Genomic DNA, 144179 nt, shown 5'->3' on the forward strand with positions numbered 1-144179 from the left:
TGAATGATGTTCCATGCCTATTCATCATTACCCAGTTACATGGATACCACGATCACCTGATCTGTCCCCAGTCGATTTTTTTCTTGTGGAGGTATCTGAATGGCCTTGTGCACAAAACACCTGTTACATAGCCAGAGGATCCAGTGGGCAGGACTGTACCATCAGGAGGATGTCTTTGAGATAACCATGTACCTCTGAGAGGTTGTAGTGTCAATGTCAGACATGTCTCGATGCAGCTGGACAAAACTTTGAGCATCTTCTGTTGTGAGTGTCCATTTGTAACATGTGACTAAAGAACTGCAATACCATTTAGTAGCCCCAGATGACCTTTAGGACCCACAGTTCCTATGTTGTTGCTGATTCTTGTCTTATGCCTGATGTGCCATGTCAGTTTGTAAATGTTTTTTTGAATCACTCTGTATCTAAATTATGTTAAAATTCTACTGTTTCTTGTCTGTAACCTCCCCACTTGCCAAGCACATTCATACAGGAAGTTTTGGCAGAAACACCTGGAGTAAGACAAGAAGTCTGACTCTGCCACTGTCACATTAACGAAATAATTTCTCTGGAGATAAAAAAACTGCTTATCTAAACGGAGGAAAGGAAGTGATAGAAAAAGACTAACACCCAAGATTTACAGTACAATCACATTTTTAATAATAAGCATATGTGTGGAACCAAATCATATGCTTTCCAATGCTGGATGGCATGGATGAAGTCCATTATTTAAGCTTAGAATTGTTCTAATTCTACAACAAATGGACGTCAAAGATATTGGAAAGTGCTTTTGGGATCACTTCTTGTACGTGGGTATGACCTGTGCTCATTGGGAAATTTTTGCATGGGGGACTTACAATGCATTAAGGTTACAGTACGTTAAGGTTACAGTAAATTAAGGTTAAAGGATGGGTAAATTTGGTACAGATTCTAGCAGGACTCTGGAACTCTGTTCGATTTTAGTAATTTTACCTGTTTCTGAGGGCCATTAAAACCAATACCCATTTCATCTATCTCTGCAAAATAGTGTGACAATTAAAGGGGCAGTACTCCTTGATTTACCTTTGTGGAGGGTTATTTGAACACTGGGTTCAGGATTTCTGCTTTTGCTTTGCTATCCCCGATTTCAGTTCCTGATTCACTTATGCGTGTCTGGACATTACCTCTGATATCACTGACAGCCTTTTCACATGACCCAAATTTCTTTGTGGTTTGTGAGAATATTCTGCTATGGTGGTTAGTGAAGGCTTCATGCATTGATGAATTCTTCTTGGGTTATCATGCAGTGCATCATTGACAGCAAATTCTGTTTAATTCAGCATCTATAAATGCCCTATGCTTTGTTTTGCTCCTTTTATGCAGCTGTCTGTGTTTCTATGAAAGTAGTGTGTTTCTTGACTTCCAAAATGAGTCCAGAAACATATTACTCCATTAGTGCAACAATGCACATCTCTCTTGAATTATCTGCCACTGTGGTTTGTTGATCACTTCTGTGACATGCACATGATGATTAAACAAACCTGTGATGAATTGTGCAGCTCCTCTTTGAATGTGATCAATTTATTTCATTAATCCAATTTCTTGAGGGTCCCTGCCTGATATATAGCATTCAAGAAGGGCTCGAACAGGAGTCTTGCAGGTGACTTCTCCTCTTCCTTCAGGGTTCACTATGTAACTAGTGCAAATGGATTGTTTGGACGGCAGCTGGTGTCTCTCTAGCCACAGATGTAAAGGAAATTTTAAATAATTGCATCTAAATATTAATTTTTAAAATGAGTGTTTAGAGACATATGTTTTTAATTTTATTTTGAATTGGTTGGGAATGAAATAAGCCTCTAATTATGGCTGATTTGCATATTACCGGTTTTATAAACAGATATTACAACAGCATTTTTACAACTGAATCACTGACTGCAGAACAAACATAGCTTAAGCAAAGTCAATAGGTTTTAATGCTCTGCCACATATACCATCACAGAGACATACATTGCTGCTTTTTTTTATCGACCCAGAGAATTCTGTAAGCAGGCTAGGGGTCATATTTTTAAAACTGTTGTCTGTTGGTGGCGCATCAGTGTATGCTGAAGTAAATGTAATGCATCTGTATTTGTTTGTTTATTGCTGGGTGCAACATTTGCTATCACTCTGAATTCTGAGGCCAAAAAATTTGTCATTTTTTTGTCATAATTATTTTCTGGAAACTCAGTATCACCCACACTGCTGCTTTTGTCTGTTTCCTCTTCAACAGAGCTATAAATTGCTATTGTTTCAGAGGAAGACAGAACTCAAAACGCTGCATGGGTATGTTTAAGAAACAATTAAATTGTCGATCAACAAGTCTTCTTTATAAATTTCATCCAGCATCATCCAATAAATTCACTCTATACATCATGATCAAGCAGTGTTTATGAATTCGTGACTGAATACTTTTTTTTTTCCTACAATCAAAACCTATCCGGTCAACACATTTTATCATTAATTTTTGACCATCATGATCAAATGACTGACCAGTCCCCTCATACCTAAATAACTGAATGTAACGGGGTCATGAAACAAATAATCAATGGCTGTTGCACTATGTCCTTCAATACTAATTGTGAAGTTCACTGTGGTAAATAATACGAAGGTAGACATCAACAACTCAGTATGTTCTTCTCTTTTCCTAGCAACATAAATAATGTTATTAATTTCTGTCATTTGTATAATATTGATAAATTTGGACTTATTGGCTGACAGCTACACGATAAACTTAGGTTTGAGTTTGTGCCTAACTTCCACTGTGACATTATCATAGCAGAGGCAACATCGAGGCTGACAGTAAGTATTTGTGATTGTGGTGTTACACGAGGCAGCACAATATATACAGAATACTCTTTGTAAGTGCATATACTATACATACAGTGTGAAATTGTAACAGTATTTTAGCTCATAGGGCTTCCTGCATCTTGGAAACTGACAATGGATGACAGCTGCAAAAAGAATTTGAACAAGACCAACGTATTATCAATGATGGGTAATATTATGTCAAATGCTATGCGTGTTTGTTATGCCAACCAGGACAATGGAGGACTGGAAGCTGTCAGCACAGAAAGAGGTACAGATAAAGACAATGATCTAAAAACAAAATATTTGTGTGCAGTACCGAAGAAACGATTAGGCCTGATAGTGGATACAAAAACAGTTTGTACACATACTGTGCTAAGAAAGGCATTAAAAATTGTCAAGAAAGGGAATCACATCAATATCAACAATAAGTCCACACTTAATGTATGCAAAAAAAAAGAGTACTGAGATTGCTGCAGCTCATTAAGGGGAACCCAACACTTTAGTTAATCTAAAAACAACTGTCAACACTGACGGTTGAGGGGATTGAAAAAATTTAGGTAATAAGGACTAGATGGAAACCAATCCAAAGAGTTCTAATGAGATGGAAGTGCAACACACTGCAACAATAGACAAAATAAACAAGGCTGGGGATCGACAAGCCTCCCACCAAAAAGGATAAGGACTGTGGCCTATTTCTGATATATGTTAAAGGTATCTCTCAGTTTCCGAGCAACTCTGAGCATAATGTTAGTTGACTACATCCCATGGCAGTAGCCAAACTAATCTGTGAAGTTACGCCCATAGCAAAGGAAGCAATTGTCGATGTATGAGGGTTGGAACTTACATAGTGGCCACTATTTATTCAAAACCGATACAAATGAGCTACATGTTTGCACCTGTTACTGTCCTTCAAAGTAGTCACCAGCATTGTGTAGAACCCATTGCCAGCAATGTGGAAGGCATAGTATACCATTAGCAGAGTCTGTTCTGTTGATGGTGTCAATGGAGCTGTCTACTATCTGTCGAATCTCTGGAACAGTTCTGGAGCGAATGCCATGAAGTGGTTCCTTCATCTACGGAATCAAATCAAAGTCACAAGAACTTAAGTCCGGGGAGTATGGTGGATGGGACAGTACTTTCCAGACCCATCGACTGAACAGAGCCGCCACAGCTTGTGCTGTATGTGCCTGCGGATTTTTGTGCAAAATGATGGGTGGGTTGTACAGAAAGTGTCACTGCTTCTTTCACAAAGCTGGTCGCAGGTGATGCTCCAAAAATGAACAGTAATACTGTGCATTGACAGTCTGCCGTGGAGGAATGTAATGCATTAGCATAACACCATCACAGTTGTACATGACACTCACCATAACTTTCACCATACTGGGGCTCCAATGCCCTTTTGATTTTCGCGGCGACCCATAATGATGCCATTTGCTGGATTGGTGTTTCAGTTTTGGCTCATATGATGTGGCCCATGTCTCATCCAGTGTTACGATATGGCATAAGAAAACCTCTCCTTCGCGCTCGTAACGCTTCAAGTGCGTCTGAGCAGCGTTGTAACGCATCCATTTCTCCATTTCCATCAAGTCATTCAGAAACCATCGTGATGCAATTTTTCACATTCCCAGGTGTTCCTCCATGATGTAAAACACAGTTGTATGTGCTAATCCGGTTTTGTGGGCGAGCTCACGAATCGTAAGGCGTCGATCACTGTCCACTGATGTGGCAACAGCCTGCACTTCTTCTTAAAAGACAATAGGACAACCTGCCCAGTGCATGTCTGCCACAGTTTGCTGATCTTTGTTGATGGCTTTTATCCAACGTGCCACTGTTCTGTATGGCAATGCTAATTCCCCATGTGCATCTTGAAGACCTTGATGACACTGTCGTGCTGTATGACCTCTAGCACATTCAATCTTGATCCAACTCCATTGTTCCTGTTTCGAAAACATAGTGACACTGTTACGTTAGAGCATTCGCTCACATGTGACTATGTTTCCCTCGATTGTGCGCATACCGGTGACGTGGGACGGCCAAGGCCATTTGCTCGGAGGTAAGGTAGGTATGTCAACAATGTGTGCTATCAGCGACAGTAGTAGATTCCATAGCATAGTGTGTCCACAGCAGTGTTGCCACTATTTAAGTTCCAGCCTACATATCTATGAAAGACAGAAACGATGTGCACACAGATTTCAAATCTGTGCAGTGGGTGAACAGCATTGCAACTATTGCAAGCCACAAGGTAGTAAAATTTTATATACTTCATTTCTTGGTCATCAAGCAGGATCTGATGCAAGAAGTGGACATCATCAATAAAGAACTTGCAGAGGAGTTATATGTCTTGTCTCAGTCAGTTAAAATTATTTTCACTGATCAGAGACTTCCAGCAGTGGTTTCGTTATATATATGAGATGCACTGTGAATCTTTATGTTCAGATTGTCATGCAGTGCTATACTTGCCTTAGATATGGCCACACCCAGAACCAGTTTCACAGTGGTGTGCAATGTGCAAAATGTGCTGGACAACACAATATGACTGAGTGCAATTTCAAGGGAGGTACTCAATATACCTACTGCCAGGACCTCCATCTGGCTATGAATATAAATTGCACAGAATTTCTCATGCAGAAGTGTATTAAACATAATATGGCATACTACAATATGACCATGGAACATGTACTTGGCAGATAATGATAGTTCATACGCATGATATGCTGCTCCTCTTCCAACAGTCTTTTGTAGACATGACTTCAATGGTCTATCGGATCCAGTTACAAGCATGTGATGGACTCGCTGCCACTGCCAAGGTGTACTTCCAATCCAGTTCCAGTGGCACTACTTCAGCTGACCATGGCACTGCCATCCCTCATACCTGCCCCAGCATCTGCTCCTGGCCCCACGGTTCATTCTTCTCAACAGCAGCTAGTGCTAGACACAGGAAGTACCATAAAACTTACAAGTAATCAGAATTAGCAGGCACAATCAGTGGCCCAAGTGCTCTGGAAATGTACTATAATGTACCTATCCCTACATCCCCAACAGTATAGAAGGCTTGTAAGTGCAAACTTGATCAAAAATTTAAGTGATGTATGTATGGTCATCATCATTAGTGTGGCTCACTGAGGTGCAGTCCACATGGATATGAAACACTGAATGCGCAAGTGATTGAGCACATTCTGTTTACCTTATACAAAGTAATGGTTGGCGTCAAATGGATAGATTTATGTTTTGGAACATCACATAGGTCCAATCTACCAGGGAAAGTTTGTGCTATTTATTGATAGAAAATAAAATTCATGTCACAGCATTTGCAGAAACTTGGCTGCAAACATAAGAGACCGTCTAAATGCACAAATATAATACAATGTGTAAAGACAGTGAAATCAGGCCTGGAGGAACTGCTGTAACAATATAATGGGATAGACTTTAACCAACTACACATAGAAATTGTGAATGATTCCTTTGAGGTATGTGCTATTAGAAGTCGAATTAAAAAAAAAGAATGAAACACCTGTTGCGGTAGTACACCCAGCCACTTCAACTAGTGGTAGCAGAAATGCCTTCTGTAGTTTGTCTGCTAAGATTGGCTACTCAGCAGTTATCATGAGAGATTAAAATGGCAATAGTAGAGACATAGGAAGTACAAAAATGATTAACGAAATTTAGGAATACAGAAATACAAGTCATTTAAGAATGAAATAAATAGTTAATAGGAAGTGGAGGGAAGCTAAGGTGAAATGACTGCATGAAAAATGTGAAGAAATCGAAAAATATACGATCGTCAGGACTACTGACTCAGCGTACAGTGTGTCAAAACAACCTTCACTGAGAGTGCAATGGGAATACCACTGTTAAATGCAAAGGAGAGAATGGATAGGTGGAAAGAGTACATTGAAGGACTGTACTGAGGGGCAAGAATTGTCTGAGAAAGATATAGAAGAACAAACAGGAGTTGATACAGAAGAGAAAGGGGCTGCAGTATTACAATCAGGATTTAAAAGAGCTCTGGATGACTTAAGATTGAATAATATGGAAGGAATTAATAACATTACATCAGAATTTCTACAATCAATGGGGAAAGCGAGAACAAAATGACCATTCACATTGGTGTGTAGAACGTATGAGTCTGGCGATATACCCCTCTGACTTTCAGAAAAAAGTCATCCACATAATTCCAAAGACTGCAAGAGCTGACAAGTGCGAGAATTATCACACAACTAGCTTAACAGTTTATGCATCCAAGTTGCTGACAAGAATAATATACATAAGACTGCAAAAGAAAATTGAGGATGTTTTAAAGAATGATCAGTTTCACCTTGGGGAAGGTAAAGGCACCAGAGAAGTAATTCTGACAGTGAGGTTGACAACAGAAACAAGATTAAAAAAAAAAAAAAAAAAATCAAGACATGGTCATAGGAATTGTCGACCTGAAAAAAGCGTTCAGTAGTGTCAATGTCAAATGGTGCAAGGTGTTCAAAATTCTGAGGAAAATGTGAGTAAGCAACAGGGAAAGATGGGTAACATACAACATGCACAAGAGCCAAGACGGAACAGTAAGAGTGGAAGACCAAGAACAAAGAACTCGGATTTAAAAGGGTGTATGGCAGGACGTACTCTTCACTCTTACAGCTGAATCTATAATTCAAAGAAGCAATGGTAGAAATAAAAGAAAGATTCAAGATTGAAATAATATTCAAAGTGACAGGATATCAATGGTACAGTTCACTGGTGACACTGTTATCCTCAGTGAACGTGAAGAATAATTACAGGATCTACTGAATGGAATGAACAATCTAATGAGCAGAGAATATGGAATGAGAGTAAGCTGAATAAAGATGAAAGTAATGAGAAGTAGCAGGAATGAGAAACAGAGTGAAACTTAACATCAGGACTGGTGATCACTAAGTAGATGAAGTTAAGGAATTCTGGCACCCAGGCAGCAAAACAACCATGGCGGGCAGAGCAAGGAGGACATCAAAAACAGAGTAGCACTGACAAAAAGGACATTCCTGGCCAGAAGAAGTCTACTGGTATCAAACATAGGCCTTAATTTGAGGAAGAAATTTCTGAGAATGTATGGAGCTCAGCATTGTATGGTAGTGAAACATGGACTGTGGGAAAACCAGAACAGAAGATAATTGAAGCCTTTGAGATGTGGCAATACAGACAAATGTTCAAAATTAGGTGGACTGATAAGATAAGGAATGATGAGGTTCTGCACAGAATCAGAGAGGAAAGGAATATGTGGAAAACACTAACAAGGACAAGGGACAGGATGATAGGTCGTTTGTTAATACATCAAGGAATGACTTCCATGGTACTAGAGGGAGCTATAGAGAGTAAAAACTGTAGAGGAAAACAGAGTTTGGAATACATCCAGCAAAGAACTACTGGCTTAGGTTGCAATTGTTACTCTGAGATGAAGAGGTTGGGTACAGGAGAGGAATTCGTGGCAGGCCTCATCCAACCAATCAGAAGACTGATGACTCAAAAAGCACAGCATGGGAAAGTGGCAGAACGGACCAGAAGGGCATACTTGTGTACCAGTATATGACAATAACTTCGTAATCCTGAATGATGGTTATGCCACTAGAACAGTAAGACTAGGTGAAGCCCAGGCAGCAGTAGATGTTGTTTCTAGTGCCACCTCAGCTGACACAATCTGACATATGGGAGGTTCTGCGTGACACTTGGGGTTCACACCACTTTCTGATATACATACAGAATGTCAGTGGTAAGAATTACTGTTGAAGACATAGTTCATATATTTGGAATATAAAAAAAAGGCAACTCAAAAAAAATTCTATGAGGCAGGAGAGGAACAATTCTTGTCACACACTGAATCCAGAGACATAAAGAAAGACTACAACCGATTGGTATGGAAAATTAACACAACAGCAGCAACCCCCAAGTGACAATCTGGTAACATATTTCATGGTCCTGTAATGCTATAGATGTGTGTGCATTCACACTGACAGACTGCCTAGTGACAGAAGAAATATTGTCCTGGTTAACCACAAAAATGGCTGAGAACATGACTGCAAATGACCAAGTTGACAATGATGACCATTAACCTTTCAAATGGAACTAGAAATGGCTATCAAATCATCCAAAAGTAGAGCCCCTGGACTACATCTGCTTCCCAATGATAAAATTCTTTCCCTCACAGAGCAAACAGATATTATTATCCACCTTAAACACTTTGTGGAAGGATTACATTAAGATGACAGAAATGAAAACGATATACATTATATCCACTTTAAAGAAATGCGAGCCAATTTATATAGACCAATATCGTTGTTAAACTTTGTGCATAAGATTTTGGACTATACGGTAAAAACTGCTTAAATGGTATGCAGAACATTTTCAACTAGTACCCAATTTTCAAGTAAGTTTGCAGCGTTGAAATGGCAAAACACATATGCTAGTGAAATAATAATGAACATTCATCTGTATTACTCCATGAATAAATATTTAATGGCATTTTAAACAGATTTAAATCATGTAAATGACAAAGTCCTTTTATATATTATGGTTCAGAAAGTGAGAAACTTGCAACTTTCATTGGCAGCTTGGATCTTTGTTTCAGGAACCAGCACAGTAATGTTTCTGGATTACAGCACTATCGGACTGAGGACAAGAACGGGGCTGGCAGAAGGATCAGTTCTTTTGCCCCTGTTTTTTAACATTTATACCAGTGACCTCCGATACAACTTGTCACACAGAATTAGAATATTCAAACATGGTCATGATCTGTATATTTATGCTCCTTAAGCTTCCTTAGAGGCCATTAAAAGTAACTTGACCAAAACAATACACCACTTCAGACATTGGTTACAGGAGAATGGATTTACCATTACATCTAATAACTCAGCATCAGTATAGACACAGATGCAGACTTCCAGGTTCCCTTTAAATGTGTTAAAGATCTAGGCCTTCATATAGAAACTATATTTTGATGGTCCCACCATTTGGCTCATATCAATGACAGATCTGAAAGCACTAGGAATATACTGCATGCCACGACAGGAAATGTATGGGGTATGGATCCTGTAATAGCTTAGCTTTACGTATGCATCACATGCTGCTATGACCTCAACTAGATAACATCTGCATGTTGTATGGTACAGCTTCTGCACAGCTGCTGTAGACACCTAACAGGTACCAATAACCAACTCTGTGATTATGCATAGGAACTCTTGGATCTAGCCTGACAAACACGAAGCCCGTGTGTGTGTGTGTGTGTGTGTGTGTGTGTGTGTACATATGTAAAGACGATCTTTAACACTGTTTGAAATCTGATTGTTAACTCAGGAGGCTGACATATTTCTTTCAGTATTACTCTAAGATGTATGTTTGGTTTTTAGTATTATTCTCCATGTAAATCTACCTGAACAGTAAATATTTCAGTCCTGATGCATTCGATACACTTTTATATCATAATTTTTTATGGAAAGCAGAATGTGCCTAAAGCAGAAGCAGAATGCAAATTTTAAGACTTAAATAGTAATTCACCATATAAAGCGGAAAAGTTCTTATACAGTACTATGGTATTATAGTATACATTAGTTATTCGCAACTCTACAAGAACGCTGCTTTCTATCACAAAGATTTTACAGCTGTGACAATGCTGTTAAGTGGCACAAAACCACGAAAAGGGTTCAGCAGAGCATGGTGCTAAGGGTGTGGATATTAAGCTGTGGCACTCTGTGCAATGTCGAACAAGTCACGCATTGTGTCAGTATATCAAGAGAAATAAGTTGTTCATCAGCACTCTATTTGTCAGTGTTTCTTATTTTCAATTACTATTCAAACGCACAGGCTCACACTGGAATATTGTTGCATACCTACGAAAACTCTGCTGCAATCTCTGCAGTGAAAGAGGTGGGCGATGTTCCATTAAATAATGGTTTTACCTGGCAACATCAAGCATTTCAAAGAAATGCACTATCTACATTATTTTCTGATTGTCGACTAGTAACACCTCATGCATGTGTCGCAAACTCTTAATGAAAAGATTAAGGTAACTGAGGCGAGTGAGAAAGACAACACTCTGTGCATGAAATAAGTTATGTTTCAAATGTGCTAAAACACACATTTATGACACTGTAGGAAACAAGGATAAGATATGGTATGAATGGATGAAAGGAAATGGGGTAGTGAAAAGAAAGGCGAAGAAGATGGCAAATGAAGAAATTAAAAAGATTATGTGGGAATGGTTCATCAGTGCTTGGGCAAAAAAAAGTTACTTTTGTCTGGTCTCATGTTGCACAGTGAAGCTCTTAAAGTCACAGAATAGCTTGTAAATACGGAATTTAAGACATCCACAGGATGGCTGGACAGTTTGTAGTGTTCTGCCTACTTATTTCTACATTTGTTGTCCTCGGTGTCGACGTACTGCATTGCTACACTGGTTGAAAAATGGGGTGTGGAAGTACAACACTGACCACTTTAAATAATGTAGCCAACAAGTGCACATTTGCATTTCACAATACTTTACTTTCACTGCTCACAACCTCCCCAATAATACACAGTAATATGCCAGTACACTATTGTTTAACTTTCGATAAGACTCGTTAATAGATTGCACGTGAACATCTACATACTGCTTGAATAGTTTACTGTTGTACACCTACGAGCAGTAAAAACCTAACCACACAGTTCACAAGTCTTGCAGAGTATTGCGGTATGTATTTAACAGACACTGTCATTATTTTAGCAAAAGACCTAATTGTGTTACACTTATTTCACAGATAATTTGATGCATTGTTGTTCTAATCAACACAGGTTCTTGTCTGAAACTCGGCCATGGACTGACTGTCTCGGTACCAGAAATTGGGCCCTTATCTATCCTCACAATAATAGGTGCTGAAACTACACATTGTTCAATGTTTAATTTGCAGAAATTATAATTAAAACTTAACTCATTAAATTAACTGAATACATTGAAAAATTGGTTCTTTTTAACAGTTTCTTCTACAAGAGTTTGGCCAAATAATTGGTTTAAATCATGCAATTAACAAATACTGTTATGCAAACAATACTTTTGACAAAATTGTTACTTACTTTGGACCTCCAAATGTTAAAATTACTACAGAATTTAAATTGGTTTATAAGTCAACAAAGTTACGAAACAATTCGGGAGGACGACGGTTCAATCCCGCGTCCGGCCATCCTGATTTAGGTTTTCCGTGATTTCCCTAAATCGCTCCAGGCAAATGCCAGGATGGTTCCTTTGAAAGGGCACGGCCGACTTCCTTCCCCGTCCTTCCCTAATCCAATGAGACCGATGACCTCGCTGTCTGGTCTCCTTCCCCAAAACAACCAACCAACAAAACAATTACCAATTTCATTCCATAACAAAAGATACTAAGTGGGCATAGTCAAAATAAATTAGAAACTCAATTACACACATAAAACTAGGCACAAAATTAGATCTTGTGTTATATTCTTTAAAACTGAGGGTCAACCTTTCCCTTTCATGAGATGTAGATTATACTCACTTATGTTAATGCTAATTAGTAAAGGGGGGGGGGGGGGGGGAGAAAGAAAGAAAAATGAAGTGTATAGGGATGTTAAGAATGTGCAGCAAAGTGTAGCAACAGAACTGAAGACAATACTATACAACCTTATTGTGAATTATGAGTGGAAAAGTGTGTTCAATGCCAATGAAATGGGACTGTTTTATTGCACACTGCTTTCACACTCTCTAGCAATTCGAGATAAAAAGAGCATCAGTAGAAAAATGCCCTAGGAAAGACTCACTTGTACTGCTGTGTGGAAACATGTTGGACAAAATGGAGAAGCAACTGGTGCCTGGATAGGTGGCAAAACACTTTTTTTTTTTTCAAATAAAAAAGGTGTGAGTTCTTTCAATGCCACAATGAAAACAAGGAAACCTCGTTTTCCTTGACAATGCAACCTGCCACCCAAATGTCAAGTTAAATGAGAAATTGGCTTTGTTTCCACACCATTCAACCAGCCACGCACAACCTACAGGCCAGGGGATTATCAACACATTCAAGTCCTATTACAGGTGACTACTGATGCAATCTCTAATTCTTAATGTTGAAGAAGCTAAAAGTGCACTTGTTCTTTAAAAATCAGTTTCTGTCTTGGATGCAGTAAATTGGATTGGCTTGGCAGTAAGGGAAATAAAGCCCAAAACTTTCACCAAGTGCTTCAACAGAGCAGAGTTTAGAGATCAAGAACTATATGCTTCTGTTGCCATTAAAGCTCAACAAAATCCAGCAGTAATTGATGAATTAATTAAAATACAAAACATTCCATGTAATGTAGATGACTGCATTCAAAGTGATTACATTCTGTCAGCTCACTCCACTCTTATTTTAGCAACAGATTTAATAGAAATACACAACACAGAAGATAGTAAGGAAGAAACAAAGGGAGAAGACGAGGAGGAAGAAGAAGAAGAGCAAAATGGTGTCCCTAGAAAAATTAATTCACCTGAAGAAGCTATTGCACAAATAAACAATCTACAACACACACAAATTCTTCCTAGGTGTTGCAACTATTGTACAGTGTGAAAAAATGTGCAGGAAAAAGTTTCAAACAGGAAATTCAAACAGGTTTCCCTCTTTGATATGTGGTGAAAAAATATAAGGCAAATAAAAATAGAATAATATGTACACACATACAACAAGATCCAAATTTAAAGTTAGAGTAAAAATACATAAATGCTGTATTATTTATCAATTAGTGTAATGATCTGTGTTCTATTGTACAATATACAACAGATGAACATACACTGTGCAGGAGTGAAGGTACATAAGTGTGCATAATTACAAATTTATACTTTTGTGCATGATATCTGACACATTTTACTTAACCTAATGCATTTTGTTTAATCCAGAAACTTCTCCAATTTGGAAAATTACTTCAGGCCCATGCAGTTCCATTTCGAGCTAGTTTTACTGTGCTACAATCCCGTAACTGAAGCTAATAAATGATTTTGTGCGCAAAGAATAATTAAAAAGGACAGCCACTGTACACACAAAGATGCATTCAGTGCATTCTTGGGATTGAATATGTAGCTGCACAATGATCTTGTGTGAGAACGAACTTGTCATGGAAATTTTCTACCAATGAATACCGCTCCTTCTATTCTAGCACTAGAAGACTTTGAGGCTGATATTCTGTAAGTAAATGTTCAATAGCTTTTATTCTTGGAGGTTAAAGTTGACATCCAGCACTGAAACTGAAGTGTAACAAGGTTTTATGCATTTGATCAGAGTTGAAGTAGCAGCCATGTGTCAGGATATTTCCCGAGAGTCAAACAAGGTAAAATAGCAAGGAAAACAGTAGTGTAAATTTTCTTCACTGTAGGATGGTATCTCCACATTGGTGTGAGGGTGTATATTCTCCACTTTTTGAAAGAATTCAGAAAATCAGTCAATGTTGTGTTTGTGTGGGATCTAGTCTCAACAAGCACCTCTCTCAAAACAAGATTGCAGAACTGGAACCATATGGTTTATTTCTCTCAACTCCAGTGAAAGAAACCAAACATACACTTTGACTTGGATTACTGAAAGTGGTTATGTCTGGCTATGACTTGTTTTTGAGAAACCTAAACAAGACTGTTCTTCTTGGAGCATTCGCTAAATAATTTAAGGCCATACACTTAGCATGTACATCTTTAAGTTTATGAAAAAGAGGAATTTGTCATAATTGTCTCAAACCGTACAGAGTGATTCTAATGGACTGGAATGTTTAATATTGTAGAAAGCATTTTTCCACTCAGAACCTGTTCTGGAAAGATGTAACTGTGCCACTGTACTATTAATCTCTCTCCTGTTTTTATATCTAAATTATCCTCTGGAAGCCACAATATGTTGCGTGGTAGAAGGTACACAGTGTACCTGTAGTAGTCCATTAACTTATAACATATGGGAGAGTGACAGTATAAGTGCCCCTCTATGAAATTTGAATAATTAAAGAGAAAAAGAGAACTCACCAAATACTACATGGGTTGAGGTGTCAAAAAAATAATGAAAAGTTCGTAGCTTTCAGACAAAAACTTTTAGGGAGGCAACTGAAATTTAATTCCTATAAGTTTACAATTCTTAATTCATATTTCTGATGCTATTGATAACAACAGCCATTCAGGGTACAAAATTAGAGTTTATTTCCAGTCATTTACATACACAATATTTGAAGAGAAAAATAACAATTTAAGAGCTCATGGAAATAAAATTCTGACATCCATAAGTTCATTCCAATTCAGCTGATGAAGTTTTGAGTCACTCTCATTCTTCTCTGAATCTTCATTCTCAACATAGAACCTTCCTTTAGGGGCCTCAAGATCAGATTCGCCAGCTGCACAACAGGAAATCAGTTATTAAATATATATAATTTAACCAACATAATCATAATTTTCTTTTATGTGTGTAAAAACACATTAACAAGATCTCTAATTTGTAGGAAACATTTTGAACAGAAACCATCAGCAGTAAGAAAAAGATTTCAGCTGCAAAGTAAAAATTGGTAATTTTTTGAAGTCAAGCATAGTGCTAAATATGCAAAGAATAGCAAAGCAAAGTGATCTCTGCCACTATTTTCACAGAACATTGTGAATATCATGTAACATTCATCAGCTTGGAAACCTTCATACAATGTATCTTTGTACAGCTTCAACTGAACTCTAGTATTTACATTCCAGGCCCATCTGGATGATTCCAAATCACACTAAAGCAATGGTATTTACTTTAACACAAATCTACTGAGTTTGATTTTTAAATTTAAAAAAAATGTTTTTATGCAAGAAACTGGGAAACTTCATTAGCAGCAAGAATGTTAGAAGGGTTGCTCTCTCATTTCTAGTAAAAATGGAATGTTCTCACTTTCAGAGTAACTGCAATTTCTGGGTTCATGAAAATATTTTCTCTTCCTGATTGTACTGTTCTCCAAAACTATTTTCTATAGAACAGCAGCCAACTTTGTCCATAATAAAGTACGTAGTAAATAACATTCTCAATTCTGAAGAGAACATCACCTGCTAATATCAGTCACTCATTTACTTTTTCAAGTTTAGAAGTGTTAAAAATGACAGACAAGGAAACCTTTTACAAAATTATCCAACTCATTTATCTATTTAAATCATCCATAATAAGATTTTCACTCTGCAGCAGAGTGTGTGCTGATATGAAACTTCCTGGCAGATTAAAACTCTGCGCCGGACCGAGACTCGAACTCAGGACCTTTGCCTTCCACAGGCAAGTGCTTTACCATCTGAGCTACCCAAGCACAACTCATGCCCCGTCCTCACATCTTTACTTCTGCCAGTATCTCGTCACCTACCTTCCAAACTTTACAGAAGCTCTTTCATATCAGCGCACACTCTGCTGCAGAGTGAAAATCTCATTCTGGAAACATTCCCTAGGCTGTGGCTAAGCCATGTCTCCGCTATATCCTTTCTTTCAGGAGTGCTAGTTCTGCAAGGTTCGCAGAAGAGCTTCTGTAAAGTTTGGAAGGTAGGAGGCGAGAAACTGGCAGAAGTAAAGCTGTGAGGACAGGGCGTGAGTCGTGCTTGGGTAGCTCAGTTGGTAGAGCACTTCCCCGCGAAAGGCAAAGGTCCCGAGTTCGAGTCTCAGTCCGGCACACCGTTTTAATCTGCCAGGAAGTTTCAATCATCCAGAATGTTCCCCTGCATCTACTGAAAAGGCTGCTGCCCCTCTTCAAAAACCACACATTTGTCTGGCCTCTCAACAGATACCTCTCTGTTGTGGTTGCACATATGTATGGCTATCTGTACCGCTGAGGCGCGCAAGCCTCCCCACCAATGGCAAGGTCCATGGTTCATACTTTTGTGAAAAAACTTATGTTATTGCTCGTAGTTTCCTTATTGCAGATATGAAATGCCTTGGTAATTTGAAAACTGACACCTAATAACAAGCTCACAGATGCTGTCCAACTCACTATCAGCAGTGGTGTGCTGTCTACAGACGAGGAGATCCTGAAATGTCTGAAGTGGGACCCACGCCCCCTCCTCACAGCTTTACTTCTGCCAGTACCTCGTCTCCTACCTTCGAAACTTTACAGAAGCTCTCCTGCAAACCTTGCAGAACTAGCACTCCTGAAAGAAAGGATATCAATAGTACTACCTTCTGTTGCATGTTGGATGCAGCGTTGCCCTGTATTACAGACTAGGTGAAGCTTCGAGGAAATTATACTGACTGTGACATGTCATCGCACTGTATTTAGAAAGTGGATGCCCTCAAAGAAATAGCAAGAAATGTTCCGATGCAGAGCAGAAAGGTTAAAGACAGGCATATCAGAATAACTGTTCCTAATTGTTTGCAAATGTTTTGTTATGTGCACAAAAGCCACTGATCATCACTCACACTTTAGATGCTTTTGTTTCAGTTGTTATTCTTACCATGGAAAAATGAACTACTGAAATTATTAGGTTGGTACATAATTTTATAGCATTTTTGTTTTGCTTATTGGTATTCTGCTAGCTATGAGTTTATTAATCAAGTGTCATTTTTTTCTTTATTGTTCACTGTTGTTACGTGAGTTTAGATATTATCATTTTGTTATTTGGAGGCAGTGACTGGAGCTGTGGTCTCTAGAGTTCCAAGGAGAGTAATTGTAAAATTTCTGATACATTCTTCAGCTTAAATTCAATATATGGGTGACAGGAGCACAGGCAGCCATAACCATTTGCGTCTTGTATAGGGATAATGCCGTTCGACAAAGCTTGGGAAGAAAATGGTTTTCTCATTTTAAGGAGAATCGTTTTGACATTAGTGACTCTCCACGTTTAGAAGACCTTCAAGGTTTGATGAAGATCGATTAAATGCATTAATTCACAATGATCCAACAGGAATCGGCAAATTTAATGAACCGTAATCATTCCACCATCGTTTGACATTTGCATGCAATGGGGAATATTCAAAAACCAGGTACATGAGTACAATCAGGTGTATGGGTACTGCATGCTCTAGGCCAAAATAACAAAAATCAGCAGGTGACCATATGTGCGTCTCTGCTTGCTCACAATCAACTGTCTCATGAACAGCGCCAACAAATCCTACCCTCTATTGTTACTGGTGATGACAAATGGCGTCTTTATGCTAGCACATGGAAAAGAATGGAATGGTTGTTGAGCCCAAAGAAGCACCTTCCTGTTCAAAAACCTGCATGCATCAACAAAAGACAAAGCTATGAATCTGGTGGAACAGCAACAGCATGTTGTACTACAAACTGCTTTCCTGAGAAGTAACCATCATTGGTGACATTTACTGTCAACATCTCATAGAAGCATTGCAAGAACAATGACCAGGAACACTGCGTGAAGTGATCATACTCCATGATAATGCCCATCTGCATTCCGCTAGAATGACAAAAAACGTTGTACAGGATTTATTCACCTGATCTTGTGCCCTCAGATCTTCCCTTCTTCCACACTCTAGTGAAATTTCAAGGAAATTCATTTCTGGACAAAAATGCGGAACCTCAAAGCTTTCTAGAGTCACAGAATCAAGAAGTTACCCCCAGCACTAGAAGACTGTCACAAATAGTGAAGGGGAATATATTACTGATGACTAAAGTCTCTGTTACGTGTATCTGTTGTGTTTATTAAATTTACAGAGAAAACGCAACGAACTTATGCACCAAGCTAATAGTTTGTTACTATTGGTCACGGAATGTATTCTTCGAAATTTGTTGACTTACTTTTGGGTACAAAAATGTGTAACATTGTTTTTCTATGAAAATGGGGAAAAACAGGTTTCCTAATTGCGGAACTGACACTAAAAATTAAATTTGCTGCCTCCAGTATGTAATTTTTTCCGAACACACTCTCTGCATACTCATTTCTGATTTCCATTCACATTTTCAATCAGAATTAGAATATATTGCAGTAGCTACATATTTAAATAACATTTATAGGTATATATGCAATATTCATTGTATTTAATTATAATAGTTTCATGGAAAGAAAGCAATTGATAGCAAACCTGCCTAAAGTGCCTCTGCTAAGATAATGCTTCAAATTTCACATTTGTTTTGCACACTGCAGTTCTGCTAGCACTTTTATTATAACATACAACTTTCTTCATCCCAGTTCAAGTTCAAAATGATGCATTACTGGCCAGTGCTTTATTAACAAAAATGTTTAATTTCATGCTCTCTGTTATTTCAGAAAACTACTAACAGCTATTATGATACACCTCCTACAATGTTATATTCAACCAACATTATTTTGAACATAGTAAAATAAAAAAAATCTTATGAATCATGAATGAATATGCGAAGGTTAAACATGCCGAGAAAGAATACCAACAGTATAATGCTTTCATGGAGTAGGAAACTGAAAGACAGTTATCAGGAGCCCATGACTACCACAGCTAGAGAACTGGATGATAACACAACCATGACTACACAGCAAGGGAGAAAACTGATACAATTGACAAACTTACAAATTCTTCTTCAGATGTTACTCAGGGATGAATTATTGTAAAATGTAAGTATGCTTCATTTAATTTTATTTTTAAATTGGTCTAATTTATCTTCACTTCACTTTAAAACAAAAGACTAAGTATTATAAGGATCTGTATGTTGACGAAATGTCTGATGCTAGTAATTCTTTGATATGGAGTGTTCTGTGCCTGCTCATTGCCTGGCATGCCTACACATTTCAATAAGCAGACATTAGCACACTCATATTTAAACTGCAGTGAGTTGTGCACTCCCTACATCACCGTCAATGGTGCTTTGTGAGCAATTTTTTCAGAAAATGTTTGAATCATAGCATCAAAGTCTGGGTGTGTTGCCAAATTACATTCAGTTGTCAAGATCTCTGAATCTGAGAGATGTTCTTGATGCATAGTTTATACAAGACATTTTTAACATGAGTCAGAGTGCTGAATAACCCCTCTACTTTGGCTAAAATTGTAGGAATTGTGTAAAAGTTGCACAAAGCTTTATATTTGGCAATAAGCTTGAAATTTTAAGCTCAAGCATCTTACTCTTAAGGTCTAATGGTTCCAAAGAAATGTATTCAAAGTTTTAAGTGTAAATTGTTTTCAAATATTTAATTTCTTCTTCTTTATCTGTTGTGACATTATTAAGGTATTCATTGATAATTCACTCGCATGCTTTAGTGACCTGACCATCAGTCATCTTTGATTATTTCCACAAAACCCAAATGCTTCATTTAAAACCATCACAGTTTTCATATTGGATTTTCAAGTTAGACACTAAATTGTGAATAATAACATACAGTAAATTTAACTTGTGAATTCAAATCTGTCACTTCACTCCTGGTTTCACCATGAAATAATTTCCTCTCATTAGGGCACACCTCTGTAAATACAAGACTGATATTAATTGCACAGGCAGCAACTTTAGATTAGAGAGAATGATGTCTCAGTTTTCATGACAGTATTTTAAGCCATTTAATAAGCTCTCAAAGTATCTTATCTCAACATCAATTGTAGTGCTTTGAGCTTTTAACTTACTGAAAGTTTCAACAGCAATGGCAATGTTATTCAAGTAAGCTGAATTTGGTATTGCAGTGTCAACCTGAGCACTCCAACAGGTATCAGACATGGAATATAATGAACTTTCAACACACTGTTTCAGTGTTTCTCACAGTTGTGGACTATTACTGAATAGTTTGAAAAGGAGTTGGATCACGCTGGGAAAAAAAAGTATCTGCTTTATGACAAGTCTCATCTGTGTGCGCTCCACATAAGGCTGTAATAAGCACACAGAGAAAATTTTGCAAGAGGATTGTATCTGACCTCCTTCACAAAAATTCTAATATTGTTTCCATTATCTTAACTTTGTCTGTGGCATTCAATGATAAGGACTAAATATTTCAGAAGTGTTGATCGAATTAAATGTGCAATAGCAACTCTTGTTTTCTGATTACAATTTATGGATTCCAAAATCATTCATTTATTAATTTCCTTCTTGAAGTAAATATAACACAGGAAAAATGTCCTTAGTTCAATATGACTTGAATCAGGATTTGCATCAAAAGTAACTGAATAATACTCATTTTCACTCGGACCCAATATGGTACTCCTGACATGATGGGCACAACTAAAAAAAAATTCCTTATGCGACTAACTTACACATAATGCACTTTTAAACCCTTTCTAGCTTCTTTTGATCTTTGACCTTTCTAAAGTGTTTTGCAAGGAAAAACTCGTAGTGACTCAGAATCTGTAATATTCTGTGGACATTTCTACTACTTGGCTCTCCAATTTTCTGAGTTGAACCTCTGAAGACCATGACTCTGGTCAAGAAAAAATGAAACATCTAGTAACAAGAGAGTTCACGTGTAAGTTGGCTATTCTACGAGCAACCAAATAAGAACACACTTTATTTTTGAGCATCGACATGGCCAATGCACCTCTTGCATGTCATTTCATTTCTTCACTTTTACTTTTATCCTAGGACAACTACATAAAAATAGAAATAATTTGTGTTTACTCCTGAATGCAAAATATTTTTTGTATACTTGTTTTTTGGAATCAGAAGAGCCATATCTTTGAATCCTGTTGACAAACCTACCAGATTATAACAATATTTCACAGCTGTCGCTGAGTACGTTTTTTGGGGAAATGTTTTGGCAGGATTTCCAACATCATTTAAAGACTCCATCAGAAGGTGGTTTTAGAGCATGATGACTGAAGAAAATATTGAGCAGTCAAAGTTAAATATGAAACAGAATTGGGTGCAATTTATTGTCCCATATGACTCGTATAGAACTGAAGAACAGAAGTGGAAAGGAAGAGCCAGTTCGGTTATGCTGGTGCTGGGGTAATGTTCTTTTATTTATTGTGTGATACAAAATTTGTTTTAGAATAGCAGTGTGATATTTGCCCTGTGGGCCCAACCCCCCCCCCCCCCCCCCCCATGAGGCTTGGGCCCTGGGGATTTTGCCCCCCCCCCTGTTCTCCCTGTCCCCCTTCCCAACCTCATGTCATTGGAGCTGCCCACTGCATGGTGCTGGCTCGACACACCATGCTGGGATTTGCAGTCTGGCACATGGAGTGGAGATTGTGTCAGGTGTGGTGGGTAAAGGGAGAGAAAGGTAGTAGGCAGGAAGGGGGGTTAGGGTTGAGTAGCTAGCAGCTCAGCAGATGTCATCCTGTTTGCTTGCTAGGGATGTGGGAGGAGGGGGTAGAATGTGTACGGGCCCTAAGCATGTACCGCGTGGACACCAGAGCAGGTGAGGAGCAATCCACAATGAAGGTTATGTGGACTGGGAGGGGGTGGCAAGACAGAGGAAAGGAAAACTGTCGGGTGGAGGGCATGGGGACAGAGGGTTAACGGAAATTGGGGCCAGGACAGGTATGGGAGTGAAAGATGTGTTGAAAGGATAACACTCATCTGAATAATGCTGAAAAGCTGGCCACAGTTTAGCAGTGGCCATTCATTCTAGTGGACACTGGTTAGTTTTATATTGACTTGAAAAACTGTGTCAGTGACTGCAGCACAGTTGGTATACACCATGGCTGCTTTAACAGGAGGCATTGCCTCTGATGGGGTAGTATAAACTTTCCTGATCTCAATTTCTGTTAATCCAGTATTCTCAAAACCTCCATCCAACAGTTTCCATTTCCTCTGCCTTGTCGCACCTTCCTACTACATGTCTCCACATCACCTTCATCATGCTATGTGTTCCTCCCCGCCGGCTCTGGTACCTGAGCATCACACACCTAGCCCATGCATCTGTTGTACCTCCCTCCCACATTCTTACCCAGTAAACTTATTGTCTTCCTCCAAGCTGCTAACTAACTACACCCAATCGCATTTACTTTCTCCCACCTCTCTCACCCTCTACTAACCCCACCCAACACAATCCCCACCCCATCCTAGTCCACGTTCCGAACTGCAATCTTGGCACTGTGTGCCCAGCTGGCACCATGTAGGGCCCCTCTAGTTCGAGAAAGGATTCATTTTGAAAGCAAGGAAGTTTTCCTTCTTTTTCATGTGTGACTGTCAACAACTTAATGCTTCTGCTATTCAGTGCATTGTCTCCTCTAATCCCAAATTACTTACATTCTTCCAAAACTTTCTTACTGTAATACCATTTATTGTTGTACAGGGTGGTATCTATTGTATCCATCAATTGCAGTTGGCAACCCTGCTCAAATGTGCACTAAATGTTGTGTGTGTGCGCGCGCGCACACACACACACACACACACACACACACATATATATATATATATATATATATATATATATATATATATATATATATATATGCTTTTGTGAAACATTTGTTTTCTACTGACTGAATGTCCACAGCTCTTAAAGTATGCATTTTAGAGCCCATGTTTACATGACTCTTTTTCCTTGTTTTGGTTCACATTACCCTATAATCTTAGTAACAACAGTTCTGGTATATGTATTCCACTATCAGAAATATCAGAACAATTTTCATTTACAACTTTTGACTTGGTCATTTCCAGATCAGGGGCCCTTATCTCAAATTGACATATTTACCCTTCGCCAACATCCATGAAAGTTTGTATCCTCATTACAGAATCACCACATATCTGTCTGCAGCCTTCTGTGACTTGTAGTTATCGCGAATGATGAGTTTCAGGCATGAAAATGTTATTATGCTATTACTTAATGCTTCCTCCATCGCATGGCATTTCTCGTCAATCAACATAATGTATTCTCAGCCAGTTATACTGTTATTCATTGTTTATGATAGTAAGAGCACAAATTATGGCAGTTATTATCCTGAACAGAAAATAATTTATCTAATTGTTTTGGAGCTTGCTCATGGTTAGATCAGAAAGGGTTATTATCTTTACAGCAACAATTGGTACATTAGTGCTGATTTGGTTGAGGCGCACAAATGATGCCAGTACGATGTCCCAAAACATAATGGAGTTCTAAAATTTTAGTTAAGTGAGTTGCTACAGCTGTCACAAACATTAAGAAATGCATTTTAGCCATTAGATATACAAATTATACTGCAGTCCGTACTGATTTTGGTCCTATACTGCATTTTAAATTAGTTGCAGCTTGATATTTGACTCACTGGAGGAGACATGATTTCACTGCCCAGGTAACACCTATTTGCGAGCCGGCTTTCTCTACCATGCTGCCAGCAGTTCGGTTGGTAAGGTGCCCCTCTTACCATGCCGTGGATACACAGAACTGTGTGGTGTCACCCATCAAATGCATATCTTGTGTTTGTCAAGGGTAATGTGAACCAAAACAAGGAAAAAGAGTCATGTAAACATGGGCTCTAAAATGCATACTTTAAGAGCTGTGGACATTCAGTCAGTTGAAAACAAATGTTTCACAAAAGCATATATATAAAATAGAAAGACACTTCCACATGGGAAAAATATATTAAAAATAAAGATTCCAAGACTTACCAAGCGGGAAAGCGCCGCCAGACAGGCACAATGAACAAAACACACAAACACACACACAGAATTACTAGCTTTCGCAACCGATGGTTGCTTCTTCAGGAAGGAGAGGGAAAGATGAAAGGATGTGGGTTTTAAGGGAGAGGGTAAGGAGTCATTCCAATCCCGGGAGCGGAAAGACTTCCCTTAGGGGGAAAAAAAGGACAGGTGTACACTCGCGCACACACACACACACACACACACACACACACACACACACACACACACACACATATCTATCCGCACATAATGTCTGCTTGTGTCTGTGTATGTGCGGATGGATATGTGTGTGTGTGTGTGTATGTGCGCGAGTGTACACCTGTCCTTTTTTCCCCCTAAGGGAAGTCTTTCCGCCCGGGATTGGAATGACTCCTTACCCTCTCCCTTAAAACCCACATCCTTTCGTCTTTCCCTCTCCTTCCTGAAGAAACAACCATCGGTTGCGAAAGGTAGTAATTCTGTGTGTGTGTTTGTGTGTTTTGTTCATTGTTCCTGTCTGCCGGCGCTTTCCCGCTTGGTAAGTCTTGGAATCTTTGTTTACACACACACACACACACACATTATATATATATATATATATATATGCCAAGGTAATTAATCCCATTCCTGATGTCCAGGCGGAGCTTCAAGGAATCCTCAGAACCTTAGGCCCCCTACAAAACCTTTCACCTGACTCCATCAAACTCCTGACCCCACCAACACCTCGCACTCCTACCTTCTACCTACTTCCTAAAATTCACAAACCCAAACATCCTGGCCGTCGCATTGTAGCTGGTTACCAAGCCCCCACAAAACGTATCTCTGGCTACGTAGATCAACACCTTCAACCCATTACATGCAGTCTCCCATCCTTCATCAAAGACACCAACCACTTTCTCGAACGCCTGGAATCTGTACCCAGTCTGTTACCCCCGGAAACCATCCTTGTAACCATTGATGCCACTTCCCTATACACGAATATCCCGCACGTCCAGGGCCTCGCTGCAATGGAGCACTTCCTTTCACGCCGATCACCTGCCACCCTACCCAAAACCTCTTTCCTCGTCACCTTAGCCAGCTTCATCCTGACCCACAACTTCTTCACTTTTGAAGGCCAGACATACCAACAATTAAAGGGAACAGCCATGGGTACCAGGATGGCCCCCTCGTATGGCAACCTATTTATGGGTCGCTTAGAGGAAGCCTTCTTGGTTACCCAAGCCTGCAACCCAAAGTTTGGTACAGATTTATTGATGACATCTTCATGATCTGGACTCACAGTGAAGAAGAACTCCAGAATTTCCTCTCCAACCTCATCTCCTTTGGTTCCATCAGATTCACCTGGTCCTACTCCAAAACCCATGCCACTTTCCTAGACGTTGACCTCCATCTGTCCAATGGCCAGCTTCACACATCCGTCCACATCAAACCCACCAACAAGCAACAGTACCTCCATTATGACAGCTGCCACCCATTCCATATCAAACGGTCCCTTCCCTACAGCCTAGGCCTTTGTGGCAAACGAATCTGCTCCAGTCCTGAATCCCTCCACCATTACACCAACAACCTGAAAACAGCTTTCGCATCCCGCAACTACCCTCCCGACCTGGTACAGAAGCAGATAACCAGAGCCACTTCCTCATCCCCTCAAACCCAGAACCTCTCACAGAAGAACCCCAAAAGTGCCCCACTTGTGACAGAATATTTACCGGGACTGGATCAGACCTTGAATGTGGCTCTCCAGCAGGGATACGACTTCCTAAAATCCTGCCCCGAAATGAGATCCATCCTTCATGAAATCCTCCCCACTCCACCAAGAGTGTCTTTCCGCCGTCCACCTAACCTTCGTAACCTCTTGGTTCATCCCTATGAAATCCCCAAACCACCTTCCCTACCCTTTGGCTCCTACCCTTGCAACCGCCCCCGGTGTAAAACCTGTCCTATGCACCCTCCCACCACCACCTACTCCAGTCCTGTAACCCGGAAGGTGTACACGATCAAAGGGAGAGCCACGTGTGAGAGCACACACGTGATTTATTGATGACATCTTCATGATCTGGACTCACAGTGAAGAAGAACTCCAGAATTTCCTCTCCAACCTCATCTCCTTTGGTTCCATCAGATTCACCTGGTCCTACTCCAAACCCCATGCCACTTTCCTTGACGTCGACCTCCTTCCGTCCAATCGCCAGATTCACATATCCGTCTACATCAAACCCACCAACAAGCAACAGTACCTCCATTATGACAGCTGCCACCCATTCCACATCAAACGGTCCCTTCCCTACAGCCTAGGTCTTCGTGGCAAACGAATCTGTTCCAGTCCGGAATCCTTGAACCATTACACCAACAACCTGAAAACAGCTTTCGCATCCCGCAACTACCCTCCCGACCTGGTACAGAAGCAAATAACCAGAGCCACTTCCTCATCCCCTCAAACCCAGAACCTCTCACAGAAGAACTCCAAAAGTGCCCCACTTGTGACAGAATACTTCCCGGGACTGGATCAGACCTTGAATGTGGCTCTCCAGCAGGGATACGACTTCCTCAGATCCTGCCCTGAAATGAAATCCTCCCCACTCCACCAAGAGTGTCTTTCCGCCGTCCACCTAACCTTCGTAACCTCTTGGTTCATCCCTATGAAATCCCCAAACCACCTTCCCTACCCTTTGGCTCCTACCCTTGCAACCGCCCCCAGTGTAAAACCTGTCCTATGCACCCTCCCACCACCACCTACTCCAGTCCTGTAACCCGGAAGGTGTACACGATCAAAGGGAGAGCCACGTGTGAGAGCACCCACGTGATTTACCAACTGACCTGCCTGCACTGTGACGCTTTCTATGTGGGAATGACCAGCAACAAACTGTCCATTCATATGAATGGACACAGGCAGACAGTGTTTGTTGGTAATGAGGTTCACCCTGTGGCTAAACATGCCTTGGTGCACGGCCAGTACATCTTGGCACAGTGTTACACCGTCCGAGTTATCTGGATACTTCCCACCAACACCAACCTATCCGAACTCCGGAGATGGGAACTCGCCCTTCAGTATATCCTCTCTTCTCGATATCCGCCAGGCCTCAACCTCCGCTAATTTCAAGTTGCCGCCGCTCATATCTCACCTGTCTTTCAACAACTTCTTTGCCTCTGTACTTCCGCCTCGACTGACATCTCTGCCCTTACTCTTTGCCTAAATATGTCTACTTGTGTCTGTGTATGTGCGGATGGATATGTGTGCGTGTGTGCGAGTGTACACCTGTCCTTTTTTTCCCCCTAAGGGAAGTCTTTCCGCTCCCGGGATTGGAATGACTCCTTACCCTCTCCCTTAAAACCCACATCCTTTTGTCTTTCCCTCTCCTTCCTGAAGAACCAACCATCGGTTGCGAAAGCTAGTAATTCTGTGTGTGTGTTTGTGTGTTTTGTTCTTGTGCCTGTCTGCCGGTGTTTTCCCGCTCATTTAGTGCACATTTGAGCAGGGTTGCCAACTGCAATTGATGGATACAATAGATACCACTCTGTACAACAATAAATGGTATTACAGTAAGAAAGTTTTGGAAGAATGTAAGTAATTTGGGAATAGAGGAGACAATTCACTGAATAGCAGAAGCATTGAGTTGTTGACAGTCACACATGAAAAAGAAGGAAAACTTCCTTGCTTTCAAAATGAATCCTTTCTCGAACTAGAGGGAGCCTACATGGTGCCAGCTGGGCACACAATGCCAAGATTGCAGTTTGGAACGTGGACTAGGATGGGGTGGAGATTGTGTTGGGTGGGGTTAGTAGAGGGAGAGAGAGGTGGGAGAAAGTAAATGGGATTGGGTGGTGTTTTCAGGAATTGCAGTGTTCTTCATGCATCACATATTGTCGATAAGTGTTTTGTGTTGGCATTACATTAACAACAACAGTGCAGTCCGTCTGAACACACATTAAAAGTTGTCATCCAAGAACACATTCACTAGCTGTGAAGATAAAATTATAATGCAAAATATTCCTCTGAATTCGATGATAGTAATGGACTATGTATGCCACTCTGTTATGATACATAAAGATCCAACAAATCGGTGGAGGAAAATAGATATTTTGCACTGGGTGGTAGGAAATGCTCCATTGGATGAAGGCAGTGTTAATGGAATTTTTAGTGCTGTACGAGCCAAACACTCTACACTACCAGATGATTCATGAAGGACCGTGACGAGTTTTGAACACGTAACTTATTTTGTGACCATGCTAAAATCTGCTGCTTTTGCCAAAACACAGCAGAGTCTCACTAAAATTCTAATGGATGTAAAACAGCAATTGTGACAGAACCTTGAAACAGTACCATATTAAACTAGCAACTGAGGGCAAGACACGTCAATAGTTAATGAAAACGCCCATTCTCATTATAAAAATCAACATGCAACTTCACTTACATTGTTGTTGAAAAGCCCACAGAAATTCTCATTCCATTAGCTAAGGTCCTTAAAATTGCATTATGTCATTGAAAAATACTCTCCTCTCTGGGCACATCATTTGCCAAAATCTTTTTTCAATAGCTCAGACCATTTATGAGATATGATGGATTTGTGAATATTTCATTCTGGCTTTTTCACTGGTGCATGCGTTCATCACAGAGCGCTCTTTACATACATTCCATTTTTTCGAGACTGAATTTAAAGAATAATTCAATATGTTATATATATTTCATACACAGAACATAGGACTTCACATTCACCAAACACAATATCATATCAATAGTTATTTTTCACTATAAACTGTAAACTTTAAGAATTTCATGGAGTAGTTCACTTGATATTAAAATATCACAATAACTATGACCATTAGCAATATGATAGCCAGTTCATCATTAAGCTATAAGATGTGCAAGGCTCAGAGTTTAGTATTGAATAGTTTGTTTAAAATTGTTTGAGAAAGACTGCAGATCACTCGGCTTGTCAACTTGTTGTTACGCAGACAAGCGAGATTGACAAGTTTCGCGACGAGCAGGCTGGGCATTATCGTCATGCGCTGATGTACTCAGCACACACTGGCAACTATGCACCACAATTCATCTTTTCTTAGGTGAACTGAAAGTCCTCAAAGTTACAAGATGTTTACTTAACCATATGTAACACTAGTACAACAGACTCTGAACAGCATACAACAGGCCGCACAATAACACGTCAATGAAAATGAAAGAAATAAAGTGAGGACTTATCTGAAATCATCTCATACTATTTCTTTAAAACTCAGTTGTGACAATATTTCATCCATCCTGGATTTTCCATTGTTTGTTAAACTCAGTTGTGAGTTACAGAGAGCTCAGACATCTCTTTGCTCACAGAGAACAATGAGCTATGCACCAAACAAAAGCATTTGGTAACAGCTTTCATGCAATTGCTTGGTGAGGCTGGCAGCTTTGTAAACAATGTAGTTTAGGTCCAGCCTCTACTGGTATCTTACACAACCACAGTTCAAACTCTCTCACACTGAAATTGCTACGTTCAAGTGTCCACATAATCTCAGTTACAGCTAGCAGACAAACATAAAACTTTTCTTTTGGTATTATATAGGCCAAACAGGTCAGGATTTTATGATAAGAGTCAAGGAACATATCAGGCCAAACAAAAAGACTGCTTTTGGCTATCATTTGCAAAGCACAAAATTTACAACAGGTAGTACTGATGATACTATGTATTACCTAAAGGAATGAAGTTGGACAAACTTGAAGAATGGGAAATATACAAATAGAAGATGAAGGAGCCAGACAAACTGATGAACAAATGGTCTGAATTTAAACATAATACTTTTTTTATTTTTAAAAATGATTCACAATTCAGTAAAGCAGTTAGCTGATGACATACCAGTAATTTATAAAATAATAATGTGATGTTGTATTTAGTTATAACATGATGATTGAGGGGAGCAAGAGGGGGGAAGGAGAGGGTGAGGGATAGGGATAGGGATAGGGATAGGGATAGGGATAGGGATAGGGATAGGGAGAGCACTTACAAACATATAATAAACAACTGATGGCACCTGTCAAATTTTTATGTATAAACAGCTAAAGTTATCTATCAAATTTTGAATGTACCAAAACAATTGTAAGCAGTCAGATAACAATTGTTACCTTGATCTGATTTAATAACAAATGCAGACAATCCATGCATATAAAGTGCCCAAAAATTCTGTATTTCATGTTTTGTTAATAACATTGCACCTTCTAATGTAGGCAATGGTTTGAGAATGAACAAAAATATTACCTACAACTTTGACAGAAGCCTTCATAAGTAAAATTAATCACAAATACAGTGAGATGCTGATCCTGATACCAACACAATGCTGGAATTACACTCAAGCATATTTTATTGATTAACATTACCACAAAACTATATGACTGTACATATTTATTTCTGCCAGATGTGTGTTACTGTACATGAAGTAGAAATTTGCTGTGATTTATTTTAATCATTCTTTTTAAAGACCATGTTTGGGACTATTTCCATCATCTGTGAAAGCAATGTACTTATTAAATTTTTTACATTTCTTTCTATTTAGTTAAGGAGAAAGAAGAGCAAGCAGAAGAAAATTTATAGTTGTATTTGTGAGTGGTGATAGATAAAATAAAGGGAAATATAGATTAACCTACATGTTACAACACAGAAAATTATACTAACCTTCTATCCGTAGCGACATTTCCAAAGTGTCTTCCGAAATATTCAGTACTGTAGCAATTATGAAACCTGACACCTCAGGTGTGTAATTGCTTGTCATTTTTAACTTCTAGAATAAAAATAAACATATAAATATCAAACATATGGATTTGGACCAACATAATATATGGATTTGGACAAACATATGACACACAAAAAGCATGTTGAAAGTACCTAAAACCACAGACCAAGATAAATTAAAAGAAGTAAGCACCTATCCTATTAAGAACGGGCTTTCTGATCACGATGCACAGCTACTTTCAATTCATGACTTTGCTCCATACAGTAATGTGAAAAAAAAAAAAAAAAAAAAAAAAAAAAAAAAAAAAAAAAAAAAAAAACCAAAATAAGCCCAATTAACCATATAACACTTCAACAATTTAAGGAAAGCTTGAAAAGGGTAGACTGGGAGGATGTTTATCGGGAACCTGATGCAAATGTTAAATTTAACTTATTCCATGATAAACTTGTGGGTATATTTGAAAACAGTTTTCCTAAGAAATTAGTGAATCATAATTGAAATAAACTTGATAAAAAACCATCGCTGACTAAAGGGATTAAAATTTCTTGTAGCCGGAAATGGGAACTATACCAAGACACTAGAATAAGTCGAGATGAAGAAAAGCTCAACCATTAAAAGAAATATTGTAATATATTAAGGAAAGTTATAAAAAAATCCAGAAGTATGTGTATCAAGTCTGAGATTAGCACCTCTGATGACAAAGTTAAAACAATATGGAATATAGTTAAAAGGGAAACAGGGCAACCGAGGTCACAGGACAACAGTATTACTGTTAAGCACAATGAAAAGCTTATAAATGAAAAATCACAGGTTGAAAATATTTTTAATAATCATTTTATAAATGTAGTGGAAAATATAGGCACCAGCTGCTCACCAGATAGGGCAGAACTCTATATGAAAGAGGCAGCCTAATGAAATTTGTTGTTAGTAACCCAGATCACTTCAGAATTAATAGCACAGTCCACAGCTACAATACTAGGAGATAGGGTGACCTTCACTACTTGACATTGGCACAAAAGGGGGTGGATTATACTGCCACAAAGATTTTTGGTCAATTGCCAAACAATATCAAAAGTCTGACAGACAACCAAGCATTCAAAAGTAAGTTAAGGGAATTCCTGAATGACAACTCCTTCTACTCCATAGATGAATTTTTAGACACAGGCCAAAGAAATACAGTAAGCATTAACAATTGTACCGTATATAAGACTAACAATGATTATTTGGGATAAATGAATCTTGTGTACTTTGACACGTTCCACATCATTATGAAAGAATCGTGTTCATGATCCATGGAACAAGTAATATAACTAACTAACTAACAACATCCTTCTACAGCACCATATCTCAAATGCTTTGATTCTATTCCATTTCAGTTTTTCTGCCGTCTATCATTTGCTTCCATTCAATGCTGCACTTCTAGCATACATTCCTATACATTAATTCTTCAAATTATAGGCAGCATTTGATACTAGAACACTTCTTTTGGCAAGGCGTGCCTCTTTACCTGAGCTAGTCTGCTTTTTATGTCCTCCATGCTCTTTTATTTATCATCTAAGGTAGAAGAGCTCTTTAACTACATTTTGTTTGTGTTTATCAATTTTGATGTTAAGTTTATTGCTTACCTAATTTCTGCTACTTCTGATTACTTTTGTCTTTCTTCAGTTTATTCTCAATCCATATTCTGATGTCATCAGACCATTCATTTTAACAAACATGTCCTGTCATTCTTCATTTTTGCTTAGGGTAACAATGTCATCAGAAAATTTTATTATTTATGTCCTTTTACTCTGAATTTCTATCTCTCTCTTGAACCTTTGTTTCATTTCTGCAATTGCTTTTCCCATGTTCGGATTGAATATTAAGAGCAAAAGACTCTATCCCCGTTTATACCCTTCCTTATCTAAGCACTTCATTCTTGGTCTTTCAGTCTTATTTTTCCCCTCCTGGTTCATGTATATATTGCATATTACCCATCTTTTATAATAGCTAACATATATTCCTGAGAATTTTGAACAGTTTGCACTATTTTTTCATTGTTGAATAATTTTTATATGTCAGCAAATTCTATGAGTTATCTTGATTTTTCTTCAGTCTCACTTACATTATCACGCACATCAGGACTGCCTCTATGATACTTTTACCTTTCCTAAAGCCAAAGTGATCATCACTTAAGAGATCCTCAATTGCCTTTTCCATACTTCTGTATATTATTTTGTCAGCAACTTAAATGCATGAGTTGTTACGCTGACTGTGCGATAGTTCTTGCCTTTATCTGATGCTATCTTCAGAATTATGTGGATGATATTTTTCTGAAAGTCTGATGGTATGCTTCCAGTCTCTTAGATTCTCTTTGCCAACTTGCTGAGTTTTTTTGTTGCAATTTGCCCCAATGGTTTTAGAAATTTCAAAGGAACAAATTCGGAGTTAATACAGAAATAGCCATAAAATTTAAATACAGTGCAACCGCATTTACACATCCCTCACCTCTAAGTTTATTTGCACTTGTATGTTGTATATTGTGCACTTTTGTGGTTTTGAATGCAAAGTTACCCCAGTTTCATACTTTTCCATTTATACTTTTTTGCATTTTTATGCTGTTATTTGTACTTACCACAATCATTCTGTTGCCCTTATACAGGGTGAACACTAATAAAACCAACAAACTGGGGGAACAGTTTCCAGACTGGAAATGCAGGAAAAAAGTCCTAGGAACACTAGGAACATGTATCCAAAAATTAATGGTGTGCAAGCAATGACAACAAATCATGCCAGAAGACAGCACAGAGCTGCTTCGCGTCTACATCACACAGATGTTCAAGATGGCCTTCATGTGAAGCAATGTCATGTAGGATACACATAATCATACTTCGGCATGCACCAGGTTGGCAGGTTTGTACAAAGGTTCATCTCAATATCCTGTAGTACTCGGTCCTCAAAATCTGGTGTATACACAGTCTGCCGCCTCCCTCCATATTAATCTCTCTGAAAGGACCCATGATCACACATATGCATAAAAAGAGCTTGAAGTGGTGTGTGATGAGGTTAGTGTCTGTGAGGGTACTTGTTTTGGTATAGCTGTGCTGGCTCTTGACCGTTTCCATCTGCTTGGCCATACACAAACACTATCTTAGCTTCTTCCTGACATGAATACCAGACCATTCTCATTGCTTACAGTACGCTGTGTCTATCACACAGCTTTCAACACACATGGGACACGCAGCACATGGTATCAGTGGAACTGTCATTCACCAGTGCCATCTACTGTGGCAACGATGCATTTCCACACACATGTTCATAGGACCTTTCCTCCTCCATTTCCAGTCAGGAATCCATCCCTGCAGTTCATGGGGTTTGTTAATGTTCACCCTATATATTATAAAGACGAAGAAATCACCATGTAACTTTCTGTATATGGTGTGGCCAGTGATTATTGATTTGCTGTGTGCATGCAAACTGTCATTATTATGGGCTATAGCTGCAGTGTAAATGGCTAAACTTTGTTCATGACCACGCGGCAGTTGGTTTCAGAGGTAAAGAAGTGGAATGTGGACCACGGCCCAACAGTCAAAATTCATAGCACATTGAGTGAAACTAGGGGTGTTTCTGCTAAGGATAATTTTTAGTGTAGATTCCCATTTTTGTGCATGGGAAAATTGATGCTTTCTTCACAAAACAAAAGAAGATGTCTTTCCATTCAAGAGAAAATGAACATAACTGGAGAAGTGCAAAGAAGTCCTAGTGAACCTAAAGTGAGCATCAGAAAGCATCTCAAAATCTCATATTCTATCTGAACAACCGCACTGACCAATGAAACGCAGATAAAATCTAGTGCTCCAAAAGCCAGGCCAAGCAGTGAGAAATGCATGTGTATCCAATGCAGAAAGTTCAAGGACTTGTAAAAAGCCTACAAACTTGTTTTCAGCAGCAGTGTGCAGCTACAGTGCCTATTTCAGGCCAAGTACTGGAATAAAAGGCATCAGAAATCATAAACAAGTTAAATGTTGGAAACTCTCATGCTTCTTTTAGGCAGTTACACCATTTCAGAGTAAGACATGGCATTACTGGCCAAAGTTGTAGGAGTCTGCTTAATACATGCATGCATCTTAAGAAGAGAAAATACTTTTTCTTCTGATTAGTTGTTCTGCTCGCGCCGCCAGTACCACAGTTCAGCAACAAAAAACTGGCACTTTTTCAAAAAAACTGCACGAGCAAACTTTAACCTCTGATCTTGGGTGTAACTGCTGCCCAAACACAAAGTACAGGATGATGCTGATCCAACATGTCTTCGCTAATTTCAATAGTGGAAAGTAATGTCCTGAACTGGATATGTTGCTTGAAAGCCAAAGAATGCATTGTGAATTAGGATACTCTGTACATATACACTACATATGTATAGCATTCTCTGCCATTTCCATCTGAACCATAGTAACAATTTTACAATTGACATATAAATTAAATTAAATTTTAAATTTATTTTTACATATCTAGGCAATATAATACAAAAGGGCTGCTTGGGATCAATTTAAGTCAAACGAATATGCAAATGCTTTTGAAAACCTGGCACCACAAAAGATGAAACTCAAGCTGAACCCAAAAAAGGTCGAAGATTTTGGTGTAGATTTCGATGTACAAGAAGACACTGACTGAGATTGCATGTCAAATGAACTGATTTTGATGATTTTGTTTCTTGTGGTGCTCGATACTGCTGTGTGTTGTGTGTAAAATTATAATGGAATCGTTAAAGAAGTTGTGCCACTATTAGCTGAAAAAAATCTGTTTCGAGGAATCCAGAGAATTGGATGATGAATTTTTGTACCCTCCCAGTCAGTCAGAAGTACTTTCTGCATTGAAAGTAACACAGCATTATGAAGATCAAGAAACATCAGTGATGATAAAACACAAGTTTAATTGCATTTGAACACTTGATCTATGAGTGCACTGTTACTTACAAAAGAAAAACCACAACTGATTTATTCTTTACGCCTAAATTACTTTAACTTAAACAATGGCAAATACGGGATGGAATGTAACAATATTATGAAAAAGAAAGTTTCTTCTCACATTTTTGAAACCGCAGTCGTGCATGTGTATAGTCTATTTTTGATGAAAGGCCTTACTGGCCGAAAGCTGATCTGTGACAATCGTTTTGTTGTACCTACCTGCAACTCAGCATCTACTTTAACTTAATTTAGACATCAGCCTATTTGAACTAATATACCAACAACTGTATGTTATATTTATCTTCTGTTCACATGCATCTAAAATTAATACAATTATATTAAGAAGTTTCATTTTAATGTTAATCTCCATTTATGTTATCATCCTCCTTCAAAAATGTATAAAAGGAGCTCTACTGTATTTCAAATACTACTGGATGATACATTTACCTTGCTGCCCCAAATAAGGAATAAATAGATGCTTTTGCCAAACAGCTCAACATAATACAACAAAATATAAATTCTGGAACGGATAGTGGTATAAATTTCACTGACTTAATAATTTGTCCTAATAATGTGGCATGGACAACTGCTTCTGATGTACAGCTGTGCAATATTTGAATTCTTTTCAGCCACGAGTTTTTCCATCTTCCAGTCGAGCTACAAATATATACCTTTCCTTCAATAATAACCTATAATTATTGATATCTTTTGCCCCTCATATGTAGTAAGTATTGTGTCTTTCTTTGTTTTCTACAGTGTAGAAGTTATTTTTGCTTTTTCATCAAATGACAGACCTTGACTTTTGACATTTTCAGTACCCAAGGTATACGCACAGCATTATGATGTAACACATTTCAAACGTCTTACTTCATTGTTCAATACTTGGGTCCAAGTGTAACATTCACACTCATAAAGGAGAACAGAAAACTTGTACATATCATCAGTTGCAAACTGATGTCTCATCTCATTAAGAATTTTCAGCTCTCACTAACACATTGCAAAAACAAATTTCAAATGTAAAGGAAATCTACTACAACTGAGGAGACAATCAGTAGCACATCATAATACCCAAATGAACATAAAATGGCATATTATAGGGCAATTCCATTGCATACTGAAGACAAGTTATAAGAATATAGTTATTTAAGCTTATGGTAATAGTTATAGCTTTATAGTAATAAACAAACTCCCAAAGAACACTAAAAACTATTACAATAAAATAAGTAACTCCATATTTACTAGCACATTAGCACAGTCCACCCACTACCCTCCCCAGTATTGTGAAAAACATTGGTAAGCTGTTATTGTAAACAGGCATGCTAAAAATATCTAATTATTTTTCCCAAAACTAATAAAATGTCCCTATTCTATGAAACAGACATGAATAATGAAGCACATCACAAACACTTGTTTTATAAATTAAACTACACTTCATAAACAAAATTTTATATTGGCCAAATAGATAGGAGTTCCAGCATATGGTACCACGAACAAACGGAAGCATGCATGCTAACCAATTTGATTATATTAGCTTTTGGTACCCACATTCTGTAGCAGGCTAATGTAAGGCCACCCAACGGGTAAATTAGTTTATCCATCACTAGCTGTTATTGTCCAGCTCTGTCTCCACAATGTGAACTATGACTGCCACTCTGGTTACTTGGACTACATCGGGTTGTGGTTGGATACTGACAGCTGCGCTTCTGATTTACTGTATTACTACAGTCATGGGTCCGTTATCTCCACTCCACAGCTGGTACAACATTTCTGTGTAATACTTCCATTTGATGAGCATGTGGTTTCCCCCCACAACACTAATTTGGAAGTGTGCTTAATATCATAATTGCAATATATGTGAAGGGGTATGTTTGGATCTATATTAATTTCGATCAGGGGCTGTTACTGTTTGGTTTAATTGATTAATGGACAATTTAATCTGTTGGTGCAGAATGCTAATTTCGGATTCAATCAACGTTCAGTGTTTGCAAAGTGAGAGTAACTATAGACATACCATTTTGTTGAGAATGGAGTATAGATCAAATTGTTTGAAGAATTAGAAACATATATACTCAGCCACAAACTGTAACTGCATCTTGAATGATAAAACTAAGAAGAAGCCAAATGTTTCTACAACATTCCACCTAACTCCTATCATTTTGTATTGAAAGAGAAAATATGGATTAAAACATCAGAATCAGATTGTATTGCTCATATTTCACATGTAATTGCTAGAATCATAGGAGCTGGCCAAATGTGGAAACATTGTGAGAAATACACGCTTCTAGATAAATGCCGATGCTAGCTGAGCATGCAGGCAGTGCTATTGTATTTGATCACGAACACCACGTGTGCAATGTCCTCAATACACTGGGAGTGTTAGTCATGGTCAGAACAGAGTCCTTTGTAGTTATGAGTGCATTATGTCATAACTAAGTGAATTGGAATATGGGCAAATTTTTTGTGCTCATATGTTGAGTGTCACCTGAAAGCGAGAGAGCCAGTGTTTGGTGTCACACGAAGTACCATACCAAAGATTTATACCGCATATGGTGAAAGTGGAAAAACATTATCTACTAAGTAACAAATCAGACATAAGTGTGTGTCAAGTGATCATGATGAACGATCATTGAAGAGGATTGTGATGAGAAATGAGAGGAAGACAGCTGCGGAAGTCACTGCAGCATTGAATGTTGTACTCATAAACCCTGTAAGCACTAATACAACACAAAGGGAGTTCCATAAGCTGGGAATTGTAGGGTGAGCTGGATTTCCGAAACCACCCCTCAATCAGGCAAACACCCTTAGTAGGAAAATGTGTTGTCAAAGCCACAAAACCTGGACTACAGAGCAAAGGAAGACAAGTCGTTTAGTCAGATGTGTCTTGTTTCACACTGTTTCCAGTCTTTGGCTGAGTCTAAATCCCAAAAGTGAAACATGGCAGGGCTATGGTGCTGATTTGGATGTGTATATCATGGTATTCTGTGGACTCCGCAGTTACTCTGCAAGGTCGCATTACTGCTGAGGATTATGTGACTGTTTTGACTAATAAGGTCCATGGTACAATGTTTGTTCCCCATTTGTGGTCATGTGTTATAACATGACAGTGCCCCTGTTCAGACAGCTCACATTATCTAAGATTGGTTTTGTGAGCACAATGATAAATAGTTGCATTTCCCCTGCCCACCGCAGCCACCAGACCTCAAAGTTATTGAACCTTTGTTGTCTATTCCATAATCATTACCTGAACTTTCCACTGTTTTGCTGAAAGAATGATGCAAGATTCCCTTTAAAATCAAACAGCATCAGTATTTATCCATTCTGAGGCAAACTGAAGCTATTTTGAATGCCATCAATTTTCCTATACTGTATTCAGAACAGTAATATGGTTGTATTTTTATTCATCCCTGAATTTGGACAGTATAATACTTAAATAACAAAACAAGTGTCCACTAGTTTTGTAGTAGTTTTACTTTGTTAGAACTTCAAAAAGAAGTATTAAATATTCCCTGTTAATGCACATTACTGCTAACTTAAAAATTAAATATTTAGGGGCATTCACAACCAGGAAACTTTATATTATACAGCAAGAGACTTAACTTTCACCACTTTCAAGTTCCAAAAGCCCACTCAAAAATTTGACTTTTGGTGTCCAAAACAGTTCAGTTGGGGAAAAATGACTGCAGTATTTATACAAGGGAAAAATATGACCACAGCTGTACCTGCTATTATACGAGGGGCATCCACATCTTTTTCTGAAAGCAGATCGTCTTTATTCAGGATTCCAGTACACCATGTTATTCCCTACTCTTTTGCCTACAAAACCTTGTTTTTCAACATAATCTTCATGCAAAGTGATGGCCTCATTTCACATTACTGGGAAGCCTGTATGCCTCTATGGTATCACTCAACTGGTTGATGTTGGGGAAATGGGGAAAAAGTCTTGTTTTCATCAGTAACCTCCCCATCATCTATGTACCGCTTCCTGTGGAGCACATCCTTCATTGGGACAAACAGATGGAATTTAGGAAGGTGCAACATTCAAGCTGTGGAGTGAATGAGGAAAAACAGTCCAATGAAGTTATGTGGGCTTTTCTCGGGTGTGCAGACTTGCGTGAACCCTTGCATTAATCATGGATAAGGAGAAGTTTGTTTGCATTTTTGTGGTGATGAAGGTGTTTCTTCAATATCCTAAAGGTAGCACAATACACTTCAGAGTTGATTGTTGCACCACAAGTGAGGACATCAAACAGAATAACCCTTTCAGAGCACCACAATACCATCACCATAATTTTACCGGATGAGGGTGCGGCTTTGAACTTCTTCTTTGGATGAGTGGATGCCATTATGTTTTGGTTCTAATTGATGAACCCGTGTTTCTTCGCCTGTGATGATGTTCGACAAAAGATCATCTTGATCAGTTTTGTAACATGCAAGCAATTCTGCACAGATGATCCTTTGGTGCTCTTTATGGTCTTCTGTTAGGCAGTGGGCACACACCTTTGACAAATGCAACTGGGAGATAAGTGTGTCAGCATTACCAACAGACGTCCAGATGTGCAGCAAGACTTTTGATTGTGATCCATTGATCAGCTTGAATGAGAGTGTCCACACATTCCAATATTGCAAGAACCATGGATGTGTGCGGCCAACTGGCAAGTGGCAGGCTTTTGGACAGGTTTATGCAACCTTGGTGGGATGATGACAGATGACCCACCCAATGACCCATTGTGCTTTTGTTCACTGCCAGGTCTCCACTGACATTCTGCAGGTGCCTATGAATACCTATGATCCTCTGATTTTCTGCCAAAATAAACCCAATGGCAGCTCTCTGCTTGGAAAGCACCATTTCTTTAAAGGCTCCTTACAGCACTGCCACTGATTGGAATTTCATAAACTATAGGGGCTGCAGTGGGAATATTCCACAATGTCCCACTGTAAATTCCACATTTTTTTAACCAAAACTGGATTGGGGGAGGGGGCAAGGAATGCTGCATTACTTAAATAGGGGACTCTCACAGCATCAATATCACAGAAGTTAAAACTATCCCCTGTTATTATCACCATTTTATTTTATTTTTTTCCTTACATGCAACTGAATCACTTGTGTGATGAAATGTAAACTGTATATGTGGATCCAAATTGTTGTACTCAATCTATCTCAAGATTTAGTATGGCAAACATCATGTCAAAGAAGCATCTCTATGATGTAAAGATATAACCACATGTCTTTTTCCTTGTGTGCAATCACTGAAGCACAGGAATAAAAGCACATGCACAAGAAATTAGTAGGAAGAATGCATGTACACTTGTGTGTTCTTGTGTGCACGCATTGCCCCACTGCCCAAGCAGTTTGCTACACATTCATTTCTTTGTACAGCAATTTGTGCTGTGTTTAGTTTGATGAAAAGTGACATAAAAAGAAAAAAAGGAACTGTAGGTAAAACAGTATACAAGCAACAGGGATATGAGAAATAAAAAGCAACTGCTATACTTTGTAAATTTCAGAAGGTGGTCACAGTGAGATGTAAGATTTTCTGCATGGGACACTGCAGCAATAGGGATGACAATAACATTTTTTAGCTGGAAACAGGCAACTTAGGACCTACATACCAGTACAAGATATTTATCTTACATTTTCAAAACAAAGCACTTCAGTGATTATTCCTGAAATAGAGAAATACTTAAAAAAGTTATTAGTCATAATGTGAATGTTAATTTACTTTCAACACATCATAAAATATTTTCTTTTATAAAAGTTGTTTACACAACTTCAATGAAAAGACATTACATATTGATTAATATTGTCTTAGATCCTAGAATACACTAGAACGGAGATTTTATAATTTTTTTTCCTCTTCATCATTGTACTTCATTTCAATTTCTAATAGTATGTTGAGGAGATACACATATCCCATTTTTTCTTGTGTTAATATGTCATGCTCCTCAATTGTTGTGCTATTTAGTCACCACAGCATCAATATTCATACACAGTTTTCATAACCTCTTTTCAATAAATTTTTATGCTGTTTCTTCACCTCTGTCTTCCTGCTCCACGACTGACTTTATTCTTTACAACATTATGATCAGAGACTTTTTATCTAATATTTGACTCTCAGGGTATCATATCTCAAATTTTTATTCAAAAAATCCTTAGAAGCAGCATTCCATATGAATCCTTTTTGTCTATTAATCATCTATAAATTTCTGTGAGCTTTCTTTGGGGCCAACAGACATTACTGTACACAGAGTGTCTTTAAACATAATCTAACACACTACACAACAAAACATACACGAGACCCAGGTGCCTGTCATCTGATAAGTGATACCCACTAAACCCAGGAAGTAATACACTTTTATGTACAGTGTCTATTTCGAAGAAATTACATGTGCACAAATGTACTGACGGAAATGTACACACATGCACAAAGTGAAAAAGAAAAAGGGCGTCATGTGGACACACCTTAATAGTGTCTCTCTTCTTAAAGTAAGTAGACTGTATGGACTTAGCAATAGTGTAAAAGTTTTTGGAAACCACACAATCAGTTGTAAAAATGTGTATAATAAATCGTTGCTGAAGATAAACCTAGGCCCACAACTAGCAACTGAAAAATAAATTTCATACAAACTCTCCAAAACTATATTAGGCTACATAAGTACATAAAGTATTTAAAAAGCAAGACAACCATTAAACAACAAAATAATTAAATACAGGCAATACACAAAAGTGTTTTTGAATATGAATACAAAGATAAAAATTAGTTGTTTAAAAACTTGATTGTTTGTGCCAGTCTAAATAAAATGCAAAATAGTCCTTCTGAACAACTCTCTCACACTAGGCGTACTCATAGTTACACACAGCAAAAGAATTAATGTAAATGTCTACGTAATTTAATTTAGTGTAATGAATTGTAAATAGTGATGTTATTTAATCTTGTGTTTCATTTAAGTTCCAATTAAACGGTGTCTTGGCATGGCGACAGGTTCTGTGTTACAAGTCTTATGAAAGATCCAGCACAAGCCAAAACTTTGGAATTATTAAATCTACGAAGTCTAACAAAGAAATATTTTCAGAAGAGTCAATACAATACTTTCTACTTTAATAGGTTATTGAAAAATTTAGTTTCATAACCCAAAAATGGAGGGCAAATCATTATCCAGACTGTGAGCTGACCTATTTCAAGCATTTGGGTTCACTTGTCCAAAATGTGGTATACTGCTGTCCATATACTAAATGTGCCACATACTGATGTGTGCTCTTAATGGACAAGGAAACCTTGTTGTTGCTCACTTACAGTCACTTCTCCTCCCAATGATGCACGATAAGTCCAACATAATAAGATCACTTCATGTAGAGACATGCTGCATTGTTTCACTGGAGGTAGCCTGCAGTTCTCCATGGCTGCTGCATCATATACCAATTTATTGCTTCCTGTGTGTCTTGGTACCAGCAGCTTATCCTTTTTCCCTACATGCCATATTTTTATTTATATGTTTACTTCATATGGAAACATTAGGGCTATCAGGCCCTCTCTTACACCTAGCTAGACTTCCTAGTTGGGTAGACACAACAATTCGTACGACACACAAGAAATATACACTGATCAGCCAAAACATTATGACCACTGCCCACCACAATGTTGGATGCCGTCTGGTGGCATTACGGGCATGTGATGCGATAACGAAACTATGTAAGCACAGCAGACATGGACGGGGGATCACCCTGGCAAAGATATGGGCTACAAATGGGGAAATCCAAAGGGCAGATTATTATTACACTGAGCCAGTGAATGAGTATCGCGAAAACATTGAAGCTCGTCGAATGTTCCCATGCTACTGTTGTGAGGATCTGTGGAAAGAGCTACAAAGACAATGAAACTACCAATAGGTGCTAAATGGTTGGACATCCACTACTCTTCACAGAAAGTGGGGTTTGCACATTGTCTCCTCTGTAAAGTAGAATATATTATGATAGATGGTGATCTGTGGCATCTCTGTTGCAAGAACACAATGATGGTGCATGCACAAGTGTTTCGGAGCACACCATATGTCGTACATTGTTGAACATGGAGCTCTACAGCAGATCACCCCTACATAGTCACATGTTGACTTAACGACATCATCAGTTAAGATTGCAGTGGGCATGGGGACATCAGGATTTGACCATTGATCGATGGAAACGTGTCAGCTCTTTTCGCTACACTAGGTCTATGGTCACCTCCACAATTGCCGTCACTGAGGTGAACAGCAGTTTGAAATGTGCAGCAGTCCGCCACAGATACAGGTTGGTGAGAAAAATATTATACTATGGGAGACATTCAGACATTCTCCTGTGCTTGCTTGGACCTGTGGTAGTAATCGAAGATTTGCTGACAGCTGTGAACCACTTGCTTTCCTTCATGCTTAATGTCTTCTCTGACAGTAATGTCTTCTTTCAGCAGTATAGCTGTCCACATCTTGGAATCAGAACAATGCTACAGTGGTCTGAGGAGCATTTTCGTGAACCCACGTTGATCCCTCAGCAGCCAGATTGGTCTGATGTAAATCAGATGGAATCCATCTGGTTCATTACCAGGTACCATCACAACATATGCAAATCAGCAGCCCACTATTTTAGCAAATTACATGATGTATGCATAGACATCTAGTGTCACATACCTCCAGAAACCTACCAACAAACTGTTGGATTCCTGATATGCAGAATCAGTGATGATTTCATTCCAAAGATGGACAAACAAGCTACTAACAGCTGGTCATAATGTTTTGGATCATCAGTGCATACAGGCAGTGTAGTAGTAGTAGCTAATAACGATACATGTAGTAATGAATACAAGGAATATAATAAATGTCAGCCTTCAAAGATGGTCAAACAAGCTACTAACAGCTGGTCATAATGTTTTGGATCATCAGTGCATACAGGCAGTGTAGTAGTAGTAGTAGTAGTAGTAGTAGTAGCAGTAGTAGCTAATAACGATACATGTAGTAATGAATACAAGGAATATAATAAATGTCAGCCTTATTAACGTTAAGCAATTCCCTCATTGTTCACAGTTCGTGGTCTTGCAATAGCATTCTCACTTCCCAAGCACGGGGTCCTGGGTTCGATTCCCAGTGGGGTCAGGGATTTTCACCTGCCCTGAGATGACTGGGTGTTGTTGCGTCATCTTCATCATCATCGTCATCATTCATCCCCATTATGGTTGGAGGAAGGCAATGGCAAACCACCTCCATTAGGACCTTGCCTAGTACGGCGGTGCGTGTCTCCCACATCATTCCCCTACGCTCTGTCAAGAAGCATGGGACTTCATTTCCAATTCCCTCATTATGTTATTGTCAAACATGAGTAGGCACATCTAAACAGAAACATATAATAACAGAATAGAAGGAATACAGGTGGAGAAGTTGACTGGATGGACGAAAACAGAGAAATAGTAGGGTAAGATTAGCTGCTGAGATGGAAAGAAGAAAACAGAAATTGAAAGCGATGAGAAAAGCATAGAAAGAGAAGCTATGCTGATGATAAATGATAAAGCTTTAATCTATACTTGAGTGCAGAAAGTGTTTTGGACAAGAAGCAAGTTCCAGGGTAATTTGTTCCACAATTGTATGAGGAAATGAAGAAGAAGATGGAGATAGTGAAAGACTTAGTGTTATGCAAGATGCTGGATGTATCCAACCTAGTACTGTGTGTAATGATAAGTATTTAGTATGTAAGGAGAGGTGTTGAACACACCTGTGACGAAGAAAACAATGAAGTAAATACTGCACATGGAGACCATGTTGTCTACCTGGTTACATCAACCTGAGTACAGGAAGGACTGATGTGATCAAACAACAGAATGTTGCATACATATCTTACGCAAGCATTCATTGCTAGCTCAAGTCATCTGGAGTTATCACAATTTCTATGATGTTGAACTACATCACATAATTAAAAGTTTCGTACGACTAAATACTTGGACTAATTTTTGTTTAATTTGAAACAGAAATATTTTTCTAAAGTTTTGGATTGCATACAGAGATTTCCTGCAAGCTGCAACCATTTGCTCTTTCCAATTTAGACACTCATCCAAGATTATGCAAACATGTTTTACTGTTTTTTAAAGTGATAATTGGATGCCACTGAGAAGTATTGGAGGTACTGATTCACGAAAATGTCTGTTGACCGACTTTCAGTGAGGTGTGAGAATTACCTGTGACTTCTTAGGGCTTAGTTTAAGAACTCAGGTTTATGCCCATCATGATACAAAAAAAAAAAATGACTGCCATTCATATTTGTTATATCATTTAAAATTGTTACAGCAGCAACAGCGTATTGTCTTCATAATCATATAAGTGGTAGTTACAACAGGCACAGGATGAAGTCCCGGTTGGGTTAGATATCTTAAATATTCCTGGAAACCTATATCTGTGCTAAGCAACACACAGTCATTTATCAACATAGATTTTCTAAAAAGACAGTAAGAACTTAAAAACACTTCTAAAAAATCATGTGCAAAATGCATTGTGTTCTATTAATTCCTCTTAGATGTAACTGGAAACACCCTACACAAAAGCAACACAAAGATCAGATGGGTATTAAGGAAATACAAAATCTATTTTTACAGTGTACTGACCTTAAAAGCAATTATATCATTCTTTTTTGGTTTTCCTTCCAGTTGAGGATAACGAAGTGGATCAATAGCATTAGGATTCATTTTCAGACATGTCATATCACCCTGATCCACTACTTGTGTACTATGAAAATCACTTGTTCCTTCAGAATTTTTGTTGCTGTTCTGTTTTGAGACCGGCATTAAGGATTCTGATGCAGATCCAGAACTGTTGCACTGACTTTTCCGTTCAAACACAACAGGAACTGAATTCTGTTTTCCAAGAATTAAGAGCTTCTGTAAAGATTCCTTTGTGTTCATATTCAGATCAGCAGTGTTTAATGCCCACTGCTGATGTAAAGGAATTTGGTTTGGCAAAGATGTAATATCACTTTTAATTATACAATTTTCAGGAGTACAATATTCAAAGCTACTTTTCATGGGACAGTCCGTAACTTCAGTTTCTGGAGTCAGATCATGTGTACTCTCATCATTGACATTTGGTGATGCTTTAGAGTCACAGGTTTCTTCAGTTGTATTATTTCTCATATCCATATCATCATTCAAAGGTACCTCTTTATTGCTTGTACTTTCTTTTAAATTTTCACCCATTGCATCATCAAATCTTATGTGTTTCCTTGGAGGAATACTATACTGTGGAACTGTATGTTGTACGACCACGGATGGTAATGCAACAACACTATCATTCTGGATTCCATTTCTCTTTCTGTGTTTCCTTACACGGACCCTCTTACGCTTAGGCTTTGTGCCGATGGTTGTGTTGGTGACATTGTCTAGATGGTTTCCGAGGGCAGAATCATAAATACTGGTACTGTCCTGCGACAGAAAGTCTGCAACATCTCTAATCTTACACCCACCAGTAAAATTTGGAGTACTACTTTCAGCTCTGTCTACAAAATCTGAACCTCCATAGTCTTTACTGTCACAGTCACTATTCACTACATCATCAATATTTTGGCATGTTAATGAAGATCCATTTTTGCACTTTTGAGCTCCTTTAGAACAACTAGTTAAAAATGTCGTGTCAGTTGTGAATTCACAACTTAATGATAAACTTTGGTCTTGTGCCACATCTGTTTCTGCATCACTTTGGTTGAGTTTTTTATTACGTTTTTTCAAGTCTGTGGGATGTAGATGTTCTGCATCAAGACTCTTGTGAGCATCCAGTGCTGCTAAGTCATTTTTTCTTTTTTTCTTATGTTTCTTGAGGCCTTTGGTAGTTTCTTGTTCATTGTGGTCACTTATGTTTTCAGGCGAATTGTGGCACAGCACCTCAGATACAACTTTGTCCTCTGTAACATCTCCATTAATTTCAACAGCTTTGTTTCTCTTTTTCTTTCTGTTAGCTTTATTGTCAAAATGTATAGCTTTATTGTCAAAATGTATGCCATCACTGTTTTTCTTCTCAAGTTCATCTTGAAGGGGTTCGATACTACTGCCATTGAGGACTTCCTTTTTTACTCTTTCTTTCTTTCGTTTACATTTTTTTTGATAGTGAATTTCAGGTTCAAGATCCTGCTGTAAAACATTTAAACTGTTGGTAAACTTGCTCTCATCAATTTCTTCATGTTTTCTCTTCTTGCCTCGGGCTTCATGAAATGATGCTTTACCTATATGGGACACACAAGAGCTGTTGATTTTCTCATTCTGGTAGAAATCTTGAGAGTCAAACTTCTCTGAACTGTTTGTCTTGTTATTTTTTCTGGATTCTTGCTCAGGGTGAATCTCTTGTCTCAGATACTCTACTTCTTTATTGCTCTTTGTAAGAAGGTCAGTTGTGGAACAGCTCTCCCTACCTTGGAAGTGAAAGGCTTTCAAGACTCTGCAACAAAATAATAAAAAATAGTTCTAGGATTACTTATTCAAAATGTTCACAAAGTGATAAGAAAGTTAAACTAATTGAGAACAGATTTTGTAACATTATAATCATTTTAGAAACTGCAGCTTAAAAAATTGCAACTTAAAAAAGAAAGCTTAAATAACTGGTGTTGAGAAGCAGCTGTAAAGTAATAAATATCCCTAAAATATTTTGGACTATTACATGCTTTCAGTTTCCATTGTCTACTTTGGTTAAGTTATTTCTTACAGTTATTTTTTTTTTTCAAAATTCTGAATCAAGGATCTTTTGAGTATCCAGTGATGCTAAGTCATTTTTTCTTTTTTCCTTGTCTTTCCTGAGGCTCTTGGTAGTTTATTGTTCATTGTGGTCACTTATTTTTTCAAGTGAATTGACTTTGTCTTCTGTAACATTTCAATTAATTTCACCAGCTATTCTTTTTCTTTCTGTTAGCTTTATTGTCAAAGTGTATGCCATCACTGTTTTTCTCCTCAAGTTCATTTTGAACGTATTCTATACTACTGCCACTGAGGACTTCCTTCTTTAGTCAAGATGGGCACCACAATGGTACTCACATGAACCATCTCTGATTTAGGTGTATTTTCTTTGGGAATAAGTTGCTACAAACAACCAATATTTGGAGCCGCACAAGCTTAAAGTGTTTAGTAGTGCAGTGTGTTACTGGTTAGATTCAAGACTTTGTAAACTATGTAACAAACATCATCAAAGTTTTGAAGTGTGTTTGCTCGCAGCATACATGAACAAGCAGCTAACATCTACGTCTACATCTACATGGATACTCTGCAAATCACACTTAAGTGCCTAGCAGAGGGTTCATTGAACCACCTTCACAATTCTCTATTATTACAATCTCGTACAGCGTGCGGAAAGAACGAGCACCTATACCTTTCCGTACGAGCTCTGATTTTCATTATTTTATTGTGGTGATTGTTTCTCCCTAAGTAGGTCGGTGACAACAAAATATTTTTGCATTCGGAGGAGAAATTTGATTATTGGAATTTCGTGAGAAGATTCCATCGCAATGAAAACCACCTTTCTTTTAATCATGTCCAGCCCAAACCCTGCCCATCATTTCAGTGACACTCCCTCCCATATCTAGTGATAATACAAAATGTACTGCCTTCTTTGAACTTTTTTTATCTACTCCGTCAGTTCTAAGTGGTTAGGATCCCACACCGTGCAGCAGTATTTTAAAAGGGGATGGACAGGTGTAGTGTAGGCAGTCTCCCTAGTACATCTACATGACTACTCTGCAATTCACATTTAACTGCTTGGCAGAGGGTTCATCGAACCACAATCATACTATCTCTCTACTATTCCACTCCCGAACAGCGAGCGGGAAAAACGAACACCTAAACCTTTCTGTTCGAGCTCCGATTTCTCTTATTTTATTTTGATGATCATTCCTACCTATGTAGGTTGGGCTCAACAAAATATTTTCGCATTCGGAAGAGAAAGTTGGTGACTGAAATTTCGTAAAAAGGTCTCGCCGCGACGAAAAACGTCTATGCTGTAATGACTTCCATCCCAACTCGTGTATCATATCTGCCTGTTACATTTTCTAAGTGTCCTGCCAATAAAATGCAGTCTTTGGTTAGCGTTCCCCGCAACATTCTCTATGTGTTCCTTCCAATGTAAGTTGTTCATAACTGTAAGTCCTAGGTATTTAGTTGAATTTACGGTCTTTAGATTTCACTGCTTTATTGTGTAACTGAAATTTAATAAATTCCTTTTAGCACTCATGTGGACGACCTCACACTTTTCATTGTTTAGGGGTCAACTGCCAATTTTGCACCACTCAGATATCTTTTCTAAATCGTTTTGCAATTTGTTTTGATTTTCTGATGACAGCGTCATCTGCAAACAACGTAAGACAGCCTCTCAGACTGTCTCCCAATCATTTATATACATAAGGAACAGCAAAGGGCCACTACTATAAGCATCTTGCATTGAAGTCCGCACTAAATTTCAAGCTTCTGTAAAAGATCGCCAATCTTGGTGGTTTACATCTGTTTGAATTTGGCATGTTTGTTTCACTGTTTCTGCAACAGTGTTCTGACCCGTTTTGTGTACCATGGAGGATCAGCTCCGTTGTTTGTTAATTTATTTGGTATAAATCCCTCAATTGCAGCTGATACTATTTCTTTGAATTCAAGCCACATCTGATCTTCACTTATAATATTAATTTGGAAGGAGTAGAGACTGTCTCTCAGGAAGGCATCTAGTAAATTTTTATTTGCTTTTTTGAGTAGCTATATATTTTTCATTTATTTAATCTCGCTATGACAACCCATGTTCACTAAACCCTGTATCCGTTCTGATTCTTGTTATTACCTCAGGATTATTTGTTGATAAGAGGTCAAGCGTGTTTTCACAAGCGTTTACTATTAGCATGGGCTATGAACTAACTGCTCAAAATAATTTTCAGAGAACGTATTTAGCACCATTTCGGATGACGTTTTATGCATACCTTTTGAATTAAGCATGGGTTTTCACCAACATATTGAGGGTAAATTAAAGTAACCACTAACTATAATCGTATGAGTCGGGTACGTGTTCAAAATCAAACTGAAGTTTTCTTTGAACATTTCAGCAACTGTATGATCTGATTTGGGAGATCGGTAAAAGGATCCAATTATTATTTTATTTCAGTTGCCAAAAATGACCTCTGCCCATACTAACTCACAGGAACTATCTACCTCAATTTTGCGACAAGATAAACTACTTCCAACAGTAACAAACACTCCATCACCAACCATGTTTAGCCTATCCTTTCGGAACACAGTTGGGTTCTTCGCAAAAATTTCGGCTGAGCTTTTGTCCAGCTTTAAGTGCCTATAACAATTTGAGCATTGGTGCTTTCTATTAGCGCTTGGAACTCTGGTACTTTCCCAACACAGCTATAACAACTTACAACTGTTATTATGCTTCCTGTATTTACATTCTTCCTGTGTTCGACCTGCACCCTTTGAGACTGAACGGTCTAGCATCCTTCATGTTTCACCACTTCAGCAGGTGTGTTGTGATAACTACACCGTGCGTCATCAACAGTAGCTGGGACACCGTGTTGCATCAGGATCTGCAGCCACTAGCTGACTTCCCTGTCAGCCACAGCTGCAAGCACCACTAGGGACTTCAGCCAACAGCATCTTATCAACAAAATTCTAGAGGCATGCAGCCAAAACAGTGTGTTCCTTTGTGGTAAAAACAGAGAAGACAATGTCATAAGACAGAAAGTGAGTGCTGGCACCTTGACAGTTATGCTGACAGATGATGTAATACAGGATATTTACAAACCATTGAATATGGTTGCTACGACAACATCGTCAATTTCCTTCAAGAAGCGAAGGAAGTTCCCATTGCTGTAATAAATGAACTGATGCAGAATGTGTTCAAACGGGTCATGTTTTTGTCCAGGTTGCTTGGACAGTTACAAGAACTGTGAGAGGAGAATGGAAGATTACATCAAGAAATCTCTGAATCAGATTTGGGAATACTGAAACCCCCTGTAGAGCTTCTAGAGCATGAGAGCTCCAACTTGCCAGAAAAAGCAAGTATGTATATTCCTTCATATCCCATTACAGCTGTTTCGCAAAAACCAATGCTAAGTACAACAGCTATATACACTGAGAACACAGATGTGAAGAAGAAACTGACTGATGTAATAAATCCAAGGATGGATAAGACTAGGATCTAACTGATACGGCCAGACATTAGCACTGTCCTAGTGGAAACAGAAAATTATGATTACTGCAAAAAGCTTAAAGAGGAAGCAAATAAGATATGTAGCATTAAATGTGAGCCACTGAAAAAGAAGAGGTATCTATTAATTGTGTGCAATGTGCTCAAGGAAGTGGACAACACTGGCCTTTCCGAAGATATTTATGAGCACAATCAAAAAAAGGAGTTTGAAGACAAGGTATGAAACCTATGTCAGTCACATAATGAAGTTACTTCGCATGTTCGTAAGCTTCTGCACCAAAAAGAAAACATGTATGTCATTTTCCATGCTTTAGGAATAAATAAGTATGTTGACATGCCCAAATTTTATAAATGCTGTGACTTAGGTCACATCAAGAATACCTGTAAGTGTAAGAAGAGAATGTGCTCCCACTGTGGAGCAGAGGGCCACCAGAAAAGTGTAAGCTCAAAAATCAACAAGAAACCTGTCACATTCCTTGTCGCAACAGGAGCATTTCGTGACTCACCTGTGAGTTTAGTTTGTTATTAGTTATATTACTTGTTCCATGGATCATGAACACGATTCTTTCGTAATGATTTGGAGCGTGTCAAAGTACACAAGATTCATTTATCCCAAATAATCATTGTTAGTCTTATATACGGTACAATTGTTAATGCTTACTGTATTTCTCTGGCCTATGTCTAAAAATTCATCTATGGAGTAGAAGGAGTTGTCATTCAGGAATTCCCTTAACTTACTTTTGAATGCCGATTGGTTGTCTGTCAGACTTTTGATATTGTTTGGCAACTGACCAAAAATCTTTGTGGCAGTATAATTCACCCCCTTTTGTGCCAATGTCAAGTAGTGAAGGTCACCCTATCTCCTAGTATTGTAGCTGTGGACTGTGCTATTAATTCTGAAGTGATCTGGGTTACTAACAACAAATTTCATTAGGCTGTATATATATTGTGAAGCTACTGGCAATATCCCTAATTCTTTAAATAATTGTCTACAAGATGATCTTGGATGAGCCCCAGACATTATTCTGATAACACGTTTTTGTGCAATAAATACCTTCTTTCTGAGTGATGAATTGCCCCAAAAGATGATTCCGTAAGAAAGCAACGAATGAAAATATGCATGGTAAGCTAACTTACTGATGTGCTCGTCTCCAAAATTTGCAATGACACTAATAGCATAGGTAGCTGAGCTCAATCGTTTCAGTAGATTGTCAATGTGTGTCTTCCAGTTTAAATTCTGATCAATACAGACACCCAGAAATTTTGAACAATCTGCTTTAGCTAAAGGTTTTCCCCCACACTCTATATTTTTTTCTGGTGTTATGCCTTTCCCTGTACTGAACTGTATGTACAGTGTTTTTTCAAAGTTCAATGAAAGTCCATTTGCGGAAAACCACCTAATAACTCTTTGAAAAACATTATTTGCATTTTCCACAGCTGATTCTTGCTTTTTAGGCTTGATTACAATACTTGTGTCATCTGCAAAGAGAACCAAGTTTGCATCTTCATGAATATAATTAGGCAAGTCATTAACATATATTAAAAACAGTAAAGGCCCCAAGACAGAACCCTGTGGTACCCCATTTTTGATACATCCCCAGTCTGAATAATCTGATGACCTTTGTGTACTATGTGGGTTTACTGTTTCAACCTTCTGCATTCTACCAGTTAAATATGAAGTGAACCATCTGTGTACTGAACCATTCATTCCATAGTACTTCAGCTTATCTAAGAGGATTTCATGATCCACACAATCAAAAGCCTTAGAGAGATCACAGAAAATCCCAATTGGTGATGTTCTACTATCCAGAGCATTTAAAATTTGATCAGTGAAAGCGTGTATAGCACTATCTGTTGAAACACCTTTCTGAAAACCGAACCGACATTTTGTTAAAACATTATTCCCACTAATGTGTAAAGTTACTCTTGAGTACATTACTTTTTCAAACACTTTTGAGAAGGATGTCAGAAGTGAAATAGGACGATAATTGTTGACGTCTGTCTTGTCACCTTTTTTATACAAGGGTTTAACTATGGCATATTTCAATCTGTCAGGAAATATTCCCTGATTCAATGAGCTATTACATATGTGGCTAAGAACTCGACTTATCAGGTGTGGACAAGATTTTAGTATTCTATTGGAGATACCATCAGTTCCATGTGAGTTTTTATTCTTAAGTGAATTTATTATTTTCTTAATTTCAGATGGTGAGGTGGGTAGGATTTCAATTTCATTTGTTTGCACCGGGAATGCCTCTTTCGTATAGAGATCTGCCCTATCTGGTGAGCAGTTGGTGCCTATATTTTCCACTACATTTATAAAATGATTATTAAAGAATGTGCAACCTATGCAATGCTTTTAGAATGTGAAATAGCTATAACAGACTACGTATCCATCTAAAATACAAGCAATACAGTGGTCAAATCCATATCAAATCTATGTAAAGCAAGAAGCAGAACGTATGATGTATAGGAAAAGGAAGTGCAAGAACCTGTCAACAGTAGCCAGAAATTAGCATCATGCCATAGCCTGGCATCAGCAACTTGGGATTATACTGCCAGGAAGATGAGTGTAACATTTTGATGACATTCGAGCACCAATTATCAGAGAGTTTATTGAGAATTTCATAGATGACATAATAACACAGAAAAGATTAGAGACAGCAGTTGCAAAGTAACTTAGATGACAGGCTCTTAAATGGGTAATAACCCAGGACAAGATGTGTTACACAAGAAATGAACTTGAGCTACAGAAATTTAGTGCAAGTGTAGCTGAACATTCGGAAAGCTTTAACACGGACCGTATAACTCATAATGTTTTGTCCTCAAGATAAGAAGGCACTTCCTAATCAAGTGCGAAATCATACCAGATGAAGTTGGTGAACTTTGTTCAAGGACAGACCTTGTGGGGAACATCTGCATCAACCGAAGCTGCGGAGGCTGCTGATGGAAGAGATGTTCCTGGTGCAGTAACACCTGCAACAGGAGGCTTCTCGATTTGGCATCCATCCAACTCGACACTTCATCTACATGGAAATCCTGCCAAAGAGTATGATAAAGATGGGGATGATCATGATAACATCAACACCGCATCTGCAGTGGGAGTAGACACCCACGGAGCTTTGATATTATGTGCAGAGCCTATCCTGTTTCAATGTGGAGTGTGGTGACTGTGATAATACTGATGAGTACGAGAATCAAAAAACAGGGAAATTCAGTGAAAATCAGGTCCTTCTGTCGAATACAAAAAATATTTCTTGCAATTTGAGTCTTACTAAAAATGATTTTCAATTGCAATCTGAGAAAATTTATAATAATTTAAAAGTTAATGTCCAGTTAAGTCATTCGGAGAATCCCAGTGTATTGCAAGTTGCTCTTAGACATTTTTCAGAGTTGGGCATCCTAAATATAAAATCTATTATGTATCCTGCACCCGGGGCATTAGACAGGACTCTTTTGAGAGTAATTAATTCACCAACAGAGTTTAAACCATTATGTGACCTCCTTCAGCAGGCATTCATGAGAATAGATGAAACATTCGACTTTGGGCATTTATAAGTGGACTTTGCAAATGTATGAACAAGTTTTCTTCAACCCACCCCTCTCCTCTCCAAAGTGCTTTGTTCAGACTCAAAACACATAAAAGGATAAATTACTAAAGATAAATGCTAGTCGAAGTAAAGTGGCAGTGACTGAAATACAAAAACTATTTGATGTGCTGAATGTTGACATAGTGTATTTGCAAGAACATGCCGTACAATTGTTAAGCTCCGACATTTTCCTTTGGATATGGTAACAGTTACTGGTCACGATGAGGCAATGTCTGCCATTGGCTCTACAACTGGGAAATTCACTGTGACGAAGGTGGCACTGCTGTGTGAGAAGCACATGGTCACAGCAGAAGTGATGGATGTGTTGACAAAGTTTGTTGTGGTAAGCATATACATGCAGTATTCTCATCCAATCATACCTTATGTAGATAAGCTCTGGGTGATCACTCTATACGGACAAGGTGCATGTCTCCTTGTCTCAACAGATGCAAATGTAAAATCCTCTCTGTGGCACAGGATGCAAACTGACAAATGTGGTGAGATACTAGAGGAGGCACTACAGGAGCTGCACCTCATTGTTTTAAATCTAGAAGGCCAGCCGAGCACATCTGAGGGAAAAGAAGATGGCACTTTAGCAAATGGCATGACAGCAACTAAGATTAAGAGTTGTCAGGTATTCCAGAACCTAACATCTAGTGACCATGATGCAATTTTGATTAAAGTGGTTATAACAATAACACAAGGAGACAAGCAGAGGAAAGCAGGATTGGGTTAGACATCAGGAAAACAGATTGGAATGGCTTAGCTACCTACACTGCAGCATTTCCAATGGTACTGCTTCCAGTACATGTATACTTGGGTGCTAACTCTAGCAAAGATCACAATACATTTAATTCCTAATAAAAAGGTAAACAGTCAGGCTACAATGTTCCACGCTGAGGCGAATGGTAAGATCAAGAAGAAATTTTAGGGCAATCATGAAGCTCCATGAATACAGGGCAACTAAGGTGTGCTACAAAAAAATGCTCCACAAAAATAAAAGAATACATGGGAGAAATTACTACAAAGGTGACTGCAGTTTGACATATGGGGAAGACTGTATAAATTATTGACTGAAAAGGTTAAGGGCCCTTCTGTCATGCCCATAATTCGTAAAGAGGAAGGCTCAATGATGGGTGGATGGAGTCAGCAGGATATCTGCTAACCGTCCTACTACCTGATGATAATACAGACACACATACTGAAATACACACACAACATAGAAGTGAACTAGATAATGAATACAACAATCAGACATCGGTGATACCTTTTGCTCAAGAAGAAGTTGCTGACGAAATTTCCAAGCTCAAAACTGAAAAGGGACCTGGTTCAGGTGGTGTCTACCCTGAGATCATATGGATGGTAGGTCCACAGATAATACCATATTTGACAGCATTACTAAATAGGGCATTGTGAATAGGTAGGATCCCAATGATATGGAAAACATCTAGAGCAGTAGTAATTAAAAAGGGCAAGAACAAACAACCTGCATCACCAAAAAGCTATAGACCTAGTCACTAATTGAATGCCTTGGCCGAAGTTCAGGAATGGCTGTTCTGTGATCAGATATAGGTGGACAGGAAGCTCTCAGGTCTAAACTAGTGTCAGTATGGATTCAGAAACGGGATGTCTATAGATGATAGGGTTAACAGACCTCTTTAGATTGTAGAAAATACAATAGTGAAGTACACAGTCATGCTCACGATTGACATGGCAGATGCATTCGAAAATCTTTGGTGGACTGTAATGTTCGCACGCTTTTGATATCTCAGGGTCCCCAAGTGTCTGTAGAAGAGCTTTGTAGATTACTGCAGTGGGTGCAGTATTCAGTGGCTTGTGGGGCAGAACAATGTAGTCAGAAAGGTTACCAAAGGCTTTTCTCAATGCTCCATACAGTGGTCCACTGTTCTGGGAGCTCAGAACTGCCGAGCCTTCGTTGGAGCGATGGTGTATTAAAGTAAACGTCGACAAGTGCGAAGCAGATCTGTTTACATGCAGACCGAAACTACTGTGCAAAAATCAACACAGTTGACAGATAACACTACATACACGCCCAATATGTTTCTGGGAGAAAGTCAGATATCTTCGTGTCTGGCTGGACCGGAAACTTACATGGGGGGACCACATCAAATACATTGCCAACAGAGCGCATGTGAGGCTCAAACAACTCTACCCAATGCTCAACAGGGAAAGCACACTGAATAGGAGGGTGTCGAGGTCCATATATATGACACTGATTAGACCTCTGTTGACGTATGCAGCTCCCGTCTGGGGATATGCAGCTCCTACATGACTGCGCCGCCTACAGATTATACAGAACAAAGTGCTACGAATCATTAGCAAAGCTACACACTACACACGCACCGTGGATCTTCACCAAGAATACCACCCTGAAACCCTCAAGGAAGCATTCAAAAAACACGCCACACGACTACACAGGAACTGGAAACAGTCGAACAATTCTTTCATCCTTACTCTAGGAAACTACGATCACAACCATAGGTGGAAGCACAAGCAGCCAAAGATACTACTAGCTAGGGCATAGCCACCTATGGCCAGTTAACATATACCAACAAGTGACAAACGTCGGCAAGCCCCTGCAATCAGCAACGCTGACTGGAAATTACCAGCTGCTATCTGAGCTGACCAACAGGCCACAGCAGGGAAACCGACGAGCTCGCCCACTGATACACAAACAATTTGTCAACATCACCGTACACTGTGTTCCGATATATGACCTATCAGACACAAAAACAATTATAAACCTAACTGTTGCAGATTGCTGAAGCTGATTGAGAGTTCACCACCGGCACCCAGCGGCAGCCACCAAGCAACAGCACCGCACAACATCAAAGGCATCAACATGCATGATACCCACTACTAACAAAGCCTACCCTTGCACGACCTATCGCAGGCAGCAAGACATCTGCTACTGCTCTTACCACCCAACCTATCACAGAGGTTTTTTCCCCTTGGCTCTTGCCTTGGCACATTTTTCCCTCTGCCCTTCAAACCGCTACCCTTCGTTTGACTTCGCCCCAATCTATCTCCAGATGTGTGAGTATTAATGGTTAACCTTAACCAGACATATACAAACTTCGCAGTATCCACATCCTGCGACACCTCACTTTAGTGAAAACTAACCCTTATGCAGAGATGGCAGTAGACCTTTTGAGTTGGCCATCATGCCAGTGTGGGCATGCAGGGGCTCCACCTCTATTAAAAAAAGGGATCTTAGTATTGAATCCCTATTACATCTATTATATGGAGCAGATGCTACTGAAGGTGGTGTTGCATATGCAGATGACATCCTAGAAGATGTGTCTGTAGGGTCCAGGGCAAGACCTGAGGAAAATTCAAATGATGTACTTGCTCAGATGCAGCACTGGTGCAAGAACAACAAACTCACTACAACTGTTCATAAAACCAGATACATACTTCTAAATGTAAAACTTTCTCTTGCCAGAAATTCTTCACTGAGGCTTGACAGAATACTGGTGAAACTGTATGTAGATATTTAGGCAGTCTACTAGACCAGAAAGGAAACTTCCTAGAATGCACAAAATGTGTTATTCAAAAAGCGGCCAAAATTAGGCATAAGATTGCCCATACCGGCACTGGCTGACTATAAATTACCACTGCATGTGTTGTGGTCATACCAAGAAGCTGTCTTCAATGCCATTGTGGGCTTCATTGTCAGTGACTGGGTGCATTGCCTTAGACTAAGAAGCTACAAAACAATACTGCTATGAATTCAGTGGCTGAGGCTCACCAGTGCCTTTCACATTACACCTTTGGAGGGTTTATTGGGGATCCTCGGGATATGTCAGGTGCATATAGTTGTACGTTACAGTACATGAGGAATATGATTTTGTGTACGAGATCACAGGAAAGCATGTTACTGATAAAAGACCTTTACGAACCTGAAACCTAGATGGATAGCAGTCTGACTGGGGCACTAGGAGCACTCTAAGGCATTTTTACAGCATACTCCCAAGCATCAGGAATAGACTCAAACTGCACTATATTGCCCTATTCGAAGTATGGTGCACCTGTTAACAGGTCACGGTCCACATCTCAAACATTTTCATCAAGTGGGATGTAGTTAAATATCAATCCGTGAATCTGCAGAGGCAGGTTCTGCTGATCATGTTGTTCTTAAGCACCCCATGTTCAGGTAATCAGATATCTAAAAGGCAACCACTTCATTTCCAGTCTATCAGATCAAGTGGATGCTTTGAATATCAAAATAATGTCAACAGGTCAGAAGAAGCGTTTCTTCAGTTATAGGTAATGGTAGGCACATGTAAATGTAATTAAGATGACCTTCAAATACATATAAGAAAAAAAAAACAAGGAAAAAAAAAAAAAGAAACAATGCTATGGTTACCCACACAGGTATGCGCAGACTTGAGGATTGCTGAGGCATACACAGTGTTGGTGATATAGAATAGTGCAGCAACAATAGGTTGAGTATTAGGTACAGTTGTAGTGAGCCAGCAATCCTAAAGTTCTTTTGAGGCTACCAATAACATATTTAGTAATACAAGATGGAAGTTTGTGTTATTCTTGTTCCTCCTGCCACCGAACTTCACTAATTCCCACTATATCTAACTTTAACCTATCCATTTCCCTTTTTAAATTTTCTAACCTACCTGCCCGATTAAGGGAGCTGACATTCCACGCTCTGATCCGTAGAATGCCAGTTTTCTTTCTCCTGCTAACGACGTCCTCTTGAGTAGGAGTAGGTTTAATAATGAATAGGAAAATAGAAATGCGGGTAAGCTACTACAAACAGCATAGTGAACGCATTATTGTGGCCAAGATAGATACGAAGCCCACGCCTACTACAGTAGAACAAGTTTATATGCCAACTAGTTCTGCAGATGACGAAGAAATTGAAGAAATGTATGATGAGATAAAAGAAATTATTCAGGTAGTGAAGGGAGACGAAAATTTAATAGTCATGGGTGACTGGAATTCGACAGTAGGAAAAGGGAGAGAAGGAAACATAGTAGGTGAATATGGATTGGGGCTAAGAAATGAAAGAGGAAGCCGTCTGTTAGAATTTTGCACAGAGCATAACTTAATCATAGCTAACACTTGGTTCAAGAATCATAAAAGAAGGCTGTATGCATGGAAGAATCCCGGAGATACTAAAAGGTATCAGATAGATTATATAATGGTAAGACAGAGATTTAGGAACCAGGTTTTAAGTTGTAAGACATTTCCAGGGGCAGATGTGGACTCTGACCACAATCTATTGGTTATGACCTGTAGATTAAAACTGAAGAAACTGCAAAAATGTGGGAAATTAAGGAGATGGGACCTGGATAAACTGAAAGAACCAGAGGTTGTACGGAGTTTCAGAGAGAGCATAAGGGAACAATTGACAGGAATGGGGGAAAGAAATAAAGTAGAAGACGAATGGATAGTTCTGAGGGATGAAGTAGTGAAGGCAGCAGAGGAGCAAGTAGGTAAAAAGACGAGGGCTAGTAGAAATCCTTGGATAACAGAAGAAATATTGAATTTAATTGATGAAAGGAGAAAATATAAAAACACAGTAAATGAAGCAGGCAAATATGAATACAAATGTCTCAAAAATGAGATTGACAGGAAGTGCAAAATGGCTAAGCAGGGATGGCTAGAGGACAAATCTAAGGATGTAGAGGCTTATCTCACTAGGGGTAAGATAGATACTGCCTACAGGAAAATTAAAGAGACCTTTGGAGAAAAGAGAGCCACTTGTATAAATATGAAGAGCTCAGATGGAAACCCGGTTCTAAGCAAAGAGGGAAAAGCAGAAAGGTGGAAGGAGTATATAGAGGGTCTATACAAGGACGATGTACTTGATGCCAATATTATAGAAATGGAAGAGGATGTAGATGAAGATGAAATGGGAGATACGATACTGCGTGAAGAGTTTCACAGAGCACTGAAAGACCTGAGTCGAAACAAGGCCCCGGGAGTAGACAACATTCCATTAGAACTATTGATGGCCTTGGGAGAGCCAGTCCTGACAAAACTCTTCCATCTGGTGAGCAAGATGTACGAGACAGGCGAAATACCCTCAGACTTCAAGAAGAATATAATAATTCCAATCCCAAAGAAAGCAGGTGTTGACAGATGTGAAAATTACCGAACTATCTATCCATCCTTTCATTTTTCCCTCTCCTTCCCTCTTTCCTGACGAAGCAACTGCCAGTTGCGAAAGCTCGTAATTCTGTGTGTGTGTTTTGTTCATGTGCCTGTCTGCCGGCGCTTTCCCGCTTGGTAAGTCTTGGAATCTTTGTTTTTAATATATTTTACCGAACTATCAGTTTAATAAGTCACAGCTGCAAAATACTAACACAAATTATTTACAGACGAATGGAAAAACTGATAGAAGCCGACCTCGGAGACGATCAGTTTGGATTGTGTAGAAATGTTGGAACACGTGAGGCAATACTGACCTTGCGACTTATCCTAGAAGAAAGATTAAGGAAAGGCAAACCTACGTTTCTAGCATTTGTAGACTTAGAGAAAGCTTTTGACAATGTTGACTGGAGTACTCTCTTTCAAATTATAAAGGAGGCAGGTGTAAAATACCGGGAGTGAAAGGCTATTTACAATTTGTACAGAAAGCAGATGGCAGTTATGAGAGTTGAGGGGCACGTAAGGGAAGCAGTGGTTGGGAAGGGAGTGAGACAGGGTTGTAGCCTCTCCCCAATGTTATTCAATCTGTATATTGAGCAAGCAGTAAAGGAAACAAAAGAAAAATTCGGAGTAGGTATTAAAATCCATGGAGAAGAAATAAAAACATTGAGGTTCACTGATGACATTGTAATTCTGTCAGAGACAGCAAAGGACTAGGAAGAGCAGTTGAATGGAATGGACAGTGTCTTGAAAGGAGGATATCAACAAAAGCAAAACAAGGATAATGGAACGTAGTCGAATTAAGTCAGGTGATGCTGAGGGTATTAGACCAGGAAATGAGACACTTAAAGTAGTAAAGGAGTTTTGCTATTTGGGGAGCAAAATAACTGATGATGGTCGAAGTAGAGAGGATATAAAATATAGACTGGCAATGGCAAGGAAAGCATTTCTGAAGAAGAGAAATTTGTTAACATCGAGTATAGATTTAAGTGTCAGAAAGTCGTTTCTGAAAGTATTTGTATGGAGTGTAGCCATGTATGGAAGTGAAACATGGACAATAAATAGTTTAGACAAGAAGAGAATAGAAGCTTTCGAAATGTGGTGCTACAGAAGAATGTTGAAGATTAGGTGGGTAGATCACGTAACTATGAGGAGGTATTGAATAGGATTGGGGAGAAGAGAAGTTTGTGGCACAACATGACTAGAAGAAGGGATTGGCTGGTAGGGCATTTTCTGAGGCACCAAGGGATCACAAATTTAGCATTGGAGGGCAGTGTGGAGGGTAAAAATCGTAGAGGGAGACCAAGAGATGAATATACTATGCAGATTCAAAAGGATGTAGGTTGCAGTAGGTACTGGGAGATGAAGAAGCTTGCACAGGATTGATTAGCATGAAGAGCTGCATCAAACCAGTCTCAGGACTGAAGACCACAACAACAACAACAACAACAACAACAAGATGGAAGTTATTCACTTGGAACCTGAGTTGATTTCTTTTATTTTATGTTACCTGTAATATCTATAGTAACATTGCTACTGCTGCTGCTGTTCTTGTTGTTAATGTAAGATTGAAGTTATTCACTTGGAACCTGGGTTACTTTGATTTATGTGATGGTTTTTTAAAAATTGATAATAATTATTATTATTATTATTATTAGTAGTAGTAGTAGTAGTAGTCGCAAAGCTCCCAGAGTGGAAGATGCTAAGTAAAGATGTTTCATTTTCCGTTCTCCTTGTTCCTTTTATTTGCCCACCATCAGTTTTTAACTGTTTGCGAGAATTTAGTTCTTTTTTCTTCACTCCATTTTGTTCCAGTTCTTCGGGCTTTTGCCTCTGGTTTAACCTCCCATTTTTCTACTTTTATTCTAAAATGGTTTGTTACGTCTATTTCTTCTTTGGTGATTTTGGCTAATTCCAAGTCTTTTTTAACATTTTGGATGTATTCTCCTCCATTGATGAGGGTATCTACATATTTTCCTATTCTTTTTGTTAGTCTGTGTTTGGGAAGCCTCATTATGTGGCCATAGAATTTGAAGCGTCTTTTCCTCATGCCTGTCTCTATGTTAGAATATTCTTCAGTTCAGGACGTTTTCTGTAGTCTATATCCATTTTCGGTCCATCTTGGTCCCAAAATTTTCCTAATTATTTTTCTTTCTTCTTTCTTTACATTTTCTATATCAGTTTTCCTGTTTAGTGCCAAGGTTTCACTGGCATATAACATCGAATGTTTAATTACTGTTTCGTAGTGTCTAATTTTGGCATTTAACAATTAACATTTTTTATTACATAAGTTTTGCACTAATCCTAAACCTTTATGACCTTTTTGTGCTCTTTCGTGTTGTGCATATTTTTCATAGATAATTTCTTCTACATATTTAAAGTGTGATACTCCATTAATTTCTCCATGTTTGAAAATTTCTAAATTTGTTGTTGTAAACACTGTCTTTTCAAATGATATCTGCAGGCCGACTTTCTCTGTGCATTCTTTTAGAGTTTCTATCTGTTTTATAGCCATCTCACAAGATTTGTTTATTTTATGAAATTGGTTTCCAGCAATTTTCTTCTTCAAATGTCTTTTCCCATTCTTCCATGACTCTATCTAGAACTGCATTGAACAAGAAAGGCAATAATCTGTCACCTTGTCTAACCCCAGTATTTATCTCTAATGGTTTTGAAAGTTTTCCCAAACATTTCACTTTGGATGTTGTATCTGTTAATGTCTACTGAATGATTTTCTGTATTTTCCAATGCAATCCTTTTTCTTCAAGAATCCTAAATAGTGTGGGTCTGTGGATTGAGTCATAGGCCTTTTTCAAGTCGACAAAGACATATACTGTAGGCTTGCCTCGCATCTTCCTTATTCTTGTGATTAATTTTAGGTTTAAAATTTGCTCTGGGCACAATCTGTTTGGCCTGAAACGAGCCAGGAAATCTGAGATTTTGGGTTCTAGCACTTGTTGTGCTCTTTCAAGAATAAAAGCTGATAACATCTTATATGTGACAGTGAGTACAGAAATTCCTCTGTAATTATTCACACACCTGGGGAGGCACCCGCTAGGCGACTAGTAACTCCTGCAGGTTGATTCTTATTTTTCAAATGCTCTGTTTTTTATTTCTACATTAATATTAATTACCAATAGCTGCTGTTGACACAATTTACTGCTATGTACATAACTTAAAACATAATTATTCATCACTAATTTACTGTGTCCAGATAAAACTTGTAACAATAAATTGAATTGAGTCGAGTTGAACTGAAATGATCTACTTTGTCGTATACTTTACGGGCTCCCATCTACTATTCGTAAAACCATTTTGTTTTCCAACAGAAGAGGGTGTTAGGAATGGATTACAACCACCTCCCTACCCCTCCCTCCAGTCTGGTGGGGAATTACAGGTAGTGCCTGCAATAGGTCCAGAGCTGCTTCATCACTAATTTTGAAATATACAAAGCTTCAGCACAGAATGACATCAACATTCAAATGAAGTAGCTGGTACAACGCATATCCAATATGTTCACTATCTGATCCGTATAGCTGGCAGTTGCTGGACACAAAACACTGGCAATCCCAAGTCTTCCGACTTCCACTGATTCAGAGCAAGATAAGTTGGGAATCAAGGAAATGACATAAACAGTATTCATTTAATGCTTTAAAAAACAGAAACTAGAAATAATTTTAGTCTAATCTTGATGTGTTCTACCAGATTCCAGACATAGAAAGGAGTAGTACACATCCAGGTGGATATGTGGATATTTCTTCTTGCAACTGAGCTGAAATCTTAAACTCCAGTAGACACACACTTGAATTGTTTATGAACTCTTTTTTTCCCTTCATTTATTAATGTTATGCAAAGAAACTGAAGCCCAAGCACTGTCTAGGATTATGATAAGAACACACACAACAGCTTTTTGCACCAGGTAAATGTAATACATTTATTATTGAGACCATAGCACCCCAATTGATGAAACTTAATATTTTTCATTTAAGCTACTGCTGAACCACTTGCTCCCTGCCTTTCCATTTCCTGCAGTCTGTACCACTCAATGCCCAGCCCTTAAGAGCTCTGTGTCCTTTCAATAAGATATCTGTTCAGCATACCATGCACAGAATGTGCATGTAATGTGTTTGTGGACCTGTAGTTCTTTCCTCAAGTTATTCCCAATAGCTCATTTGGTATACAATATCAATGAAGTTGAATCACAACATTGGACTCAACTGATAATGACAATACTGACTGGTTACTCCAACATTTGCCAGAAGTTGGTTGTGAAAGTTAGATACAGCCAAATTAACTACAGTATAGTGATGTTAGAGCCCATCTTTCCTCAATAAGAAGTCTAGTCCTCATAACACATATTTTGAGACTTGTTTATTGATTGAATGTTTATCTTCGTCTGCTTAACTAGTAGTTACATCACTTTTCCAGGAAATAATACTATAATGCATAACAGTTTACCACCTGCATTCCACTTCAAAAGCTGTCACTTATACTGTTAAGCCTCAAGAGATCTTAACAACTGGGAGTAGACAGCTCTCAACAGCTGGGTTAAACGGCCACAATTTTAGTGACTACCACTGTCTGGCACTTCATGCATTTCCGTTCTGGTTTGTTCCCCCCATGTTATCATCACCACAATCTTTGGCAGCAATTTGGCATCCAATACTGGACATAAGCTGATTCTAGACTTTTCCATGCAGTTTGGTCTTCAATGGTACATTTCAGTGCCGTCCCTGCACACTTTTCAATGTTATCCACTCACCTTCCATTAGATCATTATCTCGGTCTCTTCTTATCTCTTAGACTTTAACAACGAATTTCTTTTGTTAGTCTGCCATCCATCCTCCAGCATTATGCCCTCCAGACATCATCTAAAGTAGAACTTGCTTCCCTCTTCAGACATTTCAGGATCTCCTCCTCTGTAGACAGCACACCACTGCTGATAATGAGTTGGACAGCTTCTGTGAGCTTGTTATTAGGTGTCAGTTTTCAAATTACTAAGATATTTCATATCTGCAATAAGGAAACTATGAGCAATAACATAAGTTTTTTCACAAAAGTATGAGCCATGGACCTTGCCATTGGTGGGGACGCTTGCGCGGCTCAGCGATACAGATAGCCATACATATGTGCAACCACAACAGAGAGGTATCTGTTGAGAGGCCAGACAAACGTGTGGTTCCTGAAGAGGGGCAGCAGCCTTTTCAGTAGATGCAGGGGAACATTCTGGATGACTGAAACTTCCTGGCAGATTAAAACTGTGTGCCGGACTGAGACTCGAACTCGGGACCTTTGCCTTTCGCGGGCAAGTGCTCTACCAAGTGAGCTACCCAAGCACGACTCACGCCCCATCCTCACAGCTTTACTTCTGCCAGTATCTCGCCTCCTACCTTCCAAACTTTACAGAAGCTCTCCTGCGAACCTTGCAGAACTAGCACTCCTGAAAGAAAGGATATTGCGGAGACATGCCATAGCCACAGCCTAGGGGATGTTTCCAGAATGATTTCATACGGGATACTCTACCCGTGCTGCTAGAACATGTGCCTTTACAAGTATGACACAACATGTGGTTCATGCCCGGTGGAGCTCCTGCACATTTCAGTCGAAGTGTTCGTATGCTTCTCAACAACAGATTCGGTGACCGATGGATTGGTAGAGGCGGAACAATTCCATGGCCTCTACACTCTCCTGACCTCAACCCTCTTGACTTTCATTTATGGGGGCATTTGAAAGCTCTTGTCTACGCAACCCCAGAACCAAATGTAGAGACTCTTCGTGCTCGTATTATGGACGGCTGTGATACAAAACGCCATTCTACAGGGCTGCATCAGCGCATCAGGGATTCCATGCGACGGAGGGTGGATGCATGTATCCTTGCTAACGGAAGACATGTTGAACATGTCCTGTAACAAAGTGTTTGAAGTCACACTGGTACGTTCTGTTGCTGTGTGTGTTTCCATTCCATGATTAATGTGATTTGAAGAGAAGTAATAAAATGAGGTCTAACATGGAAAGTAAGCGTTTCCGGACACATGTATACATAACATATTTTCTTTCTTTGTGTGTAAGGAATGTTTGGCCATACATAACAAAGATTCCAAGACTTACCAAGCGGGAAAGCGCCGGTAGACAGGCACAATAAATAAAACACACAAACAGAATTTCTAGCTTTCGCAACCGACGGCTGCTTCTTCAGGAAAGAGGAAAGGAGAGGGAAAGACGAAAGGATGTGGGTTTTAAGGGAGAGGGTAAGGAGTCATTCCAATCCCGGGAGCGGAAAGACTTACCTTAGGGGGAAAAAAGGACAGGTGTACGCTCGCACACACACACAAATCCATCTGCACATACACAGACATTCATTTCATGAAATGTGCCTGTCTACCGGCACTTTCCCTCTTGGTAAGTCTTGGAATCTTTGTTTTTAGTATATTTTTCCCATGTGGAAGTTTATATATATATATTAAAAACAAAGATTCCAAGACTTACCAAGCGGGAAAGCGCCGGCAGACAGGCACAATGAACAAAAAACACACACACACACACACACACACACACAGAATTACTAGCTTTCGCAACCGATGGTTGCTTCTTCAGGAAGGAGAGGGAGGGACAAAAGGAAGTGGGTTTTAAGGGAGAGGGTAAGGAGTCAAGGAGTCATTCCAATTCCGGGAGCGGAAAGACTTCCCTTGGGGGGAAAAAAAGGACAGGTGTACACTCGTACACACACATACACATATTGGGATACCTGTCCTTTTTTCCCCCCAAGGGAAGTCTTTCCGCTCCCAGGATTGGAATGACTCCTTGGCTCCTTACACTCGCACACACACACACACACATATCCATCCGCACATACACAGACACAAGCAGACATATTTAAAGGCAAAGAGTTAAGGGCAGAGATGTCAGTCGAGGCGGAAGTACAGAGGCAAAGAAGTTGTTGAAAGACAGGTGAGGTATGAGCGGCGGCAACTTGAAATTAGCGGAGGTTGAGGCCTGGCGGATATCGAGAAGAGAGGATATACTGAAGGGCGAGTTCCCATCTCCGGAGTTCGGATAGGTTGGTGTTGGTGGGAAGTATCCAGATAACTCGGACGGTGTAACACTGTGCCAAGATGTGCTGGCCGTGCATCAAGGCATGTTTAGCCACAGGGTGATCCTCATTACCAACAAACACTGTCTGCCTGTGTCCATTCATGCGAATGGACAGTTTGTTGCTGGTCATTCCCACATAGAAAGCATCACAGTGCAGGCAGGTCAGTTGGTAAATCACGTGGGTGTTTTCACATGTGGCTCTCCCTTTGATCGTGTACACCTTCCGGGTTACAGGACTGGAGTAGGTGGTGGTGGGAGGGTGCATAGGACAGGTTTTACACCGGGGGCGGTTGCAAGGGTAGGAGCCAGAGGGTAGGGGAGGTGGTTTGGGGATTTCATAGGGATGAACTAAGAGGTTACGAAGGTTAGGTGGACGGCGGATTGGAATGACTCCTTACCCTCTCCCTTAAAACCCACATCCTTTCATTTTTCCCTCTCCTTCCCTCTTTCCTGACGAAGCAACTGCCAGTTGCGAAAGCTCGTAATTCTGTGTGTGTGTTTGTGTGTTTTGTTCATGTGCCTGTCTGCCGGCGCTTTCCCGCTTGGTAAGTCTTGGAATCTTTGTTTTTAATATATATATATATATATAAAGACATGTCTGCTTTTGTCTGTGTATGTATGGATGTGTGTGTGTGTGTGTGTGTGTGTGTTTGTGTGTGTGTTTGTGTGTGTGTTTGTGTGGGCGCGCGCGGGTATATACCTATCCTTTTTTCCCCCTAAGGTAAGTCTTTCCGCTCCCAGGATTGGAATGACTCCTTACCCTCTCCCTTAAAACCCACATCCTTTCATCTTTCCTTTTCCTTTCCTCTTTCCCGACGAAGCAGCCGCCGGTTGCAAATTTTGTGTGTGTGTGTTATTTTATTGTGCCTGTCTACCGGCGCTTTCCCGCTTGGTAAGTCTTGGAATCTTTGTTTTTAATATATATATCTCTGTGTGTGTGTACTCTCTGTTGCAGAAAAATCAGTCTTTTCCTTGTGTCTGTTTGAGACTCAACATTTCTTCTACATGGTTAAGTAGCGACCTATCCTTCTCATAATATTGCTAGTCCCTTATCATTTTTTTTTTTTTTTTTTTTTTTTTTCGTATTTCCACTTTTTAAAGTCTTATGGCATAAATTTCTGTGTTAACACACTGTTTAGGAAGAAATTATTCATTGGCCAAATGGAGGCGGTAAGAATATGCCTAATGTGTGTGCAAGCATAGTGATCTTGCAGATGCCTCTTAGATAAAGCTACACATTTTAAATTGTTCTTCACAATAAGGAAAACTGCAAATGGAATTCATTGCACTTTTAAGAGAAAATTGATGTCCAGAACTACAACATTAGAAGAGAAAATTATCTTTATTATTCACCAACCAAAGTTGTCAGTAGTTCAGAAAGGAGTTCAGGATGCTGTCACAAAATTCTTTGTTCGTGTGCCCTACAACATAAAATGTCAAATAGGTAGCAAAGTAAATTTTATATTGCATTGAAATTATTTCTTCTGCACAACAACACACATTCTATTCTGTAGATGAATTTTATCAATAGCTACATAAGTAGTACTAAGAACAATGATATGTTCATTACAATTAAATTTAAGGCAGAATGTTCTTTGGAAATGCACATATGAAGCAAATGAATACTTAACATCTAACAAAGAAACCAAGATAATGGAGGGGGTGGAAGTGGGGGAGGGCGAAGACAGTATGAAAAATATACAGTAGTTCAGTCGATTTTTTGGCATAAGGAATTACTGTGGGCTGGACAGCAAATACTTCTTTCACAGCACGATGTCTGTCTGTTTTCTTTTCTCTTCCATTTCAGTCATGACATAAAAAGCTAATAGCCACAAACTACAATGTGATATTTTTCTATTTTAAAATATTAAGCAGTAAATTAAATGTCAAGAGCTGGCATTTCATGATGTGACTACTGTTCTCCCATTTGGGACATTCCATGTTAAGTGTCCTAGAATAAAAAATAGTCCCCACTCGACCATCTCAGATTTGGTTCAAAACTTGTTTTTGTATACGTATGTATGTGTTAGGTCAATGTGCAAAATTTTGGCTCAATTGTTATAATGGTTCACAAAGCTCACGGCGTGAAGAATCAGTTAACTTTGTGCATCTTCTGTGATATATATCAATCTGAATTTTTGTATTCTAGTACAACTTTTGTTGCTGAATGCAGCTAAAACATTCAGATTCCTTAGAAATGACTACCCATTATGCTACTTGCTCTGAAAGTGCCTTGTACAATTTATCATGAAAGATTCAAGCCCTACTTTAATCATCCTTTATTATAAGGGAAAGTCAGCTCGAACCTGGATTTTTGGACTGCTCACTATACTACACCAGTATTAACATTTATTAGTAAATAGTTCTGATTTTATTGAGCCTTGTCTCAAGAGTCAAATTGAAAATTGCAAACTTCTAGCAATTTTAGGATCAGTTTTCTATATTGTTATCAACTCTGATCAGCTTTCTATTGACACCACTGAAAAGAACACATTGTTGCTGCAAGGGACTTGAAAAAGTAGAATGGTAATTTTCCATTAAGGCATTTAAAATAGATTAAAAGAAACCTAAGCTGTTATGGTCACCACATGTATTACTGTGTTGGCAGCTGTTGTGCTGGAGAATGTCAAGGCACTTGTGATGTGATTTGCTGGTACAAATTATTTGCAGCATGATACTTCTGTTCCTCTGATGTGCAGGAACAACTGTTTCATATATCGGTCCAGAAATTTCTGGGAATTAAATATGCAGGTATGACTTTTATAACGCAGGGCATGGGTTGCAGAAACTTCTGTAAATTAAGATGCTGTTTTATAACACAGGGCATGGATTCTGAAAACTTCTGGAAATTTTATTTGCTGGTATGACTATTTTATAACAGGGCATGGGTTCAAGAAATTTCTGGATATTTGATATGCAGGTATGACTGTTTTATAAAAATATTCTTTAGAAACACACAAATGGAGCAAATGGCTACTGAACATCTAACAAAGAAACCGAAATAATTTGCATGGATTCAAGAAACTTATATGCCGGTAGCCTACAACAGTTTCATAAAAAGGCACTAGAAACTTCCGGAATTTTCTGTAATGATCTCGTGTATCCTCACTTCATACATTCACACTATATAAGATGTAATTTGATTTGGGTAGCATTCATGTTTATATGCAAATTGTCAATCATTTGTGGTTATTACCTGTGAATGTTTACATTGCAGTTTGGTTGAATCTGAAGTCAATTAGTGACCTCTCTGAGGAGGATCGGAATTTACTGATCGTTGAGTTGGATGTTAAGACATCATGTAGCATAACTGTTGAATAGGTTTAAATACCTGCAGAAATCATGCTACAGTCCATTTCAAAAGAACAATAGTGTTCAACAAAGGTCTGCGTCCTGTTGATGTTGCAACAGCAGACTGTTTGGAACAACTTACAACCACCAAGTCATGTTAAGCCTGGACAGAGGCTTTGAAATGCTTGTTGATATCAATGCAAAAAAGGCCAAACCACTGCCATTATCAGAGCCTACATTTGCTTCAGACAGCTTGAACTCTAGTTTGACAACAACTCGTGCGTCACCACTAAAATTCCAGTGCATTTCAAACTGGGATTCTAGTGGATATGCAAAATGAAAGATAAGGGATGCAAAGCAAGAAAATGCTTTGCAAGAGATATTAAGGAAAGTTAGCAAAATTCTATGACAGTGATGAAGTCAGCCGAATCTGCCCTGCAATAAAGGACTTTGTTGGCATAAGGACACCAGCTGGTCCAAAGTTCATATGCATAAATGTCTGCTGCTTTGTAGCTTGAAAGAAGCCTATCAAGAATACTGCAGACAAAATTTACCAAAAGTTGGCTTTTCCAAATTTTGTGAGCTCCGGCCAAAGTGGTGCATCATAGTTGGTTCAGCAGGAACACACTCAGTTTGTGTTTGTACAGCTCATCAAAATGTCAAGCTGATGCTAGCAGCAACTCCAATTAAGGATGACTACAAGAGTTTGTTAGCCAAAACGGTTTGCAATATGGATTCAAAAGATTACATGCTCCGACGACGTGACCAATGCCCTGGATTAGAAGTCTTGGAAAGATTTGTAGAAGCTGCATTTGATGAGAACAACACTGATGAAGCAATTTAATACAAGAAATGGATACACGCTGACCGAGATACCCAGGAGACAAAGTAGTCAACGATTGAAGAATTTATTCAAAACATTGTGACCAAAATTGTGTCTCTCACCCCATCATTACATACCAAAGAGTCAAAGCAACAACCTACAAGAAAACAAAGAAAATCTAGAATGTGGAAAGTTGGTTGTTCTGATGGATATTGGAGAAAATTATTCATTTATTGCGCAGGATACTGTATAAGGCTTCCTTTGGGAAAATAGTCAGGCCACATTACATCCCTTTGTTATTTATTACAAGGCCTTGACTGGAAAGATCGAGTCTCTTAGGTTCTGCATCAGTGCAGAATGGAATTTCTTCACCACAAACCATGGAAAGTCTCCATGTGATGGTATTGGGGGGACAACAAAGTGATTAGCAGCAAGAGCAACTCTCGAACGGCCAACTTCAGATCAAATTCTAACACCAAGTGATCTACTCAGATTTTGTGATGAACAAGTTAACAGAATCAAATTTCTTTTCATCACAAAGGATCAAATTGATGCTGCAAGACCTTTTCAAGAAAGGAGATTTGAAAAAGGTTACATAATTGCAGGGACCAGAGAAAACCACTGCTTCAGACCAATCTATGAAAAACTGTTACAAATCAGCAGAATTTCCAGTGACACAGTGTCATTTATTGCAAGTGTTGATGAATCAGTATACTTCTTGAGTGTTCCAATTGACAGCATCCAATCTGGGCAATACACAGCCTGCATTTATGACAGCAAATGGTAGATTGGAAACATCCGTGACACATCATTGGAAGAACGAGATGTTTTAGTCAGTTTCATGCATCCACATGGTCCAACTAATTTGTTTCATTGCCCCTAAGGAAGGACACCTGCTGGATCCCAGAGTAGCAGATAATCAGCATTTTGTCAGCTCCAAGTGCCAATTCCATGGGTAGGAAATACGCAATCAGATGTGCTGAAGAGCATTGCAGAGAATTTTAGAGTCATGATAATGGTTTCATGAACTCCGGCAACAAATTTATTATACTTGGTTCATTTTGTGAACTCATTGCTTTGTTATGTTCACAACAACGTTGTTTATTTGCTCATTTTTCTATGTCATTCATTAAAGCTATTCTGTCAAGCATGCGGTATGCGCAAAAGCAAAGGTATCTTTGAAGCTACTTTAGAAACCTTATATGTAAAATTACCATTCGTTTTTTAATGTTCCTGGTGTCAGTGAAAAGAAGATCAAAAATGGTAGCCATATAAAAAGCTGCCTGAAAAATTCTGTAAATTTTCTGTCTGACAATTGAGACAAGGGTCAATAAAATCAGAACTATATACTCATAAATGTGAATACTTGTGTAGTATGGTGAGCAGCTGGTTGTTGGTTAGCAGCTCAAAAATCACAGTCACGGCTGCTTTTCCCTTATAGTAAAAGTTGTTTAAAGTATGACTTATATACTTCACGATAAATTTTACAAAACACTTTCAGACCAAGTAACATATGGTATAGTAATTTTTGAAGAATTTGAGTGCTATAGCTCCATTCAGCACTAAAAGTTGTGCTAGTGTACAAAAATTCAAGGTGATAGATGTCACAAGAGATGCACAAAGCTATACCAAAGTTGGCCAAATTATTCACCCCGTGCACTTTATGATTTGGTATGGGTCCACTGAAGTGGCCCTAGCTCTCGAACCACTGAAAGAACTGAGCCAAAATTTTGCACAGTGACCGAACACATACAGGTGTAAAAAAAAGTTTTGAACCGAATCTGAAATGGTCGAGTGGCGACCCCTAGGACACTCGGTGTGGAATAAGCCATTTTAAAAACATCTCCGTTAAATTCTGGAAGGATTTCAGGACTAATTCAATGGTGCATGTGAGCACGTGCTTAAATATAACACGACGAACGCGTTAAAGACATTTGAAACCTATGTGCTGCATTACTGCACCTCTTCCAACACGTTTATGAAATAGTCTACATATTATACTAGTTGTTACAGGAGATATACGCATTCCGAGAGCACGCAAACAGTTCTGCCGTACAATTTGGTGTCCAGGGTGACACTTGTTTAATATCCGTTTCACTTAAATTTTAGACAGGTTTGTTGCTCATAAATGCTTACTTCACAACGTTACTGTTCCGCAGGACATTAACATTCTCAGACTCTGGCAAATAAAATCTTTCGTCCAACAAAAACAATGGTCGCTCAATCCCGAACACTTCCGAAATTCTGTCAACCACATCTGCTATTTGCCGGTCACGAGAGAGATCGACATAAACACAGGAGAACTTCTTGATGTCACTAAAGAACTGAGACAAATCGAGCCTGACTCTAAAACCACCGGCTTCCATTACTCTCCACTAGAAAACCACAACATCGCACACGTTACAAAATAAACATAAACACGAGTACTTCCCAAAGACCTTCCTTTAAATAACAAAGAACACACAGCCCAATGGGCCAGTGCGAGCTGTTGCAAACACCTTTCGTAAAAGAAAGGGCACAAGCTAGACCGCACAAGGCCTGAACATTGTCTACGTACACTCAAAGCTAAAGTCTGCGAAGAAAGTAGTACTGTAGGTAGTAGGTGCGCCTACAATGAAATGTCAAATTGTTGTGTGTTTGTTAGCGTCTGTCGTCTGTGTGTCTTACGCAGATACTGCAAAACAGCAAGTAGCCAAAGCAAGAATAGAAGTACGAGATATTATGTGTAACTAGCCGAACATGTGGTACTTAATGGTAATTCAACTAAATTTTATGACTTTCAGCGGTAACTATAGTTTAATGTTCTTCTTTGTAGAGCTGTAAAGGATGTCGTCTGAACAGACTACCAGATGTCAAAAAGTTCATCTTTGAAGATGTTCCGCTGTAGTATCCTTTTGTTAGAATTGTAGTATTGATTGAAATGTTTTCGCCCAGAACTAAAGGGCGTCGTTATTCAAGTACGTTAACAGCCTCCTCCGGTAGCGGTAGTGAATGTTCGGTGATTTCAGTTCCAAAATCCAGACCTAGAATATTGATTGACGGTATAGATGTTACCCCTGAACCATTATTTGTTGATATTGAAGACGTATTTGGCAGTGAATACATACAACCAGACGTATCTCATGACGTGATTTCGCGACGAAAAGCTGGAACTCTAGCAGTATCTAGAGCTCCTTCTCTGAAAGAAACTACCGGTTCGTATTCAGCGGAGTATGCATTGCCCCAGAAACAGCCAGAGAATGGGAGATTAGATTTTCAGACTTGTGAACAAAAGGCTAATTCCGTGGATATGTTGTACGGAAAGAAGATAGATGCAGAAGATAAACGAGTGGCCGAACTTGCGTTGCCAGACAAAATAGTAATTCGTATGCGCGAAACTCTGACGTTTTTTCTTTTGGATGTACCTAGCACAGTAGCAGAAAGAGATTTCGAGGAAGGACAGCGTATTGCAGAGGACAATGAGTTATACGATTATTTAACTAAGGGGGAAGGTCAAAATCGGTACACCAGGGACACTGAAGCGCAAACTGTGTGGACTGTAAGGAAAAGTAAGGCAACGCTTGCACCTATGTGTGCAATGAAAGATAACTTTGCCATGGCGTCTACTTACGATCTGTATAAATCTTTTGGGAACAACTGAACCCTTAATTTTCGCTAAACTGGAAGACAGTTAAGTTCCTTAACTTACCTGCAGCGAAGATGTGACCTTCAAATCGGTGCCGGGTGCATCGCCGGAGCTTATATTACTAAACAAATTTGATCAGGTAAGTGTGATGATGCTTACATTAATTAATTGGCAAATCTCACACTGACAAGTGGCATTATGTTTTTACTTCACGTTGGTCGTTTCAGCAGTGAACAAATACTGCTCGTATTGTAGTGTAGTGTAGTGTAACAAGTGTTAGAGTATGAGAGTGGTATTGGCTGGAGCCTCCTCCCCCACTCTCTTCTGAAAATCTTGATTGTGGTGACGGCTGAGTTGTAGCATAGCCCGATATCTAGATTACCCGAGAAAGTGCTTATTTTTTTAGAAGTTGATGAAGCTAATGAACGTGAATGCCATAGAAAGGTTGAGGCAACAGCTTTACTTAATAACATAGGTTTATATTTTCACGCCATATTTATTGCACCTTTTGGCATAAAAGCTAAAGCTGCAAGGTAAATTCGGGAAACTTACATTAGATTGTGTAAGAGACCCTGGTGAGTATTTTGATGAATATTATTTACATACTGACCCTGACAAAAAGGATGAAAGTGCCCAGAAGACATGGTCAGATCTTGGCGTAACTTCATACGTGCATCCACTTAATGGCAGATACGTAAAAACAGTCAGAGTTGCTATGCTCATAGACCAGCAGAATGACAACCAGAGTACATTAATTGCCATTGTTCTTGTTTAATGTTATCATGCTTGGTAGAGTATTACATAAAGGGCATGAACAGTGTTAGATGTTGAGTGATCACTGTGAAGGCTCTCTCTGCACACATAAATTATCTAATGTATAGACTGAAGAGTATTCTGCAACTATTTGCTGATAACACTGTAGTATTTGGGAAAGTATCATCATTGAGTGACTGTAGAAGGATGCAGGATGACTTCAACAAAATTTCTAAATTTTGTGATTAATGGCAGCCTGCTGTAAATGTAGAAAAGGGTAAGTTAGTGGAGATGAGGAGGGAAAATAATCCTTCACTGTTCAAATAATGTGTGGTGTGCTACTTGCACAGTCATGTTGAGTAGGCATAGGTAATGTTGCAAAGCAATATGAAACAGGATGAGCATTTAATGTCAGTGGTAGGGGAAACAAATATTTGGCTTCAGTGTATAGGGAGAATTTTAGGAAAGTGCAGCTCGTCTATAAAGGATACCACATGAAGAAAACCAGGTTTTGTGGCTTACTGTAAAATGATTCTGTTGCCAACACATTTTACGCGAGGACCACGAAGACAAGAGAAAGTGGAGCTTGTATGGAAGCATATAGACAGTTGTTTTTTTCTCCTCATTCCATTTGCCTTCTGTACAGGAAAAGGAATGACTAGCAGTGGTATAAAGTACTCTCTGCCATGCACCAAATAGTAGCCTTCAGGGTATATATGTAGATATAAAAGGACATGGAGATGCCACCTACTTGAGTGAGACAGCACTATTAAGTATGTATAAGGGGCCTCATTTGTGTGCATAATTAAATCATTCAGTATCTAGATTTGCTGGGCAATTTTATGTGCCAGATGATAGCCTGCGAGAGAATGTGAGGGCAGGCATACTCATCATCAATGTTCCAATTGACATAATGACAGGAAGGATTGCTGTATTGTGCAGCAAGTACATCATAATCCCTTCACATCTCTGTCTACCATCTGAGAACAAGTAATGGATTCCCTAAAACATTCTTTGTCATCCGGCGCCATGGGTCAGAGACTAGCAGCAGCTGGACCAGGTAGGCTGCTTTTAAGACCACAATGTGAAACAGCTGCGTTTGGAGTGGTGCTATGTCAGGGAAGCATGGGCTGCCAATGAGTGGTATCATATTGTGTTCAGTAATGAATTGCAGTTCTACACTACCACAGGTAACCATCATTGGTGAGTATGTTGTCAACCTGTGAAGAGATACCACCCTTCAAATGTTTTGGTGAGATGGTGAGAGACAGATATGGTGTGGGAGCCAGATCACAGCTGGTTGGAGGGGTCTCCAATGGCACAAAGGTATGTAACTGACATCCTGTGATCTAATGTGCTGTCTTTCATGCTGTAGTATTACAACAGGACAATCCCTTTCTGCATGGCACATGTCGGATTTCAGCGCTGTCCTCGTCCCAATATCCAGGATATCAAGGACCACTTACAACACTTGTGGGCCAGCTTGTCTCGGAAGAGGGCACAATGGCTTTATGAAATCATTCCCAACCAACTCAATTCATACATGTAGAACAGAGGCAGTGTAATGTCATATCGATAATAAGTGGATAATACTGCCAAGTTCTGTGTAAATTAGACTCAGTTTTGTGATCACTGAAATTACGTCACATACCCTTTCAACATGTGAAGTTTCATTTTGTTTCCTCCTACATTTCTGGTTGCTGGTGTGTGTGTGGAAGGGGGGGGGGGCAGCCCATATCATAGATAGATAAACTATGGAAAATGGAAGGTATTTCCACTAAATGTGTTAGTGAGGTCAACCATTTTGTCTCAGTTTTCAGAAGACTATTTTTCATTAATTGAATAAGAAAATACTGACAGCTGTTGTTAATGAATAATAAAGGTGTCATGTCAGGTACAGATTATTTTCAGTAACTCATACTCTTCAGGTGCTCCACTGTCCAAAGGCACACAAACAGTTTTGGTAGCATCTCTGTGATTGCAGTGTTCATATTGTGGCACAAAAAAGGCAATCAAATTGTGAAACACTTTTCAGGAGTACTATTCCAGGAGAAGCAGGATTTTTGATGGGGACAATGGTGGTTGTGACACATATGATGGCTTTGCCACTTGCTGCCAAACAAAACTATGATCTCACAGTCTAAAGTAGATCTTGTGGGTTATGTTACAGATCAGTGTGTCACTACTTTCTGCATTTACAGAAAATACAGTATCAGTGGTGGGGTCAATGGAAGCGTCCGATCCCACCCATCGGCTTTGATGACCTGTGATTTAAGGCTGTTGTGGTGTGTGACATCACGACAGCATGGAGTTTAGTTTGAGTGTGGCATGTTTATAGGTGTCATTTTGTTGGGGTCAGTGGTGCCCTCTGGTGGTGTGTTTATGGATTGCGTGTTATGTGGTGTATTGGGTTCATTTTTGTGTTACTGCTTGACCCGTGAGGTATTGTTTTTGACTGTGCTTCAACAGGAATTTGTTTAAGTGAGTTAACAATTTAGTTTTTGTTGTGTCTAAGTTATTCTAGTGCTGTTTGCTGTATGTCATGTGTGAATTTGTTTAAATTAATTTGTTGCTAAATTAGGTATGGAGGATATGACGGATAAGTTCAACAGTGTGCATTTTCGTGCAGAGATGAGGGACAGTGCTTTGTCCCTCATCAAATTTTTGCAGCTTTATGGGTTGTGTGTGTGATTGTAGTGGCTGACCTAGAGTGCAGAGCCGGAATTTTTTTGTCGTAAGTAGTCATTTTTTTCGGTGTATTTTTTCGTGTTATGATAGTGGGGTACTTCTGAGGGAAATACGGAAGCGTCCGATCCCATCCGTCCGCTTTGACCCATGACGTCACAAATATGGCGGAAACAACCATAAACTACAATTCCAATATGGCAGATATAAAATCGTTGCATACGTATCATAAAGACAAAAATACGTCGAAAAACACAGAGACACGTTTCACAAAAAGCCTAATGACTCTAACGGGACAAGCGTGGGAAATTGGGGGTTTTTGGGTGGTGAGAAACTAAATCTAAACAAATTTAGCCACCCACCCCCATACAAAACCACACAAAACAACGAAAAAAATAGACATCACAAAACTCACCAAATACCACAAAACAATATTATCTGGAATCGGACACTTCCCTTGACCTATATAGATCTACAGCAGCTCCCGATCCCATCTCCCAATACAAATCAAAATGCACCACCAAACATTACGAACAAAGACTTCCCTTAACCTATGTAACTCAAAAACATCTTCCAATACCAATACCAACCTTCACAGCCACAAATTTCAATGAAACACTTCCCTATACCCCAATACACAACACATACACCAAAAACAAAAAAAATGAGAACTTACCACAAGAAAGTTCCAGCCCCACAAACTAGATTGGCCACCACAATCTCACACACAGACACACACACACACACACACACACACACACACACACACACGTGCAAACACGCAAACCAATGAAAAAATACTGAACCAAAAGAAAAACCCAACCCACCCAGACCTCAACCCCCCGCCCAACCCCTCTTCCTGACCCCAAAATAAGAAACACAAACAAAAATCAAATGCAACATAAAAAAATCTCAATCACACACTACTACTCAACAAAAACTTGAACAAAATAGATCCTCCACAACTAAAACAAAAAACAAACACACTCCCACTCTCCATCCCCCCCCCTCCACCTTAACAAATACTAAACAACAAAATAAACCACCCACCCCACCCTGAGCCACAGCCCGCCACCCACCTACCCAGACCACCCTAACTAACAACTTTCGGCCTATACATTTTACCCACAGCCCTTAAGAAAACCCGAACAATACAATAGCCCTCTGGGACACTTTCTGCCAACAGTACTCATCTAAATGAGACTGAAGTTTGGAAGAGCGCCTCTTCCCCCTCCCAAGAACTGACTTAACCGCCCCCCCCCCCCCCACATCCCCTCTATTGTATTAGTACAAGCCCCTGTCTCATAATTCTTAAACTCTAAACTATGGTTCACTACTAAATGATTAAATCCCCTCTCACCCAACCCCCTATAAGAAGAAAAAGCATCAGAAACTATTGTGGACCCCGGCTCTATATCTTCCTCAATTAACCCCACTAATTCAGCCTTGGACCTCCCTTCCACAACCCTAAAAACACATTCGGAACCCCCACCCCCGGAACAACAGCCCCCCACACCCAAAGACCATCCACAGACTTCCCCCTCCCATACTTCCTCTTCCCAAACTGTGACTCGTCCACCTCCACAACAACCATATGCCCCCCCCCCCCCCCCAACTTACCCCTGTACTTAATAAATTCCGAACACACTTCACGACAAAAGGAATACCAATCTAAAACGCTCCTCTCACTCACACCAGTCTCATGCACGCAAAAACTCTGTGGGGATCTATAACAAAAATAATATGTAACAAGCACAATCTCGCACGTGCCCAACCTAGACTTCTCGAACCAGGTACCGCGCCGTATGGAACGCCATATGTCGTCTTTGCGACAGCGCCACATATAACCATCCCTGGTCCGAGAGGCTGGAACTTTAACCAATTTCATTGGTTCACGGCACACACCGCACTTCACCACCTCGGCAATTAAGCCAAAAAGCTGTAGGAACTTAATCAGCTCTAAAGCTGTGTCCCCCATCATAGCCCTCAACCGAGAACTATTGATTTTGTCTTTCATATCCATTCCTGAACAAAAAACCACAACCGATTAAACTTAATAACAAAACCACCTGATGTACAGCAATCATCACTACATTAACCTTCACACAAAACCGTTAACTCACTGATACAAATTCCGCTTCAAAAATATGCAAGCAGCACTCGCCACAGAGCAACATCAAACTGATCCTAATATACCAAACAAGTGATAACCCTGAACATACCACCAGAGGGCACAACAAACCACAAGTTGACGACATCTACAAACACGCCACACTCACAAACCAAACTCCGCGCCGTCATGACGTCACACACCACAACACCCACAGGTCAAAGCCGACGCATGAGATCGGACGCTTCTGTCGACCCCTTCTGAGTTGTTTGGTTGGTGGTATTAGTTATTTGGTATTGTGAGCAGCTGCTGTTGAGCTATATAGGTCAAGGGAAGTGTTCGATTCCAATTTTGTTTGTCTAGGTGTTGAGCTATACAGGTGAAGGGAACTGACCCATTCCAGAGGATATTGTGTGTAGCGGAAGTTGGGAATTTTATTTTGTCATTTGGTACGGTGGTGTGTGTTTATATTTAGTTTGTCCCCACCCAAAAACCCCCAATTTACCACGCTTGTCCTGTTAGTTTGACTATATTTTTGGAAGAAGATGTGTGTGGTGGTTTTTCAATTTATTTTCACTTTTGTTGTCATGTTTACGCAATGACATCATAGGCACAATATTAAAGTCATAGTGAATGGTTGTTACCGCCATATTGGCGACATCATGGTTCAAAGCAGACTGGTGGAATCGGTCGCTTCTGTATTCTGTATATCATTGTTAAATTCGGAATGCCAGTATCACAATCTTCAGTACACGCAAAAAGTTGATAAGTTCTCATTCATAACCAGGCTACTTACCTTGTAAAATATTCTCTGTCATTGAAGTCTGTTGTAAGACGGAAACACCCTCCTCAAAGTGACACACTAATGTTACCTTCGGCATAAGGTAAGCATTCTGGATTATTACTATTATTACGTAAATTAATTATTTGTTCTAGCTAAAGCAACTTTTGTATGCACTTTTTGTCCTTTTGTATGGGGAGTCAATAGAGTATTTCATACAGTGAGAGTGAAGTAAACAGGTATTTGTAGAAATGTTTCAGGGTCCTATATAGTGTATGGTATTTGTTAAGTGATAATCGAAAAAGTTTGTCTTGGAACATAATGACACGTTAGAGTGAGTTTTTGTGATTGAGAATGCTGTTTAGTCATTCAGTTTCTCCTATGTGGTATTTGATACTACTCTGTTCACTGTTTACCAGCACTTCACTTGGACTGCTGTGTGGTTTTCATCCAAATTAGTGGAATGACAATATTTACAGACATTTTAAAATTCTGATTCATGCAGATGTATTTGATTGAAATACATTAATGTGCTTGGTTTATATTAGTGGAAATTATGGCGCAAGTGAAACCTTGTAATAATACCACTAGCTACTATGCTTGTAGACCCATTGATGGATTTCTTGTCCTAAGATGATCTCTAGTGTGGCTCATTTTGACACTAGGTCTAAATAGAAATGTACAGGGGCTCTGTCTGTAGTCTGTCCATACATTTTTATAGTCATTTATGGTTTATTTCACTTCTCACATCAATTAGTGTTTGTAAAAAAACATCAGGCTATGCCATGGTTCTGACCATACTAAACTGTTGGCCCCTCTGTAACTGGCTGGGTACGTCAGTTCAAATGTAAAAGGACAAAGGCCACCTCCATGATCACTGTGTCTATTGAAGAACATTGGTGCTCGCTTGGACTGATGCTAGCTTTACATTTTTACTTTTATTGAATCTAATAGGGGACCTAAATTGGCCATTGGCACAGAAAAAGATGAATAGGAGACTATATCAGAAAGTTAATTGGGAGAAAAAACAACAGTAAAAATCCAAAAACTTCACAAGAGATTTCTCTATTGTCACACATGATAGTAGACCTTTCTCCCGTGAATTTAAATTCATTGGTTTTGGTAACTTGCAATCGGGTTTTCACCCTCCTACTTAACAAGAGCTTGAGCTGTGCTACCTACAGTCCAAAAACATATAATGAAATTTGGAAAATGTGAAAATTAAGGCAATTTTTGACAATCCAATGTAACAGTGAATTACATTTGAAGAATTTCAAATGGTTGCAATTTCAGTACTCAAAATATAGCACCTCATTTCTTGTTTATTAATATTCACGTAGAACCATTACCTCGTTGCCTATATGAAGCAGACCAATTGGCAATCAGTTTACCTTACAGTATAATTTTCGTGTGTGGCTGGAACTGTTTCATTTTTATATTTGATAATATAATGTGAATGGGTACATAAAAAATTTACTTACCCTGCAGCGCCAGGGAAACACATACGCAAAATGGTTTAACTTTTACAAGCTTTCGGAGCTAGAGGCTCTGTCTTCTGGCAGAAGAGTTGAGACTTACAGTTATACAAAATCAAGTAATAGACATGGCTCAATGTTGGCATCAATAGTGGGTTGAGTTGAAGTCTTCCTGTGTCCTTGTTCTCTATGCTTGTTCAAAGCACTTTTGAATTGCTTGGCACACTGGTAAACACCTTGCTTCCATAAAATATTGACCATATTGCACCATTTGTCTCATATTGTGTTGAAAGTTGAAATCAGCTCCTGGTACACCTCCAGTACTCAAAAAAAGCAGATCACAGAACACTGTTTTTCATTGGTGTGAACAGAGAGGTAAATACGGATGCGTTTGATCCTGCCCATCTGCTTTGACCCATGATGTCACAAATATGGTGGGAACGACTGTAAACCACAATTCCAACATGGCACATATAAAGTCATTACGTACACATTATAAAGAGGGAAATACAAACATACACATGTTCCACAGGAAACCTAATGACACTAACGGGACAAGTGCGGGAAATGGTTTTTTTTTTGGGTGGGAACAAACTAAATATAAACAAATTTAGACACCAACCCCATACAAAACCACACAAAATGACGGAAAAAAACAGACATCACAAAACTCCCCAAATACCACTAAACACAATATCTTCTGGAATCGGACACTTCCCTTGACCTATATAGCACAACAGCAGCTCTTGATCCCATAAATTGGAATTGAACACTTCCTTTGACCTATATAGCTCAACAGCAGCTCCCGATTCCACAAATTAGGATCAAACACTTCCCTTGACCTATGTAGCTCAAAAACATCTCCCGATACCAACATTGACAGCCACACATTGGGATCGATCACTTCCCTTGACCTGTGTAGCTAAAAAAAATCTCCCGATACCAATACCAATATTCACAGCCACATATTTCGATAAAACACTTCCCTCGACCCCAACACACAGCACATACACTAAAAACAAAAAAAAAAATAATAACTTACCACAAAAAAGTTCCGGTGCCACAAACTAGGTTGGCCACCACAAACGCGCGCGCCCACACACACACACACACACACACACACACACACACACACACACACACACACACACACAAACACACACACACACGCGCATCGGAACTTAAGCCAACTTCATTTCTTCGCGACAAATAGAGCACTTCACAACCTTGGCAATTAAACCGAACAGCTGCAGAAACTTTATCAGTTCCAAAGTGGTGTTCCCCATCATTTCCCTCAAACGCACGCTATTAATTTTTACGTCGTATCAATTCCTGAAGAAAAACCACAACCGATTAATTTTACTAAAATTACTACACGACATAAAGTGAACAACAGTAAATTAACCTTCACACAGAATCTTTAACTCACCGAAATGAATTCCACTACAAACACAACCAACACTCGAACAATTCTGTATAATGAGCAAGAGCAAACTGAGCCCATTACACCGCGCAAACAAAAGCCCTTAACATACCACCAGAGGGCACAACAAAACACGTCACACACACAAACCAAACTCCATGACGTCACACACCACAACACCCTTACGTCACGAGTCAAAGCCGACACTTGGGATCGGACACTTCTGTCGACCCACAGAGGGTGACACAATGATGTCAACTTCGCAAGAGTGCAAAGCGAAGTGATGTGACTATGCTGAAACCTGTCACAAGCAAAGGAAATGGTGCCATCTAGCAGCCGGTTAGTGTACTAAGCAATACTGCCAACCTGAAGACAATTAGAATTAAAATTTATTGACTTATGCTTGTAATTCACATTTATAGAGTAATGATATGTGAGTTCTGTGGTATTAAAACAGTATAAGGTCTTTGAGTTGTACATTAAATTGGTTTATATTGAGAGCTAGCTCCCATTTTTACCAAACAATGATAATTTGTAGGTCTTTCTGCTAGTGACCCCTTCTCTACATAGGCTGTTTCTCCTAAGGGTCATCAGGTGCATTTTCTCTGTTGTTTCAGCTGATACTTGCAATTTCTTTTTTGCAACATGTAGCAGGAGTCAGCCCAAATAAATACTGCTCATCACGTCTTTCATGCAACACCCAGCATCAATCGAAAGCAAAATGGAATTGCAAATATCTGCCGAAACGCCAGAGAAAATGAGCCTGATGACCCAGAGTAGAGGCACCTGATATATTTCATTTGCAAACAAGAATTACCGAACACACACACACACACACACACACACACACACACACACACACACACACACACACACACACACTTTTTAAAGTGGTATTTTATGTCCACATTCAGTAGAGCTGCTCCAGAGTAGTCTGGTGCATTACATTGTTTACCTAATGGACAATATAACACAAAGAATGAACTCCAGCAACAAGTGAACAGTACATCTGCATGATGGTAGCAGACCGTCAAGTAAGACGACAGATCACGCAAGGAAGGATGTGACTAACAAATGTTTGCCGACATGATGAATTTTAGTGGCCACTGGGGATTGTAATTTTAATTTATAAATAAATTTCAAAACCGTTTTGATTTTCTAGGAGGTTTTGAATTGATGCCCACAATTTGCTGCAGAGTGAAAATTCATTCCAGAAATAAGCCCGTATATTGTGGCGAAGCCAATTTTCTGCAGTATCTTTTCTTCCAGGAATGCTAATTGCACAAGGTATTCAGGAAAACTTCATAGAAGTTTGGAACGTAGGAGAGAAGGTGATGGTGGAGGTAAAGCTGTAGAGGGTACAAACAAAAAAAATAAAAAAAAATAATTTAAAAGCTTAATATTTTCCAGTTGTTGACAAAACAACATATCCCCGTAAAATACTATCCATCACAACTAATACATTTGACCCACTGCAGCTTCCACTATTCAAAACATTTTTTGTAGTCACCTGTAGAAATGGTTTTTTCAGTGTTGTCAAATTGGTGTCCTTTCATGCCCCTTTTCCTGCGTGAAAATAAGAAAAAGTCGCTTGGAGTCAGGTCAGGTTAGTAAGGTATGTGGGGCAGCAGAACCATGCCATTTTAGCCAAAAACTGTCTTAACAAAGATGGCTGTGTATAGGGTTGTGTGTTGTCAGTGGAAGAACAGTCTTCTGTCTGTCACAAATTGGGTCTTTTTTTAGACGAACACTTTTGTGCAATATTCTTATAATGGTCTTTGAGTACAAGCTCTTGAACTTGGTCAATATTTTCGTTGATTTGGCCAGTTGGATGTCCAGAACGAGGTTCGTCATCAATCAACATGTCTCCATTTTTAATTGAAGCAAATCACTCATACATTTGAATATACCCATAGCGTCATCGTGGTAAGCTGCTTTAAACAGTAAAACACTTTCAGCAGCATTTTTGCTGCATAGAAAACAATAACTTGCCATCATAAAAAAAAGAAAACAAGAACAAAACAGTGCTAGCAAAAACAATCCCCACAGTTGAATGGAACAAGCCAGGTCAACACCAGTGGCGGCATTGAACTGGCACTGAGCTATGGTATATACGCCTTGCGGCAGAAATGTGTACTACACAAGGTCCACCCATGCGTACTACGCAAGTCGTGTTATCCCGTTTCTGAGTATCCACTCACAATGTGCTTGGATAGATCTGTCAGATCTCACCCATGAAAGGCAAATGTTCCAAGTCTGGCAGACAGTTTTTTGCTAGGAAGTTTGAAATCAACTCGTACTTCACTGCAGAGTGAAATTTCATCCTAGAATGACACAATTGTTTTCATTGACTTTTGCAAACAATTTTGCAGTTGTAATTTGTATTACTTTGACTCCAGTCTTAACCATTTCTACTAACTTGCTCATCTCCATACGCTTTTCCTTTCCTTATACTTTGAATGGCTTTATAAACTTCTTCTATCATTGCCTGTAGAATAACATTATTGATTAACATTTTTTCTGATTCATCTCTTGAACTAACAAACCTTTAAAGAAATCATCTGATGCAAGTTAAATCTCCTCTCCACTGATCGTTACTGGGCCATTTGCGATCCTAACTCAGGATATCAAGTTTCTGTTGTGTTTTTATTTTTGCTCTTATTGTTTTCAATTGTTTCTCTTAGCAAATTCCTATTTTACCTTCTCAAATTCTCAAAAAGATGTTTTAAAGTAGTTCTGTTTAATTCACCATAATCTGGCGAGTCACTGCTGACCATATATGAAAAATAACTATTCTTGTTGAAAATTGTTTGAACCTTGTTAGCATTGCAAGCTCCCCCCACTCAACTGTCCCTATAGAAAACAACTACACATACCTGCCAGTTACATTGTAGAGGCACCTACCTTGCAAGCTTATACCATGGGGGGAAATACACTCCTGGATATGGAAAAAAGAACTCATTAACACCGGTGTGTCAGACCCACCATACTTGCTCCGGACACTGCGAGAGGGCTGTACAAGCAATGATCACACGCACGGCACAGCGGACACACCAGGAACCGCGGTGTTGGCCGTCAAATGGCGCTAGCTGCGCAGCATTTGTGCACGCCACCGTCAGTGTCAGCCAGTTTGCCGTGGCATACGGAGCTCCATCGCAGTCTTTAACACTGGTAGCATGCCGCGACAGCGTGGACGTGAACCGTATGTGCAGTTGACGGATTTGAGCGAGGGCGTATAGTGGGCATGCGGGAGGCCAAGTGGACGTACCGCCAAATTGCTCAACATGTGGTGCGTGAGGTCTCCACAGTACATTGATGTTGTCGCCAGTGGTTGGCGGAAGGTGCACGTGCCCATCGACCTGGGACCGGACCGCAGCGACGCACGGATGCACGCCAAGACCGTAGGATCCTACGCAGTGCCATAGGGGACCGCACCGCCACTTCCCAGCAAATTAGGGACACTGTTGCTCCTGGGGTATCGGCGAGGACCATTCACAACCGTCTCCATGAAGCTGGGCTACGGTTCCGCACACCGTTAGGCCGTCTTCCGCTCACGCCCCAACATCGTGCAGCCCGCCTCCAGTGGTGTCGCGACAGGCGTGAATGGAGGGACGAATGGAGACGTGTCGTCTTCAGCGATGAGAGTCGCTTCTGCCTTGGTGCCAATGATGGTCGTATGCATGTTTGGCGCCGTGCAGGTGAGCGCCACAATCAGGACTGCATACGACCGAGGCACACAGGGCCAACACCCGGCATCATGGTGTGGGGAGCGATCTCCTACACCGGCCTTACACGTCTGGTGATCGTCGAGGGGACACTGAATAGTGCACGGTACATCCAAACCGTCATCGAACCCATCGTTCTACCATTCCTAGACAGGCAAGGGAGCTTGCTGTTCCAACAGGACAATGCACATCCGCATGTATCCCGTGCCACCCAACATGCTCTAGAAGGTGTAAGTCAACTACCCTGGCCAGCAAGATCTCCGGATCTGTCCCCCATTTAGCATGTTTGGGACTGGATGAAGCGTCGTCTCACGCGGTCTGCACGTCCAGCACGAACGCTGGTCCAACTGAGGCGCCAGGTGGAAGTGGCATGGCAAACCGTTCCACAGGACTACATCCAGCATCTCTACGATCGTCTCTATGGGAGAATAGCAGCCTGCATTGCAGCGAAAGGTGGATATACACTGTACTAGTGCCGACATTGTGCATGCTCTGTTGCCTGTGTCTATGTGCCTGTGGTTCTGTCAGTGTGATCATGTGATGTATCTGACCCCAGGAATGTGTCAATAAAGTTTCCCCTTCCTGGGACAATGAATTCACGGTGTTCTTATTTCAATTTCCAGGAGTGTATGTGGCTGACAGCACCTGTATGTTTTATCCTTGAGATGGTTCTGGATAGGTTATGGCCTTCTCCATACGTTATCTACTTGTTTGTGTACCTTCATCTGGAAATAGTCAGAAACACGACAACAACAGGTGGCTAGTCATTGTGTGGCTGGTCTCATTGTTTAACAAAATTAGAATTCAAAGATGTCTTTACAGAAATTTTATTGTACTAGCAATGTTTCTGAACTTGATAAATTGTTAAGTTTCATAATTACATACAGTACACAGTCAGCAGTCTGTGCTATACACAATATCTCTCAGTAAAATCAAATTAAATCTTTGTTACTTGTAACATGGAGACATAATTCTATCTTGACATGACCCTAACAATCCATATGCTGGCTCAAGTCAAACTGAAGCAAAGTAAGATGTCTCCTTGTAAATATTTGAAAATCTTGAGCAGATTACAAATAACAATCCTAATGCATATTTGGAAATCTTGAGCAGATTACAAATAACAATCCTAATGCATATTTGGAAATCTTGAGCAGATTAAAAATAACAATCCTAATGCATATTTGGAAATCTTTAACAGATTATGAATAACAACCCTAATGCTAATGTCTTCCCCCACCCCCCAAAAAATATGCATTCACATCTCTTTTTGAGAGTGCATGCACAGCAAGCACAGACTCCAAGCCGTTGCTTTCGTCTTTTTTTCCTGTGTTGCATTCTCACTCTCTAACTGCATATTTTCTCAGACAAAGTCTCTAGGATATATTTCCTCGCGACAACCTAGCTTGTTTGTATGACATCAGTTATGGCTTTTCCTACTTTATGATTTACTTATGTGTATATTTGTTTTGTACTACTTTTTTTATTAACTCATGTTTGTTCCCAATAACTGAGTTTGACCTCCATGATTCCAAAAAATTTTACAGAAGTGCATTCCATAAGGGGGATGTCATCCAGTACCTACCATGGTAGCAAGTCCATGTGGGGGTTGCCAGGCATCTATACAGTTTAGCCCCAACAAGGCAAGGCACCCGCTATTGATGTCAGGTTTTACCTCCCTTTTGCGCATGCTAAGAAGTAGGTGCCCGTCTGTTAAGGGCATTGGGACTCCAAGCAATGGCTGTCATCAGAGATGGCCAATGCTCTGCCTCCGCGAAGCCCATGGTGAGAGCCCTTGTTTGGAGTAAGTGGCATTGTGATGGATATTTCATGCAGTGAAAAGACCAAAGTTCAACCAGTGGCTATGAGGCCATGGTAATCTCTTCAAGCAGACCTTAATTGTATATCTATAATCATTAATTTAATTAATAATTTAATTATAATATCATTAACTTGAACCCAACAATTATGTTCGTTATTGTCATTGTTGCATTTCAAAATCTTTTCTGTCATCTTATTTTCTTATTCTGTTTTTGCGAGTAGTTTCACTTTGTATTCACATTCTCCTTTTTACCGTAATCTACTATACAATTTTATCCCGCCTATATATACTCAATAATACATAACCCACTTCCGAACCATAACCCAAAAAAATTTCTTTTCCACTTTCAACACTACTGCTAATATAAAATCAACCATTTCTAGTTCACAAACAGTTCCTTTCACCTATGAAACGACCATTTCGGCTAGTTCTAATAACTTTTGCTTTATTTCCATTTCCGTTTTTCCCACGTCACTGATCATTTGTAGCCGCTTCCCACGGGTTTTAACGTCATTATTTCTTCGTCAGACAATTGTTAGCCTCATTTTCTTAATCTGCCACCACAAAACCACTCCTTTTAATACATTTACACATAGTTTTTTCGAAATTTTCCCGAATTTATCCGTCCTTTAACATGTTTTGGCGGCAACACAATCATCTAACCTTTATGTACATCGTTGTCTACCAACCCAAGTTCACCACAGGATCAATATAACCAAGCATTAACCAACACTTTTTCGCCTTTTTTCACACCAGATCACCAGTTGCTTTCTAGTTCACCTTTATCTCTCCCCATATATTTCTATTTTCATTTTCATTTCAGCCTCATGTTACACTTTCCACCTTCTAATACCATGTCACCCTCACAACACCCACACAACGACCCCATTAAGTTTTATTTACATTCCCTCCGCAAACATGCCTTCGCCCTAGCCAGATTATGCTCTCATATTTTATTTTCTCAGGCTTGTCTGACATTTGGTATTACCCTCAAAGGCCTCACCTTAAAGTTCCCATCTCTAGCTACAACCCTTCTTTCCATCAGTCCCTATACCAGTTCCAAACTGAACAATCCATTGCCCTCACCCACCTAATCTTTCACCTACACATCAACTGAGCCAATGAATACACCCGTCAACTTCTATCCTTAATAAAAGTCCTCAATCTCTCCTCTCCCACATCCACGCCGGCTGTTCAGAGCATCCTCCTACAGGCCAACCACAAATTAGAACAGCATGCCACCCTCCACCTCAAAAAACCATCCAATCCCCTGGTTTCCCACTTCCGGAAAGGCAACTCACTCGCCCTTACAACCTTTCCAGCAAAACCTCAACCTCCTCTCATTGCACACAAACCCAGTCTCTCTCATCTACTCAATCTCCCACTTCCAGCTCCACTCCCTCCAAAATCTCAAAATTCCAATCAACACAATCTGGAACCACAAAACCCTAATTCAGTAATTAACCTTTCCTCCAAACCTCTCTCCCAATCCGAAACCTCTGTCCTATCCAAAGGCCTCACCTTCAGCCCCACTCCCAGATTCAACCAAACAGCCCTCGTCAAAGATTTACTGTCCTGCACTCATACTATCTGCTGAAAATATCACTTTGCCACAAAGAGAAATGATCCTAGTGCTACTCCTAATGATCCAACTCCCCAAGACAGTATCCAAATTGAACCCTACCTGGAACAGTTCCATCCTCCGTCACAGCGGGACCCACCTCCTCTTCCTCAAAATCACCCTCACCAAACCTTCCAGGAATTTCTGACTTCCAGCCTTGCCTCTCAATCCTTCTTAAAAAACCTTAATCCTACTCCCAACATCACCACTGCTGAAGCCCAAGCTATCCGTGATCTGAAGGCTGACCGATCCATCGTCATTCTTTCGGCGGACAAGGGTTCCACGACCGTGGTACTTGATCGTTGGGAGTATGTGGCTGAGGGACTGCGTCAGCTTTCAGACAACACCACATACAAAGTTTGCCAAGGTAATCCCATTCCTTATGTCCAGGCAGAGCTTCAAGGGATCCTCAGAACCTTAGGCCCCCTACAAAACCTTTCACCTGACTCCATCAACCTCCTGACCCCACCGACACCCCGTACCCCTACCTTATACCTTCTTCCTAAAATTCACAAACCCAGTCATCCCGGCTGCCCCATTGTAGCTGGTTACCAAGTCCTCACAGAACGTATCTCTGCCTACGTAGATCAACACCTTCAACCCATTACATGCAGTCTCCCATCCTTCATCAAACACACCAACCACTTTCTCGAACGCCTGGAATCCTTACCCAATCTGTTACCCCCGGAAACCATCCTTGTAACCATTGATGCCACTTCCCTATACACGAATATCCCGCACGTCCAGGGCCTCGCTGCAATGGAGCACTTCCTTTCACACCGATCACCTGCCACCCTACCTAAAACCTCTTTCCTCATTACCTTAGTCAGCTTCATCCTGACCCGCAATTTCTTCACTTCTGAAGGCCAGACATACCAAAAATTAAAGGGAACAGCCATGGGTACCAGGATGGCCCCCTCGTATGGCAACCTATTCATGGGTTGCTTAGAGGAAGCCTTGGTTACCCGGGCCTGCCAACCCAAAGTTTAGTACAGATTTATTGATGACATCTTCATGATCTGGACTCACAGTGAAGAAGAACTCCAGAATTTCCTCTCCAACCTCATCTCCTTTGGTTCCATCAGATTCACCTGGTCCTACTCCAAAACCCATGCCACTTTCCTTGACGTCGACCTCCATCCGTCCAATGGCCAGATTCACATATCCGTCTACATCAAACCCACCAACAAGCAACAGTACCTCCATTATGACAGCTGCCACCCATTCCACATCAAACGGTCCCTTCCCTACAGCCTAGGTCTTCGTGGCAAACGAATCTGTTCCAGTCCGGAATCCTTGAACCATTACACCAACAACCTGAAAACAGCTTTCGCATCCCGCAACTACCCTCCCGACCTGGTACAGAAGCAAATAACCAGAGCCACTTCCTCATCCCCTCAAACCCAGAACCTCTCACAGAAGAACTCCAAAAGTGCCCCACTTGTGACAGAATACTTCCCGGGACTGGATCAGACCTTGAATGTGGCTCTCCAGCAGGGATACGACTTCCTCAAATCCTGCCCTGAAATGAGATCCTCCCCACTCCACCAAGAGCGTCTTTCCGCCGTCCACCTAACCTTCGTAACCTCTTAGTTCATCCCTATGAAATTCCCAAACCACCTTCCCTACCCTCTGTCTCCTACCCTTGTAACTGCCCCCGGTGTAAAACCTGTCCCATGCACCCTCCCACCACCACCTACTCCAGTCCTGTAATCCGGAAGGTGTACACGATCAAAGGCAGAGCCATGTGTGGAAGCACCCATGTGATTTACCAACTGACCTGCCTACACTGTGAAGCTTTCTATGTGGGAATGACCAACAACAAACTGTCCATTCGCATGAATGGACACAGGCAGACAGTGTTTGTTGGTAATGAGGATCACCCTGTGGCTAAACATGCCTTGGTGCACAGCCAGCACATTGGCGTAGTGTCACACTGTCCGAGTTATCTGGATACTTCCCACTAACACCAACCTGTCAGAACTCCGGAGATGGGAACTTTCCCTTCAGTATATCCTCTCTTCTCATTATCCGCCAGACCTCAACCTCCGCTAATTTCAAGTTGCCGCCGCTCATACCTCACCTGTCTTTCAACAACTTCTTTGCCTCTGTACTTCCGCCTCAACTGACATCTCTGCCCAAACTCTTTGCCTTTACTAATGTCTGCATGTGTGTGTGTGTGTGTGTGTGTGTGTGTGTGTGTGTGTGTGTGTGTGGGCGCGCGCACGCGAGTGTGTATACCTATCCTTTTCCCTAAGATAAGTCTTTCCGCTCCCAGGATTGGAATGACTCCTTACCCTCTCCCTTAAAACCCACATCCTTTCATCTTTCCCTCTCCTTCCCTCTTTCCTCACGAAGCAACCGCCGGTTGCGAAAGCTCGAATTTTGTGTGTATTTTGTTTGGTAAGTCACATCAACTTTGTATATATAATAGAAAGAAACACTCCACATGGGAAAAATATATTAAAGACAAAGATTCCATTACTTACCAAGCGGGAAAGCGCTGGTAGATAGGCACAATAAAAAAACACACAAAATTTCAAGCTTGGTTTGTGTGTGTGTGTGTGTGTGTGTGAAATCTTATAAGACTTAACTTCTAAGGTCATCAGTCTCTAAGCTTACACACTACTTAACCAAAATTATCCTAAGGACTTGAACCTCCGCCGGGAGCAGCCGCACAGTCCATGACTGCAGCGCCTTAGACCACTCAGCTAATCCCGCGCGGCTGAATTCTTTAGGGCATATTGTTACAACCCTAGCCATTCCAAAGAAGGAAAGCAAAATAAAGTGAACTGAAGAGTGGCACTTCTTTCAGTTTTTGATGGAGGATCCTTTCTGCCTATTACTCTCCTTGTAGACAATATTGAAAATGTATCAAGACAAATGTCTTCCTCAGTACTGTATTAAGTGATTCTGTCTTAAAACTGCAAATCCTACCCAGTCCTCAGTGTTACTCTCCTGTGAAAAACTTTGTAATGTTTCTTTGTAACTGTAGCAGAGTGTTAAATTTCTCCCTGCGACTTGACACTGCAGGCGGATGAGGGATTATATGGAAAGTGGGGGAAGTGAGGCTTCTGATTTTTATATCATGTATGTGACATGGAGCCGTATTTCCTATACTATGCTACACCTTAATACGCCAAGACATCAGGCTTGTGTTCCCATTGCAGGAAGAATCCAGTTTGTGGAGATTGTAGTCAGCTGCTTCTTGAAAACTCACCACATGATCAACTGCCATTCAGCATCAGTTATAGAGATGATCGCCCTCCATGATCTCTGGTACATGGTACCCTAATGAAGGAATGTAAAATCAAGGAACTTCTCATGTTTTGAACCCGTAAGAAGCTTGACCACTTAAATCCTATACTAGCATTATTGCATTTGACACTATTGTGACCACGTCATTGGCAGTACATACTCCGTCCATCCCCTTAAAATCGGCCTCCAGTAGTCATACAAGTAGACGTCTTTGGGCTCCTAAACTTCCGACATCCAGACCAGCCTTATCCTCCTGTGGCATCTACTGGTGACAAGGATCCCTTTAGGGGATCCTCTCCTTGGAAATCTACAGACCAGCAGTCTGACACTAGCCATTAGTGAAAAGAGCCGTAGACTGTGATCCCAGTGTTGCCCACTCCTCTTCAGTTCCTATGCTCACAGCAAATAAGTCCTCATAAGGGTCTGACACTCTAAAGTAGTTACTTAGAAAAAGAAGACTATTCTGGTGACAATGGAGGTGCCAGTGTCCCATCTCCTTGGGTGACTCCATGTTCGCAGATGTAGTTCCACATCCAATGGTGACAGTGATCCTGGGGGTGACTTCTCTCTTTGGCTCCTCATGCCTAACCAGGGCGCTCTTACTGTGAAAATTCAATGGCACTGCAATGCATATTACTGTCTCCAACCAGAATACTACTACTACTACTGCTGCTGCTGCTGCTGCTGCTGTCATCCTATTTTGTGATCTGTGTTGCTCTTGTAAGAAGTGCATTGCACTAATGACCATTCTCCAACACTTTTGAGTTAACCGTTTTTCTGACCGAACCATACTAGCCCAGAGAGAGTATATGGAGGTGTGTGATAGTTTACATCGATGTCATCACCACTATACTACATGGGAAGTAATATGAGTGCATGTGTGAACAACCCAAGAGATACAATGTTTATTTACCTCTGGGCAGGATAGATACATACATACCTTGATATGGCCACTTTAATCCAACAGCTCTTCACCGCCACTCCCTCTTTTCTCCCACTTACGGATTTTAGCACACACCATTCCCCGTTGGGGCTCTGATGTCAATTGGTAGGGACTTTCAGATTTACCAATTATTTTCCAACCTTGATCTGTCTCCTCAATGACAGTACCTCTATATATTTTATTGCTGCGCAAGGCACCTTTTCAGCAGTTGACTTTATGATCTCTTCTCCTACGCACGTAAAAGACAAGTTGATGACATCCCTCTAACCTCTTTCCACTTTCCCATTCCCTCCCTTCACCCCTGATGCTCAGTTGCGCGATGAACCTCTCACTGACTGGTATCTGCTATTGTCTTCATTCCGATTCTTACACCGGGCATAAACCCAATGTCCATCAACAGCTACCGACTGATTAACCTCACCAACTTGCTCTACAAATTGCGATATGATAGCCCAACAATTATGATGGGTTCTTGAACAGGAGTCTTCTGTCCTTCTATCAATGTGGTTTCTGAGAGTTGGGTATCCACATCTGACTATCTAGTTATGGCAGAAACAGTTATTGTACAGGCTTTTTTTAGCTTCTGTCCTCTCATTGCAATCTTTTTCAACCTATGTGAGACATACAACACTGCTTGGTTCCATTACATTTTACTTATCTTCTGTGACTGGACCATTCTAGGATTGCTACAGATTTTTATTCTGATCTTTTCATGTTGGAGAAGGTATAGTGCTCATCTCCACATAGGTCGTAGACATTGGAATCCCCCTAGGTTCCATGCTGAGCATTACATTTTTCTGTATTGCTGTCAATGGGCTAGTGACCTCAGATGGACTATTGTTTGCCCCAGCGTCATATGTTGAAAATTTTTGCAGTAGGTTTAGCCGTGATCTGTATTCTTGGCTGAACACCAGTACAAGGTGCCATTTGAAGGGCTTCTGCTTGGACCCTTTCATATGACTTCTAGCTTTCTTCCACAACAATGGCAGTCATGTATATCTGTCATATACTGAGGTCCATCCTGACCCAGAACTCTTCTTGTGTACCCAGTGTATAGACACTGTTGCACAGTCACAATTTTGGGGACTCTGCATTGTTAAAAAGTTGACATGGGTGCATGTAAAGTTGTACACTTCACAAAATGAAAAAAACAAGTAGTATCCAATAACTGTAATATCAGTGAGTCATTGGTGGAATCAGCCATTTCTTAAAATACCTGGGTGTGTAACTCTTTGTAGGGATATAAAATAGAATGGATCACATTGGCTAAGTCGTGGGTAAAGCAGGTGGTAGACTATAGTGTATCAGTAGAAAACTGGGTAAGTGCGATCATTCTACAAAGGAGATTGCTAACAAATCATTTGTCCCAAGAGTTCTAGAATAATGCTCAAGTTTGTGAGACCTGTACCGAATAGTACCAACAGGAGATATTGGAACATATACAGAGAAGAACAGCATGAATGGTCACAGATTCTTTTGATCCATGGGAGAGTGTTAAGAGATACTGAAGGAACTGAACTGGAAGACTCTTGAAGGTAGATATAAACTAACATAATAAAATGTGTTAACAAAGTCACAAGAACTGACTTTAAATGATGATTCTAGGAATATACTTCCACCCGTCTCCTGTAACCCTTCCCCACTCCTGCCTGGTACATACCCAGACCATGAATTGAATAATTAGCAAAGTGATCCAAACACTGAAATAGAAATATTGAGATTACCATGTCACTGGTTCCAGACAAGTGTGTTGCAGTTTAGCTAGAAAGATCCAAGCAACATCTCTCCATCCCGTATTTCATTTATAGCAAAGGTGAACCAAGTGCTGTCTGTTCTCCAGTAGGGATCCAAGTCCTTCAGATGACGTCAGTGACTGTAACAAAACACTGTTATATTGTTTCTAGTGTTGTACACTCTCAAGCAATAGTAATCATGTATCTGGCAAAGAATGCAGTTGAAGAGGAAATGAGAAATGAACTAGAATTTCCTAAAACACGCAAAGAGCAAAGGATGTTGAAGGATTTGAAACAACCATAGTTGGTATGATATTGTAGTGCCTATGTTGTTCTGATTACGATGCAAAGTTCCTTTGGACACACATGCATGTCCAAAGGAACAGGCACTCCAGCGACAACAGCCGTTACAAAATCAAATTTTCATTGTCATCATTCCATTCTATTGTTGATGCTAGTCCTTATTCACAACTGTGAATTCATTTGATGTGGTTCGTGTTTGACCTTGAGAAGACATTTTAGTTGCCAAGAATCCCAAACAACATTGTAGTCTGTAACGCATGTCCCAAAGATAAGTAGGCCTAACGTTTTAGAAAAACTACCATACATTTTTTTTTCTTTTTCAAACCAAAATTTATTTTTACAGGAAAGAGCATTCTTTAAACTACTTTTCTACATAGTTGCCACTATCGTTCAGATTTTTTTCCTAGCAGAGAACCCCTCTTCATAGAAAGATGCCACCAACGAAGACAGTCACTGCTGAACACCATTTTTTGTGTTGTCATAGCTATCCAAGTGCCTTCCTCCAAAATTAGTTTTCAGTTTAAATTCAAGAATATATGGCAGTCAGAAAGTGCAGATTGGATGGTCGAACTGCTCCCAGCTGAATTGTTAAATGTTTTAGTGACACCAATCGAATGGGGATGCGTGTTGTAATGAATCAACACAATCGCACACCGAAGGTTTTACACTTTTCCTAAGCATCATACTGCATGGGCAGTTTTTCACCTCTAGGAAGGAACCCAGCAAGCAGAAAGCAAAAAAACAGTGATTAGTGGGGGGGGTTTACTTACAAACTCTTTGCTAAACACAGTGCTTTCCTGCATTTGCTCCCTATTTAATTGTACTTATTTTATTCCATTTGTCTAAAGTTTCTGTGAAAACCTCACTTAATGTGGTTTAATTACCAGGTATTTTGTTCCGTAGAAGGCTTGTTATTTATCGAGTAACCTTTTTCTGTGCCTATAGAATCATTATTTTTTAAGATATGAACTTGTTTGCTGAAGGCGATCTGAAATCTACATCTACACATCACAAGCCAACTGATGGTGTATGGTGGAGGCATACCTCTGATGTCACTATCTGTTCTCCCCTTCCCTGTTCCATTCACAAATTGTGCATGGGAAGAATGATTTTTGTTAAGCCACTGTATCAGCTCCAATTTCTCGAATTATCTCATTGTGGTCATTTCTGAGATAGTAATTTCTTGAAATTTTGATAGTAAATCTCTGCTTGATGGTCAAAGCCTCTTATACAGCATCTGCCACTGGAGTTTGTTGAGCATCTCCTTAATGCTCTCCTCCAACTAAAGGATGCCATAGTGAAGCGTGCCTCTTTGTTGTATCTTCTCTATCTCTTCTATCAGTGTTACCTGGTAAGGGTCCCAGACTGATGAACAGTATTCAAGAATCAGTCTAACAAGCACCTTGTAAACCTCTTCTTTGGTGGATGAATTACATTCCCTTAAGATTCTTCCTGCAAATATCAACCTGGAACTGCCTTTCCTGCTAGTTGTTTTATGTGATCATTCCACTTAAGGTCACTCCAGGTGGGTACTCAGAGATATTTTGTTACATTTATATACATTCAGTGTCAGCTGCCAGTCCCTGCACCAATCATCCACCCTCTGCAGGTCCTTCTGCCTTCTGGGATAGCTGCCTTTGTATAGACAACCACATCATCATCAAACAGCTGTAAGGAGCGATGTGTTGAGTTGTGTCTGTAAGAAAGTCTTGAACAATTGCAAATGTGATGCAATATTCAGTAAGCATGCATTTTTTTTCACTAAATGGTAGTATGGGACAGTGTTCAAATGCCTTCCTGAAGTCGAGCAACACAGCATCAACCCGAGTGCCAATGTCTACAATGCTGTGGATGTTAATGAGAAATAGAGCAAACTGAGTTTCACAAGCTTTCTGTTTGTGGAATCTATGTTGCATAATTCTACGACAGATTGATATCAGTGATATAGTCCTATAAGAATGTGAACCTCTTTTATGACCCTTCGCTAAAACAGGAATGACCTGTGCCTTTTTTCCAATCGTCAGGTACCCTTCATGACAGATTGTTGATAGAAGGGAAGCAAATACTGTCAAATAATCTCTGTAGAATGTAACAGGTATCTCATCTTTCCATTACAAAGTGATGGTAGTTGTTCTATTTTGTGATCACTTATCTCAGTATCTGCCATTTCGAAGTGTATGTGGTTTTTGAAAGCAAGATCTCTACTATGATCTGCTGCGATGAAACAATTTCGGAAGTCCGAATTCAGTATCTCAGCCTTCTGTCATTTTCTGTTTCAATGCATAATGGTCACTGAGTGACTGAATATATGGTTTCCTACTGCTTATTGATTTTACTTATAAGACCAAAGAAAGCCTCTTAGGGTTTTCAGTCAGATCTGTTGCCAAAATTTTACTTTCAGTGTAATTAAATACTTCACTTATTGCTCTCCTTGTGTTTATTTTTGCTTCACTCACCTTTTATTTGTCAGCTGGGTTTTAATTCTCTTGAATCTGTTATGAAGCTCCCATTTTTTATGTAGCAGTTTTCTAATACAGCTATTAGATCATGCAGGGTCTCTCTCATCACTTAAGATCTTGCTCAGACCTTACTTGTCTAAGGCATATTGAATGATGCTTTTGAATTTTTTCCAGTTGCACTCCACATATTTGTCCCCCACACTGAACATTTTACGTTGACTATTCAATTTGTATCATGTCATTCTTGCTAAGCAAAAATACTTTTCTGTCTTTGTTAACATTCCTTATAATAACTGTAGTCATAGACACTATCACAGCCTTATGATCACTGATACTCTCTATGTTAACAGATTAGAGGAATTCAGGTCTGTCAGATGCTAGTAAGTTTAAGATGTTAATGTCACGAGTTGGTTTTCTGTCCATCTGCTTGAAGTAATTTTCAGACAAGACATTCAGAATAATGTCGCACAAATCCCTGTCTCTTGCACCAATTTTGATGACATGACTCTGAATCTGCACCTGGCAAGTTGAAGTCACCCCCTATTACAGCAGCTTGATCAGGAAACTTATTCATGAAATTCTGCAAGTTTGCTCTGAACTGCTCTAGCACTACAGGTACTGATGCAGATGGTCTGTAAAAACATCCGATTACCATTTGTGAGCCACCTCTGATGCTCAACTTCACTAAATTTTATTGAATTTTTTTGCTGCAATAAATTTGCAACAACCATTGGCAACTACCCTATCCTTATGATAGATTTTCCAATCTGAATTTAGGACGTAGTTGCTATTCACATCCGATTTCAACCGACTTTCTGTTCCTGATACTATCTGGGCTTTACCACCTAATAATAAATTATACCAATTCTGGGGACTTACAATGGATGCTCCTGCAGGTTACTAATAGTACATTAACCTTTTCTATTTCTGCCGTGCAGGAACAAGCATTCTCTGAGAACAATGTTCCTCATGTAGACTACCTTCGCTTTCGGCCGGCTGTTCATCACGCAGTAGCAGAAGTTCAGAAACTCTCATCCAATAATTTTGTGGAATTGTCTGAGCCTGTGATTAAACCTTCCATTCTGCTCTAAACCAGAGGACCATGATTGACCCTGGGTACAATGCTACAGATAGTGAGTTAAGCCTGCACCTTGTTTGCAATGCTAGCAGTCTTCATCAAACCAGCCATCTGCCTGTAGGAATGACATTAGCCAAGAGTTGCAGCCAGTACACTTGATAGCCACTGGCAGAGCCGCCTCTTCATTTTGGATGAGACCCCCCGCCCCCCCCCCCCCCCCTCTTCCCTCCCAGCAAAAATATCAGGTACACACTGGCATTCTTTCCTGACCAGATTGCTGTTTCCCTGAGGGGCTCCATTATTTGCCCAACATTGGAGGTTCCACTGACTAGCATATCCACTGTCTGCACTTTTCTGGACTTGGTTGGAAAATTGTTTGCTGGTCCAACAGGAGAAATATCCTGTGCTCGCTCAGAAGTTTTATCAGCACTGGGTAGCACATCTTACCTGTTGTTAAGGTGTTAGGAGTCAGTCATGCGGCCAGTTCCCACCTTTGCCTTCCACCCAGAGACAGGCAAACCCATAACTGTCCATCATTCACTCTGGAGTGCAGACAGACCAGTCGGATGTTGCATATAAGAAGCCTCAGTGACAGTCGGTGTCACCAGGAGATTCCAGTGGCACCAGAGGTCTCAGGTCTCTGATGTAACAGTGTCTCCGCACCTTTGAGCAGTAACCAGAGTCCTGTTGACTGTGGCCAGTTTTCCATGTGTCCACACGCACAACAAGCACAGTTCCTATACATATTGTACTGTGTCAAAATCTGTGTGAAATCTCAAAAAATACAATCAAAACTATTTGGACTTACTGGGAGTGAACGAGCAGAGCCTTGCAAAATCAAATGACACTAGTGCTACTGATTGTGTGATGCCACACTGTAAACTGGGATTTCACAAAAGCTACTGCAAGAAACAAATGAACACGCTCCAGGTACAAACAAACACTAGTGAACCAGATAGAAACACAGGCTATTTACACACTGTAACAGATGCTTGTTTAAAAATAAGACACTGCACTAAACTAAACGCTGTGTACTAATGCAAGCTGCTGGCACTGGCCACTGCTGATGCTCCCATTGCTGGCGATCCTCCTGTTTGGGAGGCATTGTACGTCCACACTATCAATGAATTCTCCTTGGTGGGCTCACAATTCTTTGATGAGATCATGTATGGCAAGTGCGGGGTGCTAAGCTGTTGCATCACCTACATTGTCTCCTGTGCTACAGTCTCTTATTGCTGGACTATCCTTCCTTTTCTTACACTCTTTCTCATGGTGGAGCCTTTGATGCCAACCCATCTGTTTTCGTTGTTGTATCTTCCTTTCTTGAAATATTCTTTCATTTGTCAAGTTTTGGGTGAAGTAATATGAGATCTTCTTCTGTATTGACCTCCATTTTCCAAATTTTTTTGTAGTATGGACCGGCTGGGGAAGAATTCCTTAAGTAGCACCTATTGAAGATTGCATGTGCAAAATACAATCATAGGCTCATATTTGCATTCAAAGCCAACACGACAGTCAGTCTAATCTGGTGGTGTCATTATGTATCCATTCAGCTGAACCCCCGGACAACACAGGAGTCATACCACTGAGCTAGTAGCCCCCCATGCATGCCAAGGAGTAGATGCCCACCTTTCTTGGCCATGATAGCATTCAGTAATGGCCAGTGCGCCAGATGGCCTTTGCTTACACCAGTGTTGTGACTGTGGGGAGAGCTCGTGATCAGATTAGGTGGCATCAGTGCGAACAATTCGAACAAAATTCATATTAAGTTACACCAGAACAATAGCTGTTCTGATCTGACCATCTCTTCCGACAGGAATCAAAACTTAGATGTTGACAGTTACAGCACTACTGCTTTCTCTACCCTGGGTATCCCATGGGAAAAGGAACAAACCAGATGTCAAGGAGTGAAACAATTTGTTCAGTACTTAGTACAAACTGATGGGGATACTTTTATTGTGACAACTGATGGGGATACTTTTATTGTGACAAAGCTGGAATCATTTTTCAGTGACATCTTTTGGCTCCAGACAAGGAGCTACTACATAATCTTGAGCCGCAGGGCATCCATTTTGTTCAACGCATCCAGAAAGGTTGCAAGGGTAATAGAATAGATACAGACATCCAAAAAGGTGTCAAAGATAATGAAACAGGTACAGACACTTTTATCTTAGCCCTGGAAAGGTATGTTCTCATACCTTGATGGTGAACTAAAATTGCAATAGAGGCAGGCAAGAGCAAATTTAACAGGATGAACTACAAGTAGTTAGGGGCGCACAGAACCTAGAAGCCGCCAAAAGACCCAATACACCAACCAACCTACTGACCGACTAACCCACCAACCAATGGTCATTCCGAGCGAAATCACAAGCAAGGGAAAAGGTTACAAGTGAATCACCATCTGACAGCTTGTTACCAAGAGGCAACTTCGATGGACGGCAACACAATGGGTGGGGGTGTCAACAAACTTTCGATGAGAAACCAGTAGCTATTAGCCTCTCACAGAATGGAGCCTTTGTTCACTTTCCACACAATTGGCTCACTGTCGTCCCAACAGCTTCAGCTCGGTGCTCCAACTTCCTCCCAGCACTATCCAAACGAGATATGCACGCCACGAAAATTCAGCCCACTGGCCATGGTGTAGCAGTAGCATCACTGGACGATAGGAGGAGAAAACGAGCAGTGGAAGTTGACCAGAAGAGAAATCGATACTAGCTGACACTGCTCACTCTGGAAAAAGCTTTTCATGGTGCCCAGTGTGATGTGAAACTTTGTCCCATCACCAATGAGGTCCTTGCGATGATTCCACTTTGGTCATATATCATCCTGTCACATGGCAGACCGAAAATGTGGTAATTGTGAATAACTACCTTTGTGTGTCAATTGTTCAGACACCTGTCCTCCATGTTCACCAGTTTGCCCATTCATCAAAAAAGGATAGGAAAATACAAAACTTTAAATCTACTGACCACCTGTTGTATACTGAGGCACGAAAAAAGTATGAATGCTTACATTCTGTTGATATGGTGGCCAATTATGTGAGCATACAGCCATCACTCCCTCTACCTCAGTTTCGCCCCAAACAGTTCTCCTAGTGCACTCCTCTCTTAAGGTTCTCGTGGCATCATGATCGGGAACTGCTTCTTACACCTAGCCGGAGCAACAGCTTCCTCCTCCGACGTCTACCAGTGACAAGACTCCCTTTTAGGACCCTCTGCCCCCCCCTTGAAACTCACTGATAAAGAGGCCCTACGCCAGCCATTGACTGAATGAACAATGGCCTGTGGGTCCCAGGGCTGTCTGCTTGTCATCTGCGCTCACACTGGTCACAGATAAGCCATTGCAAGAATCCAAGCTACCAAAGGCTATGAAGAAGAAGAAGAAGAAGAAGAAGAAGAACAAGGACGTTACTCTGGTGACCTAGAGGCACCAAATTCCTCCATGCTGTTGGAATCTGAACCAATGCCTATTGATGTGGGTCCACCACCATTGGTACAGGCAGTGATCCTGGGGCATGACCAATCCACCTAGCCTCTTCACACCCAACAAGGACACCTGTAGTGTGATCAATCAGTGGAACTGTTACGGGTATTACTGTCACCTGCTGAAACTGCACCACCTTATTTCCTCCTCTCCTACAGCAAACACTGCTCTACAAGAAACAAACTTCGCTGATGAACATTCCTCAAAGCTCCCTGGTTATGACGCATTTTGTCGAAATGTGCTGGCCCTTAGAAGGCATCTGGAAGGTTCTGTACATCCGTTCATATAAGTATGGTCTGACAGCTCATTCCCCTTCATACCACATTGGAAGAAGTGCGAGTGCGGGTGACATTAGCAAACCCCATTTGCATAAGCCTCCAGGCCATTTACTTATCTTTAGTTGGCCACGTAAGCTCTCCTTTCCCCACTTTTCTCCTTCTTTGGTGGGAGAGTATCACTGTCTGGTAGGGTCCTCCTACTTAACCTCCTACTTCCTACCAACCAAGCTCTGTGTTTGCTCAATGATGGTACTCCAACACACCTCAGTGCTGCCCATTGCATCTTTTCAGCTATCAATCTAATGACCCACAGTCTCATGGCTGCACTGTATTGCTGCTGCATGACGATCTTTGTGTGACAACAATAACTTTCTGGTGGCCTAGTCGCTTCCCTGCCATCACCAGATGGACTGACAACCACATTAGGCGCTTAGAAGAGTTGCTGGCAGTTGTATGCATCGGCTGTTACATTTGCCCTGTTTCTGTCAGATCACATTGGCATGGTTGTGCAAGCCATCTCCCGCATCATCACCCACATTGCAGGAATTGCTTAGAAGAGTTGCTGGCAGTTGTATGCATCGGCTGTTACATTTGCCCTGTTTCTGTCAGATCACATTGGCATGGTTGTGCAAGCCATCTCCCGCATCATCACCCACATTGCAGGAACTGGTATTCCCCTTTCAGCAGCACCCTTCCATGAGGAATACATTTGTGACCATTGATGTGCTTCAGACAAAGACACACATGCCTGGGTTCAACCGTGGTTCCATAGACGACCACAAAGATTTTTTGATGAGGGCATTGACCATCTGGTCCCACAATGAGATACATGTGTTATTTCTGAAGCAATAAACAGTTTACTTACTTTTTGCCATCTGTCTTGTTTTTATTTTGCTGCTCCTTATATGTTGGATCTAATAGCAAATAGACCTGACCTCTTTGATGATGTTCACTGTGAACTGTTGGCTGTCAAGAGGGCAATGCGTGAAGCCTTTGCAGACTACCATATGAAAATATTATCGAAAGATTTCTCTTAAAACACAAAGGAATTCTGGTCGTATATAAATGCTGTTAGTGGTACCAAAGTTGATGTCAAAACAATCATGAACGAGACAAGGACTGAGAATCGCAAAACAAAAGCAGAAATGCTAAACTCCATTTTCCAGAGTTCCTTAACAAAGGAAGTATTACCCCTATGTAATCCTTCTGCCACTGCATTGGTGAATGTTGTAGATTGTCAGTAGTGTTGAATGAGCCCAAAGAAATCCCTGTCAGATTCTGGACCACATTTGAGACTGAATTAGCCCCTCTTTTAACTGTAATATACTGCAAATCCTTCAGAAGTAAAAACCATGTCCAGTTGTTGGAAGAAAGCACTGGTCACAGTTGTCTGCAAGAAGGGTCGCAGAATTGATGGACAAAACTAGTGTCCAATATCCTTTACATCCATTTGTTATAAGAGGATTGAATGAAAAGTAATCCCTTCACCTTCGTTAATTAGGTTTGGATGAGAATATTTAAATAAATCAAATGAAGAAATAATCCTTAGAATGTGATCTTTAGTTACCAGTATTCACTTTTCCACATAATCACCAGCCAACTAGATACATTTCTGCCAATGATGAACAAGTTTTCTGAAGCCATCATGGAAGAAGTTGACTCTCTCTCAGTGTTCTCAACGTCTTCTTCAGAAGCATAATCATGTTCCCGCAGATCGTCTTTCATTATCGGGAACAGATGGAAGTCAGACAGTGCTAAATGTGCGCTTTCATTTCACGAGTCAGCATCCGGGGTACCCATCATGCAACAGATCTTCCAACAGCCAAGCAAAGCAATAATGTGACCGACACATTCTTGTGAAATGCCGATTGTGTTTGCAATTTGTCTCAGAGTGATACGACGATCGTCTTGAATCAGTCTGTCAACATTTTGCTTGTGAAACTCGATGGTTGCTGTCACGGGACGTCCAACTCTTTGTCACCCATGTTCCTGCCTCAGCATCTTTAAACTTAATCTCTCAACAACGCACAGTACTCACATCAACACAATCACCATAAACTGCCACTAGAATGAGTTACTACATATGCCATTTGTCTTACTGCTGTAGCTTATGTTTTTGTGTATATTGCAGAGAAATAAGGATGTTTCACAATTAGTTGTTTCTGTCAGCAATATCCAATAGTGTTTCATAAATTCAAGTTTTTGACAGCTTTTTCTTCATAATGACTTGCCCATATTATGTTCAGTTGTTAATTTAAATTTTATTTGGTTGAACACACTGATGTTCTTCTTCTTCCTCTTCCTCTTCTTCTTTAATGTTCGACACCAAAAATTTGTAGTAGTGTGCCAGTGCACTTTTCTGTCTACAGACCTCTTCATTTCCGATATGTAGCGCATCCCAAGTTGTCCATAATGTGCTGTGTATACAACATACATATATTCATATTCATATCCATAGTAGTCATCCCTAGCAATTCCTTTCCTCAGTAGCTCCTTCTCTTAATGTTCCAGTGATGTTATTGTGCCTTCGAATGTCTCTCTTCTTGTTTGGATGTGCCTCCAGAGAGATTTGGTTTTTTGTATTATTGGCAGAATCTCATCAATGGTAATTATATCTCCAGCTATCTTTGTCATCCTTGTGTAGATGCTTACATGATCAGTTGATTTAGATTTTAATTATTATTTGTATTGGGTGTATGAGTTAGTTCTAGCTTTTTGAAAGTCCGGCAGTAATTGTGTGAGAGAAGGCTGTCTATCATCAGTATGGCTGCTTTTCAAATCCATTCAAAATGGTTGGTGGGAGCCTGTTACTGTAAGAACAGTGATTGTGTTTGTTGTAAAGTAATATTTGCTGCTGTCAAAGTCAATAAAGGAAAATTGTTACTGTAGGCAGCAAATGTTGTAAAATAACATGTTGTCAGTCATTACCATAGTATGTCTTGGCAAAACTGCAAGACATTCTTCTGTGTACTGGTGGCAAGTTTCAACTTCTCCTTTCTCTCCACCACCCCCACCACCACCAACAACAGCGACATAAATATGGCATTGTGCTATAAACGCTCTCATTACAGTCGCCTACATTTGAAACTTATACCGAAAACAGTTTGAAGGGCAGTGTGGAAGGTAAAAATTGTAGAGGGAGACCAAGAGATGACTACACTAAGCAGATTCAGAAGGATGTAGGTTGCAGTAGGTACTGGGAGATGAAGAAGCTTGCATTAGATAGAGTAGCATGGAGAGCTGCATCAAACCAGTCTCAGGACTGAAGACCACAACAACAACAACTAAAAACAGCTCTTGAAAAAGAGTCTACCAGGCACAATGTTTCCATCTGACAAATGGAACATCATCAACATTGTCGTATACCCACACACTTTTCTACATCTGCATCCGTACTCTGCAAACCACCATGAAGTACATGGCATAGGGTCTGTCCTAATGCACCAGTTATTGGGGTTCTTTCCCATTCCATTCATGTATGTATCATAGGAAGAATGATTGTTTAAATGCCTCTGTTGTTATAATCTTGTTCTCAGAATTCATATGTGAGTGATTTGTAGGGGAGTTGTGGTAAATACCTAGAGTCACCATTTAAAGCCGGTTCTTGATACTTTGTTAGTAGACTTTCTTGGGATAGTTGATATCTATTTCCAAGAGTGTGACTGTTCAGTTTCTTCAGCATCTCTATAACACTGTCCCATGAATCAAACAAACCTGTGACTACTCATGCTGCCTTTCTCTGTATACTTTCAATATCCCCATTAGTACTTACTTGGGGTCTCTCACACTTAGCAATATTCTAGAATGGGTTGCACAAGTGATTTGTAAGCAATCTTCTTTGTAGACTGATTGCACTTCCCCATTAGTATCCTAATAAACTGGCATCTGCCACCTGCTTTACCCACAACTGAGCCACTTCATATCCCTACAAAGTGTTACATTCAGGTATTTTGCACCACTTTGAAATCTTATCAAGATTTGACTGAATATTTATGTAGATTCTCTCTGACAGTACTTCGTTAGAGGTAACTGCAATATCTACAAAACATCTGAGTTACTATTAATATTGTCCACAAGGTCATCAGTATACAATATGAAGAGCAGGGTCCCACCTGAAGGTGCTTCTGCATCTTCTCCATCCAAGATAACATGCCGCACCCTCCCTACCAAAAAGTCCTCAATCCTGGCCCAAATTTCACTTGAGACCCCATATGATTGAACTTCTAACAGTAATATAATTGCATAGACTTCCGCAGCCAGAGTCAGTCGACATAAAAGTTTTCTGAGTATGGTACCGCGTCTTAATGTATAAAACTACTGCTCCTTGAGAAAAACCAACATTTTGATCACAGCTGCAGCGGCCTTCTTCTGGGTCTAATGGTGCGTTCTAGCTGTGCATGTCCTTTATATTTTGTTGTACTGTTCACTGCGCATGCCACTATGTCATCATTTTAAAACAGTAGTTAGTTTCATTGGTCTCTTAAGGAAGGAGGAGAGGGAACATTATTTTAATAGGTTATTGCAGTGGAAGGAGAATGTAACCTCTGTTGTCTATTGGCTCTTGCGTTATGTGCCACGATTGGTGGTCACTATCAAATGAGAAGTTGGTTGCTGTTTACCAACTGGTGGATGTCGGCCACGTGGCGGCATTTACTCGTCGGTAGTGCTCGTGCCTCGTGTTGACAGTGCAGTCTGTTGGGCTCTGATTGCTGGCAGCCAAGATGGGGCAAGCCTGGGTACATCCTCCCTGTTCATGTTATTCGGGCATTTTAAGTATTTCAATGGCCTCTCCAATTTTTGCATTTCATCATAACAGGCTGCTGGTCCAACACACAGGCTTCACTGAATTTTATTTGTTTTCCGCAATCTTGATGATGATCAGGCACTGCAGATTTGTTGTGTTGTCCTAGACTAATGTAGCACTCGTGTTCCCGAATACATGTTGCTATTGGCCTAACAGTCTCTCTGATGTATGCCTCTCCACATTCGCATTCCACCTTGTAAACACCTGCAGTGTGTAATGCATCAACCTTGTCCTTAGTGATGAAACACAAAATCAGAGAGGCCTTCGGAAATACTTAAACACTCAAATAACATGAACAGGGAGGTTGTACACAGGCTTGCCCCATCTTGGGTGCCAGCAATCAGAGCCCAACAGACCGCACTGTCAACACGAGCACTACCGGCGAGTAAATGCCACTGCACGGCAGTTGGTAAACAGCAGCCAGCTTCTCATTTGACGGTGACCACCAATCATGGCACATAACGCAAGAGCCAATAGACAACAGAGGTTACATTCTCCTTCCACCGCAATAACCTATTAAAATAATGTTCCCTCTCCTTCTTCCTTAAGTGACCGACGAAACTAACTACCTTTTTAAAATTATGACATAATGGCATGTGCAGTGAACAGTAACAACAAAATATAAAGGACACTGCATAGCTAGAATGCACTATTAGACCCAGAAGAAGGCCGCTGCAACCGTGGTCGAAACATTGGTTTTTCTCCAGCAGCAGTAGTTTTATACACAATGACAGAGTTCTAACAGTAAACATACATGTGATACAGTCAAATGCTTTATGGAAACTGAGAAATACTGCATCTCTGTTTGTCTTGACCCGAAGCTTTCAGTATGTCATGTGAGAAAAGTGAAAGTTAGGTTTCATGTGATTAGTGTTTTCAGAATTCATGTTAGTTTAGTTGGCATGGAGGAGGTCATTCTGTTAAAGATGTTTTGAAAACAGAGGTAAGTATTTTAGCTTTGCTTTGCTATCCTTAGTTTCAGTACTTATCTCATAAACTAGCGACTAGACACGTAACCTTGGTGCCTTGAACAGTCTTTAGAAATAACCACACTTTGGTTTTTGTGAAAGGTCATTTGACAGTATTCTGCTACAGAAGTTGTTGGAGGCTTCACACATTGCTCTCTTGACAGCCAATTGCATTTCATTCAGCATCTCTCTATCTCTATTCCTATGCTTTGTTTTACACCTCTTATGTAGTGATCTCACCCCTACCCCCCCCCCCCCCCCCACTGTGCCCCTTTTTTTTTTTTTTTTTCTTTTTACAGTGACTGTATACCATGGAGGTCCCTCCCATTACAAACTACTCTACCAAGTATATATCTGTTCAGTGTACAGTCGACTATTCTTTTAAGCTTCAGCTGTAGTTACTTTACATTCTTCGTCCCTGTGCTCAAAGTGTGAAGTTCCTCATTGAGATATGACACTATCGATTTTTTATCTTGTTTACTGAACATATTTTATTGCTTGTTTTAGATGTCATTTGTGCTTTGGTAATCATTGTTGCCACAACTGTCTCACAGTCACTGATACCAGATTTGATGTGGACATCCTCAAAGAGGTCAAGTCCATTTGTTGCCATTAGATACAATATATTTTGTCACGAATGGTATTCCAAACTATCTGTTCTAGGTAGTTTATAGATAAGGCATGTAGTAATGTTTCACAGGATGTCTTATCATGACCACTACTAACAAAACTGTAATCCTTCCAGTTGATTGTTGGATGAATAATGTCTCCACTGATGATTACAGTATGATTGGGGAATTTATGTTCAATCGTACTGAGGTTTTCTCTAGAGTTTCTGGAACTATCAGGAGATGAGTCTGATGGACAACAGAAGGATCCAATTACCATTTTATGCCCACCCATGAGATACTGAGTCTTGCCCAAACAATTTCACATGCAGCTTCAGTTTTTATCTCGGTGGATTTGAGTTTCCTGTCTACTGTGGCAAATACCCCACCTCCATTTCCCATTAGCCTGTCCTTTTAATATATGCCTCAGTTTTCCCCATAAATCTTCCAGCTATCAGTGTCACGTATCAATCTGCTTTCTTTACCTAGTATTATGTAGATTCACTTCTTTTCAGGAGCCCTTTGAACTCTGCAAATGCTTCAGCAGTTAACCAGTAGGGTTATAATACTCTCACCTGTGTGAGGCATTTTTTTTTTTTTTTTTTTTTCGATCTTACACTGATACTTTAGGGCTTCTTACAGCTGTCATTATCTGAATTGGATGGAGAGTCGCTGTATGTGCACCCCACACACACTTGGCTACCTGGATAGTAGCCTCTGATGATGTGTTTTGCACACCTGTTCCTTTTTGGGGCCCTAGGGTTCTTAGCCTTATGGCCCAAGTCCAAGAAGTCGCAGCCTAGCTTGTCACAGAACATTCAAAGTCTCCAGTTCAGTCCTTCCAATCGACTCAAAGCCAGGGGGGGCCACAATCGGTTCTGGGCATGCTACTGCAAATTGTTAGCTTCATTGAAACTCATGCTATGTTGGTCTTTTAAACCTTTCTGCTGTCGCCGGAATGATCCAAGTATGACTTTGGTGCCCAGACGGTAGGCATCATTTGTTCTAATGTGTACCACAATCTACAGTTGCTTGCACCTTGTTCCCTCAGTGGCTGCTGGAATGTTGAATGAGGCCCCCAGGAATACACACTGAGTGCACCTGGTGTTCTCTCCTGTGCCTTGTTGCCACTTCCCTAAGGGACACATCATTTGTTGACAATTAATAGACCCCTACCCTTCTGCGTTTGCCTCCTGTTGACACTGCACAAAACAGGTTTTCCCAAAACAGGTGAAGTGAGTCCCACTGACTTAGTTCCTGTTGCAGTGGAAGACAGCACCTCTATCTTGTTGGTTGGGGAATCAATATAACATCCCGAGTCTTACATGGCCCCTTTACCCACTGTACAGGATGCCTAGATCTACCATTGAAATGTTGCAGTCAAGTGGGCAGGTAAGTACAGAGCCCATACTTTCTGCATAGCAGACAGGATTCACAGCAGAGGATAGTACTTGAGGTACCTTTGGTACTGGTACTTGACTCTCTGGAGCTCATCCAACACACCAATTTGCAGCTGCTGCCAATCGTTTGACAGTAGTCAGGGAAATTTCCAGCTGCTTACGAATATTAACCAAATTACCGTGTTCGAGAACAGGATTCACAGTGGGACTGCATTGTGGCTGATGCAGTATATTACAGATAATTGAACAAATAACTTAAAAATAAGCCTGCTGATATCTTTTATATTTATTGAGGTAAAATGATTACTAATTCCTTACAAAAATTGAAACATAACGAGATTTCTGTTGAAGCAACAGAAAAAATTACTAATTTCGTAAAAAATTTGAGGTTATTTGTAATTATTAGTGAATTTGAATATAGAGTTAATTTATGATAAATGTAGGTAATACATAGTCTTCTTTGAGGGAAAATTACATGTACACAATATGTTGGTTAGAATATCTGCTGCATCGATTTACTACAAATTAGATTACGCACAGGACAGTGGAAACTTACGAAAAGTCTCAAAAGTGCACATTTATTCCAATTGATATACAGTGAAATTTGGGGTGATGTGTTCTTTGACAGTAATTGTGAATCACAAATGCTGATTTGCTATGAAGTAAGTTATCCAAAAACACTTGTGCTGATAACTTACAAAAATACAGTTTTGTAAGCGTCTGAAAATTCTCAAAAATAAACTATTTCTCATGTAATTATACAATGAAATTAGATAATGTATATTTTGAACAAGAATAGGCCTGCTGTTCCTAAAGACATTTTGACAATAACAGGGGTTTACTGTGGCACTCACACATGTTAAAAATTTCACAATATATCACAGTACAAATGGGTTTTGTCACAATCAGTGAAAGATTATGCAGAAATGATGTCAACAGTAAAATATGTGGACCTAGAATTTCATATCGGCATGAGGAACTGTGGAGAGATTTTGAATTTAATACAGAACATCAATACTGAGTCTGATTATTAGGAACCTTAAACCACTGCACTACCTACCCCCCCCCCCCCCCCCCCCTCCTCCTCCTCCTCCTCCAAATACGGCAATGGTAATTCTTGTTGTCTGTATTTGAACTGACATGTCACTGGCAATTGAAAATTTTTCCTAATTTGAACATTGAGCACCTGGAAATCTGCAAACATTGGTGTCTCTGTTGTGTACCTCCTTTGGAAGCACAACCATATAAACAGTAGGGGTGTGTGATACTGTGATAGAGTGCTGCATTGATTTACTGGAGTTTCCTTCAAATTATGAGGAATGAAGATTAAAGTTTAAGGACTTGTTGGGACAATTTAGAGGTGGAACACATGTTTGGATGTAGAAAGGAAATAAGTTATGTTAGCTATGAAGCAGTCATCCTGGCAATTGCTTTTACTTAAGGAAGCCATAAATCTTGATGGCCATCTTGGTTAGTGGTTGATATGAGCTGAGAGTCCTTTGATTTTTGCGGTTTCTATGAATCTTGAAAACATTTTCTAGATTGTTTACCATTGAAGAAGTCAAGGGTTGAATCGTCTTACCCTTTTACAACTACTCAGTCTCCAGTAATTTCAGTATCATTACAGCTAGGCTTATTTTGTAGATGATTCATTTGGAGTCTGCAAACCATTAAAAGAATGTTTAATTCTTGAGGTGTGTAGGTGTATCACTGAGAACTATAGTTTTTAGGACAACTAATAGAAGTAATTGGCAAGGAAAACAGGGATGTTGTATCATGGAACACTTATTTTGGGGGAAGGTACTTATATTTGATATATTTTACAGTGTAACAGGCACTTTCAGCATACTGTGCTCCATCTCTCTAAAATACTACAGGTTTGGCATAAAATATCTTGCACAAACAGATGTTACTGTTGAAATCAGAAAAATTATTTAATAAAATATAATGTATATGTTCTTTCAGGGTATTGTTTGTCAAGATATGCAGTATATATGTGAAGTCCAGTACTAATCTGTCAGAGCTGCTCTTTTTAAAAATATATTTATTTTATCAGACTAATCCTGACTAACCTATTTTGCTTCTAGTTTTGGTTTTTTTCCCTTTTCTCTCGCTCTCTGAAAATAAACTTAAGTTACCTCAGGAAGTATAATATATGTGTGAAATGTTGGAGTGTAGCTCACATCACTGAAGTATTTAAAATTACAATATTTTTTAATTAAATCAGTGATTATTTGTAGAAAACTTTGATAATTTATGGGAAATCAGACTGTATGCCCAGGGACCTCAATACAAGGGAATGAAAATTTGTAATAAATTAAAAGGGAATAAGTTGATGCAGATGAATTTAGGCTCGTTTAAAAGAAAGGTGTATGAGGTACTGACACTGAAATGTTATTACTCAATGGATGAATTCATGAAGGACAAACTGGAAATAAGAGCTGGATACAATGTGTTACATATCCCGAGAAATATCCCTAGAGTGTTGTTATTTATTGTAGTGCTATTATTTATTAATATAAAAATCATTGTAACTGTGTTATAAATTTTTGACATGTCTCCTATACGCAAACCAAATGGATTGGAAATGTATGTCATGAGATGAACAAAACACAATTCACAAATGTTCATAATGATTGTCCTGAACTATTATTATAATATAAAAATGTGTTTTCAATTTTTTGTGTACTTTCAGGAATTGGAAAGGATTGACCTGGCACCATTGTCTCGAAAGGATTGCAACACCTTACTTGTGGACCGAGGATTTCATAAAAAAAGTGAAGCAGAAACAGTGAACCGAAATGAATTTTGACGATGGTGGTAGTTTGTCTTTTGCATGAAGTCCTTCCAGTTCCAGCATCTGAAGAAAAAAGGGAAAAAAACTTTCCCATTTGGTTTCATTAAATTACTTCAATCACTGTAAATAATGTTGAATATTGGTATAAAATCTATTTACTTTATTGAAAACAGTATTTGTTTCACTGGGTTAATCAGTTTGTGCTCTGAAGGAGCTTCTATCTTGTATCAGAAATTTAGTGTGAATGAATGATTTTTTGCCAGTTATTATTATTTGGGCTTTAGTGTAACCTGTGGCTTAAGACTTAAGGCTGTTAAATATACAGAAACCATAACAAACAAAGGTCCAAAAAAGTGCATATCACTGTAAATCAAAGTAATCCAGACATTAGACTATAACCTTTTTTCTTGTTTCAAATTCTTTCCATCTGTTCCCTTCATATCCACTCATTTTTCTTATTGAAAAATATAGTTTATAAATGAAAGTATGTTTACTTTTATCAGTTTTGACTTGATGCCATTTCCAAATTGAAAGTAAATTCATTTGATTACAGTCTTAGTGACATGGTTGCTGAAGTGGAACTTGTGCCTGTGTCAGTAAAATTAATGCAAATTTTAAATACCGAAGAAGAATTTCATAAAATGATACGTGAATGCAGGTTGATAAACTGTATTTGCTTCCATATAAAGTAGATGTTTGTAACAAGTAATTTGTGATTGTCAGCTGTAGTTTGGGACATATCGTCCATGATGCAATTGGTCAGTGTCATAGTGTAGTTTACTCAGTCTCCTATTAGTATTGTGATATCTTGTTGTAGTTAATGTGCTGCATGTATTCATCCAGAGTGTGTAAACCAATTACTTACAGAAACAAAATTGTCATGGTTGCCTTTATTCAAACAGTTTCTCATTGAAGCTAAATTGAAAAATAATGTTTTATGTAATAAATTAATCGAGGATACTCTTGTAGAAATGGAAACACTGCACAAATGATGAATTTAGCTACATTTTTAGTTCAATAACATTATGCGGCTCCTTCATCACACCTTTTCCAAAAACTCTTAGGAATGTTTCCCATGTTGCACTAATATCCACGTGTTTAAGCTGTAGTCAGGATTTTAGATAGTGTTGAAAGTAAGCTTATTGCCAATATCATGTAGTTGTTATAAAAGAGTCCAGAAACTAATTTTTAGCACTTTATAACGGTTTGTCATTTCAGCCACTGTGTCACCGTCATAGTCTTGTTTTGGCATTGCCACATTTTGCCAATCAGTGTAAAGTCTTTCTGGAAGTTGTATGTATACAATGATGTGCATTTTTCTTTTTGTAAATCACATAAATGTTAGTTCATACAGTGTCTATAATAAGGTACCCTAAGCACGTTGTGTTTTGGTAATGGTTTATTTTGTAATTATCAATGGAAAGCAACCACATTTGCTCCTCCATTAAAGCTGCAAGCTGTGATACAAACCATGTACAATAATGTAGCTGCATCAGATCTGGTGCAGACTTTTGCCTTTCTCATCTGTGCATGTGGCATAAACAAGCTTCTTTCATGTGTAGTGTTTATCATATACCATACTGGTGAATTGTATTGTCACAATATCTGTGTGCAATTTTTACACACAGTTTTCATATTTACACAACGATAGTCGACCACTGCCCATTAAAAACTTATTTTGAAACAGTTCTCCTGAAACTAAAAATAACTTTAGAACAAGAAAGAACGCACAAACTTGTAACATAGTATTTCTCTTTACTGTATTGTGATAGTGTATACAAAATATCTTGGTGTTTTGTTGTGCATGTAGTATCAAATTGGTCTTTTTCAGGTAAATGTACTCACAGACATTCCAGTTTTAGGAATATTTTGTAAATAGTCTGTTACAGGCCTATCTTCATGTTATTGTCTAATTTCCAACCAATCACAATAAAAATGCAGAAATATAACATTTTACTGGACTTTCTTTTATTTGGAATTTGTTTTCCTCTCATAATTCCAAGGTTGTATAAAATATAGTAATGAAAGCACTGAGATAATGTGTGTGGGGTAGTGAAATTTATGTAGATGAGGTGGAGGTAGTTTGCTACAGTGGGTGATAGCAGTTTCCCGTAATGAACAGATATACAACAGGTTAGTCCAATGAAATTTCATGGCGCGCGCGCGCGCGCGCGCACGCACGCACGCACGCACGCACGCACGCACGCACGCACACACACACACACACACACACACACACACACACACACACACACACTGCCTGAACCTCAGCCAACATGGTAAGTGCACTGTTTCACTGGATTTTTACTGTGATACTGGGTGGCGAAGTAAAGTGTGATAAGGAGCAAAGACATCCTATTATTCAATCTTACACACCTTTCTATTTCAGCATACCCACAAAGCTGTTCTGATTTAAATTCGTTTTCCAAAGTGTTGCAGTTACTGATGTAAATTGAGAGTACATATCCAATGGCCAATTCTCAAAATAAATACAATGCTTCTGATAATAAATGTGTATATTGTTCTCTTGTTTTGTTTTGTCTTGTCTTGTGTACAGTGACCATTAATTATAAAGTTTTTTAACATTTGGAACATCAAAATTACATTGATATGGACTAAATCCATAAAAGGTCTATCTTAATGAACAGACTCCAATTGAGTGAACGTATAACAAGACTTATCTTGTCTCTGTGGCGTGCGTAAATAAAACATACACACAAACAGTGGATTATCATTACAAAAATAGTTTATAGTGACTGTCATCACTCGCTGGTTCAAAAAATGCTTGTGCAACACATCATTCACCAAAGCAATTCATTACATTACAGATTCCACCTCTTAGGCGAATGTTGTCTGAACTGTGAAGCATTATCCAAACATTTAATATTAATATCTTTTGTCTCTTAGATGTACAACCATAGCTGTACTTGTATCTCATTTGCAATAAATGTACTTATTCATGTTTATTACATGTGGAATGCTCCACGGTGAATTTTAAGCCATCTATCATAGCCATATATTTGCCTCAACTTCACTTTGATTATGTTTCTTAACCTTTTTACTAGGTAATTATTCTTTTAGTTTGGATATGGGACATGAAATTTGCAAAGAGAGAGTGTGGAAAAATCTTGCTTTTGACTCAGCAGATGAAATGGTTTGTTTGCTGAAGAGTCATGCATTGTTGCTGGCTGTGTGCAGCTGAGTACGTGCACTGCTTTCCTACTCCCTCATTACTGCTGTTTCTCTCCTTCCTACCACTCCCCTCAGCTTGCAGTCAGTGCTGCCACCACTTCTTGCCACTAGCCTAGTAGCTGCCGACAAGAGGCAGGAAGTCATGAGTAGTAGTTTGTTTGGATCTGATTCTCAGAGACTGTAGACACAGTGGCCAGATATGGCGGTTTGTGTGTGTGTGTGTGTGTGTGTGTGTGTGTTTGTGTGTGTGTGTGTGTGTGTGTGTGATGACAAAAGCTGTGGCCAAAAATTAAGTTGTGGGAGTGTGAGTGCCTTTTCTACATGCCTGTCTGTGGCTCAGCAATCATCTTTATGGTGAGTTGTGTACCTATCCTCGTTATATTGATTCTCAGAGTATTTGAACAAGTTATCTGTTGCATAGGATTGATCGCCATGGTCTTGTGGTGAAACAAGCTGGGATAATTTTAACTCCCTTCTTGTTTTGCGATCTGCCTCCTTAAAATTCAGTTTTTCATTTTTAACTAATTACCATTAACATATGTGAACATAACTTTCATTTTTATGAAAGAGAAAGATTGGCCCTTATTTTTAAAGAATATAACACCAGATCAAATTTTGTGCTCAGTTTTAGGTATGTAATTGATTTTCTAATTTATTTCAACTATTCCTAGTTAGTATCTTTTGTTATAGGGTGAAATCAGTAATTGTTTCATAATTTAAATTCCATTGCTGGCGTATAAACAAATATAAATTCTGTACTAATTACTAAATAATATGAACATCAACAAAAGCAAAATGAGGATAATAGAAGTAGTCAAATTAAGTCGGGTGATGCTGAGGGAATTAGATTAGGAAATGAGACACTTAAAGTAGTAAAGGAGTTTTGCTATTTGGGGAGCAAAATAACTGATGACGGTCAAAGTAGAGAGGATATAAAATGTAGACTGGCAATTGCAAGGAAAGCGTTTCTGAAGAAGAGAAATTTGTTAACATCGAGTATAGATTTAAGTGTCAGGAAGTCGTTTCTGAAAGTATTTGTATGGAGTGTAGCCATGTTTGGAAGTGAAACATGGACGATAAATAGTTAAGACAAAGAAGAGAATAGAAGCTTTCGAAATGTGGTGCTACAGAAGAATTCTGAAGATTAGATGGGTAGATCACAGAACTAATGAGGAGGTATTGAATAGGATTGGGGAGAAGAGGAGTTTGTGGCACAACTTGACTAGAAGAAGGGATCGGTTGGTAGGACATGTTCTGAGGCATCAAGAGATCACCAATTTTGCATTGGATGGCAGCGTGTAGGGTAAAAATCGTAGAGGGAGACCAAGAGATGAATACACCAGATTCAGAAGGATGTAGGTTGCAGTAGGTAATGGGAGATGAAGAAGCTTGCACAGGATAGAGTAGCATGGAGAGCTACATCAAACCAGTCTCAGGACTGAAGACAACAACAACAACAACAACAACAACTAATTATAAACATTTGGCAGATGAAATACTAGTAATCTTAAAGTATCTATTTTGCTCTATATGAAAACATGTTAGCAAAGCCAGCCCTTAATTAATTCCAAAGTAATCAACTGTTTTGTCAAAAGTATTGCTTGCGTAACAATACTTGTTAATATCATGATTTAAACAAATAATCCGGCCTAACTCATTTAGTAGAAGAAACTGTTAAAAAGACGGAATTTTTTGACGTATGCTGTTAATTTAATGAGTTAAGTTGTAATTGTAATTTCTGTAAATTTAACTTCGAACAATGTGTAGTTTTAGTACCTATTATTGTGTGGATATATAAGGGACCTGTTTTTGGTCACGAGACAGTCATCCCACGGCTGAGTTTCAGATGAGAAACCTGTGTTGGTTAGAATAAATACAATGTTTAACTTATCAGTGTAATATGTGTTACACTAATAGGCCATGTGTTAAACCGATGATGGTGTCTGCTCCATATGTACCTGATTATTCTTCAAAAACTGTAAACTTTGTGGTTAGGTTTTACTGCTCGTAGATATTCAACAGGAAACTGTTGTAGCAGTATGTGGATGTTCGCCTGCAACCTCTTAATGAGGCTTATCGAAGGTTAAACAATAGTGCACTGTGTAATTGGTAATTGTGTTCTATTAAATGTTGTTGTTGTGGTGTGTATGTGTTATTGTAAAACATGTGAAAATGTAGCAGCAAGAATAACAGTATTATTTGAAAGAAAGAAATAATCTCTGATAATTCTTATTTATGTGCTGCTGAGCCCAACTATAACAAGTTTCAATAATTCTTTGACATTGAAATGTATGCACCAAATAATTAATATATCACACCACAACCTCTACCCATAACAACACTGGTGTCGTAAATATTTTTATTTAAAGTCACTGATAAATTAATCTTATGCACCAGCTATAAAATTATTTCATTTACATAAAGTCTAAGATTGGTGTCAAACAAATTACAGTCTGGACTGTTGCGGACATAAAACTTAAAATATTCATAGTTGTTTACGAATAAGTCTGTACACTAGAATTCCATTTAGTAAATTGTATGTTATATTTTTCTTTTGATCACTTAGGACTACCTTTTGCAATATTTAGAAGAACAGCCCTCAGCTTATCTTCAATCTTATCTGCTTCATACATCATAGAAAAGAAGAACAGGAGATTTCCACAGACAATACAAACACAATACATTCTTTTAGTGGTATTATCTATTGTTACATGATTATTGTTTGTAGCAACCTGGTTATAAAATAATAAAACATGTTGTTATTTCACTATGTAATAATAAGTCACAACATAATAATAAGTCGCGAACACTGTCCCAGACACTGGCGGCACAAAATATTGGCAATGACATTATAACTGGCCATATCACTGTGTGTTATTCGTGGGTTGTGAACAACAAAAGACGGTAAAACGTAACTGCGCGTCTGTTGGCTACATTATTTACCATAGTCAGTGTCTAAATTAAAAACCCCATTTTTCAGCCAGTGTAGCAATGCAGTACATTGACACCGAGGACAACAAATGAAGAAATAAAGCAGGTGGAACCGCTACAGTCTCATATTGTCAACAAGTTGTCTGTGGCTTGTGAATAGCTGGCCACATGAGTCGATTTCTGCAATGGGCCAAAATTGCAGGCCGTTTCTGTGGCTATCTGTAATGGATTGGGCCTGCCGATCTGAAGCCATTGGGTTCCCACTAGCTTGCAGGCCCTGCCCGATGGATCTAGTCTCACCAATCTGGCCGCAGACCGGGTGTATTTGTGTGTGGCGTAATGCAGCAGATTTTCATGGTTTATTCATGGACTCAGGACTGCAGTGCTCCTCAGAGGCCAATGGCAATGGCTTTCAGAAATTGCGACTGTCTCATCACAAGTACTTTGTACAGTTTGGTGTTTTATAGACATTTTATTTGTTCTAGTACATGTTGGCATTTTAGAAGTAATTTATATGTTAGTGTTTGGACGATAAGAAGAAGAAAATTGTCAGTCGCTGGGAGTTTGTACACCATGTACTCATGTATTTCTCAAAAGAAAAATCACAAAATATCAGTAAAATAATAGATATAACACAATAGATAATAATCATTTTTCTGCCTTACACTTTTCTTTCAAGAGACCTACTTTTTTGTGAGGTTGATTTTGAAATCAGTCAAGGTATTTTAAATCTGTCTTGTGTATTTTTTGTCAGCAAATGTGTTTTGTGTTATTGAAATAAAAAACAAACATCAGTGGTTTTAATGAAAAACACATACCATTTGGCTTCCTCCATCTAAACACAGTTCATTATAAAAGATGTTGGTCTAGTACTTATGATTTTTGCTCACATCAGGAAATTCCATCTGCTTGAGAGGTTTTTTTTTATAAAATAGAAAGAAACTTCCACATGGGAAAAATATATTAAAAACAAAGATTACAAGACTTACCAAGCGGGAAAGCGCCGGCAGACAGGCACAATGAACAAAACACACAAACACACACACTGAATTACTAGCTTTCGCAACCGATGGTTGCTTCTTCAGGAAGGAGAGGGAAAGACGAAAGGATGTGGGCTTCAAGGGAGAGGGCAAGGAGCCATTCCAATCCCGGTAGCGGAAAGACTCCCCCTAGGGGAAAAAAAAGGACAGGTGTACACTCGCGCGCACGCCTACACACACACACACAGACACAGACACACACACACACACACACACACACACACACACACACACACACACCCGCACGGGGTGTGTGTGTGTGTGTGTGTGTGTGTGTGTGTGTGTGTACACACCTGTCCTTTTTTTCCCCTAGGGGAAGTCTTTCCGCTCCCGGGATTGGAGTGGCTCCTTGCCCTCTCCCTTGAAGCCCACATCCTTTCGTCTTTCCCTCTCCTTCGTGAAGAAGCAACCATCGGTTGCGAAAGCTAGTAATTCTGTGTGTGTGTGTTTTGTTCATTGTGCCTGTCTGCCGGCGCTTTCCCGCTTGGTAAGTCTTGTAATCTTTGTTTTTAATGTGGCACTGTTGTTTCTTGTACCATAGCTGCAAAGGGAGACTGTCTCGGCATCCCCTTGGATATCAAAATTTGTCGGGGAAAAATGCTAAAACGTGTTTGGAAATCGGGGAATAGTACTTGGGAACACTTGTGGCAATCTTGTACATGAAATTAGGTCATGTTTTTCTTAGAACAATATGTAGGACATATTCTTCCTATTTCTTTCGTTATCCTTTTAGAGGGGTTGGTTAGTGGTTGATATTTTGAAATAAGCACGTCTTATGCCTTCCTATGCCAAAAACTCTTTGACAGTACTTATAAATTTACTTCCATTATTGGTGAGCAAGTGATTTGGTTCCCGCAGTATTTCTGTTTGCTAATTTGATGGGGTATAGCATTACATACAATGTAAGCCAAAAACAAAGGATGCAAGCATGAAAACAAGCAATAGAAACTCTCACCTTGTGTTGGCAAACATTATCTTGCTGCAATGTAAGCCCTGGATGGCTTGCCATGAAAGGCAACAAAATGGGGGTGTTTAATATCGTTGATGTACTACTGTGCTGTAAGGCTGCAGCAGATGATGACAAAAAGGGGTCCAGCTAAGAAAAGAAATGTCACCCATTTGCCATCTGCTGCACCAAATCATGTAGTGCTTTAGGAATTACTAGATATGAAGATTACAACTTATTAATACTGTTTTTATTTCTCTACTTACATTTTTTAAATAATAAAATTTTGTCATCTGTTGGATGCATTTTTGTGTACTGAAATATCCATATCCTTTGTGTGTGAACCAAATCAGAACCTCTACTACACTTCAGGTATACACAACATCCAATCGTATGACTTTCCATGTTGTCTCCCAAATAATGTATCCCTTTAAGAGAACAACTTCTTATCCTCCCATGCTAAAGTATCTCGTGCATATGTATTTATTACTGTTCCAAATTAGTCATTTTTCCAGCGCATCTTTTATTTTCTTGGCCAATATCCTTGTTTCATTGTTTTTGTAACTTGTGGCTTAAAAAAATTACTTTAAATATCAACCCAGAGGCTTCTGTTTTAGCTGCTGTATTCACCCGCACAAATAGTGCTGAAAGTGCATCTGGCACTAAGTTTTGTGAACGAGTGAAGATTGTGAGACATGATTCTAAAACCAGCCATCAGGAGCATAGTACATGTCTACACTGGATGTTTATTTCTTACCTGGTCGCCAACCTGGCTCCCGAAATAATGTTCATAGCACTTTTTACCAGAGCATTATATTTTGTTTTGTGATAAGTTATTCTTCGTGTTCAGTCATGACTCACTGGCTATGTTGCTAAACCTCCATCATTCCCTGAATTTAGATTTACAAACTGAAGTTTATGTATGAGAATTCTTTGTAAATAATTCGACTATTTTTCAACAATAACATAAGTAGCACAGTAAGTGAAGTCACAGAAGAATAATAAAACTGCACAGTGTGAAGGAATATTGTTCGGTAGATGGTAGTGTGTCTCAAGAAAACTGAGCCTAATATCTGAAAACTGTTTTCATTCTTGAGTACAGGACCCTCAGTGTAGTGAAAAAGAATTCTTTTTTTTTTTTTTTTTTTTTTGTCAAAAAAATCTCAAATTTCTCTCTGGTGTGGGCCCCCTAATAAATCTGCAGCTTTACCACAGCAAATTTCACCCATCAAGCAACTGTCATTGTGGGGAATACCTAACCTGTGTTGTTGGTTTGGGTCTTTTTTGAAGATTTTAACTTTCCTAAACGTATCTTTGGTTCTGTTCCCAAGGAAATATTCTCAGGCTTCCTCCACAGTGCTTAATGTGTACCTGCTTTATAACTCTCTTATTGTGGCTCAAGTTTATTGCACCCCTTCAGATTTGAATTTTCCTCCTTCGTGCATATGTTGTACCCACTATTGTGTTGCTTTGACTCTCTCATATGGCTAATATATACTCTTTGTTAAACTACCCATTTTTAACGTACAGAGGAGTGATACTAGTTTTCAGGCACACTAGTTTGTGGGTATTTCTTCTTTCTGGCCTGTTGTTGTCAGACAGGTTCAGGTGCCCAGCCATATAATACTGCCTGACAAAGAAGTGAAGCACACAGAATGCGAAGAGGAAATGAAATGAAATTTCCCGATCTGAAAGGATGTGTGATGGTATTTCAGTGATTACAAAATTGTCAAATTCGCAGAGAACTTGGCAATAAGATTCCAGACATCAGTATGATGTTGCTCTCCCTGTAGCCTGAATCCTTAAATTGATTCGGCTGTGAAGGATGTCATAAAGCAGTTGTACACTCTCCTGAGGCAAGCTCAAACACAACCGTTGAAACTGGTCCTTGACATCCAGGATCCTGGGGCAGAGTTGATGTCCAGGCTGGTTCCAGACATGTTGTATTGGGGACAGATCAGTGGATCTTTCTGGCCACAAGAGTACCTGAACATCATGGAAATAGTTCATAGACACATGTACCACATTTGGACAACCATTGTCCTGGTTCGCAGAAGAGCTTCTGTAAAGTTTGGAAGGTAGGAGACGGATACTGGCAGAAGTAAAGCTGTGAGTATCGGGCATGAGTCATGCTTCGGTAGCTCAGTGGTAGAGCACTTGCCCGCGAAAGGCAAAGGTCCTGAGTTCGAGTCTCGGTCGGGCACACAGTTTTAATCTGCCAGGAAGTTTCATATCAGCGCACACTCCGCTGCAGAGTGAAAATCTCATTCTGGGAACACCATTATGCCTTTGAACATGTTGGAAGAATGGGACCTCTCTTGACTGTCATCATACTCACCAGTGATGATTATCCTGATCTATGCAGAACCACGTTCATCACTGAACAAAGTGAAATGCCATTCATAAGCAACCTATCCTTCCTGATCGCAGCACATATCAAGATGCAGACATTTGAATTGTGGTGTTAATATTGTCTTACGAATGAGGTTGTAATCCTCTAGCCTGGTTGCTGCTAGTTTCTTGTCAATAGGGTCGAATGACACAGAATGTTGCAGGAGTTCCATTTCTTGTTGTCAGGTTGCAGGCAGCGATATGAAGGGATTATAGTGTGCTCGATGCAGAATATGGTGATCCTCCCTTGTGGTGGTCAGCTGGAACCCTTATGAAGAGAATGCCTGTCCCCACGTTCCCATGCAGTCCAACATCAGTTCGTTGTCACTTTCAAATGCCCAACAAAGCTGGATAGTGCAATGAGACCTGTTCCAAAGTTTGTGAGGCAGTGATAGTGCTGTTTCACACAAGTACAAGACCTTAACTATGATCACTCAATATCTGATGCTGATAATACTCCTTACATACCCTACCAGGCTTGGTAACAACACTAAACACAAACATTATTACTGCATCCTGGTGACCGTGCTACCTGTCGCAGAGAATTGCAATTCTAATGATCTTATGGTCTGCATACCCTCCAATGGCGCAAATTTGTATGAAATGACAATGACCATTTCTTATGGGTGAATAAATTTATTTATTTTGTTTTAATGCAGTGCATATTAGTACCAGTGTTAGGCCCCTCTGCAACCCCCCCCCCCCCTTTTCCCTTGGAGGGTGGATAACGGTATTTCTGAACAGGCTTGTCCAGGCACAGGTGTAAAGTAAGATTACAAAATAATCAAGAGATATTGTGGGGGTGGTTAATATGTATCTGCAACCAATGTGTGGGTTCAGACCATAGGATCCCACCAATGTAACAGGAGGAGAGGTGATGCTTCTCTGCCATGTGCTTAACAGTTAGGCATTTCCCACTTCAGCATTGTCGTACACTTCTTTCGACTATACGTACAGGGCATCCCTTATTAGACACTATGATGCTCTTTGTGAGGTTGAGCACCATCATCTCAGTGTTACATTCAGACTTCTATCAGTCTCAAGAACTACACAGTTGAGCACCAGGTACTTGCAGAAATGAAGAATGGTACTTTGATGATGAACCAGTGTTAGGAATGGTGCATATGTTATGAATAACAGTTGTAATTTGCAGAATGAATTTTTCATTTGTCCCTTTGCGCACTGTTATGAAACTTAGAATTTAATTTGTTTGTGAGACTGAGACTGCAACCCAAAGTCTTGTCTTTCTGAGGCAATACACTTATTGTATAAGCTTTTAGGCGTGACCCTCAAATTCTGTCAGCTACACTACAGATTCCAGAGAAGTTTCCTTTAGAATTAAAGTGTCTTTCTTTAGAAACTGTATGTTTTTGTGTTCTCTCACCCACAATCACATTTTCTGCCAGTTTTAAAACTTACAAAAAATTAGAAATACATCGGAAAAGGGTTAAAATTATATAGCAGAGAAATGGGGTTGTCTTATTGAAAGTCTGCAATACTTCAAAAGTGCCAACCTAAAAGTAAAGGCTGAAATCCTGGCAATGTACACAAAAGTCTATCACACTCATAATCAGCTAAAAATAAAGGACACATCCCTGCTTCAATTCGTCTAAAACCTCCAGACAAAACATTAAAACTGCAGCACATGAGGATTTGTAATTGATGAGGAACATATGCTGTGGATTGTCCTGCCAGATTATGAAGCCGTGCATATTTATTGATGTTTATTTAGAGGTGGACCAGGTTAAGTTCATTCTGTATGGGTAACTAGTGTGAGGTATACCACAGTCAGACAGTTTGTTTTACTAAGAACATCTTATTGTCTCTTAGCAGCAGCCACTCCTACTACCACAGCTGCATTTTCCTGACTAAACTGTTAGATGACAGCCCGCAAGCCTCCTTGACTGCTGTATTGGCTTGCCTGTTGTTCTCAGAACCCACAGGCTCTGGCACTCATGCCATACTTGTTTTCTCTGCTTTATATGGGCATAGTTTGGAAATTAAAAATAAATAAATAAAAATCAAAGTTTGAAGTAGTCTCTTAGAATTAGAATGAATATTTTCAGTTAGAATATGTATTTCTAGTTTTGAAGATGTAGATGACAAAAACATATGCAATAGCAACATCAGTTAGTGAGCAAAGTGTCTTTGATAGAGGCAGAGAGTGAATATGTGGCAATCAAACCAGTTATTAGATACATACGGGCACTGACGTGTTGTAATAAGCTATTAGAATAAGCAGGAGAAAAACAGTTTGACTGAGGTGTTGACTCTACAGCCACCTGGAAAAAAAGTGAATGACAAAGAAAAAAGGTAAGAAAATTATTCCTTGAAGGCAAAAAAATGTGATAATGCCAATAAGTTGTGTTTTGAATGAGTAGTCTGTAAGTAATTTAGTGGACTTTCAAATGTAAAATGTATCATGTTTTGTGTTAGCAGTTTCCAATAAAAACACATGTATTTTGTAGTATCTGTGATTTAGTCTCTTATTGTACTGCACTGAATATACACTGAAGCACCAAGGAAACTGGTATAGGCATGCGTATTCAAATACGGAGATATGTAAACAGGCAGAATCTGGCGCTGTGGTCGGGAACGCCTACATAAGACAACAGATGTATGGTGCGGTTGTTAGATAAGTTACTGCTGCTGCAATGGCAGGTTATCAAGATTTAAATGTGTTTGAATGTGATGTTATAATTGGCACACAAGCAATAGGACACACCATCTCCGAGGTAGCGATAAAGTGGGGATTTTCCATATGACCATTGCACGAGTGCACCATGAAGATTAGGAATCTGGTAAAACATCAAATCTGTGATATCACTGCTGTCGGAAAAATATCCTGCAACAAGGGGACCAAAGATGACTGAAGAGAATCATTCAACATGACAGAAATGCAGCCCTTCCACAAATTACTGCAAATTTCAATGCTAGGCCATCAACAAGTGTCAGTGTGCAAACCATTCAACAAAACATCATTGATATGGGCTTTCAGAGATGAAGGCCTATTTGTGTATCCTTGATGACTGTATGACACAAAACTTAACACCTCACCTGCGGCCTTCAACACTGACATTGGACTGTTGATGACTGGAAACATATTGTGTGGTCAGACAAGCCTCATTTCAAATTGTATCGAGCGGATGGACATGTACGGGTTGTCTGCATGTCAGGAGGGGACTACTCAAGCTGGTGGAGGCTCTGTAATGGTGTGGGGCATATGCAGTTGGAGTGATATGGGAGCCCGATACTTCTAGGTATGACTGTGACAGGTACGTAAGCATCCTGTCTGATCACCTGCATCCATTCATATCCACTGTGCATTCTGAAGGATTTGAGCAATTCCAGCAGGACAGTGTGACACATCACATGTCCAGCATTGCTGCAGATTGACTCCAGGAACACACTTCTGAGTTTAAACACTTCCTCTGGCCACCAAACTCCCCATACATGAACATTATTGAGCATATCTGGGATGCCTTGCAACATGCTGTTCCAAAGAGATTTCCATCCCCTTTGCTGTTGCGAAGAGATTTCCACCCCCTTGTACTCTTACAGATTTATGGTCAACCCTGCAGGATTCATAGTGTCAGTTCCCTCCAGCACTATTTCAGACATTAGTTGAGTCCATGCCACATCGTGTTGCAGCACTTCTGCATGTTCGCTGGGTCCCTATATGATATTAGGCAGATGTACCAGTTTCTTTACTCTTTAGTATATCTATACAACAGTGCAAATTTCAAAGATATGCACAGTATGTCTTGTTTTGAAACTAACTGTTTCAGTCACTCATGGTATTTAATGGTAACAACAGCAACATCCACCTTACTCTTCATCCTAAAAGTAGCATTCAGCATTGCTCAAAGTGTTTCTGTCAACTTTAGTTGTGCATTAACAGTCTGTACAGGTTAACTGATGGAGATTTCAGTAAATATGCACTTTGTGCATGGGTTCACTGAATTCAGTGGAAAAGTGTGTCCCAACAATGCTTTAAGATCATAGAATTTTACATAGTATTTTTGCATCAGAAGGCTGTTGTGTTACTGAGCTTTTTAGATTCCGTACGCCAGTCTGTGCCATCCAACCTTGATATAAGCCACAGACATGATCTGCACTCATCAATACACAGTAATCCCTGGCGCACATTCCAAAAAATGCTGTGAAATGGTGGTGCAGCACCTAAGTAAAGAGATTATAAAACTAGAATTGGTGCTAAAAGACCACAGCCAGCCAAATTCCCTCATTGTGCCCCAAATCAATCACTTTTAAATAGGATGTTCTGGCAGGTCCATTGACAATGCAGCCATTATCCATCTGGGACTGCACCCAAAGGCCCTGTAAGACTAGAGGAAACAAACTCTTGTCTGCTTCCCATGAACTATCAGAAAAATGTTTAAAATATTCAAATTTTTGGTGCTGTACTTTTAGGTTCCTAAAGTGTACAACCAGGTGAGGTTAAAATTGAATGTGAGACTCAGAAAAGAATGACTAACAAAAGAAATAGATTTCTTAGTCAAGAGTTTAAAACTTTTCTTCTACATCTGTTCTTCAAACCTCCTAGTAGTCAGCTGCAACAAATTGTATTTGTGCTGGATAGGTTGAAGTTAGATATAGTGGGACTTCTGGTCAGGTGGATACAGGGTTATAAATACAAAATCAAATAGGGGTAATGCAGGAATAGGTTTAATAATGAATAAAGAAAACAGAAGTGCGAGTAAGCTGCTACGAACGGCATAGTGAATGCATTATTGTGGCCAAGAAAGACACGAAGCCCACACCTACCACAGTGGTACAAGTTTATATGCCAACTAGCTGCACAGATGACGAAGAGATTGAACAAATGTATGATGAGATAAAATAAATTATCCAGATAGTGAAGGGAGATGAAAATTTAATAGTCATGGGCAACTGGAATTCGATAGTAGAAAAAGCAAGAGGAGGAAAAGTGGTAGGTGAATATGGGATGGGGTAAGGAATGAAAGAGGAAGCCGCCGGGTAGAATTTTGCACAGAGCATAACTCAATTGTAGCTCACACTTAGTTTAAGAATCATGAAAGAAGAATGAATACATGGAAGAGGCCTGGAGCCACTGGAAGGTTTGAAATAGCTTATACAATGGTAAGACAGAGATTTAGGAACCAGGTTTTAAGTTGTAAGACATTTTCATGGGTAGATGTGGACTCTGACTACAATCTATTGGTTATGAATTGTAGATTAAGACTGAAGAAACTGCAAAAAGGTGGGAATTTAAGAAGATGGGGCCTGGATAAACTGAAACAACCAGAGGCTATAGAGAGTTTCAGGGAGAGTACTTTGGAACGATTGATGGGAACAGCGGAAAGAAATACAGTAGAAGAAGAATGGGTAGCTTTGAGAGATGAAGTAGCAAAGGCAGCAGAGGGTCAAGTAGGTAGAAAGAGGAGGGCTAGTAGAAATCTTTGGGTAACAGAAGAGATATTGAATTTAATTGATGAAAGAAAATATAAAAATGAAGCAGGCAAAAACGAATACAAACATCTCAAAAATGAGATTGACAGGAAGTGCAAAATGGCTAAAGGACAAATGTTAGGACATAGAGGCATATATCACTAGGGGTAAGATAGATACTGCCTACAGGAAAATGAAAGAGATCTTTTGAGAAAAGAGAACCACGTGTACAAATATCAAGAGCTCAGATGGAAACCCAGTTCTAAGCAAAGAAGGAAAAGCAGAAAGGTGGAAGGAGTATATAGAGGGTCTATACAAGAGCAATGTACTTACTTGAGGGCAATATTATGGAAATCGAAGAGTACCTAGATGAAGATGAAATGGGAGATGTGATACTATGTGAAGAGTCTGACAGAGCACTGAAGGACATTAGTTGAAACAAGGCCCCGGGAGTAGACAACATTCCATTAGAACTACTGATAGCCTTTGGAGAGCCAGCCCTGACAAAACTTTCCCATCTGGTGAGCAAGATGTACGAGGCAGGTGAAGTACCTTCAGACTTCAATAAGAATATAATAATTCCAATCTCAAATTAAAGCACAGGTGTTGACAGTCATAGCTGCAAAATACTAACGTTATGTATGTACAGACGAATGGAGAAAATGGTAGAAGCTGACACTGGGGAATATCAGTTTGGATTCCATTGAAATGTTGGAACATGGGAGGCAATAATGACCCTACGACTTATCTTACAAGATAGATTACGGGCAGGCAAACCTAATTTCTAGCATTAAATTCTGAAGGTGGCAGGGGTCAAATACAGGGAGCGAAAGGCTATTTACAATTTGTACAGCAACCAGATGGTAGTTAAAGGAGTCGAGGGGCACGAAAGGGAAGTAGTGGTTGGGAAGGGAGGGAGATAGTGTTGTAGCCTATCCCCAATGTTATTCAATTTGTATATTGAGCGAGCAGTAAAGGAAACAAAAGAAAAATTTGGAGTTGGAATTAAAATCCATGGTGAAGAAATAAAAACTTTGAGGTTTGACGATAACATCGTAATTCTTTCAGAGACAGCAAAGGAATTGGAAGAGCAATTGAACAGAATGGACAGTGTCTTGAAAGGAGGATATAAGATGAACATAGAAAAAGCAAAACAACAAGGCTAATGGAATGTAGTTGAATAAAATCAGGTGATGCTGAGGTAATTAGATTAGGAATTGAGACATTTAAAGCAGTAGATGAGTTTTGCTATTTGGGGAGCAAAATAACTGATGATGGTCGAAACAGAGAAATTTGTTAACATCGAGTATACATTTAAGTGTTGAGAAGTCTTTTCTGAAAGTATTTGCATGGAGTGTAGCCATGTATGGAAGTGAAACATGGACGATAAATAGTTTAGACAAGAAGAGAATAGAAGCTTTCGAAATGTGGTGCTATAGAATAATGCTGAAGATTAGATGTGTAAATTGTGTAACTAATGAGGAGGTACTGAATTGAATTTGGGAGAAGAGGAATTTGTGACAACTTGACTAGAAGAAGGGATTGATTGGTAGGACACATTCTGAGGCATCAAGGGATTATCAATTTAGTATTGGAGGGAAGCGTGGAGGGTAAAACTTGTAGAGGGAGATCATGGCAAGAATACACTAAACAGATTCAGAAGGATGTAGGTTGCAGTTGGAGATGAAGAAGCTTGCACAGGATAGAGTAGCATGGAGAGCTGCATCAAACCAGTCTCTGGACTGAAGACTACAACAACAACGCTGTTGCACTTCTGCGCGACAAGGTTCATGTTTTGGTGATTTTATATTGCAGTGATCTTCAGCAAAGAACAGAAGACTGGGTTATTGTGTATGAATAAAGAACACAAAACTGGATTTTCTCTCTGGACATCATACCAAATAATAGCAGTAATATAATGAGAAGAAAAAAACATATGGAGAAGGGTAGTCCTCAATGAAAGCCCCTTTTATATAGATGTCCAAGGATATTATGCCTTTGGGTAATTTTGTGGGGTAGCAAAAAACTGTTGCTTGGTGCAGCTGCAAAAAACTGTTGAGTAGCTGCCTCCAGCAAGGTCGTGTTGTAAACAATGGAGTGATAGCTCTGGAAACCACAAAACTAAAGAGCTATTATGATTCCAAATTACAGGCAAGACAACAGTTTCTGATTGTTCCTACACAGTTGCAAAGAGCAACACTAATATAGCTACTTGGGCATATATTGTCGTCCTCAGTTTTAAGGTGCTGGTTGAAACAGCTATCTTCCTTGAATAGCTAATTGTTCTGCTACTCAGTGAGGTGCCACAAATCCTATTATGGATGGGTGAAGTGCCACAGGTGATAGAATCCAGAGTCCGTCTTCCACAAAGATAACAAGGCAGTTTTTTGCTTTATCAATGGTGGAACACCAGAATCCATCTTTCACAAGGATAACAGGGCAGCTATGTTATACTCTTTATGGCTGGTGGAACCAAAGTATCAAACCACATTGTCAGTACCACTGTGGTAATGGACCACTGCATCTTTATTGCCAGTGATGGTAAAATTGCACAAAGACTGTGGGCTATGTTTTTAGAATTGGTCTGGAGATTTTCATTTTACGATAAAGTAACACTTGAGCAGCTCTACCAGAAATTTTCCTGCTGATTTCCCATAAAACCATATTCCCCTTGACCCAGAAACGCTAGCTTTTTCCCTTTCTTGTGGCTACATAAAGCTATCTGCCTGGCAACAACACTCATCTACCTATTAGCAAATAGACTACCTAGATTATTAGATGATGGGGATAAATGCTTCAGTGGCATGGCTGCCTGTGTTTTTAATACTATATATTAATTCTCAAATACTGCTGCAATGCCTGTATCTTGGATGGAATGATAATTGACTAATACTTTGGAAAGAACCAAAGTTGTGTGATCTCATGGCTTTGCATGAGACCTTTTCCATTTGATCTGTTTGATTCCTTGTTTTGATTCAGGGGACACTGGTGAACCAATGCTACCAAAGCCTTGAGTTGTTTTCCTTGTCTACCTGAGATAAGATATTCTATAATCTGTTAAAAATTCCTTTAGGATTGACCTGGGTGCTGCAAAGACTGATAACTTGCTTTAAATGCTCAGAAGTGTAAACTAGTGAACTTCACCAAATTGGAAAAAGTAGTATCCTATGACTAATGTTAATGAGTCGCAGTTGTAACCGGTCAACTCATACAAATATACACGGGTGTAACAATTTGAAGAGATATGTAACACAAGTGGCAGACAGCGGTTCTTCGATGGAATAATAAGGAAGTGCAGTCAGTCTACAATAGAGACTGCTTACAGTGTAATTGTGCAAGCCATCCTAGAATATCACTTAAGTGAGTGGCACCAAAGAGGAAGAATTGGGGATGTTGAACTGGTACTCAGAAGGGCAGTACAAATGATCACAGGTTTGTTTGACCCATGGGAGAAAGTAACAAAAGTCCTGAAAGAACCACAGTGGCAATGCTTGAAGATAGATGCAAACTATCCAGTGAAAACCTTCTTAGAATGTTTCTAAAACCAAATTTAAGTGAAGAATATATGAGTGTATTACGATTCCTCTACATATTGCTCCCACGTGATATTGAAGACAAGACTGTACCAATTACAGCATGCACTGAGGTGAAGATCCTCTTCGACAGAGTTGCTACATGATACCCTCTCCCAGCAGGCCACCGTGCTGCTGCTGCACACTGTCAACTGTTTTTCTGCCCTGGACTCCACAGGTCGACAGCAGAAGAATGCCGATGCTTCTGTTGACATGGAGCAGGACCCTCCTGCTTCTGTGCCCTATAGCAGCGAGACTTCAAAGGCTGGCACTCGGCAGCCACTGAGGTGACACCCCTTCATTTTTTCCTCATCATGACTCTCCTCCAATGGAATGTTTGTGGCCTTCGAGCCAACAAATCAAATTTACAGCTGCTCTTAAAATCGCAGCATCCACTCGTTCTGTGCCTTCAACAAACAAAACTGCATCCTCGTGACCACCTTGAGCTCTCACATTTCTTCCTGGTCTATTTTGACCTTCCTCCCTTGACCTTTTCCTTTGTATCATTTATATCCATCCATCATTCGATGTCAGCAGGGCAGACTTCCTCCAGATTATTGGGAAGCTACCTCGCCCCTTTCTGCTATTCTGTGACTTTAATGTGCACCATCCTCTTTAGGGTTCTCCCAGAACCTGTCCGAGAGCTGCCCTCTTAATCAACTTAACCTCTTCTGCCTTAACACAGAAGTATCCACATTCCCTCCAGACTCCACGCACACATATTCCATTTGGACCTGTCCTTCTGCACTGCCCAGTTTGCCAATCATCTCAAGTGGTCCATTCTCTCTCTCACCATTTCCCATGTGCTATCCATTTGCTGACTCCTACCCCACCCTCGTGCACTCCCAAATGGCAGCTTACTAAGGCTGATTGGAGGCTTTACTCCTCCCTGGTGGCCTTCAATGAACATTTCCCCAATTGTGATATCAGGTGGAATATCTTGCAAATATTATCTTTACTGCCACACAACGTTCCATTCCTTGCACTTCCTCTTTACCACGCCGTTGTCCTGGTCCCTACGTGGCCTGAAGTGTGCTGTGATGCAATTTGCATGCAGAGATGTGCTCTCCTTATTTTTAACCGTCATCTGCAATGGCAAACTGCATTTATGATAAACAGATGCGTGCACAGTGTCATTGTGTTCTTCAGGATATCAGAAAAGCTAGCTGTATTTCTTCATTAGTTCTTTTAAGAGTTCCACTCCCTCTTCTGTTGTGTGGGCCAACCTCCATCGGCTCTCTGGGACCAAGATCTATTCCCCATTTTCTGGCCTGACAGTAGCAGACAATGTCATTGTCCACCTTGTGCCGCCATTTTGGGGAGATTTCAAGCTCCTCCCACGATCACCCTGCTTTCCTCCATCAGAAATGAGCAGAGGAGACTCGGGTGATACTCTTCTGTTATCAGATCATGAGTGCTACATGCTGCCTTTACTATGAGGGACCTAGCCCATACTTCATCCTGCTCTCATGGAGCATCAACAATGACTTTCAATTTTTCCACCAAGAAAACCACTTGCATGAATTTCTAGTGGTGCAATTGATTTCTTCCACTGTCTTTACACCATGGACCTGTTGTTCTTCCTTTCATTGAAACTACAAAATTCCTGGGGCTCATACTCAACATGAAACCTTCTTGGTCCTCCCATGTGTCTTACCTGGCAGCCCGCTGTATGCGGTCCCTCAATGTCTCACATGTCCTCAATGGTACTTTGTGGGGTGCATATCAAACCACCCTCTTCCGTTTGTACTGGGGCCTGGTCCATTCAAAACTAGTCTATGGGTATTTTGTTTATGCATCTGCACATCTGTCTCTCTTACACTGTCTCAATACTGTGTACCATAGTGGCATCCGTCTGGCAACTGGCGCCTTTTGCACTAGCCCGTATGAGAGTCTCAGCAGATGCTGTTTGTCTGCCATTCGTGGCGACCTATCTTACGCCTCCTTCTTCGATGACTCCTTTCGTCACCTGTATGGGGTGCATCCTCCTTCTCTGTTACCTCTTGGAGTTCGATTTTGGCTCTTGCTCTGGCAGCTTAACTTCATACTACTTGCAGCTTTTCCGGTGGGTGTGAAAACTTCAACACCTGGGCTTCATGTGGCGGGCTGTCTCTGCCTTGATCTTCATTTGCATCCTAAGGACACTTCTCCAACCTCACTCTATTGCCTTCAGCTTCATGACCTTCGCATGGAATTTCATGATAGTACCTTTGTGTACACTGATGGCTCTTGGACTTACCTGGTGATGTGTGTGCCTTCGTCATTGGCACCGACATTTTTAAGTATCGGATTACAGAACCCTGTTCAGAATTTACAGCAGAGCTCTTCCATCTGTATCAGGCCACGCAGTACATCTGGTGACACAGGCTTTCCAATTGTGTCATCTGCTCAGACTCTCTCAGCACCCTTCAAAGCCTCTGTGTGCTGCACATCATCCATCCCTTAGTGCAACGGGTCCAGGATAGCTGTCACCACCTCATATGCCACCGCTACGAATTCCAGTTGGCTCTCAGTGCCAGAAGACTACACCTGCCCCCTTGATGGTGGGGGGCACTTCCCCCGCTGTTGCTCCCACACCACCTACCTCGGGAGCACTGCCCCCACCCCCTCCCCCCGACCATCAGGGACACCAGTTCCCATTTCTCAGCTGGAGAAGTGTAAGTCTACTTCGGCTCCTCTTGCCAGGAAGGGGTCCCTTTTGTCACTCCCTTCCCAGGTTACTGCTAATGGGAAAGATGTCACCCAACAGTGGCTGAAATGCCCAAAAGCAGCTGGTTGTAGGGTTTCACAATCATCCTCAGTCCCGGAGACTGAATCAGTGAAGCCTTCCCAGCCAGAAAAAGAAAAAAGGACCCCAGGACCAAGGAAATTGTGGTGGCAGCCACACCACTGCTACCTACAAGCTCTGCATCTGGAGATAAGGTGGAGATTCTAGCATCTGCTGAGGACCTAGATCTCGCCAGACCCTCAGAAACAATGGATATAGACTGCTCAGGCAATAAGTCGGTGGCAGCAGAGGAACCTGAGGCGTAAACTGCCTCACTGAATGTTCTGTGCCTTCCCAGTCTCACGATGATGTCATCCTCCAGTGGAATTGCGGCAGTTTTTTCCACCGTCTGGGTGAGCTACGGCAGCTGTTAAGCTTTACACCTGCTTTCTGTATTACCCTCCAGGAAATCAGGTTCTCGGCAATGCGGACCCCTCCCCTCCATGACTATAAGGGATATTACAGGAACCATAGCGACTATAATCGAGTGTCAGGTGGAGTTTGCGTTTATGTCCTTAACTCAGTCTGTAGTGAAACTGTGCCCCTTCAAACCCCTCTTGTGTCTCTCAAGTCTGCCATCTGAACAGCCTTTTCCAGATGCCAACACCTGGTTGCCATCTTTTTTTATTTACAAAAAACATATGACACACTCTGGCGACATCATACCCTTGCCACATTGTATGAGGGGTCTCCAAGGCCCACTCCCAATTTTTATGCACAATTTCCTGTCGCTTCATACTTTCCATGTACAAGTTGGTGCCTCCCAAAATTACCCCCATATCCAGGAGAATGGGGTCCTGCAGGGCATCTCTATTTTTAGTGGCCATTAATGGTCTAGGAGCAGCTGTAGGGACGTCCATTCTCACCTTCTCCGTATGCAGATGATTTCTGAATTTTGTACTGCTCCACCAGTACTGGTGTTCCTGAGTGGCACCTTCAGGGAGCCATCCACAAGACACAGTCATGGGCTCTAGCCCACGGTTTCCAGTTTTCGTCCGCAAAGTCATGTGTTATGCACTTCTGTCGGTGTTGTACCATTCATCCGGAACCAGGACTTTACCTTAATGATGTTCCACTCACCGTAGTGGAGACATATCAATTCTGAGGACTGGTTTTCAAAGCCCAATTGACTTGGCTTCCTCACCTCCGTCAGCTTAAGTGGTAGTGCTGGCAGCACCTCAATGCCCTCCGCTGCTTGAGCAACACTAACTGGGGTGCAGATCGCTCTACGATGATGCAGCTCTACAGAGCCCCTGTCCAACCCCATCTTGACCACGGGAGTGTGGTTTATTGTTCGGTGTCACCCAAAATATTGCGTTTACTCAACCCAGTGCACCACTGTGGCGTTCGCCTAGAGACAGGAGCTTTTAGGACGAGTCCAGTGACCAGCATCCTGCTGGAGTCCCTCCATTGCAGGTTAGGCATGCATAATTGCTCTCCAGTTATGTTGCACACTTTGTAGTTCTCCTGCACATCTGAGTTACCATATTCTTTTCCCACCCATGGCAGTTCATCCCCCTCATCAGTGGCCCAGGTCAGGGTTTACAATTACAGTTCATGTGCGATACCTACTCTCCAAACTGGAGTCCTTGCCTTACCACCTATACTTAAGGTTCATTCATAAACATCTCCATGATGTACACCTAGGCTGCGGCTTCACCTAGACCTTACACATGGCCCTAAGGACTCAGTTAACCCTGCGACTCTTCGCTGTCACTTCCTCTTGGTACTTCACATGTACCGGGGCCATGAAGTGGTTTACACTGATGGCTCAATGGATGATGGTCACGTTGGCTTTGCCTATGTTCATGGAGGACATATAGAACAGCACTCCTTGCCAGATGGCTGCAGTGTTTTCACTGCAGAGCTGGCGGCTATATCTCGTGTTCTTGAGCCCATCCGCTCATGCCCAGGCGAGTCATTTCTCCTGTGTACTGACCCCTTGAGCAGCCTACAAGCTATCGAGCAGTGCTACCCTCATCATCCTCTGGTAGCGGCCATCCAGGAGGCCATCTATGCCCTGGAATGGTCCTGTCATTCAGTGGTGTTTGTCTGGACCCCAGGTCATGTCGGAATCCCAGGCAACGAACTTGCTGACAGGCTGGCCAAACAGGCTACGCAGAAACAGCTTATGAAGATCAGCTTCTCTGAAATTGACCTATGTTTAGTATTACGCTGCAAGGTTTTGCAGCCATGGGGAATGGAATGGCATACCCTCAGTATGCACAACAAGCTGCGTGCCATTAAGCAAACTACGAATGCATGGAAGACCTCTGTGTGCGCCTCTCGCAGGGACTTAGTGATTCTCTGTCAGCTCTGCATTGGCCATACATGGCTGATGCATGGTTACCTCCTCCATCATGAGGACCCATCTTGGTGTCGCTGTGGCTCATGAATGACGGTCGTCCTTCTCTTGCTGGACTGCCCACTTTTAGCCGCTCTGCGGTAGACTTTTGACTTTTCTAGCACCCTACCTTTGGTGTAGGGTGACAATGCCTCAACAGCAGCTTTAGTTTTACATTTTATTCATTGTGAGAGTGAGTTTTATCATTTGCTCTAAGTTTTAGCACATGTCCTTTGTCCCTGTGTGACCTCCACCCTAGTAGTTTCAGGATGGAGGTTGTAATGTGCTGCAGAGTGGCTGGCTTTTCCTTTTTATCCTCATGGTCAGCCAGCCATAGTAACCTGCTTTCTTGTTTTAACATCTTCTACCTGTTTCTTGCATCTTTGTGGTTTTCTTGTCCATTTAAGTGTTTGTTGGCCCTCAGTCATTGTTGTGGTTTTTCCTTTCAGTCGGTTTTGTGTTATAAGTCTCATTGTCTTATTCTCATCCTTGTGGCATTGTTGTTTCCTTCTGAACAAGGGACCGATGACCTCATAGTTTGGTCCCTCCCCCCCTCCCCCTCTTTTAAATCAACCAACCAACCACCCAACCTCTCATGGCTTGCATATGCTGAAACATCCTGGCAATAAATGAGTGTTTGTCATATACCTGTCTGTGATACCCTGTGTTATGTTCAACATACCCCAGCTATATTTGTGTTATGCTTGCAACACATCAACACAACACAAAGAAGAAGAAAAAAGAGAGAAATATGGAGGGAGATGGCGCGCGCGCGCGCACACACACACACACACACACACACACACACACACACAGAGAGAGAGAGAGAGAGAGAGAGAGAGGGGGGGGGGGGGGGAGAGGGAGAGAGAGAGAATTCCAGAGCCTCAAATGCTGCCATCAACTATACAGAGTTGCTCTTACGCATTTATTCAAAGCAGCATCTCAGCATTTCATACAGTTAAAAGGAAGTGTTATAATGAGTATATAAAACAATACGCAAACAATGGAAACTCCTGGTGGGAATATCAACAATGTAGGAAAAGGCAGACTGCTACTAACCATAAAGAAGACATGTCAAGTTGCGGACAGGAACAATAAGAGACAGATATAGCTTTCAGCCACGGCCTTCACCAGTAATAGAGAGACACAAACTATTTACACACACAAGCAAGCACGTCTCACGCACACACAACCACCAACTCCAGCAGCTCGGGCCAGAATGCAGTAATACGTGGGATGCAAGCCTGGAGGGGGCGGCGAAGGCGAAGGGGTGGTGTGCAGGTGGAGAGAGAGATGAACACTGTCTGGTAGAGTGTGCAGGGACTGTAATGTCAACAGGTGCAGCATCAGGAGGTTGTGGGGAGGGAAGGTGAGGGGAAAAAGGAGAGGAATGGGGGAAAGAAAGGTGGATGAATTGGCAGATAGCTACAAATAAGGTGGGAGATGAGAATGGGGATGGAAACTGTTGGATGGAGGGCATGCGGACAGTATGTTACCATAGGTTGAGGGCAGAATAATTATGGGCACATAGAATGTGTTGTAAGGATAACTCCCATTTGCACAGTTCAGAAAAGCTAGTGGTGGAGGAAAGGATTCAGCTGGCTCAGGTAGTGAAGCAGCCATTGGAATCAAGTGTGTTGTATTCAGTTGTATGCTGTGCCACATGGTGGTCTACATTGCTCTTGGCCACAATTTGGTGATGGCCATTCATCCTGGTGGAGAGCTAGTTGGTAATCCTACCAATATAAAAAAATGTGCAGTGATTGCAGCAGAGCTGTTAAATGACATGGCTGCTTTCACAGGTGGCCCAGCCCCTGATGGGGTAGGAAGTGCTGGTTGGGTCGATTGGGCAGGTTTCGCACCTGGGTCCTCCACAAGGATATGATCCTTGTGGCAAGAGGTTGGGATTTTGAGTGGCATAGGGAAGGACTAGGGTGTTGTGGAGGTTGGGTGGGCAATGGAGCACTACTTTAGGAGGGTGGGAAATATATTGGTTAACCTATACCTCCTCATGTCAGGGCATGATGATAGGTAATCAAAGCCCTGGAAAAGAATGTGGTTCAGTTGTTCCAGTCCGGGATGGTACTGTGCAATGAGGTACTGTGCGATGAAGGGGACACTCCCTTGTGGTTGGTTTTTGGGGGTGTTAGGAGGATTGGGTGCATGAAGGGAAATGGCATGAGAGACCTGTTCTTTCAATCTTTATGCTAATCATATCTACTTCTAATTTGAAGGGAAAGTGTGTAAACAAATCTGCAGCACAGACATGGCCACCCGCATGGCACCCTACTGTGCCAACCTTTTTATGGGCCATCTAAAGGAGACCATCCCAGCCTCCAGAAACACCAAATCCCTAGTCTGGTCCAGGTTCATTGATAGCATCTTCATGATGTGGGCTCAGGACCAAGACACCCTATCTTCATTCATTCACAACCTCAACACCTTCTCTCCCATCCGCTT

The 144179-nt window shown here is 40.0% G+C and overlaps 3 protein-coding genes across 3 annotated transcripts; 2 read left to right on the forward strand and 1 right to left on the reverse strand.

Annotated features, from left to right (window-relative positions):
• Positions 1-14861: 14861 nt before the first annotated feature.
• On the reverse strand, positions 14862-75351 carry LOC126354442 (uncharacterized). The gene is made up of 4 exons (XM_050004132.1): positions 75111-75351; positions 46487-48305; positions 30873-30978; positions 14862-15159 (listed from the first exon to the last, which is right to left on the reverse strand). Exons 1-4 carry the CDS (start codon positions 75338-75340, stop codon positions 15023-15025), a joined length of 2292 nt encoding a protein of 763 aa, XP_049860089.1. The 5' UTR covers positions 75341-75351; the 3' UTR covers positions 14862-15022.
• A 199-nt stretch (positions 75352-75550) lies between these two features.
• On the forward strand, positions 75551-119062 carry LOC126354458 (selenoprotein M-like). Its single transcript, XM_050004157.1, has 4 exons — positions 75551-75683; positions 75790-75860; positions 76669-76738; positions 117005-119062. The coding sequence occupies exons 1-4, from the start codon at positions 75588-75590 to the stop codon at positions 117119-117121; spliced, it is 354 nt and encodes a 117-aa protein (XP_049860114.1). The 5' UTR covers positions 75551-75587; the 3' UTR covers positions 117122-119062.
• On the forward strand, positions 75867-76662 carry LOC126354450 (uncharacterized). The gene has a single exon (XM_050004145.1). It carries the CDS (start codon positions 75895-75897, stop codon positions 76612-76614), a length of 720 nt encoding a protein of 239 aa, XP_049860102.1. The 5' UTR covers positions 75867-75894; the 3' UTR covers positions 76615-76662.
• Positions 119063-144179: the final 25117 nt, after the last annotated feature.

This window comes from Schistocerca gregaria, chromosome 1 (assembly GCF_023897955.1).
Source record: "Schistocerca gregaria isolate iqSchGreg1 chromosome 1, iqSchGreg1.2, whole genome shotgun sequence".
In the NCBI taxonomy this organism is placed as follows: domain Eukaryota; kingdom Metazoa; phylum Arthropoda; class Insecta; order Orthoptera; family Acrididae; genus Schistocerca; species Schistocerca gregaria.

What these genes read in the sequence shown, in the direction of transcription:
- LOC126354442 (XM_050004132.1), bottom strand. Translation starts at nt 75,340, where the DNA reads ATGGAAGCCGGTGGTTTTAGAGTCAGGCTCGATTTGTCTCAGTTCTTT. An exon ending in CGGAACAGTAACGTTGTGAA is followed by an intron (nt 48,306 to 75,110) that starts GTAAGCATTTAT and finishes ATTTTGTTGCAG; the next exon opens with AGTCTTGAAAGCCTTTCACT. An exon ending in AATGTCGCTACGGATAGAAG is followed by an intron (nt 15,160 to 30,872) that starts GTTAGTATAATT and finishes CCTGTTGTGCAG; the next exon opens with CTGGCGAATCTGATCTTGAG.
- LOC126354458 (XM_050004157.1), top strand. Translation starts at nt 75,588, where the DNA reads ATGAAATGTCAAATTGTTGTGTGTTTGTTAGCGTCTGTCGTCTGTGTG. An exon ending in TAGCCAAAGCAAGAATAGAA is followed by an intron (nt 75,684 to 75,789) that starts GTACGAGATATT and finishes TCTTCTTTGTAG; the next exon opens with AGCTGTAAAGGATGTCGTCT. An exon ending in TTTGAAGATGTTCCGCTGTA is followed by an intron (nt 75,861 to 76,668) that starts GTATCCTTTTGT and finishes ACTTACCTGCAG; the next exon opens with CGAAGATGTGACCTTCAAAT.
- LOC126354450 (XM_050004145.1), top strand. Translation starts at nt 75,895, where the DNA reads ATGTTTTCGCCCAGAACTAAAGGGCGTCGTTATTCAAGTACGTTAACA.